Raw genomic sequence first — 141,414 nt, forward strand, 5'->3', positions numbered from 1 at the left:
CCAAGAGACAAAAGCGTGATCCTCCCCACTGGGCCAGGCCCTCTAGTTTATTCTCAAAGTACCCCATACTACTCTCATAGAACTAAATATGCATTTAGTAATTATAGAGTCTTTCTGCTTTCCTGAGGACTGTATCCTGGTACCCAGCAGAGTATATGGCACAGGGCTGAATGATGAGTGTTGCAATAAAGGAGCAAAGGGCTTTTAGAGAAGAGATGTGGGGTTTAAGGAGGTCAAAGATGGCCTAGGTATACCCAGATATACCCAGGTGAACAGGTTGTTAGTTTCCATTCCAGCAGTCAGATTTGGAGTCTACAAAATCCTCAAAAATCCCTGGGGCTTCCCTGGTTGCACAGTGGTTGAGAGTCCGCCTGCCGATGCAGGGGACGCGGGTTCGTGCCCCGGTCCGGGAGGATCCCACATGCCGCGGAGCGGCTGGGCCCGTGAGCCATGGCCGCTGAGCCTGCGCGTCCGGAGCCTGTGCTCTGCAACGGGAGAGGCCATGGCAGTGAGAGGCCCGCGTACCGCAAAAAAAGAAAAAAGAAAAAGAAAAAAAAAAATCCCTGACCCTGTTTTTTTGTTTGTTTTAAATTTTATTATTTTTTTTACTTTTGGCTGTCTTGGGTTTTCGTTGCTGCACGCGGGCTTTCTCTAGTTGCGGAGAGTGGGGGCTACTCTTCATTGTGGTGCATGGGCTTCTCATTGAGGTGGCTTCTGTTGCAGAGCACAGGGTCTAGTTGCGCAGGCTTCAGTAGTTGCAGTGTGTGGGCTCAGTAGTTGCAGCGTGCAGGCTCAGTAGTTGTGGCACACGGGCCTAGTTGCTCCATGGCATGTGGGATCTTCCCAGACCAAGGATCGAACCTGTGTCCCCTGCCTTGACAGGCGGATTCTTAACCACTGTGCCACCAGGGAAGTCCCCCTGACCCTGTTTTGAGTGGAAAGTTATTCTCTTTATATTAATTGACAAACACTGGCTGATTCATGCTATACACAAGGCCCTATGGACCCTGAGGAGATGACCAGCCCCTTTCCACCTCCCAGACTTTCACCCTCTGGGGAAGCAGACCAGTCACTCACAGATGTAATCAAGACTTTTGGTTCTGAGAGGAGCACAGATAGAGTGGGGTCTCAATGGGGAACAGAGCTCTGTCTTGTTACCTCAGAGGGGACTCAAAAGCGAGGTGGAGAGGCCTTGCAGCCAGAGGGAGGTGGGCCTGTTTTGATGATGGAGAGAGAGGGAGCCAGAACAAATACAGCCCTTAATGACCTAAGGGCAGGCAGAGCGGGAGGGCAGCAGCAAAGATGCCTGCTTAGGGTTAGAAGAAAAGTTCTTGAGAGTTGGTTAAGACACAGAAGGGACTTGAGCCACCAATTTGAGCATAAACATTGGGACCCCAAAACCTCTGGACCTTGTTCTGGACTGATAACACATATCGGGGTGCTTGTCTGTCCCAACAGAAGCTTCATTGCATACAAGCCCTGCAGAGTCCCTTGTATTGTGATAGGAAGTGCCTCTAGGTCTGTCTCAAGAGATTACTGACAACAGGAACAACAGATGGAGAAGTTGGACCTGAGCCATACCTGAGAAGCAGCTGGCCTCCAAGATACACGCCTATCCTAAGCCTGACCATGCAATTGCAACTGCAAGGCATGGTCAGAACAACCAGTTGTATACTCTTCTGAGTACCTGAGAGGCAGCAGCCAGTAAGCGCAGCATCAGAGCAGATAGAAGCACTGGATAGCGCTATGCAAAGAAGATCTAGCAAAGTAATGGGGAAAGAGTTATGTTGCATAAGCTGCCAACTGTGCAAAGTGGGCTTGTATGGCCCTAACACTTGAGGAGGCTGTTACCAAGTAAGGACTTGCTGCCCAACACACGTAGAAGCCAATACTATGGCACCCACTTTTGAGCAAAGAGCTTTATTGTGAGGTTGACTGGCAAGGAGACAGGAGGCAAGGCTCTCAAATTTATCTCCCTAATCTGGGGTTTGGTCAAACTTTTTTGAGTTAGGGGAGGATGGGTTCATAGGTGGAAGCACTGGTGGGGCAGGTTTTGACTGGAGGGCTTTGGAACTTGGCCATTTATGGTAAGGTATGGTAAAGGGGACTTCAGCACTGGGTCTTCCTGGACAATGGATCTTTCACTTCTGAAAGGGTTCCAGCATTCAGGTTCTGGTCACATCTGGGTTCTTTTGGTTCTGTGTGGGGGAGGAGGGGTGGAGGTGGAAAACCTTGGTTCCAGGCATTATTAGAATTCAAAATTTCTCCTCTGCTGCATGACTTGCGGTTTTGTTCTGCTATCTCTGAAGAACAACTCAGTATCTTGTTATCAACAGAGCAGGGCCAGTTTGGGCTGGTTCTGCAGTTACAAAGCCAGTAAGTGGGAGCCCATGGTGTTATTTTTTGTGAAGGTCATTTTGAGCAGAGCAAATACTCAGAAAGGAGAAGCCAAACTACTGAGGATAGGCAGTCAGCCTTTGAAATTTCTTCCTCTTTTTGAAATAAAGACTTTCTCTTGTAACAGAGCCTCAGGATGGCCCTGCTGCATGTCCTGGCAGAGGGAGAAATGCTGAGACAGGAGCTAGGATTCCCACATAGGAAAGAGTGAATTCTACAGCAGACAAAATTTTGGGATGTTCAGGCTTGGCTAGGTAATGCCAGCCAAGGAATGGGGGCTTAAGCTCCCAGCCCTATGACAATGAGGTTAGTAGGAAAGGTGTCCCCATCTGACAATGATACAGGACATACACACAGTTCTGCTCACACTCAGCACTTTATTAATGAGAAAGCTGTGGTCTGGGAAAGGGGCGGCTGGGATGGACAGGACCAGTGCCCATCTCAGGGGATTTTCCTGGACATCTGGCATTCCTCCATGCAGGTTTAGAGGAAACACCTTCACGGATAAAATCCCCAGAGGGCAACGCTGTGACTGCCAAGGAGCAGGGGTAGGAGGGGCACCCTAGGCACAGCTAGGCCCCTGAGACAGCAGAGCTTCGATGTCAGGCTCGATGTCGATGGTCAGAAAGCGGCGGCTGTACCTGCGTACGGGCACACCGTCTGGGCCCACCAGGAACTTCTCGAAGTTCCAGGCAACGTCGTTGCGGCACACCGGAGACCAGGTGATGAACTTGGGGTCTGTCATGAGGGCAGTGGCGTCGTCACTGGGCGTGGGCAGAGCCTCCCGAAGGAAGGTGAAGAGCGGATGTGCCTTCTCGCCATTCACCTCGCACTTCTCGAAGAGCATGAAGTTGGGCTCGAACCCGCCGCCTGGTCGTACGTACTTGAGGCAATTCAGGATCTCCTCGTTCTTGGCATTTTCCTGCGGGAGGGGAGAGCAGCTGGGACCCGGGGCTGCGAGGGGAAGCGAAGCCTTCTAACTGCAAACATTGTTTCTCCATGAGTCACTAGACTCTGGCCTTTCTTGCACAACCCCAGGGTGGACCTCAACCCCAGCCGGCACGAGCGCCGGAGGGAAGTGAGCCGGTGGCCCGCCTCTCCGCCCCCAGGGCGCGCAGCTGCTGGGCCCGGCGGGTCGTCCGCCGGCGTTCCTAACCGCGGTCGCACGCCCACCCCCGCTCCGCTCGGCCAGGCGCACCTGATGCCCAAACTGGTTGCACGGGAAGCCGAGCACGACCAGGCCCCGGGGCCCGAGGCGCCGCTGCAGGTCATTCATCTGGGTGTAGTCCCGGACAGTTGTGCCTCAGAGCGACGCCACATTCTCAATGAGCAGCACCTTGCCCCGAAGGGACCCCAAGTTCACGGGCTCCCCGCCGGCCAGCGGACGCGCAGAGAAGGCGTACACCGAGCGCGGGGCCGCTGCAGCCAGGGCGGCCGCCGAGCGCTGAGCGGCACACATGGCGTAGGTGCACAAAAAGACAGGGCAGAGCCGCGGGCTAGACGAACAGGGCGGGCCGGGAAGCGCCTCCTTTTAACAGGCGGGCGACCGAGGTCATGTGGCTCGGGCACTTTTCCGGCCGCTCCTACACCCCTCCCCCGCTCGGTCCCGCCTCATCCGGCCTCTGTCCTACGACTGTGGTCCCGCGAAGCTGGAGGGTGCGGTCGGGCCGGATGCGGACACCGCCCAGACCGTGCCGAGGCGCGGACGCGTTTGGCCCCGCCCAGGGAGCGCAGCGCCGGCGCTGTGGCAGTCGCCCGGATTATCCAGGCCAGAGCCCAGGCCGAAGAGGGCTCCGGATTCTTTCTCAATGGTTCTTCAGGGATTGGGGCCCGGCACGGGGAGACTCGCCAGCAACAGAATCTTTCGCTGCCTGTGGCCACACAGCCCTCCCAGCCTATGCCATATTCCTACTCCCCGAGAAAGTGCCCTATTGTCAGGCGCAGAGGGAGTTGACTTGTGATGATGGTGCAGTTAGCAGCAGCTGCCAAGGCAAGTCCTGTGTTGACACTTCCTGGTTCTAGGAAGGTTAAGTTGGAGGAGGGTGGGCAATGCTGGGGAGAAAGGGGGCGGGCAGCCAGGGCTGGACGCCAAAAGCCAGCTCTTTCTAACCCATTTCCTTGCATTCTGGGGCTGCCCTAGACTGTGTTCTCCTCCTGGCCTCTGGTTTCCCTTCTACTTTTACACCCCCAGTGTGGCACTACCCTTACACAGGTTTTCTGGGGTCACTACTCAGGCCCTGCTCCAGACCCCTGGAGGGGAGCCCAAAAGCATGCAGGGCCAAGGGGACTCAGTCGATTTCAGACCATCCTCAGCTTCATCTGGAGCTCAGGCAAGGAAGTAAAAGACACTGAAAATGGACAGGTAGTAAGAAGAGGAAAATATCACACTAAGATTTGTCCAGAAGAACGACTGCTTGGAGTACCCCTCAGTCGGCTGCATTCCCTACCCCACCCTACTCTGAACTTGAATGGGACATAAGATAATCACTTCCACCTCTTTGGCAGAAGCCAGGTTAGTGCCAGCTTTGGGGTGGGGGTGGGCAAGCCGGTACTTTGCCCCCTGAAGGAAACTTCCAAGGTGAGCTAGGCAGAGTTCATCCTCCATTCCCAGCCCTGGAGAGAGCCAACACAAACACCAGGATACAGGAAGTTTAGAAAACTGCCTTTATTCTATTAGTAGTTGGAAAAATTAACTGGTACAGAAAAAAAGTTTAGTCAGCTGGAGAGGACAGAGAAACCGTGGGCCACCCAAGAGAACTGGTGGCTCCTCTGGGAGGGAACCTGGATACAGTGAGAAGAAAGAGCACTGTGAACTAGAGCCAGACCCTGCAGTCCAGGTGAGACAGGTTATGCCACCTTCTGAATTATCTAAGTGCCTCAGGCGTAAAACCAAATTCCTATTTACTTAGCCCAGCTCTGGGGAAGGGGGTACTGGAATATGTGGGGCCGAAAAGGGGAGACATGGCCATCTTTTATCAGAGAAACTGACAAAACAGGAATTTAAAAAATGAATTTTCCATCTGACTTTATTTTCAAATACACTTTCTTTTTTAAAAAAAAACCAATACACTTTCTGTGAGGATGACAAATATCAGTATTAGGAAATCCAATTATACAAAAAATACTACATCTAGTCTGGGGTAGATATATTTATTTTTGGTAACATACATTAAGCGGCACTAATTACACAGTAACTATAAGGTAACTAACATGAAACCACAGAACTGTAACTTTGCCACAGCTGCGTGGACTTGGGCCTTTCTGGCTGAGCACATTTTCAAAAAACTGGATTGCCACCCAGAGCTATGCCAATGAAATCTGTTAAAATGAGTAAAGCTCTGAAGTGGTGACTCACCAGAGTACCTTGCAGCTGAAAGATGATAGGCAGGACATGTTAGTTATAAAGTAGTTACAGCCTAATTCACAAAAGTTACCGACTGTTTCTCTTTCTAGAAAGAAGCAAGAAGTTAGGAAATTCCTTGAATTAGCGCCTAGTGTGTCAGGTGGGAGTGCAGAGGAGGGCTGTTAGAGCAGTGTCAGAAGGACCCTGGTGGGTCAGGTGGGTTGGACATCATTAATAATCATGGTTGGCTTCTAAATACTGGTAGCAAGATGACTTCTGATTTGTAATCTTAGGTAAATTATAGATAAATGAAAAAGGCCAGTAATCATACACTAAGATTAATAAACAGCACTTCAAAATTAACCGCATGAGGGCTGTGCTTGCAGCAGGGTTTCACAAGACAAGGCACCCAGATTTTTTCTTCCCACGTCTGGCTTGCAGAGCAGCTCTCGTGGCCATTTCAAAAACCTCCCTCACTCCATCTTTGGTCTTTGCTGAACACTCCATGTACCCAAAAGCACCAATCCTGTTTGCCATATCTCTGCCTTCTTCCGGTTTCACTGGCTCCTAGCAAAGAGAAGAGAGCACTTTTAGTTAACAGCGTTACATACATATAGTTAAGTAGGTGTATCCAAATTCATCTCAAAGACTGCTTTTAAAAAGCTGCCGAGGGCTTCCCTGGTGGTTTAGTGGTTAAGAATCCGCCTGCCAATGCAGGGGACACGGGTTCGAGCCCTGGTCTGGGAAGATCCCATGTGCTGCGGAGCAACTAAGCCCATGAGCCGTAACTACTGAGCCTGCGCTCTAGAGCCCATGAGCCACAGCTACTGAAGCCCGTGTGCCACAACTACTGAAGCCCGCGCACCTAGAGCCCGTGCTCCGCAATAAGAGAAGCCACCACAATGAAAAGCCCACACACCGCCATGAAGAGTAGCCCCTGCTCGCTGCAACTAGAGAAAGCCCACACACAGCAACAAAGACTCAATGCAGCCAAAAATAAATAAATAAATAAATTAAATTTTTAAAAAAAGCTGCCGAACTCCCAGATTTGAGTTCTGTCTTATGACACTCATATGGGGTGACCCCCCACCTCCAATATATAAAAAATCCCTGTCAAACATGCTCTTCTCTGGGAAGTAGAGAGAAAAGGAGAGGCCAGAGAAGCCCTAGAGGGTTGAGGGAATCAAGGGCAAAATTACTCAAGCTGTTGATCCAGGGTAAGCCCTTGGGTCTTCTTGTAGTTAGCTTCACAGAGGACTGAATGCTCAGGGAAGGAAACAGATCCTGACCATCACATTCAGACAGAGAAACCTCAGGAGAACCCGTGCAAAACACCTCAAGGCACTCCTCCTGCAGTGGGGAAGTCCTATCATTGGGCCACCTGGCTTCTCAGAAGCCAAGATGTCACCTCCATCATCACTTTTTTAAAAATTTTTTTATGCTTTTTTTTTTTTTTTTTTTTTGCGGTACGCGGGCCTCTCCTGTTGCGGAGCACAGGCTCCGGAGGCACGGGCCCAGCCGCTCTGCGGCATGTGGGATCCTCCCACACCGGGGCATGAACCCATGTCCCCTGAATCGGCAGGCGGACTCCCAACCACTGCGCCACCGGGGAAGCCCCACCATCACTTTTATAAAGGCATTAAGGCTCTCTGTTTGGACTCCCTGCCATCAGGATTTCCTGATTCTTCAGTTCCCACCAATTTATCTTTAGCCTCACATATACGAAAGTAATAACTGGAGAGGGAAATCAAGAGCCTGATAAAGTTCCTGCATCTGAAGCACTGACTATTGCTGTGATGGTCCTTTCTCAGGCAGGCAATCTTTGGAGCACAGCACTACCTCACAAGAGAGGTTCCATCTTACAGGACTAGGGAGTTTTAGGGACCCCCTCTATGCAGGCCCGAGTCAGTGAGGGCCGGATGGACAGAGAGAGGCTTCTGGGACTTTCTCTGAAACAGCCTGGTCTTTGGGGGTTTCTGCTGGGTTCCCTGAACCTCGAACCCAGGCCCCGAGTTTAAGAATGCTACAGGAAGACAGAGCCCTGCCCTAGACCATACCTGCTTCATCTTGGCTAGCTCCCGCCTTGTGTGCTCATCATTTCGAAGATCCTTCTTGTTCCCAACCAGGATGATGGGCACGTTGGGACAGAAATGCTTGACTTCTGGAGTCCATTTTTCTGGGATGTTTTCTGAAAGAAGCAAAATGCACATAATTTGGGGATACATATAATTCTATCTTGAAGGATCTCCAAAAACCCTAGTTAAATTGCAAAGAAACTTCTTGAGAAATATGCCGGACATTTAATGGAATTCCACTAGTTTCAAAACCATGAAAAAGGTAAAATCTAACCCCCCTTCTCTTAAGCACAGAATCACCAGCTTTTCTCAGTCCCACCAAGGAGCTCAGCTCCTCTGGAGGTGGCACCAGGTAAAGGCTCTGGAGGAGCAAAGGATGGCTCCACAATGGTGCCACCTGCCCCAAGAAGGAAGGCTCCCCACCAGCCATCCATGTCACTGCTGGCAGATGATTCTGACCACAGCTTACAGAAGGAGTCCCCATTCTGGGGCTATAGCTGGCTCAGGGTTCACATGTTTTCTCTACACTTACTCATGGGCCCTCAGCATGACCTACCCTTGGATTACTGGTATTTCAAATGGCTTGAGTGGCTTTTGAAAATGAGTAATAACCAGCTGTAGCTTCTTGCCAATACTGTAGTAATTTAGTGGACAAGTGGCCTGGGTTCAACCTCACACACCCACTACCTTGAACATCTCAGTGTCAGGGATGACACTATAAAATGGGGATAACAGTAATACCTTACATGAGGTTATTTTGAGTCAATGCGTACAGAATACTTAGTATGATGATCATTTAAATGGTACTGATCATAAGACTATATTTTAGGAGTAAACTGTTCACTCTCTGACTTCAAGACCAAAAGGCAGGAGTTGGAATATAAAAGATGCTCTGCCTTCTGGCTAGAAGGTACAGAAGCTACATGAATAAGGTCAGGAAAACTCATAATTCTACACTCCACTCTTCAGCACACAAGACAGACATTTGTCTGCTTCCTTCCTCCTTTGCTATAGCGGCTAGAGTCAATCACTAATGTGACAACTTAAAACTCAAAGCCTTATTCTAGAACAAAGGGGTTCCCAGAGAAGTGCAGAGCAATCAAAAGACAAGGGCCAGCATATCTAACAGTGAAGGCAAACAGCCTCAGCACTGAATCTTGCTCTTATCTCTGCACCCTGTGGTCAGTTTTCAGTTCAGGTGCAACAGTGATCACTTTAAAGAGAAGGTGAGATCCCATCACTCCTTTGTTCAAACCATCCAAAAGCTCCCATCTCACTCATGATGAAAGGAGAGGTCCACACCATTAACCACATGGCTCTGCAACCCTCGCTCCACTCCCTCTGCTACAGCTACACTAGACTCCTTCCTTCTGCCTGGGAAGCTCTTTTGTTGGCTATCTGTGTTGGCCTCCCTCACCTACTTCAGGTCTCTGCTCAGAGGTTTCCTTTTCAGTGAGGTGGCTGACCATCCTATGGTCATCTTCTAAAACAGCATACTACCATGGCCTATTCCATACCCACCTCTATGAATGTTATTTGTAACATTTCTTGCTATCAGATTTACTGTGGTTTTTGCTCTTCTGTCTCCCTTCATCTAGAATATAGGTTCCATAAGTAAGCACTCAATAATTATTTGCTGAATATATAAAATTATTACTCCAATAGTCCCCCCCACCCCCCGGAATTCAGGACATGTAAACTGAAATGAATTGCCTCTGTCTTATCTTCACTTTTCATAAATGATTTTAAAACATAATTTTTTACTTTTTAATTCAGTGATGGCAATCGCCTATGATTGCTCCCACCTCCAAAGTAATCTGATCATATCAGGACACATCACTTTACATGGATTTACACTGGGGTGCTTTAGGGGCCACTGGGAATTCCATAAAGCCAGAGAAAAGGAATCCTTATCTAGGATCAAGGGTCAGCAAATGAAATTTTGCCCGGAGTCTACTTTTATACGTGAAGTTTTACTGGAACAGAGCCAAGCTCTGTTGTGCTACAACAGCAGAGTTGAGTAGTTGTGGCAAAGTTCAGGAGATCCAACAGAGAACACATGGCCAACAAAGCCTAAAATATTTACTATTTGGCCTTTTACATAACTTTGTTGACCCCAGGCCTCAACTAGAATCTAGACTCTAGACCAACTGCCAGTGAGACAGCAGAGGTTCCAAAAAGTAAACTACTGTCACAGGGTTGGCCAGCAACAGGGCTGAAACCTGCACACCAACATTCTGATTGCTGATCAAACTTGTTACCCTACACCTAGACTCAGTGCCATGGTCTAACATCCAACCAGGTAAAAACAAAGTCCAGCATTAGGTTCACATTAGCTTTTCAGTTTCTTGATATAGACGTTTCAGTTCCCAAGACACATTTTACTAGGGCAAACTACCAGTGGACTTCTCTCCTACTCCCTAGCCAAGATAAGAGAACTTTTAAAAGGCCCTTGGCAAAACCAAGCTAATTTAGTCAGCTCAGCAAAGGGGCGCTACCTACCTATCATACTACTGCAGTGACCAGCAGTCTCTCTAGGTATGTTTGTATTTCAGAGAGGGAGATCAATCTCTCTTTGCCTCTTTTCTTTCTACCTCTGCTCTCCTCCCTAGAACCTGCCCTCTGGGGGAGAGGATAGCAAGAAACAAGTCATAGTAAACAAACAGAGGTCAAAAGCTGAAGACTTCCTTCGAGACCAGCAGACACAGTCTTAAAAGAAAAATGTGAGACTGAAGAAGAGTAACTTTTTTGCTCTGAAGGTACTTTTGTCCCTAAAGGATTATACCTTTAGGTATACCTTGGATGAGGCGGCAAAGGGCACACAACCCTCCTCATTCCTATAGGCAAAGTCCATGATGTGTGTGTCTGAGGGGAAGGTGTCACATGGCTCCATTTTCTCTCTAAAGCTCAGCCTCTAGGGGCTTCTAACAGTCCCCGCAAAGGAAGGCAGATTAATTTGAAAACCAAAACTAAAACACAACTGTTAAAAACGAACCAAAGTGAAACAATGGCAGAGAGCACCCACTCTGTCTCAGTTCTGGGAGATATTGCACAGGGGACTCAATCTCAGCTTGGCTCCTTGGGCTGCATGACCTTGAGCAAGTGGTTCAAAGTCTCGGAGCACCTCCCCCAGTACTGTCATTAAAGTGAGTACAAGCATGACACAGAAAGGCTCACTCTAACCCTAACTCCCCAGCAACAGCCCAGGCCACCAGCAGGTCCTCAACAGTCATCTGTGTTAATGATAATCTCCTTGGCCCACATGCTGCCCTGTAAAAACAGAGCACTGCAGCACCAAGCAAGACATTTCGTCATCTTCAGTACAAACCGAAAGCACATTCTGTTTCAGGCCTTGCTGCCTTGTTTCGCAAAGTGTGAGGTCAGCATCATTCCCTCTTTTTTTGAAGGAAAGCAGCTTCTAAAACATGTGGCCAACTAAGCTAGTGGAATGTCAGGTTCAAGTCTCTATTAGCTAAGACCCTTTATAAAACGGCTAAAATAGGGCTTAGAAACATTACCAGGAATCACCAAGTCATCAGTCGGTCTAGATTTTGGGAAGCAGCAGGCTCAATATCAAGTACTGAAAAAAGGTGTGGACACCCAAAGAATACCTTCCCCAAATCTTAGTCCAAAAAATAGCTTTGAGGAATGCCCTGGTGGTCCAGTGGTTAGGACTCCACGCTTTCACTGCTGAGGGTGCAGGTTCAATGCCCTGGTCGGGGCAAGCTGTGCAGCGCAGTCCCCCCACCCCCAACCAAAAAAAGACAAAAAATAGCTTTGTGTTCGGAACCCAACTACTCTACAAGGTAGACATGGCAGTCATGGGAGACCTAGGCTGAAAAGGGACTCAGGGCTCAGGCTCTACAGTCCCAAGGCTCTAGGACTCTGGCCAGTGATGATTCTTTCTCTGAAACTCATGTCTGCTTTTCAGTCACTTGATGCCCAGAAAGGACCTGAGAAACCAAAGGTCGGCCAGGCACACAGGCAGTGACAAACATCAGGCTGCAGGGCTACTCACCTAAACTATCAGGGCTGTCAATGGAGAAACACATCAGTATAACATCAGTATCCGGGTAGGAGAGAGGCCTCAAGCGATCATAATCTTCCTGCCCAGCTGTGTCCCACAAAGCCAACTCTACCTATGATAAGAAAAATAAACATAAGAGTGCAGGTTAATCCCACCACTTACTTTCAGAAGAAGTGACACTTAACACAGTACCTTCAAATGATAGACTGTCCAAAATAGTAAAATACAGGAGTGTTCACTTTTATTAGAATCAAGCCTGAAGGTCGGAAGGGGTATTTAAATTGTTTTAGGTTGAAATTTCTCAAAATTGCAAATTTTATAAACAGATGCTAGAATTGAATAAAGTACCTAATTCAAAATGTCAAGTTAAAAATAACTTTGTAGGGACTTCTCTGGTGGCGCAGTGGTTAAGAATCCACCTGCCAATGCAGGGGTACACGGGTTCGATCCCTGGTCTGGGAAGATCTCACATGCTGTGGAGCAGCTGAGCCCATGTGCTGCAACTACTGAGCCTGCGCGCTAGAGCCCGTGAGCCACAACTACTGAAGCCCGTGTGCCTAGAGCCCGTGCTCTGCAACGAGAGAAGTCACTGCAACGGGAAGCCCGCGCACCGCAACGAAGAGTAGCGTCCGCTCGACGCAACTAGAGAAAGCCCACGCACAGCAACGAAGACCCAATGCAACCAAATAAAGAAACAAACAAAAAACTTTGTAGCTTGTAAGTACTTAATTACAAATAACATTCTACATAGGAAAGAAAGTGAATGAACAAGAGGGGAAATCAACTGTAAACAACATGCTACTAGGTATACAAGGCAAGAGAGGGAAAAACCAGAACAAGTAACTTTTCCTAACACATTCTCACTCAACCATTTCCTTACTTTGTCTCATCATTCTGCTCCAACGTGGAAACGTGGAAACAAGACTGTATTTGAGTTGATGGGTAAGAAAAGACACCATCCTGGGTGTTAGGCAAGGTCTGAGCTGACAAGAAAGGCCTATGGCTCTGCCTTTACTGCTCAAAAAAAATGTATGAATGGCTGAATGAAAGCATCACATAGGTAGGAGGGTACTCCTTTCACACCTGGGAACCTACTCACTTTCCAGTGGTAGGAGGGCAAGCTGATGTCTGGACTCTGGACGTAGCTCCGCTTCCACACTGTCCAGCACTGCAGTCAGCCCTGTCACCACTTCTTACAGTCACAGTGGATTTTTAACACCCTTTGCTCAGGAGCCCTTTGGGGCTCAAGGAGTTCTCCCTCCAATGCCTAGGATAGCCTTCTATTCCTAACACTTTCAGAGCCCATATTTCAGAGTTTCTAAATATTATTCCTACCTTAAAGTTGATGGCTAATTATCTCTTCCACCTTGAACCTCTGTCTCAGGATATGTCACTCACAACTTCCACATGTCCCATTGCGCCTCTGTCACACACACATACCATCAGCTTGGTATAGGAATCTGTGACATACTGATGTCCAATCCTCACAGCTGGTCTGATCTCAGGATGGTACAGCGCATTCATTCTCTGCCAAATCCCACTCCTCTGGCTCCTCCACACCTCATGGGTATTCAGTCAGACACAACAGCCAACTCTGATTGTCTCCTGATAAATGATTTCAGGGTGTCAGGACTGTCTCATGTCAGAATGGGCCTTTCTATTTTTGGTAGGTCTATTTCTTGGACCATGATCACCTAGAATTTTGGATGGTTCCCTAGGCTCTGTTAGTGCATACTTTTATGAGAATATTTGCAGGAGGTGCCCTCTCCCACTCTGGGGCTACCGACTTGCTCTAAGGTAGGTAGCTAGACTGTGATACCCTCTTCCAGATCAAGTACCTTTCTTTCAGGGTTTCTCTCCCTGGGTGAAGGGCTCCCCTATTTTGCCAGCGTCAGGCACGTTCAAGGTTGGCAGAGCAAGAAACATACTCATAGATCATTCCTCAAGGTTTATAAGTCAAAGTTCCTTTTTAAAAAATATTTATTTATTTATTTGGCTGCACCAGGTCTCAAGGTTTGTAAGTCCCTACATTTCTTTTTATTTCTTAAAAAGTTATTTATTCGTTTGTTTATTTGGCTGTTCTGGGTCTTAGTCGTGGCACATGGAATCTTTGTTGCCAATGTGCAAGATCTTTGTTGGGGCACATGGGATCTTTTAGTTGTGGCACGTAGGATCTTTTAGTTGTGGCATGCGGGATCTAGTTCCCAGACTAGGGATGAAACCTGGGCCCCCTGCTCTGGGAGCATGGAGTCTTAACCACTGGACCACCAAGGAAGTCCCAAAGTCCCTAAATTTCTTAAAGGTAAGATCCTGGTCATTCCAAGACACCAAGGCACAGATGATGTTTCAAAGACAACAGAAGAGTCATTACTATCCCCAAAACATATATACTGCCACAGGTGGAAAAGACTCTCCCAAATGATGGTCACAGACACATAGCAACCAACAGCTGTCATTCTCTGAATGACAAGATAAAACCAGCAATATACATTCAAGTAGGCTTTTGAGAAATGTGCTATGAAAATACCAACCTAATCCTGTTTTCCTCAAGCCACTGGGTCTTTCTGTGTATGCATGGCAATCAATCTAAATTAGATGAGAGGGCTGTTATGTGACAGCAGGCCCAAAGATCTCAGCACATTTTCACCCAGCTTGTCACAATTGGGCCCTGTCTCTACACAAAACCAATCTTCCTATCAGGCCCACAGAAACCCTGTATTCAAGCATCATGCAGAGAACTGACTGAAAGTTGAATTGGCAACACAGTACTGATGGGCCACCTGCAAGGTAGGACCCAGACAAAGTTCTGTTACGCTGGAATTCATGTGTTTTTTTCATCCATTCTTGACAAGAAGGGTGCCTTGGGGTTCCTAATGGCATGAGAGCAATCATTGTGGCCCACACGGCAACTGGATAAACTATAAAAGACGGTTCTGAGTATGCTCTTGTTCAGACCAACCTGTCAAGTGCTTTGGTGCTTCCAAATACCTTCAGTCACTTCACAGACCCCCAATGTCAACTGTAAAATAGCTTAAACCACTTTACAAATGAAAGTAGCTCAAAGATTAGGCAGCTTACTCATGGTCATAGAAGTATCAAGATACCCTATGAGGGACTCTAGAATTCTAAGCAGCTGGCCTAATGTGCTTTCCATTACACAGTCCCACAAAATGAGGCTAGGTAATACTGGGACAGAAAGGGATAACAGGTAAAGCAAGAATATGAGAAGGAAGAAAGGAGACAGAATTGCGGAAGCCAATAAATTAGGTGCTAGCAGCATGAGACATGTGACTGAATGCCTTAAGAGGACTGAGTGTGTTGGAAAAGAGCCCTTTGTTCTAGTTTTCTTTTCAGCTAACCCATTTGCAATGAGAATTTCATTCCTCTTCAAAAGATGTATAGGAATCTGGATAAAATATTATTTTGACAACAAAAGGGAGCAGAAGAGGGAAAAAAAAATCTAATTCCAGAAGAGCTTTGCCCCAGTCTTGCTGGTGGGCTTTCAGGGCAGACAGGAGGAAACACTGTCCTCACCACCAGTGACAGGTAATTGAAGCAAATGTAGCAGCCTGTTTATGTCAAAGTAAAAAAACATGAAAAAAAATTAAATGTGACAATGTTGTTTGACACTGCTGGTGGTATACATCAGTACAACCCTTTAGAAGCATAATCAATAAGGACCCGTTGACCTAGTAATCTCAAACTTCAGCACTTAATGAAATACTATGACAGAAAAAAAAGTCCATCCATACAAAGAGGTTCATTTTAGTATGATCCATTTGGCAACAAACTAAATTTCAAACATAAATAAAGCTGGAAAGAACACATATTCTAAGGCTTCCCCCTGTGAAATACATATGAATGTGGACAAAGTCTAGAGGGTAACAGTTAAAAATGAACAAAATTGAGCTAAAAGGCAGGATGAGAATGGATTTTTCCTTCTAACATTTTTGTTATTGTTATATAGTGTATTGAAGAGACAAAAAGGCCTAATTCTCTCCAGGCTCTATGAATAGCCTAACATGCAAAATAGTACCAGTTGTTATGAAAAGTATACTCACCTGCTTTCCGTCCACTTCAATATCTGCCACATAGTTCTCAAACACTGTAGGTACATACACCTCTGGGAACTGGTCCTTGCTAAAGACAATGAGCAAGCAAGTCTTGCCACAGGCTCCATCTCCAACAATCACCAGTTTCTTCCGGATGGCAGCCATTGCTGAAACACAAGACAAAAGCGTTATCTAGAATGCACAAGAAGCTGTAATAGTTTCAGTCTATGACACACACTTTTCTGACCATGGAGCACAAGCCTCTAGTAGCACACCAAAATATAAAATGCTAGTATACCTTTCCACTTGGCACCAAAAAGTCATACCAAAAATCCATAACTAGGGGGCTTCCCTGGTGGCGCAGTGGTTGAGAATCTGCCTGCTAATGCGGGGGACACGGGTTCCAGCCCTGGTCTGGGAGGATCCCACGTGCCGCAGAGCAACTAGGCCCATAAGCCACAACTACTGGGCCTGTGCTCCACGATGAGAGGCCGCGATAGTGAGAGGCCTGCGCACCGCGATGAAGAGTGGCCCCCGCTTGCCCCAACTAGAGAAAGCCCTCACACAGAAACGAAGACCCAACACAGCCAAAAATAAATATTTTTTTAAAAAAGAATGCAACATAATTCTTTAAACAAAAAACCCATAACTAACATTATACTTAATGGTGAACACATTGAAAGCTTTCCCCAAGATCAGGAACAAGACAAGAAAGTCTACTCTTGCCACTTCTAAGGAGGTTCTAGCAATTACGCAAAAGGCAACATAAAAGACATCCAGATTGGAAAAGAAGTAAAATTATCTTAATTTGCAGATGACATAATCTTACATATGGGAAATCCTAAGGAATCCACTAAAAAACTATTAGAACTAATAAATTCAGCAAGGTTGCAGGATACAAGGTCAACATACAAAAATCAATTGTATTTCTATTCTCTAGCAATGAACAAACTGAAAATGAAATTAAGAAAACAATTTCACTTACAACAGCATCAAAAAGAACAAGATAGGAATAAATTTAACAAAAGAAGTACAAAACATACTCTTGAAAACTTAAAAAAACAATGTTGAGAGAAACTAAAGATCTAAATAAATGGAAAGACATTCATGTTTATGGACTAAAAGACAATATTGTTAAATGGCAATATCCTCCAAGTTAATCTACAGATTCAACACAATCCCTACCAAAATCCCAGCTGGCTTCTTTGCAGAAATTGACAACTGATCAGAAAATGCACATGGAAATTCAATGGACCCAGAATGGCCAAAACAATCATAAAAATGAAGAGCAAAGTTGCAGGACTTACACTTCCTGATTTCAAAACTTACTATAAAGGTACAGTAATCAAGACAGTGTTGCACTGTCATAAAGACAGACGTATAGGTCTTTGTGCATATGCGGGATGAAACAGGAAGGTGAAGATGGCAGCAGCCAGGGTGGGGGTCCTGGGAGTCCGATGGCTGCAAAGGGCAGCCCGAAACGTGGTGCCAATGGGTGCACGGACAGGTATGGTGATTACCTGAAGCTCCCTGACCACTCACAGCAGGAGAGGGACCCATGGTATGACTGGGACCACCCAGACCTGTGGTTGAACTGGGGTGAACCGATGCACTGGGACCTAGACATGTATATCAGGAACGGTGTGGACATGTCCCCCACTCCTGTTTCTTGCAATCTTATGTGTAAGCACCTCTTCGGCTTCGTGGCCTTCATGCTGTTCATGTTTTGGGTAAGGGAGACTTACCCCACTTACCAGCCTGTGGGGCCAAAGCAGTATCCTTACAACAATCTGTATCTGGAACGAGGTGGCAATCCCAACAAAGAACCTGAGCTAGTGTTTCACTATGAGATCTGAGGAGGCTTCGTGGGCTTTGTGCGCCCCGTAACTGACTCCTTTAATCCTAGAGATTTTACCTTAATGAAATCCCTAATAAAACTTAGTGCTGTGGTAAAAAAAAAAAAAAAAAAAAAAAAAAAAAAAAAAGACATGCATAGATCAATAGAGTAGAAGTGAGAATCCAGAAATAATCCCTCACCTTAGGGTCAAACCATTTTCAACGAGGATGCCAAGACAATCCAATAGAGGAAAAACAGCCTTTTCAACAAATGGTGCTGAGACAACTGAATAGATATATACAAAAGAAGGAAATTAGAACTCTACCTCACATCATATAAAAAATTAACTCAAGATGGATTACAGACCCAAATGTAAGAGCTAAAACTACAAAAGACATTTTTTAATTAACCAGCCAACAAAAACAAAAAACGTAGTAGGGCTTCCCTGGTGGTGCAGTGGTTAAGAACCTGCCTGCCAGTGCGGGGTACAAGGGTTCAAGCCCTGGTCCGGGAAGATCCCACATGCCGCAGGGCAAGTAAGCCTGTGTGCCACAACCACTGAGCCTGCACTCTAGAGCCCGCGAGCCACAACTACTGAGCCGGTGTGCCACAGCTACTGCAGCCCACGTGCCTAGAGCCCACCTGTGCTCTGCAGCAAAGAGAAGCCACCGCAATGAGAAGCCCACGCACCGCAACGAAGAGTAGCCCCCGCTCACCTCAATCAGAAAAGCCCACGTGCAGCAAGACCCAATGCAGAGAAAAAAAAGAAAGAAAAAAAAAAAACGCAGTAAAATATACATAAAATCTACCACTTAAACAAATCTTAAGTAATAACTTTGGTGGCATTACTCACATTCAACACTATTGTGCAACCATCACCACCATCCATTTCCAGACCTTTTTTCACCTTCCAAAATCTAAGTTCTATATTCATTAAACAATAACTCCCCATTTCCCCTACCTCCCCTCTGGCAACCACCATTCTACTTTCTGCCTCTATGAATTTTACTACTATAGCTACCTCTTGTAAGTGGAATCATACAGCATTTGTCCTTTTGTGACTGGCTTATTTCACTAAACATAATGTCTTCGAGGTTTCTTCACTTTGTAGCATGTGTCAGAATTTCCTTTAAGACTGAATAATATTCCATTGTATCAATATGTATATACCACATCTTATTCATTCATCTGCTGACACTTGGGTTGCTTCCACCTTTTGGTTATTGTGAATAATATATTTATCACAATATACTGTGGATAGTATATTCACAAATATATCCATCACCAGGAACCAAAGAAAAAAGATAAACTGGACTTCATAAAAATTTTTAAAACTTTTGTGGTTAAAGAGAGAGCATCAAGAAAATGAGAAGACAACCCACAGAATAGGAGCAATGTTTGCAAATAACATATCTGATAAGGGACTTGTATCTAGAATACATAAAAAACTGTTACAACTGAACAACAAAAAAAGCAGCTTAGGTTGGTAGTCTGGCTCTGAGTCTCTCGTTGCAGTCAAGGTTGATTTAGACCCAGAATATATAAAGAACTTCTACAACTCAATAATAGCTAGACAAATAATCCAATTTAAAAATGGGCAAAGGGGACTTTCCTGGTGGCACAATGGTTAAGAATCCGCCTGCCAATGCAGGGTACACGGGTTCAAGCCCTGGTCCAGGAAGATTCCACGTGCCTCAGAGCAACTAAGCCCGCACGTCACAACTACTGAAACCCGCGTGCCTAGAGCCCGTGCTCCGGAACAAGAGAAGCGACTGCAACGAGAAGCCCACGCACCACAACGAAGAGCAGCTTGATGCAACTAGATAAAGCCTGCACGCAGCAACAAAGACCCAACGCAGAAATAAATAAATTAATTAATTTAAAAAAATGGGCAAAGGATCCGACTCGATCTATGACCCAGCAATTCTACTCTAAGAGAAATGGAAACGTGTCCACACAAAAACTTTACATGAATGTTCACAGCAGCATTATTCATCATCATCAAAAAGCAGAAACAAACCAAATGTCTAACAACTGATGAATGGATAAAATGTGATTTATCTACACAATAGAATATTATTCAGCAATAAAGTGTGTGTGTGGGGAATACTAGTACATGCTACAACATGGATGAACCTTAAAAACATTACAATTTGTGAAAGAAGCTAGCTAAAAAGAACCACATACTGTGTAATTCCATTTATTTGAAATGTCCAGAATGGGCAAATGCAGAGATAGAAAGTAGACTGGTGATTGCCAGGGGAAGGGAGTTGGAGGAATAGGGAATGACTACCAAGGGAATAGAGGGGTTTCTTTATAGGGTGATGAAATTTTTCCAAAATCATTCTCAGATGATTGCACAACTCTATGAATATTCTATATACAAATGAACTGTACACTTTAAATGGGTGAATTGTAAGGTATGTGGATATTCAATAAAGCTGTTAATAAAAAAGAAAAGAAAAGCATAAAGACTCCCTCCATTTGGCACAGACTAGTGGTCAACCCCAATTCCCACTATTACCTCTTAGAACAGCATTCCAATTTTTAGTTGTGCACTTTGTTGCCCAGCTAAAAGACTATATTTCTTAGCTTCCCTTATATTAGGTATGGCCATGTAGTTCACTTTGTAGTTCTAGCCCCTGAGATGTAATCAGTATTTTGTGGGACTTCCAGGAAGTCTTCCTTAAAGTTGAAGTCTCATGCCCTTCTCACCCTCTTCCTCCTTCCTGCTGCTTAAATCTGGAGTCCGGGCTGTTTAGAAAAAGTCCTAGAATATGAAGATGAGTGCCACACCCTGGAGTTGGAGGAATAAAGGGTAGAAGGAGCCTAGGTCCCAGATACCTTGAGAGCCACCATCTCAGCCCAACTGCCTACTTCCACACTTCTTTTATGTGAAGGAAAAATAACTATCTTGTTTAAGGTAGTATTTTTCAGGTCCCCATTACCTATAGTCAAACTAATTCTCAACAATACATACTCACTGACAAAATCATGTTGTCTGAAGGGAATGTTTCTCAAACTGGAGTGGATGAGACAATCCATTGGGGTACATGAAGGAAACATTAGAAACTAATTTTTTTTTTTTTTTGCGGTACGCGGGCCTCTCACTGTTGTGGCCTCTCCCGTTGCGGAGCACAGGCTCCGGATGTGCAGGCTCAGCGGCCATGGCTCACGGGCCCAGCCGCTCCGCGGCACGTGGGATCCTCCCGGACTGGGGCACGAACCCGTGTCCCCTGCATCGGCAGGCGGACTCTCAACCACTGCGCCACCAGGGAAGCCCATGAATTTACCTCTTTAAAAGTCCTTCCTCTATATTCAGTCTGACTGCTAACATCTTGAAAGGATTCACAAACCATTTTCTACTTTTTCTCATGCTCTCAAATTCATGCCAAGACTTTATATACTTTACCCATCTCAGGCCTAACTTGGTATACTGGTTTATGCCCAAAGTCAAGGAACCAGGACTTTCCAGGATGCAAACAAAATGCATCAGGAACTTCCCTGGTTCAAAAAAAGGCTGCTATCTTTGAATAGCATCCTTCCTAGAAAGCACTCAATTCTCAAGAAATAATTCCTCTAAATCTAATGTGGTTAAGGACACACAAAGTGAAAATGCCAGGGAGCGGGCTTCCCTGGTGGTGCAGTGGTTGAGAGTCTGCCTGCCAATGCAGGGGACACGGGTTCGTGCCCTGGTCCGGGAAGATACCACATGCCGCGGAGCTGCTAGGCCCGTGAGCCATGGCCGCTAAGCCTGCGCATCCGGAGCCTGTGCTCCGCAATGGGAGAGGCCACAACAGTCAGAGGCCCGCGTACCGCAAAAAAAAAAAAAAAAAAAAAAAACAGGGAGCAATCAAAAAGGCTCTTGAAAATTTTCCCTGGGGAACATTTTGCCCAGGAAAAGTATAAAACCATTCAGCTTCTACTGATGACAAAGACAGAAATCACAAGTGATTATGGGATAAAATGAAAATGAAAGCCTACAATTACAAGGTAATTTCTGGGATGCTAGGAGTCTGGCGATACAACCAGAGTTGTTGATCAGATGTGAAAAGTACAAACATCAGAAAATGAAACTCACTAATTTTTCCTGAAATGACCCAGGAATTTTTTTACTCTAGTATCTTTCCTTTCCACTTTGTTATAATCCAATATCTTTTAAAGTACATGGCTTGCCAGCTTGAGAAAGGAAATCACACTGAGCTCTCTGCAGTCTATCTGCCAGATGTATCATTTTCTATTTCTAGTCTGAATTGTTTCAGATATAATTCTTAAGAGCTTTGAGTAGAGGTTTATTTTTCCAGTAACAGTCAATTATATCTATTTAAGTTACCTGTAATAATATGCAAGTGACTGTATATTTCTTTTAAAAGTTCTTTATATTTTTCCTCAGTTCAAAACCTTCAGCATAAGTTACTGTGCTACCCTCACTCAAGTCGAAAGGAGCTCTCTCATGGTGCTAAAAGGGCACAAAAAGTACCCACTCGGAGTTTATGTTCTCTGCATCACAAAATCAGCCTTTCCTCAGATCTCAAAAAACAATGTGTTCTGGCTGTGAACCAAATATCAGCAAATTACATTAAGCAGTTACTGTTAACAAAGAAAACAAGACAACCAATATTGCAATATATTTCCCATCCATATGTAAATAGAAATGGGTGTCCAAGAAAAGCAACTGAGAGGCTACATGCAGTGTCCCATGTAATCCCTTGGTACACTTGGTACTCAGCAGTCACAAGAGCAGAGAGCTCAGCGACTCTCAGGAGCCCACACCACAGCCCTCCAGTGCAGCACCCCTTTAGAGGAGGTATGTGGAATCTCTGCCATCTCTTACAAGGTCTGGCATTATGAAAGGCACTCAGTGAAGAGCAGTTACTACTACTAGGGTCTCTCTCCTGCCCAGGCCTAACCTTAGGTCCTCTAGCACCTTTCAATTCATACACTATTGCCACCTGTGGTATCCCACATCACTTTCATCTCTCCTGTCTACTGGCTCCTTCTTTCAGTCTACAATAAAGTGCAGGGTGCCCTATTCTAAAACAAGAAATCTCCACATCCGTGCTTTCCTCTAGTAACCTTCCTCTCTCTGATCTGTTTCAAAGAAAAGGCACAAATTTCTGCTTGCTTCATACCTACTCACTTGCTTAAATTCTTCCCATCTGCATTCTGCCCAAACTTCTACTGAAACTTTCTCAAAAGTCACTAATGACCTACCTTCACAAAATCCAGTTCTCATTCTCCTTGATATTTTTTTTTTTTACCACCATACCTTCCTATCCTTGGACCTCCTTGACAAAATATGCTGATGTGCTGATCTCTTAAGTCTTCCGTCTCCCTAGCTACAGCCTCCACACCTAACGACTCCCTTCAAGATTGTTTTTTTCCCTCACTCTCCTAATACTCTACCTATCTCTGGGGGTTTCAGTTCTTCAAATACTACTTTTATGCACATGATTCTCAAATCTCTATCTCTGACCCAGTCCATGTTCTCAAACTCCAGACACACCTGACCTCTGTGCTCTGCTTGCATATCAAATTCAACGTCTCCAAGACATCATCCCAACTTCTGTCAAGTCTCTTCCCAGTTCCCCCAATCTTGGTGACAAAAACAAAATTACACTCCTAACACACTCAACTTACGGTAGAAACCCTGAGGTTAAAAGACTCTTTTACTTCCTTTGTTCTTCACAGTATGACTACTGTCAAGTTCTGGAGAATTCTACCCCTTCACGGGTCTCACTTCCACCACTAACACTTCCCCTCGCATTCCTACAGTCATCGTTTTCAGTTCAAGTCCTCAGTACTCTCTACCTGGAAAAAAAAGCAAAAATCCAACTGGTTTCCTCACTTCCCTTCTATCTTGCCTGTTGCAGCCAAATCCTCCATTCCTATGCCTGGGCTTCAGTCCATCAGTCTTTGCTCAAAGGCCTTTAGAAGGTCAATGCCACAATCAGGTCAAGACCCATCAGCCTTAACCTCTACGACCCTCTGAAATTCTAACAGCAAAACCTATTTTATCTTCACAACTTCTCTCCATTCCTTATACACCTGGTTCTGTTAACTGGCCTTGTAAAATTCCTCCACCTCAGCTCAAAGCAATGCCTTCTTTGAAAAATGTTTCCCTTTCCCCAGAAAAGAACAACTCACCTGTCCATCTCAACTACCACCTTCTGTTTCAAAGCCTATTTCTGGTCCTACGGCTTCCACTCCCAAAAATGAGATGCTGCTTAAAACTGGGGCTTTGGACTGCTCTTGGTTCTTATACATATCAGTTCAGCCACTTTTACCAGGCATCCTACCCTATGTGAGAGATGTGGCAGTTTATTTCTCTGTGCTTGACTCATATCCATTCCTGAGGTTTAAGTTCCTCCAGGACAGGGACTATGCTTCTGGCTTGGCCTATCCCTTGGAACTGTATTCCCAGCTGCATTAATGTGGCAAGGATACACTGAATGGGATCCATGTACAGAGCAATAAAGTCTAAAGAAGGGGTATGTTTCCCCAAAATACTGATGAAAAACCTATAGTCTCAGAAAACTGAAATTCCACTCAAACTACCACAGGTCAAGCACTAAAATACTGAAAAAGACTTAGTGTGTAATACTAACTGGAGCTGGACATGTGCTGTACTCAGTAGAGAATTTCAATGACATTCCTTTGAAAAACAGACTACCAAAGTATATCAACTGAAGCTACTTCTGCCTGACTTACCACGGACGTTTTTGGAGTCTCAACATTGCAGCTTCCCCTCCGGTCTGATATACCATATATAATGTTTGCTATCTGCCTTTCAAAAGTCCCCAATTTTAAGCACATACTTCCTACCATCACTGTATTGCAATTGGATCCTTCACACATCTGAAAACATCCCTGTAAAATGCTGTTAGAAAGCCAGGTAGCACCACAGCAAAGATACATGCTCTTAGTAACTACTCTTCACAGGTGGACAGTGTGCCAAGTATACTGGGCCCAGCCCTGCCCCCTGATTTTCAAGGCCAAGAAAATTCCCAGGATGGGAACAATGGCGTTATCAGTGGCTGTTGCAACCTCTCAAAATCAATCACAACAATGACAAATTAAGGTGCGCTGACTTAGATATGGATGGAGCCTACCTTGCCCCTGTTGCTTTACTTTTGGGGTTTTTTGGCCGCGCCGCACAGCTTGCAGGATCTTAGTTCCCCGACCAGGGATTGAACCCGGGGCTCTGGCAGTGACAGCGCTAAGTCCTAACCACTGGACTGCCAGGGAACTCCCCTGTTGCCTTGCTCTGATGTCAGTTACTATTCTACAGGCAACATGAAAGCCCCACAGTCTTCCTGGTATAGTCTCATTCACAAAGTTACTGACAACCACACCAAAAAAGTCAGAAAGACCTTCTAACTCTGTGTCCAGAATGCTTTAAGCTACAGCAATAGGGTGAACTCAACAAGGCCACATGGGTGGCTGTCTGCGGCTGGCATTCAATGATCTAGTGGTTAAAGCACAAAATACAATAAAGAATTACTAATCGCTATTTAAAGGTTTCTATTAGAAAGCAGGAACTTTTGTTTTATTTGTTCAAAGACTCAAAACTTATCAAAGGTTGAAACTCAGTACAGGACTGGCCCTGCTGCTAAGAAGCAGTGCTGGGAGTGAATGGCAAGAGGTCACCCTTCTGGAAACTACCACCTTCCTTCCATAAGAGGAAATAAGGGCTGTCTGGACATAAACATCCTCCCTGAACAGCACTGAGGGCAGAGGGGAGGGAAGAAGGCAAGAACAACTTTTTTATGATGTGCAAATCCTGGTGGACATAGTCACAAGTACTTGGAGCAATGCCCCTTTCAAGGGTGATTCTTCTGCTGGCATTGATGATGAAGCACTTTCCGAGGCATACACCTCACCGGCCCCATCAGAGGCTTGGGTTTTTGGAGGACAACCACTACTGATACACTTCACTGCCACATCTGATAGTGATGCCTACTGCTAATTACAGGCTACTTGTGGCTCTCAACTCCATTTCTGCCTCACCCTATTACCTGACATACAACTTCAAAAAACACACTGTGCTAATCATTCTCTGGTTCTCTCGTTAACGATACAAATGGTGTCATAAGTTTCAAAATATGCTATACTACAACAGATCTTAAACTGCGTGGACCTTGATCAGCGACCATGACAACTTACACTGGTATATCACAATGTACCTGTTACACATTTGATAGGAACTGATTTGATCCTGAACTCCTCCAAAGGCAGGTTTAATTATCATTCATTTTACTAATGAGAAAAGAAGCTTAGAGTTACTATATTTTACTGAGTATAAGGCCAGTATGTTATTAAAATATATTTTCAAACTGAAAAACTGTTCTAGCATATAAGGTACACAGTTCTAAAACTTCCAATTTTAGAGAGGATGCTGAAATGTAACTTGTGCAATTGGGATAGAAAACAAAGGATTTACTCATTGCCAAAGAGCCCTACAAATCAACCAAACTCCATTAGCCTAAATTTCTGCCAGTAAACAGATAAAATAGGCCAGGTCTACTAAGCAAACATGTCATGGAAGCCCTGTGCCAAATGACACACAATGAAAGGCATATGATGTCCAATTGGTCAGGGGGAAAGGGGATGGGGGAACATGACACATACGAAAAAACGTTATTCTACAGCGTGTTATATATTATACAGTGGATATATACACACACATATAGAAGCTTTCTTAAAAAATATTTCAATTGAAGTATAATTCATAGGACTTCCCTGGTGGCCCAGTGGTTAAGAATCCACCTACCAATGCAGGGGACACAGGTTCGAGCCCTGGTCCCGAAGATCCCACATGCTGTGGAGCAACTAAGCCCGTGTGCCACAACAACTGAGCCCGTGAGCCACAGCTACTGAAGCCCGTGCACCTAGAGCCTGTGCTCTGCAACAAGAGAAGCTACCACAACGAGAAGCCGATGTACCGCAACGAAGAGTAGCCCCCGCTCGCAGCAACTAGACAAAGCCCATGCACAGCAATGAAGACCCAACGCAGCCAAATTTTTTTTTTTTTTTTTTTTTTTGCGGTATGCAGGCCTCTCACTGTTGTGGCCTCTCCCGTTGCGGAGCACAGGCTCCGGACGCGCAGGCTCAGCGGCCATGGCTCACGGGCCCAGCGGCATGTGGGATCTTCCTGGACCGGGGCACAAACCCGTGTCCCCTGCATCGGCAGGCAGACTCTCAACCACCGTGCCACCAGGGAAGTCCCCCAAAATTTTTTTAAATAAATAAATTAATTTAAAAAAGAATCTGCCTTCCAATGTAGGGGATGTGGGTTCGAGCCCTGGTTGGGGAACTAAGATCCCACATGCTGTGTGGGGCAACTAAGCCTGTGTGCTCTAGAGCCCACACACCACAACAGAAGATCCCACATGCCACAACTAAAGACCCGATGCAGCCAAATAAATAAATAAATATTAAAAAAAGAAATATAATTTACATACTATACAATTTATCCATTTAAAGTATACAATTCTGGGGATCTCAGTAAAGCATAATGATTATAGTTAATGATACTGTATCATATACTTGAAAGTTGCTAAGGAAGTAAATCTTAAATGTTCTCACTACAAAAAAAAGAAATGGTAATTTTGTGATGTGATGCTTTGGTGGTAATCACTTTGCAATATAAGTGTATCTAACACTTTGTACATACTTACACAATACTATATGTCAATTATGTCTCAATAAAGCTGGGAAAAGAGGTATACAATTCAATGGTTTTTGGCATACTGCATTATTTTTAGAAGTTGTGATAATATATAACAAAATTTCCCATTTTAACCATTTTTGTATATAACTGTGATATTATGCTATATATTTATAATAAGAAATATACATATATTTCTTATTTGGTCTTCATCCCAGCTCCTGGCACACAGCTCCTAAAACCTTAGTAATTTCCTAAGCGATATGTGCAATGGAGAGTTATTTGTTATAATATTTGGTCTTTTGGCCTCATATAGCTCCAGTGTAATCAGGGTGAAGAGTGTCTTGCTATTCGTAACAAGCTCTTTTCAACCATACCTGAGTTTAAGTTAATGAGGTGACTTTTGGAAAATCCCCAAGGATGGGGACTGGTTGCCAGGGGAACCAACCATGTGATTAGAGGGTTGGAACTTTCAGTCTACCCCCACCCCCAAACAGGAAAGAGGGGCTGGAGGTCGAATTAATCGCTATTGGCTGGTGATTTAATCAATCATACCTGCATAATGAAGCCCCTCCCAAACGCAAAAGGGTTCAGAGAGCTTCCAGGTTGGTGTTGTGAGAATGACACACCCGAAGAGCTCTCTGTGCCCCTTCCCACATACCTTGCCCTATGCATCTGGCTGTTTCTTTTATAAGAAACCGGTAATCTAGAAAGTTAAATATTTTCCTGAGTTCTGTGAGTCACTCTAGCAAATTAATTGAACTCCAGGAGGGGGCTGTGGGAACCTGGGGATTATAAAGCAATAAAAGCAGAGCTCTGGGTTTTCCCTGGTGGCGCAGTGGTTGGGAGTCCGCCTGCCGATGCAGGGCACATGGGTTCGTGCCCCATGCCGCGGAGCGGCTGGGCCCGTGAGCCATGGCCGCTGAGCCTGCGCGTCCGGAGCCTGTGCTCCGCAACGGGAGAGGTCACAACAGTGAGAGGCCCGCGTACCACAAAAAAAAAAAAAAAAAAAAGCAGAGCTCTTTGGGTCTTAAATGACAGATTCACAAAATTAAAAGTTGACTTGATTCAGATATAAAATTTGGAACTTTATTTAACCCAAACTCTGCTTGCTTTGGTAACTAAGCCAAATTTCTTTCAAATGAAATTACTCACCTAACAAAATTCTGTTACTGTATCTTTAACCTCAAAACATTAGGGACCCAAGTCTAACTAAGAAGCTTCACCTCCATGTGTCTTACAGAGTGATTTACATTGCTCTAAAGAGGTGAGACCTATACTTGGCCCAGGTTAAGGTCTCTGGAAGAATCTACTTATAAAGAGAAAACATGCAACTTAAACCACCTCCATCTACACAAGCCAAGAGCTGTTGAAGGGTACTGGGAGACTAATTTGGCAACAATCATTTAATATTATTGGTAGCCTTTAAGCAGAAAAAAGGCTTTCTTGAAATTCATTTCAGGACACAATCTATATGAGTTCTCCCAAAATAAAGTAGAAGGTCTTACTGCAAAGGACATCTAGCCCAGGATCTAGCATTCCAACTTTTTTTCTAAAAAATTCCTTAGGCAGTCATCAAAGTACCAGCAAGATAATCAGCTTACTCAAGCCACAAGCTAGAATTTTTCAAGCTCCCAATGAGAGCCCAGATATGGTAGCAGCAGATCTGAAGTGATGCCCAGTACTATCTCTGGCAGATGCATTCTGCTCAAGCCCTCACAGTAAGCCAAAGAACTCTGATCTCAACACAGGCAAAGCAGTTCTGAGATATAGAGAGCTTTAGTTTGTGGCTCACGTTCCTATCTAGTCTCAAAGCTATGTTCTCCCAACCCTGTCTGTCCCAGTATTATTAATGGTGGAGGCTGTCTTCCAAAATGATTATTTCCAGCCACTATGAGCTGATTTGTAAGCTTCTGAGTGCTGCCCCCAATTCTTATACTGTTCTGCTAAAACTTTATTTAACCTAGGTTTACCCAGACAACTTAAGGCTATTCCAGAGTTCTTTTGCCTTACCAAATCATCTATGTAAGGACATTTCCTCATGATGACACAAATGGAGTAATGCTGAACCCTGAATATAAACCACTGCCTTATTCTTTTTTTGTGTGTGTGTGTGTGTGTGTGTGTGTGGGGTACGCAGGCCTCTCACTGTTGTGGCCTCTCCCGTTGCGGAGCACAGGCTCCGGACGCGCAGGCTCAGCGGCCATGGCTCACGGGCCCAGCCGCTCCGCGGCATGTGGGATCTTCCCGGACCGGGGCACGAACCCACATCCCCTGCATCGGCAGGTGGACTCTCAACCACTGCACCACCAGGGAAGCCCCCCACTGCCTTATTCTTAATTCTAAAAATTTAATTTTCTAATAATGAAGTGAGACCCCATTTGCAAAAGGGAAAAGGCATTTTCTTAGATGGAATGAAAGCAAACAACAAGCCAGCACCTATTCTGGCTTTCCTAAAAGTGCCCCTTCTTCTCCAAATCAATTCTTCTAATACAAATTTCAATTCCTTGAGTCATGCTCTCAGGTAGGTGTGAGGAAAACCAATAGAGTACAGTAAAAATATAGAAAGTGTAAATGATAGGCTCAACTCTTTCAGCTACATTTGCGTTTTAAAAGAGCCTATAAAACCCAAATAAACACGTAGTAGACGATTACTCCATGAGAGATGAACCTTCCTTGATTATTCCTCAATCACTCTCAACTTCACTGTGTATGTAAAAAAAAAAAAAAAAAAAAAAAAGGTGGGGGAGGTTTTACAAAGAAAAGAGAACAAAGACTAAATCTCAAAAGTCTTAAGATGTCAGAGGGAAGCAATAAAGAAAACCATGATACAAAGCACAAGGAATGAAGTGTTAAAAGAACTGATTAGGGCTTCCCTGGTGGCGCAGTGGTTGAGAGTCCGCCTGCCGATGCGGGGGATGCGGGTTCGTGCCCCCGTCCGGGGGGATCCCACATGCCGCGGGGCGGCTGGGCCCGTGGGCCATGGCCGCTGAGCCTGCGCGTCCGGAGCCTGTGCTCCGCAACGGGAGAGGCCACAGCAGTGAGAGGCCCGCGTACCAGAAAAAAAAAAAAAAAAAAAAAAGAACTGATTAATACCCCAGGAGTTAATCTTTTGGGGTTAACAACAACAACAAAAATTTTTTAAAGGTATTTCACGAAGTGAGCACATCCATGTAACTACCACCAAGATCAAGAAACAACACCATCAGCATGCCAGAAGGTCCCATGTCCCCTTCCTCCTAAGTCATTCCTGGACTAGTCTGATTTCTTTCACTGTGGATTGGTTTTGCCTGGGTTTAAATTTCTTTGCTGATCTTGAACTTTGTTTGGGGCTACTTTATTTTAACAATCTTTCAGAGATTCATCCAGGTTGCTTCAAATAGCACTTGGTTTACTTTCATAGCTGTGTCGTATTCTGCTCTTGACTGATTATTTGGGCCTTTTAGGAATACTTATGACAAATCTTGCACATGTTTGGTATACTTATTTACTAAACAATTTTGTGGGTTTATACCTAAGAGAATGTTTTGCTTTAGTATATACTACTAAACAGTTTTGCAAAGTAGTTATATACTCCCACAAGCAGTAAATGCTTCCCATTCAATGATACTTTTTAAATTTTAGTCAAGTTGGTGGGTGTGTAGTGATATCTCATTATGGCTTTAATTTGCATGTCTCTGATGACTAGCGGTGTTGAACACCGTTTCCTGTGTTTACTGGCCATTTTGGAAAGCTGCTTTTGTGAAAAAGGATTACCTTGAACTAAGAAATTCAATCCTACTGGGGAAATAAGATACCTATGAAACATACTAAGATGTAGATTGAGATTTTTAACAGAAGCCAAAAGAGTAACAGAGTAGGTTAGACTATCAATCACTAAGAAGCAGATAAACAGATTTCAGAGAAATTTTAAGACTCACTGAAAATTATTCTGGGGTACCTGGTAGGTGGTGGGTGCTTCATTTTACCCCTATAGTGCATACACTGATTAAGAGGTTCTCAAAGTTTAACATGCATCAGAATCACCTGGAGAGAGGGCTTGTTTAAGCCCAGATTAATGGACCCACCCCCAGAAGTTCTGATTCAGTAGTTCTGTGGTAGGGGCTGAGAATCTGCATTTCTATCAAGTTCTCATGTGATGTTAACACCACTAATCTAGGGACCTCTTTGAGAACCACTGAAGTGTTCTAGATAGTCACCTTAATAGGACTATTTCATTAATTGAAAACTAAAGACTAAAGGATTAAAAATACAGGGAATTAAGTCTATTATTAGTGCCTTACAATATTTGCTTTTGGTTCAGTGAGTTATTTTTAATTTCCAATCCAATTTAATCTAGGAAGACTCTAGAATGTTGTACACTAAACTCTAGGTGCCAAACAGCTCCAGAAAGCCTTCAGGAAGCTATTCAGACAAATGTGAGTCAACATCATGGTTACACAAACATGAGGAAATCACCAGACTGCTGTGTGAAATGGAGAGAACTGAATGTTAATGCATCATTGTAGTGTACCTACCCAAGTGCAGGAAGCAGCCACTCTAACAGTTGAAAAGTGTCTGAAGGACAGACCACTCCCCCACACTGTGCAACCAGGTAAGCAAGACAGGCAAGAGTGCAAATAGGCTGTAGTCACCAGAGGGAATCATTAAGACTTGTAAAAAGAAGTGTGAAAAGAGCTGGCCACCACTTATAAGTCTTACTGTAGCACAGCTTCCTGAAACTCAGAAAGCTACTACCCTTGCTTGACAGATGATGATCTGAACCCCTCCATGAGAGTAAACAGACTTAAGACACACTAGAACCAAATCGATGACTTCACAGCAACTCAAACATACTCAACAAATCTGGCAGCTCTCTTCCCCTGGTATGTAAATGACATTCTGAAAAGAATGTGTACAAAAAAATCATAAAAGGATAGAAAGCTAGGGAAAACGTGAAATATAATTTTTACAACCACAGGACTTTTGATCAAATATATGGAAAACTCACTTAAGGAGAAATAATTCAGAGTAATCAATCACCGTAAGTTACATATTAATTGACTCCATCCTTCCTTCCCTTCCTTTCTTTCTTTCTAAAATATCTATCTGGCTGCACCAGGGTGGCTGCGGCATGTGGGATCTTTTTAGTTGTGGCATGTGGGATCTAGTTCACTGACCAGGGTTTGAACCCGGGGCCCCCTGCATTGCGAGTGCACAGTCTTAACCACTGGACCACCAGGAAAGACCCTTAACTGAATGTTTCACAATGTCACCAAGATTTGCTTGGATAGGCAAAAGAGAAAAGGACACTAAAACCTGCAGGATTGCTTCTTGATGTTTGCAGGGGAGAGAAGGGTGAGAGTAGAGTGTTTAGGGATATGGACTCTGGAACCAATTGTTTATTAGTTCAGGGCCTTGTTCTGCCCCTTACTGGTTAGCTGAGTGACCTTGGACAAGTTAGCCTTTCTGTGCTTCAATTTCTTTATCTGTAAAATGAGAATACTAGGCGATCCCATAGGGCAGTTATGAGAATTAGACATGTTCATATAAAGGAAAAAGTCTATAACGGCATTATTCAAGTATTTGCTATTTCTGGCAATCTCCCTTTTATTTTCTACAAAGTGGTGGGAGACAAGGCTTCTTCACCTTTAAATGCCTAACGTTCTAGGTACAAGTAAGGAGAAAAAGGAAGTTGGGGAGGGGTGGGTGCAAAAAAAGAAAGATGATCTAAATAAATGCAAAGACATCTGTGTTCATGGATCGGAAGATTTAATATTGTAAAGGTGACAATACTCCTCAAATTGATCTATATATTCAAAGCATTCCTTACCAAAATCCTAGCTAGCTTCTTTGCCAGAAATTAAGAAGCTGCTCCTAAAATTCATATGGAAATCCAAGGGACCCAGAATAGCCAAAACAATCTTGGAAAAGAAAAATTAAGTTGGAGGACTTCCTAATTTCAAAACTCACTACAAAGCTAGTAGTAAACCAAAAAGCAATGTGGTACTAGTATAAACACAGACATATAGACAAATGGAATAGGACAGAGAACAGAAATAAACCTTCACATATATGGTCAAGTGATTCTTGACAAGGGGCCAAGACCATTCTATGAGGAAAGGACAGTCTTTCCAATAAACAGTACTGGGGAAACTGGATATTCACATGCAAAAGTTTAGACTCTGACCTTATACAATAAACAAAGTTAACTCAAAATAGATACAAGAGGAAAACTATAAAAACCTTAAAATACTGAGGAAAAATCTTCCTGTCACTGGGTTTAGCAAAGATTTCTTGGATATGACACCACAAGCAAAGTCAATGAAAGAAAACTTAAATTGAACCTTATCAAAATTAAAAAGTTTTGTGTCTCAAAGGGCACCATCAAGAAAGTGAAAAGACAATCCACTTTTGAGGAGAAAAGATTTGCAAATCACCTATCTGATATGGGATTAATATCCAGAATATATAGAGAACTCCTAAAGCTCAACAGCAAAAAAAGAAGCAATCCAATTCAAAACTGGGCAACGGAAAATATACAAACAGCCAATAAGCACATGAAAAAGATAGTCAACATCACAAATTATGATGGAAATGCAAATCAAAATCACAAATACCACCTCACACCTATTCAGATGGCTAAGATTAAAAAAAAAACCCAAAACCCAGAAAACACTTGAACCCAAAACCCAGAAAACAGCAAGTGTTGACAGGAATGTAAAATGGTACAGCCACTATGGAAAACAGTATAGAGGCTCCTCAAAGGATTAAAAATAGAATTACCATATAACCCAGCATTCCACTTCTGGGCATATACTCCAAAGCAGCAGTCCCCAACCTTTTTGACATGAGGGACCAGTTTTGTGGAAGACAATTTTTCCACGGAGCAGGGGTGGGAGTGGGGTGGGAAATAATTCAGGTGGTAATGCGAGTGATGGGGAGTGACAGATGAAGCTTCGGTCTCTTGCCCGTCACTCACTTCCTGCTGTTCCTAACAGGCTGCGGCGTGTTCCTAATGGTCCACGGCCCAGGGTTTGGGGACCCCTGCTCCAAAGAATTGAAAGCAGGATCTTTTTTTTTTTTTTTTTTTTTTTTTGCGGTACGCGGGTCTCTCACTGTTGTGGCCTCTCCCGTTGCGGAGCACAGGCTCCGGACGCGCAGGCTCAGCAGCCATGGCTCACAGGCCCAGCCACTCCGCGGCATGTGGGATCATCCCAGACCGGGGCACGAACCCGTGTCCCCTGCATCGGCAGGCGGACTCTCAACCACTGCGCCACCAGGGAAGCCCTGAAAGCAGGATCTTGAAGAGATATTTGTACATCCACGTTCATAGCAGGATTATTCACAATAGCTAAAACATGAAAGCAACCCAAGTGTCCATCAACCAAGGAGTGGATAAGAAAAATGTGTTATATACATACAAAAAATTATTCAGCTTTAAAAAGGAAGGAAATTCTGCAATGTGTTACAACATGGATGAATCTTGAGGACATTATGCCAACTGAAATAAGCAAGTCACAAAAAGACAAATACTGTATGATTCCACTTATGTTTTAGAGTAGTCAAATCATAAAAATAGAAAGGGGAATGGTGTTTGCCAGGGGCTGGGACGAGGGAACAATGGTGGATTAATGTTCAATGGGTACAGAGTTTCAGATTTACAAGATGAAAATAATTATGGGAATAGATGGTGGTGATGGTTGCACAACAATGTGAATTTTTTTTTTTTTTTTTTTGGCTGTGCCACGTGCGGCTTGCAAGATCTCAGTTCTCCGACTGGAGACTGAACCTGGGTAGCAGCAGTGAAAGCCCGGAACCCTAACCACTAAGCCACCAGGGAAATCCTGATGTGAATGTATTTAATAACCCTGAACTGTACACTTAAAAATGGCTAAGATGGTAAATTTTACATTATGTGTATTTTAACTAAAAAAAAAAAAAAGTGACTAGTAGACCCAAGTCTTCACACTGATTTAGAAGAGAGAACAAATCAGTTTTACAAAAGAAAAGGAGGTTTCCCTTCTTTTGCTGGCTGGTGCCTGTATTATGCCTATAGTGGCCACAGGCTGGCTGTCAAAGGCAATCAGCCTGACAGCCCATGTCAGGATTTAGGAAATGATATCTGTTTCACTTTGGAAAAGGCAACATGTAACGAAAAATATAGATCAAACAAAATTTATGACCTGTCCTAGGCCCAGGATTCCAAGGAAAATTTACAAATTTTAATGGTGGCATTAGAGAAACTAAATAAAACTCAGGAATAAGTAAAAGAAGTCATGGTTATTAATATGAAAGAAGAGATAATCAAAGGGAAAAATGGGAATCAAGTGAAAATTTTACTTAATGAAAAACAGCGAAAGGGTCACCTAACAGTTCTTCAAAGAGCCCAGAGTGACAAGTGCAGCTAGCAAGTTGTTGCAAATACCATTGTGATCTGGGATTTTAAGAAACATAGCTTAATTACAGTTTATCTGGAAGGCAAGTAGAAAGATGCTTAAACTAAGGTATCTGCAGGATTCATGAGACATTTCAATGACAATATAGCAAACACCTACTACATGTTTATACACCAACCATTAATAACTACATAACTGCCTACAAAGTTGGCTTTACTAAGCAATTAAGTTAATATAACAAACAACTTCACCTAGAATTAGTTAAGAAGGGTGTAGGATAGAAAAATCAGCTCAAGGATCGAAGTTCAGAAATTTAAGCCTGGATCATGAGGCCACCCACAAGCAGACACCTAGGTTTTAAGGACTGCACTGCAGAAGCAATGTTTTCCAACAATCTTCTCTGAAATTAAGAGTTGTCTCCAGGTAAACGGTCCAATTCACTCTAGATCTATTCCATTAACATCTGTACCACAATACAATTTTGTAAAAAGTAAAAGCATATTTTGGTCCTATATACACTTTCCTTCTGCCCAAGAAGCCTCCCCACCTCTTCTCTATCTACCAAATATTTACCTTTCAAGATGACGAAGTTACTTGTTTCCTGATCTCCTCTTCCATTTCCTTTTCCTTCCCCACACAACCTCCTTTATAAATATCCTTATACCTATTTATCATTCCTATTTAAACAAGACTCCCTCTACCGACTGAAAGCTAACTTAAGGCAGGGACAGTTCTATTCATTTTTACATCACCAATGCCAAGCATGTAGTGCCAGACACCAGTAGGCTCTCCACATGTGTTTGCTGAATGAATGAACGAAAGCCACTGTGTAATTTACCACTGGCTGCTACATACAGAAGTAAAAATTTGACTTCAATCCACCTTTGAAAGGCACTTGTGAAGCTCTCCTCAACACACTTAAGATGTCACTCACACCTAAATTACGCATAAGCAGGAAGGAAGCCAAAGACTTCAACAATAGTTATCAATTGGAATATAAAAATAATGAAAAAATATATTCAGGGACGCAGTCATTGCTTGAAGCATGAACACAAGAGATAGCATGTCTGGGTTGTGTTTACTCCCAAAGCTGGTACTGTTACAGTTTCAATGCCCAATATGGTAGCCACAAATCACATGTGACTAATTTTTTAATATTTTAATTAATTCAAATTCAAAATTTCACTTCTTTGATCACACTGGCCACATTTCAAATGCTCAACAGCCACATATGACCACTGTATTCGATAAGCAGATATAGAACATGTCCACCATCACAGAAAGTCTACCAGACAGGACCATTCTAAACAATTCTCCCATGGCTATTTGGTAGACACAGGATTCTTATTCAATGTTCTGGTTTTCTGCATGCTACAAGGATCTGCCAAAGAAGACATATCCATAATTTCATGGTATAGATTTTTCTGGAAAACATTACAGCAAATATCAGGTCATTTAAAGATAAATTCTAGAAGGCACTCTCATCTATTATCCAGTCCCAAGTTATACACTTTTAATGAGTGGACTGTATGGTATGTGAATTACATCCCAATAAAACTGTTACCAGAAAGTTTCTTTTAATTTAAAAAAAGTCTGGGAAGTGTGGCAGAGACTCCTCACTGCCTGCCTCAGATCAATCATTTCCCTTCCTGGTCAAATGGCTGCCAATAATAAAGACTACATCCCCCACCTCTGTGGCAGCTAGGTGGGGTATTAAGGTCTAGCCAATGGACTGAATGTAGAATTGATGCAGGGGAGGGGAAAACTGCTAGAGTAGAGTTCTGAGGCGATTAGAGGGGACTAGCATCTAGCACACAAGTGGAGGGGGCTAACCCTGGATGTGAATTATGGACTCCCAAAGGACCACTCCATGATAATAGAGGAGGAAGCAGACCATAACAGCCAAATGTAGGTGAGTAAGCAGATGTAGTGGTGGACTCTTCTAATGGCTTCCATTTTCTCAGTTAATTAAGAAGAGAGATCATCAGTCGACAGGGAAGCTGGGGAAGGGAAACAGAAGGTTTGATCGAAGGAGGTACTGCCATATTGTCCTAAAAATAGAATAAATAGACTAAGGAATCTTAGTGGGACTGCTGGGCAGTGCTTAACTTAGGAAAGAGCCACCTTTGAGGTTAGGGGTCATGAGTTCCAAGTGAGACCAATCAGCACACTTTTTTCCTTCTCCAGACAATCAGTTACAGGGTAGAATAAGTAAAAAGTTGGATTTAACTAGGGCCGACCTTTTGCCAGATAAGATGAAGTGAGAAAAGAGTTAAGAATATATAAAAGGGGGTGATTACAGTGATGAACTATGAACACTGAGGAGGAAAGTGGGAACTTAAGAAGATTGAGGGGTTAGTAAAAGGGTAATAAGATCAATGGATTGTAAGCACCAGTGTGACTGAAGAATTTCAGTGTCTGAGTATTAAAGGGATTAAGTCATAAAAAGAGCACGCTATTAATGTAGGGAGCAACTTCTCTGAAGGGCTGTTGACAACGTTAGAATTTAAACTGCATATATTGGGAATTCCCTGGCAGTCCAGTGGTTAGGACTCTGTGCTTCCACTGCAGTGGGCACAGGTTTGATCCCTCGTCAAGGAACTAAGATCCTACATGCCTCGGGGTGTGGCATACATACATACATACATAAATAAATGCGTACATCGTTTGAACCAGCAATTCTATTTACAAGCATTTATCCTATAAATATATTCATATGGATGTAAATATTTCTGTTCAAGAACACTCACTTCAGCAATAGTTTTATTATTATAGTAACAAAAGATTAGAAACAACCTAGGTGTCCCTTTTGAGGACTGGTTAAATACCCATACAATGGCACATTATGCAACCATTAAAAGAAAAAAGATCTGTGTTAATGAATGATCTCCAAGATAGATTAAATTTAAAAAAATAAGGTGCTAGGACTTCCCTGGTGGCCCAGTGGTTAAGAATCCGCCTTCCAATGCAGAGGACGCAGGTTCAATCCCTGGTTGTGGAACTAAGATCCCACATGCTGCAGGGCAACTAAGCCTGCATGCCACAACTCGAGAGAAGCCCGTGCACCTCAACGAAAGATCCCGCAGTGCCTCAACTAAGACCAAAAATAAATAAATAAATTAAAAGGAAAAAAAAAAAAAAAGGTGCTGAGTATTTACACTCTCATACCATTGTGTAATGGTGGAATGTACAGATATATAGAACAGGGCCCGGGAGAGGTACACAAGTAACATTCACTGAAGAACAATGAACACTGGTATATACACAGACTCTCTCAAAAAATTCACAAGAAACTCAACAATGGTTGCTTAAAAAAAAAAAATGGTTGCTTCTAGGAGCCATATATCCTTTTGCATTGTCTCAATCTATAAGATGTATGTATTATGTTTTTGAAAATGATTAATAAATTTTATTTTATTTACTTATTTTTGGCTGTGTTGGATCTTCGTTGCTGTGCGTGGGCTTTCTCTAGTTGCGGGGAGCGGCAGTGCGTGGGCTTCTCATTGTGGTGGCTTCTCTCGTTGCGGAGCTCAGGCTCCAGGAGTGGGCTTCAGTAGTTGTGGCACACAGGCTCAGTAGTGGTGGCGCACGGGCTTAGTTGCTCCGCGGCATGTAGGATCTTCCCAGACCAGGGATCAAACCCGTGTCCCCTGCACTGGCAGGCGGATTCTTAACCACTGCACCACCAGGGAAGTCCCTTAATATGACTGACTTGGAAAGGTCTCCATAGTATATTAAGCAAAAAAAAAAAAAGGAAGAAACAAAGTACATATGCAAGACTCCATCCTGGACTCTGATCTCCTGTTTACTGAATCTGACAGATGCGTATTGCCCCCTCTCTCCCACATAACTTCCCTAGGCTAACCAACACTGTCCACCCTCTCTTCGCTATAAGGAGGTAAAACAAGATTATCTGTGTTCAAGCAGTTTAACACTGCAAAGGGCTGATTCGAACCACTCATAACACTCCCCTTCATCTCCTTTTGGGCCAAGAGTTATGTCCTCCCCAGAGACGACTCCCTGGCTACCCCAGCACAAATTCTTCTTTATCCCTGAACTCTTATAGCTGTTTCCCAAATGACTGTGTAAGCTTGCCATCACTTGATACTCTGAACTGGTAGAGAGAAGGCTCTTGAAATCAGGTGCTAGGGTTCAAAGCAGCTGTGAATCTTTGGATAAGTTACTCAACTCCTCTGTGCTTCTACTTCCTCATCTGTACCAATGGGGAAAATAATGGTTCCTACTCTCATTGGATAGTGGTAATTATTGAGTTAACACAAGAAGGAACTCAGAATAAACAATACCTAGCACATAACAGCTAATGTTTTACTGCTGGATACTATCGTCTGTAAGCTCCAGTAAAAAAAACTATACAGCAGTCCCCTGAATCCACAGGTTCTGCATCTACAGATCAAAAATATTCAGGAAAAAAAATTCCAGAAAGTTCCAAAAAGCAAAACTTGAATTTGTCACATGCCGACAACTATTTATATATAATTTACATTGAGTTTACAATTACAGCTTACCCTTGAACAACAAAGGTTTGAACTCCACAAGCCCACTTATACTCGGTTCTTCATTAAGTACTATAGGGCTTCCCTGGTGGCGCAGTGGTTGAGAGTCCGCCTGCCGATGCAGGGGACGTGGGTTTGTGCCCCAGTCCGGTAGGATCCCACATGCCGCGGAGCGGCTGGGTCCGTGAGCCATGGCCGCTGAGCCTGCGCGTCTGGAGCCTGTGCTCCGTGGCGGGAGAGAACACGGCAGTGAGAGGCCCGCGTACCGCAAGAAAAAAAAAAAAAGTACTATAGGGCTTCCCTGGTGGCAAAGTGGTTAAGAATCCTCCTGCCAATCCAGGGGACTTGGGTTCGAGCCCCGGTCCGGGAAGACCCCACATGCCGCGGAGCAACTAAGCCCGTGCACCACAACTACTGAGCCTGTGCTCTAGAGCCCACGAGCCACAACTATTGAGCCCGCGAGCCACACTACTGTAGCCTGTGCGCCTAGAGCCCGTGCTCTGCAACAAGAGAAGCCCGCGCACCGCAATGAAGAGTAGCCCCCGCTCGCCGCAACTAGAGAAAGCCTGCGTGCAGCGATGAAGACCCAACGCAGCCAAAAATAAATTAAACAAATTAAAGAAAAAAAGTATCCTCTAATAAATAAACACTATATTATACTATACTATACTATCACACAATCCTGGTTGGCGGAATCCAACTGAATATGGGACGTGAGTATACAGATTTTGGTATCCAGGGCAGGTCCTGAAACTAATCCCCGTGTAAACCAAGGGACAACAGTATTTATGTTGTATTAGGTATTATAAGTAATCTAGAGATGACTTAAAGTATATGGAAGGATGTGCACAAGTTATATGCAAACACTACACCATTTTATATAAGGGATGTAAGCAGCTACAGGTTTTGATATCTGTGAGGATCCTGGAGCCAATCTCCTGAGGGATAACTATCTTCATTTCTATACTCCCTACAATGCCTAGCAAGGTCAAAGGTATCACTGAACATAAGTATGTGTTTGCCAATTGAATTAATGATAAGAAACCTAGCTTTCCTAAGTTAATGGATAAAAATGTGTTGGTATGAGAACGAGTTAATTTTCTAACTTTTGAAAGGAAACTTTCAAAAGCTCAAGTTACTAAAAATAGACATTAGCCTTCAAATTTACTTCCTCTTAGTTACTTCCCTTCTTTTCTGAATTGGCCTTAAGTCTCATTCTTCAAGTAGGAAGGTATTTCTTTTCAAACAAGACTTACAACTAACAAACCATTGTATATAAAACTCCCTAGCCCCAACATTCAAGTATGAAACAACATCGAAAGGAGAGAAAAAAAAAGACTAAATGTCTATCTTGTAACCTTAGATATGGCAAAAAGCCTTGAGGAAAAGACCAGTACTCTGGGAGTATTTTAGAGGGCAGCAGTTTTCAACTATGATGAAGAGATTCATTACAGGGGATCAAAAACAATTTGTTAATAACAGCTAAAGTACTGAAGATTGCAAGCAATTTATTTTTTCCATAAATTAGAACAGATTCAAAGTTACCCGAATACAGTGGTATTTTTTCCTAAAATGAAAATTTCCCCAATCTAGTAAATATGTTTTAAAGCCAAGAGGGTTTTTTTGTTTTCTGTTTTTTGCGGTACGCGGGCCTCTCACTGTTGTGGCCTTTCCCATTGCAGAGCACAGGCTCCTGACGCGCAGGCTCAGCGGCCATGGCTCACGGGCCTAGCCGCTCCGCGACATGTGCGATCTTCCCGGACCGGGGCACGAACCCATGTCCCCTGCACCGGCAGGTGGACTCTCAACCACTGCGCCACCAGGGAAGCCCAGGCCAAGAGTTTTTAAGGCCTATAAGCATTCCTTTCTTGCATTCTATTAAGTCTTCCCAAGCAGAAGAGAAAAGGCCTGGAAATTGTGCATTACCACCGTTATCTTAATTTGTGAATAATCCTGATTATTCACTGTAGTTGGAGGAAGGTGTAAAATCACATGCACTCTAACCCCTGCACCATCCAGATTCAGGAAGGGGACAGCTGACACAAGCTCTCAGAGTTCCAGGCGATTCTTATCCACCAACCTTCCAACCCAAAACACTACCACCAACCTTACTTGACCAAATGTTACTTTTGGGTTTCAAAATCTGAGTCCCATCCTGAGTGTGTCTCATGAGCATACAACATCTACTATATGGACTACCCCATAAAATCAGAAATATTCATTACATGGATAGGTCCCACATAGACTAGCCAAAGAAAAGATTCTATGAGAAATTAATTTCAGTTTTAGGTAGCAACAGAGTAGAAAGAAGGCAGTTTACAGTAGCAGTAAAGGAGCTATTGATACATTACCTGAAAGTTATCTTACTAGCTTTGTGCCCCTTTACAGTTTCCTTATCTGTCAGGGCTGGCATGAAGATTAAATAAGGTATTACACAAAAAGAGCTTACCTATTCTGAAAATAGGTCAATGTTCAATAAATGTGTGTCATCATTATTTAGGTCTTATTTTGTACAAATGGCAACTCCTTCCTTCAAATTCCAACTGTCCAGAATTGAAGACCAGTTTATAATATGGCCTGATCTGAAAGGAATGTTTTTCCTAAAATGAAACTTTTACCAGTCCAGCAAATAATTATTTTTCTAAAGTGCATATGCCATCCATACCTCTTTCCACCCTCTTCTTTCCCATTAAAGAAAAAGACTTAGCTTTTCTCTCACTGCCTACAAGTACAGGCCCACAATCCTTCATCCAAAAGCCTTGGGGTCAGATGTTTCTAAATTCAGAATCTTTCAGATTTAGAAAGGTAATATGATGCAAATGCCAAATATTCTGTAACACACCCAATGGGTTAATAGTTCTTCAGTGAAATAAGTAAATAGTCACACTAAGTAGGATAAAGACTACACAACTCATCAGTTCAGGTTTTGCCATCAAATGAGTCTGTGGTTTTTAGAACTTTCTGAATGGCAATTATGAAATCCTTAGTCCAATGTCAATCTGTTTTAAACACACAATCATATTCCTCTTAATACTTTCTAAGCACCTTTTGTAATGCCCTCAAGTCTGATTTTTCCATGACCAATAGCAATGATGTTATCTCAGAAATGGATTGAGCCCCTCCTGACATTAAAACAAAATAGGCTTTAAATTAGGTGAGTTGGGGGTTGGGTGTGTTAATTTTGATAACTTGTTTAGCGGCCACACATTTTACAATACTTATTTTCTTAGACTCACAGTTATTCTGCCTCTGAACACAATTTTTAGTTTATTTTTGGCAGATAAAGAGCCACCAAAGACTTTTGAGATGGTGCTACCAGGTTATAACGAATGCATTATATATACAGACATTTATTAGCCAAACATTCATTTTAAGCAGGCACAAAAAAGTTCTCAAGCCAAGAAACAGAAGTAGAAATAATTCAACTGAATAACTGTACTGTTTCTGCTAGATCAAGATCTTTACAATATTTTGGAAAGATAATGAATAAATTTCCATGCAGAGAAAATAATCACAGCTTGAAAAATTACTAATTCAGCATACTTGAGATAATTATAATTCTACCTCATAATTCTTCAATGGGACTAGTTACACAAAAGAAACAGTGATGACTATGGCAAGCTTTCTACTGTTTCTCAACCACCCAAGAAATAAAAGCATTTAACACCAGCATAGCTTTGGACATGACTTAATTTTTACTTTTTTACTGCATTCATTATTTTAAACACAGTGGACACAACAGATTAGAAGTTGAGTTCATAAGACTTGTTAACATCCATATGCTTCAATTATGTAATACAGTTGAAATTTCATATTGTTTATTTCTCTCCCTAAAGAAGTTGTTACAAACAAATCAGTATTGTACATATGACTATTACAAAAGCAAAAATTGTCTAGTCTTTTGGAAACTAAACTTGACAACTTAAAAGGAAAATTTAAGATACATAAAAATCCTGTGAATTTCATTATGAAGGGTGATGATCCTAGTGTACATAATAACTTACCCCCAACCCTAGGTTTTGTCAATGTTAGTTTCTGTAGAAGGGAGTAGTGTCAATGCAAGAGGTGCAAAAAATATTTTGGATGAAATGTAGATGCAAAATGTCATATTGCAGATAAGGAAATGACTATAAATCCCAAGCCACTAACTTATAAAATTATAAAACCCAAGGCATACAACCACCCTTGGCCAAAACAATAAAATATCCTATAGCTGAGGATATTAAGCCATCTTTCTTCTGTCTTTCCTCTGCCCTGAATGAACGTCACCCACCCTTCCCCCACTTAGATAACTCATACTTAAAAGGCTAAGTCACTTTCTCTCAAGGCCTTCCCTGAGCCAACTTAAATCAGGTCCCTTAAGTACTCTGAGCATGTAACACTTCTCTCAGGACTTCCCTGGTGGCAAAGTGGTTAAGAATCTACCTGCTAATGCAGGGGACATGGGTTCAATCCCTGGTCCGGGAAGATCCCACATGCCGCGGAGCAACTAAGCCCGTGTGTCACAGCTACTGAGAATTCGCTCTAGATCCCGCGAGCTACAACTACTGAGTCCACGCGCCGCAACTACTGAAGCCTGCGCGCCTAGAGCCCGTGCTCCTCAACAAGAGAAGCCACCGCAATAAGAAGCCCGTGCACCGCAACGAAGAGTAGCCCCCACTCGCCGCCAACTAGAGAAAGCCCGCGCACAGCAACGAAGACCCAACGCAGCCAAAAATAAATACTTAAAATAAATAAATTTATTTTTGTTAAATTAGCATTAAAAAAAATTTCTCTCTACTTCACTCGTCACACCCCCTCCAAACTTTCTTCCTGCCAAACTCCAGTTAGTGTAAGAATCACCTCTTATTCACCATTGTTGGACAAGCACAGGCACAAGCATGTAACAGTTAAGTGTTCAAATAACCAATTCCAAAAAATACATTTCCCAGAGCAAAGAAGCTTATATAACCAATTTGCTCCATGCAAATTTTTAAAAGAAAACAAGTTACAAGATTAGCTGTGTACACCAATGGTGAGCTACCTCCTAAGACACAGTTGTAGTAGTTTAAGAATTCACCCTCATAGAATTACAGAAACCCCTCATATAATCAGGAACTTCAATCACCTGTAACAATGAGTGTTAAAACTCAGATCCTATGATCTTATTTGCTCTAATTTTACACAACTCTGCAAGTCTAACTGGCCAGTAGCTCAGTTCACAGTAGTTTAGAAAAATGCATGCTTGGCTGAGAAAGAGGTGTAGCCTATGACATGAAAGTAGAAAACCCTGTAAATCAGGCTTGGAAACGTAAAATGGGGAGGGAGGGAAGTGCCATTCAGGCCAGGCCAGAGTCCTAAAGCAGTGCAACATACTCCAAGGACAGACCTTAAAAAATCCTCTAGGAGGGGACTTCCCTGGTGGTCCAGTGGGTAAGACTCCAAGCTCCCAATGCAGGGGGCCCGGGTTCCATCCCTGGTCGGGGAACTAGATCCTGCATGCATGACACAACTAAGAAGTCTGCATGCCGCAACTAAAGATCCCACATGGCGCAACTAGACCCGGCACAACCAAAATAAATATTTAAATAAATATTAAAAAAAACATCCTTTAGTTGCAAAGACCTCAATCATTATGCAGGGAAGCTTAAGGCCCAGATACTATAAGAGAAAATGAAGACATTCACTACAGGAATAAAACAAGTTCTAAAGCTTAAAGATGCAAGCTTCAGTTATCCAGAACACAAAGACACTATTTCAGTGGTTTAGGATCTCAAATTTTCTACAGGAGCCATACTTCCTGTACATAAATACACATGAATGAAAGTTTACAGGATGCCCTACAATGCACCCTCCTGAAGCAAAGCTATCAGGACTATAAAACAGAAAATAAAAGTCAAAATTCAGCCTTTTCTTCAGATAGTCCTAAAAGTAACAACCAAACCAGAATCAGATTTTTGTTCAAACAATAAACCTGGTTGAAAGGAAGTGTAGATTTTTCATAAGCACTCCCTTCTCCAGTACCCTCCTCCATTCCACTGCTTTGGTCCTTTGTTAAAATACACATACAAATGAACAGAATACATACTACTTCCTTAAGTCAGAGGAAGAAACTGTGTTTCAGTGCAATGGGCAGAAATCTGTCCTATCAACTCCAGGTTCACCCATACCTAGCACTGTGACTAGCACAATGGAAACACCATTAAACACTTGGGAAAGTAAGTTGAAAACATAAAGCCATTTATTTTGTTTATGGACTACATTGGAAACCTCTGGCAAGGAGTTGCGAACTACCATCTGTCCATTTGCTCATAATGAGCTTGAGCCTGGTACTATCAACATTATTTGGCCATCCTGATCAAGCAGTTGCCAAGGGTCAATGTCAGTTCAAAGGCCCTTGGAGACCAAGAGCAGCAGGCCTAAGGTACATAATAAGGGCAAGCAGAGAACAAGAAAGCCTCCAATATACTGCCAAGTGGGAATCATCCCAGACTGAAATTCTTTGTGGGGTAGGGGGGAAAGAAACACTCCTGAGGGAACATACCTTCTGGCTTCCTAAATAGGAGCATCATATCACTGACCTCAAAATGTAAAAATTTCAAGGTGAAACTTAAATATTGGGTCGACAAAAAAGTTCGTTCGGGTTTTCCCGTAAGATGTGATGGAAAACCCGAACGAACTGTTTGTCCAACCAACAGATGCAAAGAATCAGGATTTGACCTTGTGCAACCTTCTTCTCCACTTACACTGTCCCCAAGACAATGCCTGTCTGGAGAACTGACACATAGAGTAGAATGAACCAAAAGTCCCAAGCTGCCTAATGTCCTGTTGAGATGTTTCAGCAATGACAGTTCACAGACAGGCACTGTATTTTGGAATAAAAATCGCTATTCCTCTCAAGGTTCCACAACTAACAGACTGAAAACTCTTTAGGGTGGGGCCTGAACATCCATTTAAAAACCATTTTTTTTTTAATTGAGGTGAAATTCACAGAGTATAAAGTTAACCTTTTTAAAGTGTATAATTCAGTGATATTTAGTACATTCACAATGTTGTGCGACCCCCAATTCTAAGTTCCAAAACATGTTCATCACCACCAAAGAAAACCCCACACCCACATTAAGCAGTCAGTCCTCAGTTTCCCATGCCCCCAACACCTGGCAACCACCAATCTGCTTTGTCTCTACAGATTTACCCATTCTAGATACTTCATATAAGTGAAATCATACAATATGTGGCCTTTTGTGTCTGGCTTCTTTTACTTAGCATAATGCTTTCAAGGTTCATCCACACAGTAGCATGTATCAGTGCTTCATTTAAAAAAATAGCTGAATAATATTCCATTGTATGTATATACCATATTTGTTTATCCATTCACCTGTTGATGGACATTTTGATTATTTCCACTTTTTGGGTATTTGAATAGTACTATGAACTTTTTTTTTTTTTTTTGCGGTACGTGGGCCTCTCCCACTGCGGAGCACAGGTTCCAGACGCGCAGGCTCAGAGGCCATAACTCACGGGCCCAGCCGCTCCGCGGCATGTGGGATCTTCCCGGACCGGGGCACGAACCCATGTCCCCTGCATCAGCAGGTGGACTCTCAACCACTGCGCCACCAGGGAAGCCCTGCTATGAACATTTATGTGCAAGCATTTGTTTGAGTACCCGCTTTCAATTCTTTTAGTATGCACCTAGGAGTCGTAAGGTAATTCTGTATTTAGCTATTTGAGGAACAGCCAAACTATTTTCCACAGTGTATACTTTTAACTATCTTGCCAAATAATCAACAAGACCTATTGTTAAGGGGAAAGAATAGATGTATAACAGTGTGATGTGCATTAGTTTGTATATAAAAAAGGGACACAGTATCTCTAGAAGGATACATATGAAACAGTTACTTGGTTTATACACAGGAAACAGGTACAAGGTTTTCTCTGAAGCAAGAACCTTGGGAGGCAGAGATGTGAGAAAGGCTTGTTTTCATGCTCTACCCCTTTTGCCTTGCAATGAATATACATGCTTTACCAACCCCTTGCTCTAAAATACCTTTAAAGCTCCAAAGGAAGCAATACTCTGAGAGACGGACTGCACTCTAGGACAGGAAGAATATACACTTTTTATTATAAACATTACTGTATGATTTTATTTTTACCTAGTGCATTTTCCCCCTTTTATTGTGGTAAAATATATATAACAAAATTTACTATCCTAACCACTTTTAAGCGTACAGTGCAGTGGTATTAAATACAGTCACACTGTTGTGCAACTATCACCACCATCTATCCCCGTAACTCTTTTCATCTTGTAATCTGAAACTCTATACCCACTGTACATTAACACCCCGCCCCCCAGTATTCTTCTTCCCCCGCCAGACCCTGGCAACCACCATTCCACTTTGTCTCTATGGTTTTGACTACTCTAAGTATCTCGTGTAAGTGGAATCATATAGTATTTGCCGTTTTGTGACTCGCTTACATCAGTTAGCATAATGTCCTCAAGATTCATCATGTTGTAGCACATTGCAGAATTTCCTTCCTTTTTAAGGCTAAATAACATTCCATTCTATGTATATACCATATTTTGCGTATCCATTCATTCATTGGATGGTAGACACTTGGGTTGCTTCCTTGTTATAGCTAATGGGAATAATGCTGCTATGAACACAGGTGTACAAATATCTCTTCAAGATCCTGCTTTTAATTATTTGGGATATAAACCCAGAACTGAAATTTCTGGATCAGATGGTAATTCTATTTTTAATTTATTGAGGAGCCCCTATATTGTTTTCCATAGTGGCTGTACCATTTTACATTCCTGAGAACACTTGGTGTTTTCTGTTTTTTTGATACTTGCAGCCATCCTAATGGGTGTTAGGTGGCACCTCACTGTAGTTCTGACTTGTAATTCACAGTCCCAACAAGAATAAAGTACATATATTGTTTTAAATAAAAAACTAGTTAAAAATAGAAAATGGTTTTTTTTCACTTTTATTGGAGTATAGTTGCTTTACAATGTTGTGTTAGTTTCTACTGTACAGCAAAGTGAATCAGCTATACGTATACATATATCCCCTCTTTTTTGGATTTCCTTCCTATTTAGGACATCACAGAGCACTGAGTAGAGTTCCCTGTGCTATACAGTAGGTTCTCATTAGTTATCTATTTTATACATAGTATCAGTAGCGTATATAAGTCAATCCCAATCTCCCAATTCATCCAACGCCCCCCTAAAAATAGAAAACCTTAAAGCCTCCCAAGGAAATGTTCTGTATCTTGACTGGGTGGCAATTACACAGGTGTATATATTTACCAAAACGTACTAAACTGTTATTTAAATAAGTACATTTTATTTATGCAAATTACACCTCAACAAAGGTGATTTTTAAAAAAGCCTCCTGAAGTAATTCCAACTTTAGGAACTGGATCCCATGTTTAGGAATAGCCAGGTTTGCGAACCACTGTTCCTAAGCAACAGGGATCCAGTAGAGAGGCCTGTTTATTTCCCCCCAAATTAATTCTTAGGGTGCTATCCCCCCTCCAAAAAAAATCACCTTCCAGATTAGATTAAAGTGTGATTACTAGGTACTACAAACTGTAACTTGAATAGTGAAAGTTAAAGAACTGAACCTGCATGTCTGGCACTGGGGCTAAGTGCTTCTCTCTCACTGAACCCTCACAGCACTCTGTTACCCCATTTTACAGAGAAGGAACTGGGTTACAAAGGGGTAACATTACTATCCAGAGTCATAAGCTGTCAAGTATAAGAGCTAGTACTTAACTGTCAGTTCTCTCCAGAGAGCCCATGCTCTTACCTAAGATATTCTACTGCCTTCCTTTTCTGAACTTAAGACCTTCAAAAGATAAAGTCTCCTTTGAATAACTTTAAAAGTTAAACAAAAGACTTCATCCAGAAAATAACTTTCCCACAAAAAACTCTAAACGCCAGTGTTTCCAACCAAACTGCCAAATCATGTAATAAAATTATCTCGTGACAAAAAACTGTACTGTTACAACATTAAATATCCACCTTAAACGTACTTCCTTCCTTAGGCCTCAAAACCTAAATAACAAATAATAGGGTGACCTAAAGGTACACTGGAAGAGTGGCCAAACATTTGCTCTCTGGGCCCATGGAAGAGGCACCAGGGGACAACTCATCTGCACTATATCAACTGAGACACAACTGCCATGGGAATAAGGTAAAAATAGCAGTGTACATATAACAAAAGTAGAACTTTCAACCATATGCTTAAAATCAAAGCACAAACAATTTTTTACAGTAATGGAATTGGGTCTCTGTATTTTACAGCAGCTAGGAACTTCAGAAAATAAAAACCTATCTTCTTTTATCCCTCTTCTTGCAAAAAACACATCAGTTTTTATGTGGGAACTGCTTCTGGGGCCTACTATTAAACTGATGAAGTGGTTCAAAACATTTTCCCGTTAAGTTTTAGGGCCTTCTGTCTTAGGGACTATGGTAAGGATGCAAGCTTAGCAAAATTGGAAAACTTAATTAATGTAAAATATAATTTCTAAAGAATAAGCCTGGGGCTTCTCTGGTGGCACAGTGGTTGAGAGTCCGCCTGATGATGCAGGGGACACGGGTTCGTGCCCTGGTCCAGGAAGATCCCACATGCCGCGGAGCAGCTGGGCCCGTGAGCCATGGCCGCTGAGCCTGTGCGTCCGGAGCCTGTGCTCCGCAACAGGAGAGGCCACAACAGTGAGAGGGCCGCGTACCGCAAAAAAAAAAAAAAAAATGATGGTAAAATCTAAGCCCAACATACTAACTCCTATAGTTAAACAAACAAAAGACAAGAAAAGAAAATGAAAACAAGAAACACGTGTTCCTCCTATTCAGTCAGGTGGCAGTAAAGAAATTCATGTAACTTTAAGCTTCCTATTAAAATCTTCATCACTCTGAAAGCAAACGGTCACTATATAAATACAATGCACTGATATCCTGAAAGAAAAATATACTTGAAGAATCTACCAGAGTTAGAACAAGTATTTCCAACAAGGGAGAAAACTAATATGCATTGAGCATTGTACTCTTCACATATTATTTCATCTACAATTCCTATGAAATGGAAATCTTCATTTCACAGATGTAGGTGCTGAGGCTCAAAGAAATAAAATAACCTGCTTAAAGACAGACAGACAGACAGATACATAGATAGATAGATAGACAGACAGGCAGGCAGGCAGGCAGGCAGGCAGGCAAGCAGGAGGCAGGCAGGCAGGCAGGCAGGAGGCAGGCAGGCACACTGTCTGGCAGAATTCTTTTGTAATTACAGGGCCATCAGCCTTTCTGGTGAAAGAAATCTGATGTAAGCAAACTTACAGAGCAAAAGCATAACCTTATTTTTGTTTTTAACTCAGTAATGTCAAAAATGAACAACTGAGAAAACAACTTTGAAATGCAGTCTGCCCTCTTTTAAGAGAGGCCATCAATCAAACCACCCTAATGCATCACTCGAACCTGCTGAGAGAATTTCAAGCCTCATGGAACTGCAACAGAGTATCACGCCCAGTGGTGCTAGACCAGTTGCTGTCCTATGCCCAGCAGTTGCACTGGGCTAATCTCTTGCCATGGATCATCAGTATTCCCTACCAGAATAAAAATGAGCAGCGCTATTAATGTTTTTGTGATTATTAACCCCTGACGTGCTTTCCACTTTCTCGTCAGTGATATTGAGAAAAGCACATGAAATGATTCAAAATGTTCATGTTTTTAGGAATAAAGACATTGTAAAACAAAGAAAAAACTACCTGAGGGCAGGGACCTTCTTTGTTTTCTTCAAATGTGTCCCAGAACAGCACCTGCATATAGTAACTACTTGTTCAATGAATGAATAATGACAAGCTAGCTTGGCCATTCCTTTTACGATGCCAACCGTTAAGTTCAAAGCCAACCATAAGTTCAAAGCCAACCAAAACCACTACCGTTATATGACTTCCCTGCCAGGTAGCCTATCTCATCAAATGAGAATATTCATACTCTTAACAGCTCACTTCTTTATATACAGAGGTCCCTCAGACCCAAGGAGAACAAGAAGTAGTAGTCAAAATGGTACCAAACCAGGATACTTACATGGTATCAATAAAATTAAGATGATTCTATTTCCTTTATTTGTAATCGGTTTAAAATATCTGAATAGCCCCTGGATGGGCTATTACACCTGCTCTTAACATTGCTCTCAATGCTGACTCCTCTGGTAAGAAGGATTGTCCTCCAATCCTCATTCTCTGGTTGAATTATTTTCTACTGATAATTAGACATACCCAAAGCACAGGCTGTGCACAAACTATAAGATGACCAAACTACTCTACAGAAAAAACAAAAACTTAAAGAAATTTAAAAACAGAAGAATTAAGATGGGAGTGATCCAGAAGCGAGAGAAGTATGTGTATAATATGGTAAATACATCTCCTTAAAGATTAAGAGGTTAGGAAATGTATCTTCATCTAAGAAGAAAAATATTGCTTAGAATAGAAATAGGAAGTTAGAGGAGTATCTTATAGAGAGAGGTTGGAAAATAAGACCAGAGAGAAAAGTTATGGAGTAAGATAACGATCTCAAGATTGGTGGAAAAGAAAATCATTAATAGTATTGCACCCACATTTCCTTAGAACTTACATTAATATATAATATATAATAATTATTTCTCTTCCATGGAGGAAGGGGAATGAAAGCTATTTACATACCTTACAAATGTGCTGCAAGACCCACAGCCTGTGTGGCAGAAGTTCTACAAAGTGCCTTGAACTTCTCAGATGAAAGGTACTATAAACACATTAAAAAAAAAAATCAGGAATTATGTCTATTCATTTCACAAAGAAAAAAACAAAAGCACAGGATGTAAAATGGGCTTGCCCAAAGTTCTGTTAAGTAATTCAGAATCCAGAAGGGGGAAAGGCACAGAATTTAATTTTTACTGACACAGCATAAAATTTACCACTTTTAAACGTTTTGGCCTCCTTCACTTAACAAAATGCACACTATCAACTTTATTTTCTGAGTATTACAAATTAATGTTGCCCTTTTAAAAGCAAAAATCAAAAGCAGATGAATCCTACGCAAATTAATTTCCCAACATTATAAACATTTAACACACAGCATTACAAACACACAGCAAAGTTAAAAGAATTTTACAGTGAACACCTGTATGCCTACCACCCAGCCTACCATGAACATCTGAATGACCTGCTTTATCAAATTACATTTCCTTTTTAATACAGGCATTACACAGAAATTAAAGACAACAGTCAGAAAATCAATGGATTCAAAAAACAGGTTGAAATCATTAGATTAAGGACATGAATAATATTAGGAAATCCTTCTGATACCTTTGTCAGAAATGGTCAGTATTAGTTTACTGTTTAAAGTCAAAATGGACTCAGATCTACCCCCTACTCTTGGTTAATGATTCTAATTGTTTAATATCAGATCGGATCATTATCCTGATTTTTTTTTAAATCTGATGATTAAAAAAAAATCCAAAGAACTTCCCATGTCCTAAAAGGTCCTACATGATGTGGTCCCTGCCCACCTCTCTAATTTCATTTTACCTCCCACTTTTCCCTTCACTCCACTCCAAACTTATTTCATCGGCTGCTTATGTTCTCCTCTTTCCCTTTACTTGAATATTAAATAAGATGCTATCATAAATATGCTTAAGCACATTTACTTTACCCACCCACTTAAAAAAAAAAAATCAAGCTCAATCTGGTATCAACTGCAACCTGGCTCCAATTTAACAGAGTATCTCATATTTTGATGATTATTAGCTATAAACATGTATTCATAATCATCTGGAGGAAGTACCAATAAACTCAGACCAACACCCAGAATGAGTAGCTTCAATGTCTATCTGATTTTCAGTCACATGACTACCATAATTATGAGTATACAAGGACTTAATACTTCAGCACCACAGATTAAAAATGAATCACTTGAAATAAACACTTGAAATAGGAATTTTACAGTAATTACTAACTTTGTACTGAGAATTTTAATTTATTAATCTCACAAGTACTTAACAATGAGCATGTCCCCAAAGAGCAGACTATAGTGAGACACATTAACACAAGTTTAAAATTTGGTTATCTTAATGTGAAGGTACAAGCAAATAGTTCTACAGGCCAGGTGCATAAAGGAATAAACTTAAGTCGTAAGGGAAGACGAAATACCTTTAGGGACCTTTTAAAACTGCAAATATATGTGATTAAAATCCAGTGATTATGTACCATTTATCATTATCACTAGTAGCCACAATGCAATTAAACCCGAGGTGCTGTCTATAGAAGCCCAGCAAGCCCAAATTTGTGCTCTTACAAGTTGAAATATCAGTCTTTCTTCTGGCAAAGTTAACGTGACTCTCTCAGCTCCAGGACAATAAAGAAGGCCCAAAGTAGCAACCCACCTTCTCCAGTCACAGCGTGGACTCCACCCTATAGACAAGAAACACCTGAAGATCTACCTGTTTTTACTCTAATAACTTACACCCCCACATGACCAGGTTAAAGTTTTAAAAGGAGTTAACTGACAAACAAGGAATCAGGACTGAAAATACTCCAGCAAAACCACCAGCACATACATATACACAGGAAACTATATTCTCAATATATACTGTTTCTCTCCATCCCACCTCAAATCAATAGTCAAAAGAGCCCACAGTTGCCCGATAACATCTTATCAGGGCCTAACTATGTTGGATTTGGAGCAGGGGAGTCTAGGCCTGCCTGTGGAAGAAGCTGGGTCCCTCAAGAAGACCAAAACACCTCACAGCAAGAACTAGCCCAAGCAGAGACCCTGTATATTCATTTACCTATTTCAATCAACTGCTGTAGGACCATCCAAATTACAGAAAGGAGAGTAAAAGCTTAAGAACTGAAATTTGCTTGGAAAAATTTTCAGATTCTCCCAATACATGAAAAATCAACAATACATAAATGAAGAAACAGTTGGAATAAGTTGAAAGTCCTGAATTTTAGCTGACTCTAAGCAAGCTGTTTGGGAGTACATGGAGAAGATCTTACAGTGAAAATAGTTCTCGCTGGCACCTGACTAGACATATGACCTTGGGAAATTTACTTAAGTCTCTGGGACTCAGTTTCTCATCTGCAAATGGGGTTGGACTACAAGTCCTAAAGATTCCTTTCAGGTCTAAAATTCTTGATCAGTGAAAAAGTCAGTGGATTCCTACTCTCTTCTTCCCTCTAGTACAGATATTTATGAGAACAGAGGCTATAAGTCTAGGACTAGACTTTGACTAAAACCAAGTTCCATCTTACATATATTTTTTGTTTGTTTTCTTCATCTTATATATTTTATGTCCCCAAGAGCCACTAGTGCTCTAAAAAAGTAAATAGAATTACTCAAGACAATTTATCAAAAGAGATCCCTCAAGTTATCCTTTACAATTAAGAATTAATCTTCTATTTCAGTCCAAACAATGTCACTTGTGCCAAATGCTCAAAGCAGCATCTCTCCCAATTTAGCCATGTCTAAAGTGACAATCAGGCAATGGTACATAAGCATTACACATCTGGGTGTGTGACACCAAGTGGCGGAAAAATTCTCACCACATACAACATTTAAAAGAATTTTTAAAGTATTTTTCCCCCTTCAGATCTGGCAGGAGTATAATCTGATCACACATCTGCAAGAAACATTTACTTCAATAAACTGTCTTAAACACAAAAAGAATCAAACGAGTTACCAACAGAAGTAAAAATTTAAAATAAGGATCATTAAGAAACACAAGTGAAACCAACTCTGGGAAAAAGAATGCCAACTTTCTATCATAAATTACTAAACATGGTTTTGACCAAATCAATTTGAGTGCAAATAGTACTATTTAGTGAACGTGTAACTGGATCCAACAGGTAACTAAGGACAGATGTCCAGGTGATTCCTAATCAAGGCAGTAATTTAGACTAAGCAAAATTGCAAATTAATACTTTATTTTGATGACACACAGTTTAAATCATGAAAAAATGTTCCTTTCAACTGGAAAATTCCCTTCTTTTAAATACCGAAGAATTCTAACCCTTAAGATTTCAACACTATATTTTACTTACACAATCTCAAAGCATACTGCATTAAAAACGAAAATACCCAAAACATAACTGGACTTCACGCAGTATAAAACGGTGATTCATGTTTCATGTTAAACGTAAAAGCCAAAATGGAGTTGTAAAGAGTTTCTTTCCTATTTCAACTCCAACAGCCACGCGCGCTTCACAGGGGCCGGCTGCCCAGCAGCTCGTGGGGCCCAGCTTAGAGCCCCCGCCCTGCCCGGCGCGGCCCTAGGAGAGGAAGCGACAGGGACCGAGAGCTGGCGGGCGGCTTGGGCTCCAGCAGGCCTGGCCGGGCGGGGGAAGGGGCGCGGGAGGCCGCGGGGCGCTCTTCCGGGGACTGCGCGGGCGGGGCCGTCGCTTCTGGAAGCGGGGCCTGGGTCCCCGGCCTGGGGTCAGGGTCAGGGGCCAGGGTCCTGGTGCTGCCGGCCGAGAGCAGCAGGTGGGGCGCGGCCACGGCGGGGCGGCGGCTGGCGGGCGGCCGGAAGAGTGCCGGGCGGGCGGGCCCGGGGCACCGCGGCGCCAGGAGGGAACCCTCTCGCTCACCTCAGGCGACGACTCCGAGTCCGGCCTCTCCGCGCCGAGGACTCCCGTCCGCGACTCGCAAGCTCGAAGACTACGGCGGGTGGCTGAAGAGGCTGCGGCGGACTAACGAGAGAACCGACGGAGAGCAACGGGCGGGGAGCGCGAGAAAGCAAGAGCGGGCGGCGACGGCGGCGGGAGGGCGGGGAGAGACGTGCGCGCCCCCGTGTGCCCAGCGGGCTCGAGCCGGCCCCAGTCGCGGCCCCGCGCACGCGCGCGCACTCCCTGCTCAGCCACGATTGCTTAGGAGCGTGTCCACACCCTAAAAGCAAGACTCTTAACCAATCATTGCAGCCGCGTGGGGCATCATGGGAACTCCTGGGCTATAAAAGACCTGGTTGCTATTTTATACTCCTCGAGTCACTCATCCTTTAAGCAGGGTGGGGCTAGGTGCGCGTGCGCGGTTTTAACACTCCTCCCCAAACTGCCAACTCTTCGCGCAAGCGAGGTAGACGCGCCTTCCGTGGGTTTACGCGTGCGCACTAGCGGACCTGGCTCCGGAAGACCAGACGCCTGCGCAGTGGGGACTACGGTGACAGTCCCCTGGCTAGGACGCCGGCCAGTCATGGCGGAGCCTTGGTCTGGGCAGTCCTTGCAGGCTCTGCCGGCCACGGTGCTGGGCGCTCTGGGCGCCCTCGGCAGCGAGTTCCTGCTGGAGTGGGAGGCGCAGGACATGCGCGTGACCCTCTTCAAGCTGCTGCTGCTTTGGTTGGTGTTAAGTCTCCTGAGCATCCAGCTGGCGTGGGGGTTCTACGGGAGTACGGTGACCGGGCTGTATCACCGGCCAGGTGAGACGATCCACCAACTTCCGTGGGCCGGCCACCCCCTCCCCCACCGACTGTACCTTTGGGTTCCCCAGAACCCTCCCCAGACTACCAGTGGGTCCCCTGAGAACCTCATCACAACTTAACGCCGTACCCTGACCCATGTCAACATACCATTTCACGCCAGAAACCCCACCAGTCCACCCGTCACATATAAATTCCTTTCAACCCCCGTCAGACAATACCACTAGTCCCTTAGGGCCTCCACTACACTCTCCATCAAACAATACCACTGGCCTCTAACCTGACCTGGGCTGATGCCTGCTCAGATACCCACCCCCAGCTTGCTGCAGCTCTGGATGTGTTCCTGCCCCCAGGTCTGGGCGGCCAGAACGGATCCACACCTGATGGCTCCACGCATTTCCCTTCCTGGTGAGTAAATCTACTCCTATGTCTACCCCATGCTTAGCAGGCAGAGGCCACCCCTGAGCTGAGGACAGGGGAAGGGAGTTCTCAGGGTAGGAGGCCACCAGCTTTGCAGCAAACCCCAGGGTCTGCACTAGAGCTCAGGCTTCAAGTGACATCGATGTCTGAACAGCCCATCTGTATGCTGTTCAGTAACCTGTGCGGTGGGTGGCATTATTGTCACAATTTCAGAGATGTAGTGGCAACTGCACTGTAAGAGATGTAGAGATTCCACTGCACTGTAAGCCCCTCAGTTGGAAAGGCAGGAGCCTCTGTCCTTAGTGCACTGATTGAACTCATCAGATCAGCCTTCTAATCTGTAAAACATGAACTCACTAATCAGAGCATTCATTCAGTTGATCTCTGAGCTCCTACCACATGGCAGGGGCCACACTAGGTCCAGAGAACAAGAACAACCCAGGCCCTGCTCACAGGTGGAACCAGAGATTTAAAAGAGGAGAGCAGAACCTAGTGGCAGGGCAGGAATAAAGGCGCAGATGTAGAGAACGGACTTGAGGACACGGCGGGGAAGGGGAAGCAGGGACGAAGTGAGAGAGTAGCATTGACATATATACACTACCAAATGTAAAATGGATGGCTAGCGGGAAGCTGCTGCATAGCACAGGGAGATCAGCTCAATGCTTTGTGATGACCTAGAGGGGTGGGACAGGGAGGGTGGGAGGGAGGCTCAAGAGGGAGGGGATATGGGGATATAAGTATATATATAGCTGATTCACTTTGCTGTACAGCAGAAACTAACACAACATTGTAAAGCAATTATACTCCAATAAAGATATTTAAAAAATTTTTTTAATAAATAAAAGGGGAGGGCAGCAGTGCAGAGGCAAGGGTCATCAGAGCTGGTATCTTCCAAGTCAGACACCTAAGCTGAGGGCAAAGGCTAGGGGTGTACCAAGCAAAGAGAATGGACAGAACAAGGCCTATAGGCAAGAACAAGGGTGACATATTGGAAGGATAGACAAGGCTGTGACGCTGGAGCTCAAACATAAAGGCATGAAGGGACCTGGAATACCCTATCCCAAGTCTCAAGGAGCTATTGGACTCAGCAAAGCCATGGCCTGACCGAATTTGCTTTTATAACTGCCTGCTTTATGGCAAATAGGTAAAGGTGTCCAATAGAGAGGGCAAGAGGCCAATTAGGAGGCCTGCCACTGCACAGGTTTCTGTCCTTGGCAACTGGCGAAGGATGGGAGCACCATTCACAAAGTGGAGAAGCAGGAGGAAGAATAAGTCTGCAGGGGAAAGTGATGGACCCAGTGAGGGCTGTGGAAGCTCAGCAGAGAGGTCTAGGTTATAGTGTGGCCTTACTGAGCCCAGCTCAGCCCCCACAAGGGGACTGTTATGCTGTCCGCGGAATAACCCCTCTTCTCTTCTATCACTTTCAGGGAAACAGCAGCAAATGAACCTCTTAAAACCCACAGAGAATAAGGGAAGGCAGCAGAGGGGTCTCCAGGAACATCACGAGGTCTGCTGGCTCCCATACTGGGTTCTGCTGCTGCCCAGACCCCAGGGACGACTGCAGCGGGGGTAGAGGTTGGGGGCAGGGAGTATGCCAGTGCTTGCAGGGCTGGGCCTCCACTGCCCTTGGTCTTGCCTCCAGCAGCCCCAGGCATTGGGCCAGTAAAGAGTTTGCCTGTACCCTGATCCGGGTGGCTTAAGGAGAGAAGGCATGCTTCTCCTTTCAGGGGTCAGCTCAGAAGCCTCTGGGTTGGGGAGGGCAACAGTCCATTTTCTGTCTTGGCTTTTTCCTGTTCCTCTTCCCATCCCCCTGGGATGTGACCCTGTAGAGATTTGTCCCTGGGAGGAAGCCTGAGGTTGACCAGCTCTGAGATTTGTAAGGCAGGTCTGTTTTCCCCTAAGCCTGGGGTTTCCTTTATTTGGTTTTGCTTTGTTGGCAGGGACCCAGGGAATCCTGGCCTGGACACAGCCTTATATTTTATGGTTACTTAGCTGGCCATTCAAGTATAAGACAGTGGACACCAAACACCCACCTCCTTTGGCTCATCCTGAGCTCTCCAGGTGTGAGTCAGGCTATATAAGTTGTCTTTTCATTGTACTCATATTCCTCTTAACCCCTCCCAGAAGGAAGCTGGGTACCTAGAAGTGGCTGAGTCCCAGGGGTGAACTCCCATCTCCACTGCTTAAGTGCCTGTGGGGTTGTGGATCTGTACCCTGCCCCTCAAAGGGACATACTGAGCTGTTTAGTGCAAAGCGGCCCCATCGTGCCCTGCAGCCTCACCACTTCCCATCTTGACCTGGAACCAGAGGAGCTTCGTTCTAAGAGCCCACAGGCTAGGCAGGCCTGCCACTTCCACAATGAGCCAAGGGAACTTATAAAGGTATAAGTGGCAAACACCAGTTCCTGAAAGCAGTGTGGCCCTAGACCTGCCTGCTTCCCTGATGGACATACTTCTGCCTGCTTCTGCTGGGCCAACAGCTACCTCAATGTCCCACTGCTTCCTTCCTCTCTGTTAAATGTCACATTTCCATCTGGCAGCCTTTGCCTAGGCTGTCTTTGCAGAGTGCACTGGAGTAGGACTATGCTGAGCTCATGCACGAGTACTCCGGAGTATCTTCTGGCTGGTGGGATGATGGTTCTGCAGCCCCAGGCCTACCCACTGACAACAAACACCACACTCAGAATTGGTCCCATATTTCACCCCAGGCTCAACTGAGGATGTGGCTTATTAAACATGGAAGTGCATCAGCTGTGTGGTTATTGACAGGACAGTGTGCACGCACAGGGGAAACTGGAGAGGGAACACCCTGGGGGCTGTTGCCCCTGAGCACCCAGAATACAACTTGCAGAGGTGGAGAGGTGATGCCATCTCCCTGGAGGAGCAGTGGTGGTGCCCAGTAGGGGCACTCTCCCCTTTAGTTTTTATAGACCTGCCCCTCTCAAGGGGAACCCACTCTGAGTCTGGGCCAGGAAGGCAGGCATTGGACTGGCACCCTAGGAACCCTGTGGACAGAGAACAATGAAGCTAGAACTGTAGCAAGCAAGAAGGAAGGAAGCTCATTTAATGTTTTATTTTCTTTAGGGGTCAGTGGAGTCCAGTAATAAGTCCCAGGGACGGAGGTCAGCCCAGGATAAGGCAAGTCTGGGAGGAGGCCCAGCCTGCCCTACAACAGCCCTGGGGCTCAGAACAGGTGGTGAGCCTGGCATGGCTGGCTGCTGGGCAGCAGGCTGGGCCAACTGGAGAATGTGGAAGAATGAGTCCATGCCCCCCTCAGCCATCCCCAAGTTTACACACGGGCACCACAGCCCTACTAGGCCAACCCTCTGTGAGCCAGGAATCATCCCTACCCAGGAAGAGGCAACAGTTTGAATTCATGGAAAGTGAACCAGAGGAGGTAGCCGGCACTGCCCAAGGTAGTGACCCTTTGCAGTGTGAGAAACCGTGGTGAGGTAGGTTGGGCAGGCTTTCTCCTCCCCCTAAAGGTGAGCCTTTGCTCCACAGGCAGCACCTGGCAGAGTGGAAGGGCGAGGTGCCAGAACTGATGCTTCTCCAGCAGGCAAGAGTGGGGTAAATGGGACCGTGGGCTGGCCCGTCACTCAGAAATGGGGTCTTGAAGTTGCAAGTGGCACAGGATGAAATGGGAATAGGTGGTGTGACCCCGTTACCCAGACAACCAGTACCAGCCTCCACCTAGCCACCCCAAGTGTGTTCTGCCTCAGCTTCCTGACAAACCCCTTGTACAAACCCCTAGCCCCTTGTACAATGCCCTCCAGGGTAAGGCTCCTGGAGGAGAGGGCCCTGCTCCAAGTCATCCTCACTTAAGGGTATAATAGTTTGTGGGCACAAAGGGCATCTTGCTGACCATGGCCATCTGCTGCTTTCGCCGCACCTCTACCAGCAGCAGGGTACCTGGCCGACTGTACTCACAGGGCACATAACCCATCGCCACATTCTTCTTTAGGCAGGGTGAGGGGCAGCCACTGGTCACAGCACCTGTCCAGGCAGACGCCATGTGTCAACACCACCCTGCCAGCCCAGGGTCCCCACCCTCCTAGGGAAGAGACAAGGGCTCTCCAACTTCCCTGGTCAACCTACCAAGCACGGTACCCTCCGTACTCAGGATGGGGTTGTGCGCCCGCACAGGAGCCCCCTCACACATTAACCCCACACGCCTCCGCTGCACCTTGCCCTTCAGCTGGGGAACAATGACTGAGGCTCCTGGGAAGTCCATAGCAGCTCGGCGGCGCTTCCCTGGAACATGACACATCAGATTTAAGCCAGAGTCCGTAGGACCCCTGACTACAGGAGGTCCTAGTGACAAGGAACCCAAGTGACATCTATCCAGCATCAAGGCCCCTTCGCTCAGGCTGCCCCTAGACCCCATTCCTCCCCTGCAGTGCAGTCAGCCATCCACCTACTGACCCCTGGTCTTGGAGGCCATGCTCCCCACCTCAGCTTGCTGAGGGTCCTCAGTATCTATTGGGCAAAGCCACTGTGGTATCTTCAGGAAATGAAGGCTCAGGGAGGCTGTGCCACTTGCTCCAGGCTACACAACCTTGGAAGCAGTCCTGGGTTGGCTGGTCTCATCAAGGGTCACTCCAGCCTTCAGGATCCCCTCCCTGAGTGCTAGCCCAGCTTACCCAATGTCCAACTGAGGCTGCCTTCCACAGGTGTGGTGTGTTCATCAATGTCGTTCCCATACAGGCAGAGGCCTGCCTCCAGGCGCAGGCTGTCCCGGGCCGCCAGACCTGCCAGCTTCACCTCTGGGTTTTCCAACAGAGCTGTTGCCAGGCGGACTGCCTCCGCGGCGAGCACCGAGATCTGCAAGGGACACCAGGGAGCAGATGGGCTGCTGGCCCGAGTCCTATGCCCTGCACTACCCTGTGCCCACTTCTTGACAAACCTCCACACCATCCTCTCCTGTGTAGCCACAGCGGGTCACACGGCAGCCAGACACGCCAAACACCTCCATCACAGCACTGGTCATGAAGGGCAGTTTCCTCAGATCATCTGCCACGCCAGCCTGTAGCACCTGGGCCGCAGTGGGGCCTGGGCCCAGGGAGCCAATAACCAAGTGTCCAGGTCCTGGTGCCCCAGAAAGCTGGATCACAGCCCTTAGGGACCAGAACAAGCCCTGAGCAAGCCCCACTCTGCAGGTGGGAGAAGATGCTCTTGCCCACAGCCCATGGAGCCTTGTGGCAGGTAGAAGGAGGGCATGATACCAAACTTAGAATTATGGTGCACCATCCTCACCTTCCCCCGGCACAGCCTCTCTGCCAAGCAGTAGAGGAAACCTGGAAGGCAAAGTTCAGCTCCAAACCCAGCCTGGCCCACTTACCTTGCAGGGCTAGCAAGGCATTATCCATCACCTCCAGGCCCACATCGTTGCCCATGTTCTGAAGCTCCCTAACCTTGTCCTGAAAGGAAAGAAATACCACATTTGCTCTGGGACCCCTTACTGAGCACCTGGTGCTGCAGAGCTCGGCAGAGTAGGCTGGTTCCCGTCTTAACAAGGTCATATAACTACTAAGTGGTAGGGATGACTCATGCCCAGGTCTGCCAGCTCTAACACCAGGCTCCAGCCTTCCATCCGCACCAGAGGATCCTCACTTAGGGGCCAGGATCAGCTTCACCTCCCCACCTCCCCCACTTCCCCACCACTGAAACTTAGCATGCTCCAGGGAGGGCCCGCTCTGGCCCACTGTTCTTTCAAAGAGCCATTGTCTGAGCTCCTTATCCATTCCAGGTCTGTCCTGGAAAACAAGGATGCTGCTCTGTGAACAAGGAGGACAGGGTACCTGGGACACAGAGGGGCTATACCTGCATGAGGGTCAGGTCCTTTTCCCAGCAGCCAGCATTGGACACCACATACAGGTGTCCCTCAGAGGTGTTGGTCACAATCAAGTCATCTAAGATGCCGCCAGCCTCATTGGTAAACAGCGACAGTGTTCCCTAGCATCAAAGTGGAGCATCATTGCCTCCAGGTCCAAGAGGCCAAGGTCAAGTGTGAGTCAAACACGCCCCTGGGCCCACTCAGCCACCACAAACTCATGAACCCTCGTGAATAGAGCTGAGGGGTGGTGGCAGTGCAAGAAGCAAGGCTGGGTCAGCCCAGGCCCCTGCACAAGCCCAGGGTTTTTGATCCTCATACACTGAGAAAGGTTTCACCTCTTCCCCACCTTGGGGGACACCTCCCTGATCTGGTGGGGCCTCTGCACCCCTCCCCATTTAGTACAGAGAGCCCCTCTCACACTTAACCCACCATACCTAGGACTTGATGCTTCGTCCCACCCAGACCTAGGACAACTCAGTCTGTGCTCCAAACCCCAGGACAGAAGCTTCAAAGTCTATGGGAATTCCCTGGTGGTCCAGTGGTTAGGACTCGGCACTTTCACTGCTGAGGGTGAGGGTTCAATCCCTGGTTGGGGAACTAAAATCCAGCATGGCCAAAAAAAAAAGCAGCAGCAGCAGCTTCAAAGTCTATCTTGATGACCCCATGTGCTCCACAACAACCCTCTATAACACTGAGGTTGGCTGGCCTCAGCCTCCCCACTGGATGGACAGTATAAGAAGAGCCTGAGGTTAAGAGGTCACATGAATCACCTGGGGATCTTGTTAAAATGCAGGTTCTGATTCAGCAGGTCTGAAGAACTGGCCTGAGAGTGTATCCTAACAAGCTCCTATGTGACGATGAGGCTGCTGGTTTACAGACTACACTTTCGTTTTTCTTTGGCCGCACAGCTTGTGGGATCTTAGTTCCCCAACCAGGGATCGAACCCAGGCCCTTGGCAGTGAGTGCACAGAGTCCTAATCCTAATCACTGGACCGCCAGGGAATTCCCAGGACTACAATTTAAATTGCAAGGGGTTAAGCAGCATGGAAGTCACAGAACAGGACGTGAACCTGGGTTTCTGGCCTTCCAGCTTGATGTGGTGGGGATGGGATAGGACCCTCCCTGCAGATGGCTGGGTGTCTGGACATGACTCAGGGACTCTGTCCCCCAAGAACGAAAGCCCTGAGAAACTGTGTCTGATCCATCTCTGTGCCCCCAGGCCCGAAGCAGGGACTCAGACTGGTTTGCTGGCTTATGACTAAGAACACTCATTGAGCAGAAATAAAAGAGAGGCCCACCTGGTTTGGCTTTAGCTCTGCAATATCTCCAACCACTAGACTTTCCATCAGCTTCACCCGGTCATGGCCAAATATCTTGGTCTGGGAAAGAGATCAAAAAGCCTCTGGAAAGCCACGGGGCTAGGAGGCATCCTCCCTGCCACCCACAGCACTTTCCAATCCAGCCAAAGTGCCTGACTAGTCTTTTGGTTCTGCAAGTGGCAGAAGCCCTACTTTCTGACTCCCCCACACCCGCCAATACAGAAGAGATGCACTCAGGGAGGTTAGGGAACTTGAAAGGGCCCAGCACCTTCCTGAAATACCCCCTTTTCCAAACCAATACCTAGGACAGTGGATGACAATGAGTGGCAGCCCTGGAAAACCCAGGACGTTGAGGCACTCCACTAAGTGGGAGCAGGCTAGAGAGATAAGACAGGAGATGATCAAGAGACCCTCTGAGTCAGTTTACTGAGGGCCATAGTACATTACACCCTTGAGACCTCCAACTCTTCTGAGAGGGCTGCCCTTGGAATCCAGCTCCCAGCAAAGAAAGCTGAGGGTTGCACCATTGTGGACGGAGAGGAAGCCCTGGCCTGGCAATCAGTGCACTCCCCTGGCTCACCTGCAGCATGTGGGATACGTCAAAGAGCGAGCAGTGCCGGCGTGTATGCAGGTGTGAGTCAACGTGGCTGTCCCGGTACTGCACAGGCAGATTCCAGCCTGCGAATGCCACCATCTTCCCGCCATGAGCCAGGTGGAAGTCATAGAGTGGTGTCCTGCGGAGCACGTCCTGCGGGCGGCCGGGCTCAGTGCCACCAAGGCCCCAGGCCCCAGCCCTCTTCCTCCCCCACCCTCCAAGACTGGCACCACAACCCAGCACCCTCTATCCCACCTGTGCACTACTGAGAGAACGGCGCAGGGCCGAGGGGAGCGCCTGGAGACACGAGCCCAGACGGGACATCATGCTCCCAGCCCGCTGCATTGTTGCCCGCAACGGGTGCAGCCGACGCACAGAGGCCACCACTCTGACAGGCACGCTGGGAGATGTAGTCCAAGCCCTGCTTAGATAGGTCTCTCCCCCGCCCAGGGGATCAGAAGAGGGAGTGGGCAGCCCCAAGGGCAGACGCAGCTTTAGAGCACACAGTGCATTGACTCCCAGCTGCAGGGAAATAGCCCCGGGCGCTTCCATCTGATCAGGGCAGATTGGGCGGTTGGAGCCAGTTAAGCCACTCAGAAATAGAGCTGGGGGCTAGACCTCCCCCTGCTGACTGCCCTGCCTCCAAAGGGCCAAAGTTCTGCAAAGGGCTGAAAGGCCTGAATCACCAGTTTAGGACAATAGGAGTGTAAGGTCGCATGGGGGGAGGGTAAGGGGTGGAGAGGGCACAGGAGGGTGGAGTCAGCCCGGCAGGCAGAGTGCCACAGTAACCTGGCCTCATGTGAGGGTCTCCAGCTCTCTCGCCGGGCAAACGTAGGCAGCGGGCACAGTGATGCATTCCACAAGTATTTATTGATCTTGCTGCACACTAGGCCCTGTGCTGGGGACAGAGCTGTGCAGGAAGCAGGGTCCCTGCCATCCCAGGGACCTCCCCCCTCACTCACATACACACTGAGAGCTGCTACTCCCTGAGCACAAGACTGATCATTACCCTCTTAGCAAAAGCTGAATGGGGCTTAGTAAATGACCCTGCAGGCAGATACCACCTACAAGAACTCTGATAGGTGACATCAGAAGGTGGCCACCAAAAAGTGGCTGCCCTTCCCCTAGAAAGCTGTTGAGCCACACAAACATCCAATTTTCCAGGTCCAACACATGTTGCAGTACTGCCTCATAACAGCCCCCAGAAGCAAGCCAGGAAAAAACAGAGAGAAGCAGGATTTTCTCATAAGGAGCAGCAGCCTGTCTTATTCAGCTGCTGGCCTGGGGTTGTAGAAAACCTCAGCCTCTTAAAAGACACCAATGAGAACCCTCACCTGGCCCCCACCACCACCACCGAGGTTGATCTCTCATCACACTGAGCGTGGCTCTTAGATGGGGGCAACTGGAAGAGGGACAAGATGCGCTTTGGGCTCTGTCAGATGGCAGACAGGTCCCAGGACTCATTTTCAGGCCCCAGCCTTGCCCAGGGCACCCGCCCAGACCCGATGGATGGGGGCAGACCCATTTGAACACACATCCAGGAGCCAACTCAGGCACCAAGGGACTCAGGCTGCCCAAATTCCCAGCTTTGTGTGGCTCCCTAGGCAAGCAGCAGAAGAGTTTAGATAGGAATTTTCTTTTTGTGGGCATAATACAAAGGGAAAGAAGACCATTAGGGGGCGCAGAAGGCAAAACGCGGCTCCTGTTTCTCCTTCAAGCTTCCAAACTACGACTGCCAAGTTATAGCAGTCTTCCAAGGCTAGACAGAGCAGGTTCTAGTAGGTTACCCCAGCCTACTACACTCAGGGTGAGGGAGCAGGCAGAAGACAGGAATGTTCATGTTGGCATGGGAGACAGAGGGCACAGGGGGATTCTTAGGAATAGAACTGGAGTGTTTTTAGGGAGGGCGAAGGAGGAGGTTTGGGTTGCAGTCAGGTGAGGACAGAGTGTATCCCCTCCAGGAGTTCATGCTAAAGCAACACAGTGAGCCCCCAAGAATCTTGACTCTGTGAACGTGGTCCTGACAGAATGCGCATGCAGGCAACACTCGGAATGCACAGGGACAGCACTTCAGCCTCTGATGGCCCAAGCTGGGCCTGGATGGGCACGGAAGGCCAACGTCTTGACTAAGGGCCACAGCTCAAGTGTAGGAGAGCAAGTTCAGGTCATAACAGCCATCCACCTGCAACACAAAAGACCATCAGATCTGATCCATTCAGGCCAACGGGAGCCAAGCAGAGGGAAGCGATCACTCACATCAAAGCGGCCGATCCTTGTGGAGGTATGACTGGCCCGGATCATCTCTGTCAGCGCCCACATCTGCTGTACCTCGGATGATACCCTGCTGGGGTCTGGGAGACCCTGCTCCAGAAGGAGGGGTCAGTGGCCATGGGTCTCTCCCCAGCAGTGCCCTTATAACTCCAGATAGGCCAAGTTGGGCTATGGGGCCCTCCAGCTGACATTCCCAGATGACTTGTGAAACATGAGGATGGGGCCTGATGTGGAGTAGGTGGCCCGGCCCCACACAGAGATGCCTCAAATCCCAGGAGGAAGGTGCACAGAGTGAACGAAGGTCCCTGGGTCCAGCCCCAGATTCTTGCAGAAAGGGGTCCCCTTGGGCCTGTGCTGGACACCAGAGCTGTTCGCACATGGTTCTTAGCCAGGGTAAGGGCTTACCTCAAGAAGGGGAGCAGGCTGCTCACAAGGCACTGGGTGCGAGAGCCACTTGGGGAAGGTCATGGAAGGGCTCTGCAAAGCAAAGGCATACTGCCCTGAGGCGGGCAGAGTAGGAGAGACCTGGAACCAGATCCCAAGGTCCTGAAGGCAGAGAGAAGGGCCCCTGAGCCCCAGAAACTGGGAAAATCCCGTTTAGGTCCCAGGGGCAGAAGACTACCTAAGCTCTTCTGCTATGCAGAAGGAAGCCCCACGAAGACAAGGAGCAGAAGTATATCTGGGTACCTGAATGTTCCAGATCTGAAAAAGGCAGGTAGCCCCAAAGGTCAGGGGATATGGGGACGTGGCCTCACCTCTTATCATGAACTTCCAGCATTCCCACCTGGCTAACTTCCATGAAGGACTCCTTCTGAGTCTCCCCATCCTTACCTATCCACTCCCACCTGTACCCCCAGGCCTCCCAGCCATAGCTAGGAGCCTCCTGGAGAAAGGGCCAGCAAACAGCTCTGAGCTAGTCACTTACCTTTGGTCCCTGTTTGTAGATCTGCAGCTCCTCCACCGTGAAAGACAACCACAGTGGTGATGGCTGTCGCAGAATCAGGCGTAGTTCCAGTACTTTGCCCATGTCACACAGCATCTGACACATACACACAAGGACCCACCGAGGCCCCAGCTCACTGCCCAGGAGCCAACCAGCAATGAGCCAAGGTGCTTCCTCCCCAGGCCTTTGAGAAGGAAACAGTAGTTCCTCCAAGGCACTTGCCCAAGAACCACAATTCAGGCCAACCTTGCCTGCCCCTCTTCCCTCATGGTATCCTGGCCCAATCCCCAGGCCTCTTGTGAGCCCTCATCTGGGCTGCCCTGGCCATGCTGAGTCCCAGCTGACCTGGTGCTTGAACAGCGATACATACTCCTGAGCTCCCTCCTCACTGTGTGGGTCAGGCATCAGGCAGTAGTCCCGAAGACAGGTCACCCACTTGGCTGGAGTGTGTGTTGAGGTGTGCTGGCGAACACGGATGGTCAGAAAGGCTGTGTAGTAATTCTTAAACATGATCTCCTGCAACTAGGGCACACACAACCCACCACAACAAATCACACCTAGGCCCCGGGCCTGATGGGTTCAAAAGCACCATCTCTTCCTCCACTTAGGAATGTACTCTTCTACCAATCTAACAATATCAACAAGAATCCACTGGGGCCCAAAGAGATTTTGCCTTCCTAGAACTCACAGTCTAAATGAGCATGTCATGCAAACCATGACCTCGGATCTTGCTGCATGTCCAAGATGCTGGGAGTGGTCAGAGCCCTAACTCTAGATGAATCAGAAAATGTACAGATGAGTTCATCAAGTGGACCATGAAAGGTAGAAACTGTAAAGTAGCATAAACAAAGGAACACCAAGGGGTGACAGGACCTGGCATACCCCTGGAACAGAGAGTGGTTCAGCCTAGCTAAAGCAGTTCTCATCACTGGATACTCATCAGAATTACTCAAGGAGGGAATTCCCTGGTGGTCCAGTGGTTAGGACTCGGTGCTTTCACTGCCAGGACGCAGGGTTCGATCCCTGGTCGGGGAACTAAGATCCCACCGTGGTGAGGCCAAAAAACCCCAAAACAACAGCAACAAAACAGAATTACTCAAGGAAAAAAAAATTTTTTTTTAATATAAGTGTACAGGCTCCACCCCAGACCTACTGAATCAGATTTCCAGGGTTGGGCCCTGTAATGAAGTCTCCCAGCTTAGAGTAAGCAACAGCTTGGGGTAGAACCACACACTACAGGACAAAATGCCTGGGGCCGAGAGGCAAGTAGGGCAAAGACACAGAGTGGCTCTGAATGCCAGGCCATTAGAAAGTGGACTCTGTCCTCTGTGTTGAGGTCTTGCAGTGTCCAGTCACCCTGCCAGCAGATGTGGAAGGGCAACTGGAGACTGGAAACTGGAGCCACTGGGAAGACCCTGATGAGGGATGATTTGAACCTGACCTCCAGCAGGGACTGTAGGAATGGGCAGGAGGCAGGTTTGGGGGTAACTCATTGTCTAATGATACCCAGTCAGTGGCCAGGGACAAAACGACCTCTCACCTCTATTAGGTTCAAAACTGTATTTCCAGCACCTAGCCTACTATCTCGGCACTTCCGTGTCAGCGCCATTCTGGGCATTGGGGAGAGACGTTGAAGAGAACAGAAGAGGAAGCTGCATTCTAGTAACTGTGTGTTAACTGAAGGAATAAATAAATGTTTAACTGATTCATTTGGGCGAGGTACTGCAGAGGCTTTCAGTAAACGATTAAATGGCTGGGACACGCCCGAGTTCCCAGATAAGCCCCGCCCAGGAGCCCCGGTCGCGCCCACTTGCTTGCTCACCTCGAAGGGCGCGACGCTGGGGAAGGTGACATCGATGACCAGCACGCCAGGCCGGCCTTGGGAGGTCCGCACGTCGCCCACCTGCAGGGCCACGGTACCTTTCACATGACAAGGGACCGACACGCGGGACATGGTGGCAGCGGCCGCGACCAAGTAAGACCAATGGTCTTTCCCGGCGTCCCCAGCCGGGCCCCAAGAACTACAACTCCCGAGAGGGCTCGCGCTCGGCCATCCCAGCCAATCACCGATGCTCGGGGCGGGCCCGGATTCGGAAGTGCCTGCGGAAGTGCTCCTTCAGCCAATCACCGAGCGTGCCTTAGAGAGCCACCAGGGACCATGCCCAGAAACGGCCTAGCCGTTCTGCATCCAGTTAGTGCTGAGCCTTATAGGTTCCCTGAAGTCTCAGTCGGTTACTTCCTCTGTGCAGGGCGGGCGTCAGTTAAAGCGCATAAAGCCATGACCGTGAATGAGCATAGTGTCTGGACGACACTGGTTGCAAAAATAGATATTAAGCCTTTTTTTACGTACGCGAAGGATTTGAAGAGATAACTCACAAGAAAAGATAAATAGCCATTATGCCCATGAAAAGATGCTTAACATTATTATTCATCAAGGAAATACAAATTAGAACCCCACACACCCACTAAACAGACTAAAATTAAAAACTGACAAAACTGTGGAACGCTCATGCGTTGATAATTTCCTGCCACTTTGAAAAGCAGTTTGGCCATTCTTTAAGAACTAAATTTATACTTAAAACATGATCCAGCCATTGCACTCCTAAGTATTTACCCAAGAGAAATGAAAGCATATGTCCATCCAAGGACTTTATTCGTAATAGCCAAAATTTGGAAATAATCTAGGTGTCCAACAGATGAACAAATGAACAGATTAGCTAGTTGTGTATCCACACAATGAAATACTACTCAACAGTAAAAAGAAATGAATGAATCCACAGGCTATCAATAGATGAATGGGTAAACAAAGTGTAATTACACAAAATGAAATTATTCAGCCTTAAAAAGGAATGAAATCCTGGCACATGCTTCAACAAGGATAAACATTGAAAATATTACACTTAGTGAAAAAAGCCAGACATAGAAGAACAAATATTATATGATTCCACTAATGTGAGGTACCTAGAAGAGGCAAATTCATTGAGACAGAAAGTTGAATAGAGGTTGCCAGGGTCTGGGGAGGGGGAAGTAGAGAGTTATTGTTTGACAAGTACAGAGTTTCAGTTCAGGATGAATGAAAAAAAAATCTGGAAATAGTGGTGATGATTACAAAGCACTATGAATGTACTTAAGGCCAATGAATGATATATACACTTAAAATGAGTAAATGGTAAATTTTATGTCATGTATGTTTTACCACAATAAAAAACAAACAAATGAACAACTGACATACACAATACCAACACTGGATTTCAAATGCACTATGTTAAGCAAAAGAAGTCAGACCCAAGTGAGTTCATATGGTGTGGTTCCAGTTACATGAAATTCTAGAAAAGTCAAAACTAATATAGAGTAATATAAATCAGAACAGTTTTCCCTGGTGCCAAGGGTGACTGTGAAGAAGTACAGGGGAATATTTTGGGGTGACAGAAAGGTTCTATGATGTGATAGGCTGGTAGTTATATTTGTCTAGACATTTGTCAAAATTCATTAAACAATGCTTAAGATATGTGCATTTTATTGTATCTAAATTATACCTCAATTGGGAATTCCCTGGCAGTCCAGTGGTTAGGACTCTGTGCTTTCATTGCTGAGGGCATGGGTTCAATCCCTGGTCAGGGAATTAGGATCTCAGAGGCCGCACAGAGTGGACAAAATAAATAAGTAAATAAAAATTGGTAAAAAAAAAATATATATATATATATATACACACACACACACCTCAATAAAGAAATTAAAAAATAATAAAACAAAATAAATTATTCCTCAATAAACATGATTTTTAAAGAAAAAAATTAAACATCATATTTATTATCATCATCATCCTTCCAGATACTTGTGGAAACAATACCTCAGAAATTGTCAGTTAAGCCTGTTTTATGGATAACAAAGCTGAGGCCAGATGTGGGCCAGTGATTTCCCAAGCCAAGAAAGCAATATGAAGTAGAGCTGGAAACAGAGCCTCTTTTGGACTCCTACCTCATAGGTCAGAACCCTCCAGGCAACAGTCATCTTTGGTGACCTGTGCTTTCTCTGTGTGAGGGGCTCCAGAGACACAGGCCCAGTGTAGCTCATAGGATTCTCATAATGTGACATCAAACAGACACAAAACCAGGATTCCAAGCCAGCCCAAGGAACAGCCTTGAGGAGCTAAGCCTTCCCAGCCCAGACCTGGAGACCTCCAGTGACAGAAAACTTTCCCTGTCTCATCATAATTTGTAACCTGTGGCTTCTGGACTGGTCATTGTTATCTCCATTTTGTTTTTTGCTTTTTGTTTTTTAATAAATTTTTTATTTTTGGCTGCATTGGGTCTTCATTACTGCGTGCGGGCTTTTCTCTAGTTGCGGCAAGCAGGCGCTACTCTTCGTTGCAGTGCATGGGCTTCTCATTGCGGTGGCTTCTCTTGTTGCAGAGCACAGGCTCTGGGCGCACAGGCTTCAGTAGTTGTGGCACGCGGGCTCAGTAGTTGTGGCTCATGGGTTCTAGAGCGCAGGCTCAGTAGTTGTGGCACACAGGCTTAGTTGCTCTGGGGCATGTGGGATCGTCCTGGACCAGGGCTCGAACATGTGTCTCCTGCACTGGCAGACAGATTCTTTTTTTTTTTTCTGACATCTTTATTGGAGTATAATTGCTTTACAACGTTGTGTTAGTTTCTGATGTACAGCAAAGTGAATCAGCTATACATATACATATATCTCCATATCCCCTCCCTCTTGCATCTCCCTCCCACCCTCCCTATCCCACCCCTCTAGGTCGTCACAAAGCACCAAGCTGATTTCCCTGTGCTATGTGGCTGCTTCCCATTAGCTATCTATTTTACATTTGGTAGTGTATATATGTCAATGCCACTATCTCACTTCGTCCCAGTTTACTTCCCCCTCACTGTGTTCTCAAGGGCAGGAGGGTTCTTAACCACTGTGCCACCAGGAAGCCCGCTATCTCCATTTTGACTCAGACTAATGATTCATTGCCTGGGTCCCTCCAGATTCCTGAGGGTTTCTCTTTTAGGGAGCCACCCCCCCCCATACTGGAGCAGAGGTTTCCCTAAATCCCAGAGGACTATAGCCCTCCTGAGAATCAGGTGGATACAGACAGGTTTTGGTCTTCAGGCCTCAGCTCTGAGAGCAGACACAGACCCATGTGGCCCCTCATTGCAGATGAGTCTCAATATTGAAACAGGAGGGAAGGGTGCAGGGCACAACCTTTGAAAGAATGACATAGCCCGAGGACATAACATAAACTGATTAGAACCAAATGGGTCCAAGATGGCAGACAAGTCAACTTCCACTAGACCTTGAGCGTCAGTATACAACTCATTGTAACACATCAGTAAGCTAACTGACACACCCACAGAGCCATGATAGTTCCAAGGCTGACCATAAGTATCAAAAAGTGGGTGGTGGGGCTTCCCTGGTGGCGCAGTGGTTAAGAATCCGCCTGCCAATGCAGGGTACCTGGGTTCGAGCCTTGGTCCGGGAAGATCCCACATGCTGCAGAGCAACTAAGCCTGAGCGCCACAACTACTGAGGCTGCACTCTAGAGCCCGTGAGCTACAACTACTGAAGGCTGCGTGCCACAGCTACTGAAGCTCGTGTGCCTAGAGCCCGTGCTCCTCAACAAGAGAAGCCACCACAATGGGAAACCCATGCACCGCAACTAAAAGTAGCCCACGCTTCTCGCAACTAGAGAAAGCCCATGCGCAGCAACGAAGACCCAATGCAGCCATAAATAAATAAATAGATAGATAGATTAAATTTAAAAATTTTTTTTAAAAAAGTGGGTGGTGGCCCAATTGCTGGAAATCCCCACCCTTTCTCAAAATAGCTGGAATACTCCTCCCACTCATTAGCCTATGAAATTACCCAGCCCTGTAAAAATTGATAACCCATACCCTGGTGCTCCTCTTGCCTTCTGAGATGGCCCACTGTCTGTCTGTGGAGTGTGTTTCTCTCTAAATAAATCCACTTCTTACCTATCACTTTGTCTCTCACTGGATTCTTTCTGCAATGAGACATCAAGAGCCTGAGCTTCATTAAATCCTGAAACCAGGTGTGTGATCTCAGTTGGAAGACTGTGAGTTTTGGCCAGCTGCATGGGTTCGAGTCCCAATCAGGGTTTTGGCTGAGTTTGAGTCCCAGCACTTGGGTTCCGAGTCCCAATCTGAGGTGCACGGTTTCAATATCTCTCTGGTGGACAGCCACCTCCACTCCATATATATATGGGGAGAGAGAGAGATCAATTAAGAGATTGAGATTATAAACTTATAAACTGTTTGCTCATGTGATTATAGAGGCTGAGAACTCCCAAGATCTGCCATTGGCAAACTTGAAACCCAGGAGAGCCAATGTGTAGTTCTAGTTCAAGTCTGAAGGCATAAAAACCAAGAGAGCTGATGGTATAAATTCCAGTCCAAAATCTGGCAGTCTCGGAGACCCTAAAAGACCTGATGTTTTGGTCATACCCCAAATGCTGGAAAAAGAACAATATTCCAGCTCAAGCAATCAGACAGGAGGGGTTTCCTTTTACTCAGCTTTTTTGTTCTATTCAGAACTTCAACTGATTGGATGAGGCCTACCCATATTAGGGAGGGTAATCTGCTTTACTCAGTCTATTCAAATATTAATCTCAAAACCTAAAAGAAAGAAAAAGAAAAAATAAACAAATGTTAATCTGACACAGAAACACCCTCAGACACACACTCAGAATAATGTTTGGCTAAATGTCTAGATACTCCATGGTCATTTCAAGTTGACACATAAAATTAACCATCACATAGTGTGTTGTTAAATTTCCACATATTTGTGATTTTTGTTTTCAGTTTTCCTTATCTTATTCATGTGTAGTTTCATTCCATTGTGACCAGAAAGGAAAAGATACTCAGTGTGATCTCAATCTTTTTAAATTTATTGAGACTTGCTTGTGGCCTAACATATGGCCTACTCTGGAGAATGTTCCATGTTCACTTGAGAAGAATGTGTATTCTGCTATTGTTGGGTGGAATGTTCTGTATATCTCTGTTAGGTTTAGTTGGTTTACAGTGTTGCTCAAGTCCTCCATTTCCTTACTGCTCTTGTCTGGTTGTTCTATCCATCATTGAACATGGAGTATTGAAGTCTCCAACTATTATTGTAGAACTGTGTTTTTCTTCTTTCCATTCTGTCAATTTTTGCTTCATATATTTTGGGGCTCTGTTGTAAGATGTATGTATGTTCATAACTGTTATATCTTTTTGCTATATTGTACCTTTTTATTTATATTATACCTTTTATCAATATTTTCCTTCTCTGTCTCTTGTAAACTGTTTTGATTTAGGTCTAATTTGTCTTACAATAGAATAGCCACCCAACTCTCTTTTGGTTACTATTTTAATTGAATATATTTTTCCACCCCTTACTTTCAACCTCTTTGTGCCCTTATACCTAATGTGAGTCTCTTATAGATATACGTAGATAGACCTTTTTTAAAAAAAAATCCAGTTTGGGGAATTCCCTGGCAGTCCAGTGGTTAAGACTCCACACTTTCACTGCTGAGGGCCCAGGTTCAATCCCTGGCCAGGGAACTAAGATTCCACAAGCCACACAGCTCAACCAATAAATAAATAAATAAATATTTAAAATAAGAAACCCATATATATATATATATATATATATATATATATATATATATATACACACACACACATATGCCATCTGAATGACCAAAATATATATTTCTCATATATATTTGGTCTTCATCTACAGTTTCTGGTTCATAGCTCTTAAAACCCTTGGAATTTTCTGAGAGAGAAGAGCAATGGTTTAATATCTGGTCTCTTGTCCTGTCCTCAATTCCTGAAAACTCTTCAGGGAAAGTGACTTTTGGATCCCACCCAAGGGTGGGGGCTGATTCCCAGTAGAACTTTTAGTCCCACTCCCCAGATCTCCATGGAGGGGAGAGAGGCTGGAGGTTAAATCAATCACCAAAGGCCAATGATTTAATCAATCATGCCCATGTAATGAAGCCTTCATAAAACCCCAAAAGGACAGGGTTCAGAGAGCTTCTGCATTGGTGAACACGTGGAGATATGGGGAGAGTGTTGTACCTGGAGAGGGCATGGAAGCTCCACACCCCTTCCCCATGCCTTGCTCTTTGAATCTCTTCTTCTGACTGTTGATTAGTATCCTTTAATAATTGTTTTATGATAAACCAGTAATCTAGTAAGTAAAATGTTTCTGAGTTCTGTGAACTGTTCTAGCAAATTAATCGAAATTGAAGAGCAGGTCTTGGGAAGCTCTGATATATAGCCAGTGGGTCAGAAGTACAGGTGACAACCTGGAGTTGAGATTAGCATTGTTAGTTGGAGGGGGTCATGGCAAACTCAATTTGTGGCCAGTTGGTTAGAAGCACAGGTAACAACTTCACCTGTGTCTGAAGTAGAAGGCAGTCTTGTGGGACTGAGTCCTTTATCCATGGAATCTGATTCTATCTCTGGATAGATAGTATCAGAATTGAGTTAAATTCTCAGACACCCTGTGGGGAAGCCTCCACACACATGTTGGAATTGGGTTCAGGGAACGCTTATTTATTCCATTTCTGCCTTTTAAAAAAAATTTAGTTGATCTTTTGTAGTGTATCACTTTGATTCCTTTCTTTCCTTTTTTTGTATATTTTTAAACTATTTTCTTAGTGGCTTACTTAGGGATTACAATTGATATCTTAAATTTATGACAAGCTAGTTTGAATAAACCAACTTAGTTTCAAGAGTTTACAAGCACTCTGCTCCTATACTTCTCTGTTCCTCCCCCTTTATATTGTTATTGTTACAAATTATATCTTTATACATTTTATGACTACTAACATGGATTTATAATTGTTTTATGCGTTTGCCTTTTAAATCATGTAGAAAAAAGAGAGAAATTACAAACCAAGCCAAAAGTATCATGATCTTGGCTTTTATATTTACCTATGAAGTTACTTTTGCTAGTATTCTTTATTTTAAATTATGGCCTCCGGGCTTCCCTGGTGGCACAGTGGTTGAGAGTCCGCCTGCCGATGCAGGAGACACGGGTTCGTGCCCCGGTCCGGGAACATCCCACATGCCGTGGAGCAGCTGGGCCCGTGAGCCATGGCCGCTGAGCCTGCGCGTCCATAGCCTGTGCTCCTCAACGGGAGAGGCCACAACAGTGAGAGGCCCGCGTACCGCAAAAAAAAACCAAAACGAAACAAAACTGCATCTCTGGCCCTCCTTTTATAATTCTTCTCTTACACTCCTCTCTCCCCTGCTCTGGCCACATTGACCTCCACACTGTCCCAGGCTCACAGGTTTATTTCCACCTGTTTGCTCACTGTCTTATTTCTGTCACTTCTCAGTCCTGATATCTCCTCACCTGACATCATATTGCACATTTGTTTATATGTCTGGTCGCCCTCCAGAACAGCACTGTCCAACAGAAATATAATGCAAGCCACAAATGTGGGCACCATATGTAATTTTAAAATTCTTGGTAATGTTAAAAAAAGTCAAAAACAGGTTAAATTATTTTAATAAGATATTTTATTTAACCCAAAATACTCTAAATATGATCATTTCAATATAAAATCAATATTTAAAATGTTAGATAGTTAACATTATTTTTTTACTAGATCTTTGACATCAGGCATGTATTTTACACTTACAACACTTCTCAATTCAGACTACACATTTCAAGAGCTCAATAGTAGCGTGTGGCTACGGGCTACCATATTTGACAGCACTGCCCTGAAATGTAAGCCCTGTACAAGCAGAGCTTGGTCTGTCTTGTTCCTGGCTAAATCCCCAGCAGCTAGAACAGTGCCCGGCACATATTTTATATTCAATTAGTGTTTGTTGAATTCGTGAATGAATAGAATGGCTTTGCACTCCTTGGCACCCTTCCGTAGGACAGGTCCCAGCCCTCTGAGAGCACATCATCTGGCTGGCAACCATCAGTCATAGTCAGGACAGCAGCGCCACCTGCTGGGGAATGGGGAGTCACGCACCCATGAGAATCAGGCACCAGGACTCGAGGCTGGTGGAGGGGACAAAGACAGGAGGTGGGCTCTGGATGCCTGGAATGTTATTCCTTACCTGAGTCTTGGACCCTCTTTTTTCCAAAAATCTTTCCCAGACCTTATCTCCTAGTATTACCAAGGTAACTATCATATTAAGAATTCCATCAATAATAAGACTTACCTGGTGGCACAGTGGTTAAGAATCCACCTGCTAATGCAGGGAACACTGGGTTCGAGCCCTGATCCAGGAAGATCCCACATGCCACAGAGCAACTAAGACCATACGCCACAACTACTGGACCGTGACAGGCTCCCTTTTGCATGGTCTATACTGGAACTCTGGAAATGGCTGCCTGAAAGTCTCCTACAGGCCAGCCCTCTGCCCAGTCCTTTTCTTTTTTTTTAATTAATTAATTAATTTGTTTATTTATTTTTGGCTGCATTGGGTCTTCGTTGCTGTGTGTGGGCTTTCTCTAGTTGCAGCGAGCGGGGGCTACTCTTGGTTGCAGTGTGCGGGCTTCTCAGTGCGGTGGCTTCTCTTGCTGTGGAGCACAGGCCCTAGAGTGCACGGGCTCAGTAGTTGTGGCACCTGGGCTTGGTTGCTCCGCGGCCTGTGGGATCTTCCTGGACCAGGGCTTGAACCCACTGTCCCCTGCATTGGCAGGTGGATTCTTAACCACTGAGCCATCAGGGAAGCCCTGCCCTGTCCTTCTTAACTTGTGTTGGGTTTAGACCTTTTGAGAACCTGATGAAAGTCAACCTTCTCCAAGACTACACTTGGACGTTCGCGCACACACACACATACACACACACACACACACACACACACAAGTTGCGCGTTTGTAATGTTTGGGGATCCAGAAAGAGTCAGTATGTATAAAATTGTACTAAATGGGGACTTCCCTGGTAGCCCAGTGAGTGAGACTCTTCGCTCTCAGTGCAGTGGGCCACAGTTTGATCCCTGGTGGGGGAACTAGATCCTGCATGCATGCCGCAACTGAGAAGTCTGCATGCAGCAACTAAGAGCCTGCATGCCGCAACGAAGACCTGGCACAGCGAAAATAAATATTTTTAAAAAGTTGTACTAAATGAATGGCACCTTTGTCTAATGGCATAGTGGGTCTACAATAACAATCAAGTTTTTGATCCAGGTGGAGAAAGCTCCTAGCAACGTTGAATGAACAGAGCAGAATATTAATAGTAACAATAATAATAACCACTAACACTTATTTAGCATTTACTATATGCCAGACACTGTCCTCTTTATGCTTGTGTTCTTTCCTTATTCCACTCCCCTTCAAGGTAGAAATCACAATTATTCTAATATTACAGGTAAGAAAATGAGTGGAAAGTTTGAGCAACTTGCCCAAGGCCATATAGCTGATGAGCAGCCATACTGGGGTTCAATTCTGGCAGGACACCATGTTGTATATAGAATCTGGTCTGAACTCCATGATTTTTTAAATTTAATAAATATTAACTGAGCACTTTTTTTCACATGGGCATACAGCAGCGAACAAAAGTCTCTGCTCTCATTTTTTTAAAAAATATTTATTTGGCTGTGCCAGGTCTTCGTTGTGGCACGTGAGATCTAGTTCCCTGACCAGGGTTAGAACCCAGGCCCCCTGCATTGGGAGCACAGAGTCTTAACCACTGGACCACCAGGGAAGTCCCTCTCATAGAGGATTCATTCTAGTGGAGGAGATAAGACAAATAAATCAGTTTACATATGTCTCCTAGTGATACGCACTCTGAACGAAACAGCAAGTAATACATCCAAAATACTCTTGCCAGGATTCAGCCAGGCCCTTTGTTAAAAGCCTCCTGGGGAGTTCCCGATGGTCTAGTGTTAGGATTCGACACTTTCACTGCCATGGCCAGGGTTCAATCCCTGGTCAGGGAACTGAGATCCCACAAGCCATGCAGCGAGGCCAAAAAATAAAAATAAAAAAGCCTCCTGGATCCTAGGGCAGACAACAACAGTTCTTTCCTCATCTCCTACCCTGGGTTCAAAGTTGCTGGTTGGGGCTTCCCTGGTGGCGCGGTGGTTGAGAATCTGCCTGCCAGTGCAGGGGACACGGGTTCGAGCCCTGGTCCGGGAAGATCCCACATGCTGCAGAGCAACGAGTAGCCCCCGGCTCGCTGCAACTATAGAAAGCCAGCGCGCAGCAATGAAGACCCAAAGCAGCCAAAAATAAATGAATAAATTAATTAATTAAAAAAAAAAAGTTGCTGGTTGGCAGCAGGAGGTGGCAAGAAAGTGACTAACAAGTCCAGGCTCTGCCTAGAGATGACCATACTAGGCAGCTTACCAAAAGCCCTAAATGAGTAGAAGAGGGATTCAGTTTCAAGGTGAACCAGTTGGGAGGGCTGTGCTGGGTAGGCAGTGAAGGTTGGGAGGGCATGAGATTCAGGCAGGACCCAGAAGTATGGGCATGATTTGGACTTGAGCTATGCTTACTTAGCTCAAGCCCTGGTATATAATAGATGCTTAGTAAACGTGGTGAATGACTGATAGAGTTGATAAATGAAAAAAACTAAACAAAAACAAAACACACACCCTTGTATGGATGCGTGTGTTTGTGAATGAGAGCTCAGAACTTCAAAAGCTCCCAGAGGTCCGCGAGTTGGTACCCAGACCCATCTGGATGAGCAGAAGGCAGGGGGGCAGAAGATACTGCTGGAGTGTGCGTAGAACAGCCCAGCCCTGGTGAGTGCAGGTCTAGCTTCTCAGCTGGGTCTGAAGCCACCCTTTCTTTTATACTATCTCCAATAAGATGATTTGAAGTAGCTCCCAGGAGGTGGCAGGGCAGATGGACCCCTTGAGGCTCCCTCAAGGCTCGAGAGGGCTCGAGAGGGCAGTGCAAGTCAAGATGACCAGGAGCTGGCCCAAGGTTCAGCCAGTTGGGGCAGAACCAGACTAGAATTTCTCTGACCTTAAGTGCACTGCAGGGGCTTCTAGCCTGGAATCCCTGCAGGATGTTTAGGGACTCTTTTAAATTATAGGCAAGACTGTGTGTGTAGGGAGTGTTTGTCTGGGAAAGTGTCAATAGCTTTTTCAAATGATGGAGGTAAGGAACGCTGGGGACCCTGCCACAGGGAATGAAATCCATGGTACCCCCTTCCTAGAGTTGATCTCCAGACAGGCTCTATGCTGTCTTCCCAAACATTGGCTGGCAGCCCCACCATCTCCCTTGGGGCCTGCCATGGAGTACTCGGCCACTTCCATTCCAGAACGTGTGTGCCTGATCAGGGGGTGGCAGGAAATAAGACCTTCTCCGGTCCTTGGGGGCTACTGGGTACAGCTGGGAGCTTGGAGCAGCTTCCTGCAGCTGCTGGGGACAGGGAGCCAGGGAATGCTTGCCTGTGTTTCCCTGGCTTTCCTGGGACCTGCTGTCCTGCCGCTGAAGTCACTGGGCCTCACAAGGCCCCACTCTGGGCCTCACTGTTGGTACATTTTATCCCATTATGAAAGGAATCTGGAACAAGTTGGCTCTAGTGTTGGGCAATGCAGGACCAGCAGGAGGCTGCCCGGCTGGCTTATCTTGTCAGTTCCCCTACCTCCTTCCCTGAGCTCCCCATGCTTGGCCCCAACTCCAGACCATTCTGCTCAGTCAGGCAAGTTCCAGCAAAGTCTAGGATGCCTGGTCAGGGCCTGCTCAGGCAGTCACCTCTTCCTTGTTCTTGTCCATCTGTCCAGGCCTGGACAGGCTCTGCTACTGCTGAACCCTTCCTGGGAATTCCCCAAGCCAGCAGGAAACTAAGCTGCGCCCCTCCCATAAGACCCAGCTTCGGTGACCCCTACTCCATATACTTCCTCAGACCAGGCCAGGCTGCCTGACCCTGCTCCATATACCGCCTTGTTTCCTGTGTGCAGCTTTCCCTGAGGAGCTGGAACGCGCGCTTCTCTGTTGTCTTGGTCGTGACTTCTAGTTCTCTGCCTTTGGCCTTCTTGCATGTCTGGGCACAGAGTAGGTGCTCAGTAAAGGGCTTTGTTATTTTACTTATTTATTTTTTTGGCCACGCTGCGTGGCATGTGGGATCTTAGTTCCCCAACCAGGGATGGAACCTGCTCCCCCTGCAGTGGAAGCACAGAGTCTTAACCACTGGACCACCAGGGAAGTCCAAGGGCTTTGCGATTTGATTTGCAAACTTCCCTGTCCTCTACCCACTTCCTTACCCTTTTACAATTAAGGACTGAAGTGGGCTTAGATTAAATGCCAGAACTTCTAGAAGACCCTATAATCAGGCTACCCTGAGAACACCTGTGTTCAACCACTGCCCCCCCCCCTCCCCCCCGCCCCCATCGTCCCGCCTCCGCCTTCCCCACCCCCAACCCAGGTCTTTTTCCTCTTTGAATGGGGCTGGCTGACCTGGAGCCCTCTGCCTTTTCCTCACTGAGGTTGCCCTGAAGCTTCTTCTCTCCCTCACTGGTCCCTGACTACTCATACAACTCAACAGTGTCAAGACCCCCACCAAGGTGAGGCCATGTGAACAAAGGGAGAAGGAGACAGAGACCTGCCCTGTTTCTCCCAAGTCTGGAAGCCCCTCTCATGAATTCAAGGCCTCTGTGTCCTGGGCTCTAGAGGTGGATAGGTCCTGGTAGTTGAAGATTTTGGGTTTTTTTTTTCTGGCTGCGTTGGGTCTTCGTTGCTGCGAGCAGGTTTCTCATCGCGGTGGCTTCTCTTATTGCAGAGCACAGGCTCTAGGCACGTGGGCTTCAGTAGTTGCAGCACATGGGCTCAGTAGTTGTGGCGCATGGGCCCTAGAGCACAGGCTCAGTTGTTGTGTTGCACAGGCTTAGTTGCTCTGCGGCATATGGGATCCTCCTGCACCAGGGCTCGAACCCGTGTCCCCTGCATTGGCAGGCTGATTCTTAACCACGGTGCCACCAGGGAAGTCCCGGTAGCTGAAGTTTTGATGCAGCTGTATCCATCTGTTCCTTCACTCAGCAAGCATCAGTGGAGTTCCTTACTCTGGGCCAGGGACAGTGAAGGCTAGGAAGATGAATAAAGATTCGCAGCTTGGCTATTTACTGGCTGTGTGACCTCTGGTGACTTTACCCTTGGGCCTCAGTTTCCTCATTTGTAACATGGGGCCAATAATAACAACCGTTGCAGAGGGTTGTTGGGAGGCAAAGTGAAATTTTGTGTGTCCAGGGTGCAGGACAGAGTTCAGTGACGGCAGCTGTTATTATCAAGGGAAATCTTTGTTCTCCAGGAGCTTGAGGTCTCCTAGAAACAATAGGGAGTCTGAGATGCTGAGATGGCTTTTGGGTGTTGTTCTTGAGTGGAATAGGCGGGACTTGGGTAGGCGGAAGAAGAGGGGCCCACACAGGTGGCATTCTGCAGGGAGTTGGGGGGAGGGGATAAGACTGGTGAGTCTTGAGCAGTCTGGGGCAGGCCCCTATTGCCCAGGGTGTTATAGGGTGGGGCTCAAATTTATTCTGCAGGAGGCTGGAAGTCTCTGAAGATATGTTGGTTTGTAAGGTTTGGCCTCCAAAATGCCAATTGGACTCTCTGGGAAGTCTCTCCAGAAGGCTACAGGTCTCCAGCACAGACTTAAGGCTCTAAGAGGCCTCATTTTCAATCAAATGTTTGTTCACTCATTCCAATTTTACTGGGTACCTTCTAAGTGCCAGGCCCTGTCTCAGGTGCTAGAGGTTCCCAGGATGGAGGAAATAGCCAGACATAGATCCTCTAGTCTGTCCTAGGGATAAACTTTAAGTGAGACATAATAATATGGTGGGGTAAACAAGGGTCCACAGCAGAGACACCCTGCCCAGGCCAGAAACTAAGACAGGGGATGAGCAGGAATGAGGTCAGCCAAGTGGCCAAAGAATGCTGTGAGCAGAAGTGTCACACATGGGAAGGCTTGAAAGGCTTGAGGGGAGCTGGCAGATGCCTGGCATGTTTGTAGGAACTTAAAGAGGTTCCCTGTGGCTGGGGTCATGTGCAAAGAGAAACTGGAGTAAAGATGTGATGGTAGGTGTTGAGAGAAGTGGAGGGTGGGGGCCAAGCTGGACAGGTCAGGGTGAATGAGAGGTCCTCACACACCTGCCCCCCTCCCAGCAGCACTGGGAAGTCGTGGGCAGAGCACTGAGCAGGGCGGGATCACAGGTAGATTTCAGTTTGGATGTTAACTTTGGCTGGTGCCTCACAAAGACTGGGTCAGCAGAGGACAGGGCCCCATGGCCCCCACTCCCTGCAGGCCACAGTGGTGTTATGGGAGAAGGTTCTCAGAAGACAAGGCCCCAAAAGACTAGGGGGATGTGCAGGGTAGGGGCTGGCACCTCCCCCTCAGACTGACAGGAGGCAAGGGGACCTTGGCTCTGGAGGAGCCTGGGAGCAGCAGCAGCTGTTGCTCCTCATGAGGGTTCAGGCAGCCCACAGCTGTGGTGGGTCTCCAGGATTTGAGGTCAAAGACCTTTGAAAGGCAGGGCTGTGGTGGGCCAGCAGGGCATCAGCCAGGGAAGGGGAAGTCGTGGCAGTTCAGTGGGATGCAGTGTCCTACTCTGATCCAGCTGTCTGGGAACAGCTGCTAGCCCGGAAGAGGGAGGGAACCCAGGCAGCAGCAGGTGAGGAAGCTCCCTGTCTGCTGGGCTGTGGGAACAGAGGTTGAGAGCCAGTGGGGGGTGGGAGGGCATTGGGGGAGAGGCAGCATCTGCTGCCAATGGACCAGCCTGGCTCCAGTGTATTTTTTTTTTTTTTTTGGCTGTGCCCCGCAGCTTGTGGGATCTTAGTTCCCCCACCAGGGATTGAACTTGCACCCTCAGCAGTGAGAGCACAGGGTCCTAACCACTGGACCGCCAGGGAAATCCCAGGCTCCAGTGCTTTCAGAGGCAACTGGAATTCCTCTGGGAAGGAAAGACTGGGGTGAGGATGGGGGTGGGGAGACTAGGGAGGGAGCCAAGTACTTTTCTCTGTGTTCCAGTGGTTTCCCCCAAAGACCATTCTCCTGGGCTGCACTGCCTCCTCAGGACCCCTCTAGAGCCCTCTCCACCCTAGTGGGGTAGTTGGGTTTTTTTTCCCCTCTCACCGACTCTTCAGCTCTCCTTATCTGCACCTGTGTCCTGGCCCTTCTAGGAAGGAAAGTAGAGCCTTTTGGAAAGCTCTGGCCCATTGGGTCATAGAGGGAAAGGGGTTTGCCCAAGGTCCCAGTCAGTCAGAGGAAGGCACAGGGGCCCCTGCCTATGTGCAGCTAGCCCTTGGGGCCTCAACCCTAGGTACCCACTATAAGAGCAACTAGGCCTGGTACACCCCCAGGAACTGCCTCCTGAGAACTGGGAATTGATGGGACTTACTTAGTCCCAGTGGTTGTAGGTGCAGTAAAGATGCCTGTGGGCTCCCACTTCTCTGTTCACCTCAACACCAGGGCCTCAGCACCATCACCATTGACCCAATTGCTGAGGGTCGCAGGCAACAGGGCGAGTACAAGGAAGTTTCAGGCAGAGGGAGGGCATGGGGTCAGCTGAGGCCAGTCTTCCTTCTTGGGGGCCGCAACATGAGACGAGCAGCTGCTCAGCCCTGCTTTGAGGCCCGGACTATCCCCTTCAGGAGCAGCCTTCCCTCCACCCTGATGTCCCCACCTTTGTATTGTTCCAGCTGCCACATCCCCACATGTGCTTAGGGGCACAGAGATGGGATGGGAATGAAGAGATGAAATGTTTCTTTTTACCTTTGCTGTAAAAATTCTCCAGGGATCATGAATGGGTCTTTGTATGGCTCTTAGGACATGTTAGTGCCTCTGCAAAGAGCCACGACCATGCTTGTAGCCAGTCGTGCCCACACCCAGAGGTCCAGAGCCCTGGCTTCAAGTTGGGGTCTCTCTTACCTCAAGAGCCCAGTACCCAGTCTGTCCTGTTCCAGGCCTTCTTTTTTTTTTTTTAAAAAAATATTTATTTATTTGGGTGTGCTGTGTCTTAGTTGTGGTGTGCAGGATCTTTTTAGTTGCGTCATGTGGGATCTAGTTCCCTGACCAGGGACCAAACCTGGGCCCCCTGCATTGGGAGTGCAGTCTTAACCATTGGACCACCAGAGAAGTCCCCCGTTCCAGGCCTTCCTGGTCCCTGGGGTCCCTTGTCAAGTTCAGCCGACTGAACCCATCTGATGAATATAGACCCTCTCCTGCCAGGACCTCAGTCCATTCCATTCGGCTAAGTGGCAGCTGCAGGGAGGGAGCTTTGAAGGTTACGGTCCTGATCGGTGAGCAGAAGGGAGATGGATGGGACAGCTGGCTGAGGCCTCATGTGCCTGCCAGGTGACACCCCGCGTGTCCTGAGGGCTTCCTGCAAGCCTGTGTCTGGCAGCAGCCCCAGGGGAGTTGGGTGGGGGGATCGCCCAGAGCCTGTCTTGGGGCAGGACATTCCCACCCCGCAACACACACACTCCTCTGCTCTCTCCCTGCCTTCACCTTGGCCCAGACCAAGTGCTTCCTTTCCTCAGAGGGCTGGTGCTAGACCCTCTCTATTGGGCTCTGCATGGTCTGTCCTAAAGCCCTTACCTACAGTGCATACCAGGAGCTGTCCAAGCCATTCCTCTCCCCACAGGCATGTTCCCTCCCCCCTGGTCCTTCTTCCTCTGGCCCTGAAAGGAGGGGTGCTGGCTCTCTGGCCTCTCTGTATTTCCGTGGAAGATGGAGGCAGGGAAAGTGAGAAATTTTCTCTCTAAATGCTTGTTCTGACTTGACTTCCATGGTGCCTGCTGTCCCTCCCCCTGGGGATCCCCATCTGTGCCCCTTCCCCTGCCTGCTCTCCCACCCCTTTCCCCGCCTCCAAGGGGAAGGAGGAGCTCCAGGGCTGAGGCCAAGCTGCTGCCCCCTCATTCCTCACCCCACTGCATTCCTTCCAGGAGGCCTGAGGGCCCTGTCCCACTCCCCTCCTCCTCCCCCTCCTCCTCCCTTCCTCCTCCCCTCCTCCCCCCCTCCTCCTCCCCTCCTCCTCCCCCTCCTCCTCCCCTCCTCCTCCCCCTCCTCCTCCCCCTCCTCCTCCCCTCCTCCTTCTCCTCCCCTCCTCCTCCTCCTCCCCTCCTCCTCCCCTCCTCCCCGACTCCTCCTCCCCCTCCTCCTCCTCCTTCTCCTCCTCGCTCCCACCCTTCAGCTTCCCTGCCCCTTGCTTCTGGGATCCTATACTTCTGGCAGACCCAAGCCTGATTAAATCCAGCTCCAGTGCCTGCCCTCCCACCAGTTACTCTTTCTCCCTTGTTTAGTGTTCCATTCACTGCTCAGGCCATGGTGACCTCCCGGTTTCCTCAGACCCGTCTGGCCACTTTCTCCTCTGACTTCACTGTTGTCTGTTCCCTAGAAAACCCCAGGACTTCCTGGTTTACCTCCTGCAGGCTCTGCCTTCAAAGAGAGGACTTCCCTGATACCACACAGCAGATCCTGGCCCCTCCTGGCCCTCTCATCCCCTGATTATTACATTTTTATTTACTGTATAGCTTGTTACACTAGAATTTGGGCTCCACAAGAGCAGCTTGTTCCTTTTATCCCTTGCTGTGTTTCCAGCATACGGTAGACTCAGTAAATATCTCTGGATTAATAATACACTGACATGTTTCACACTGGTCCTGATTCAGTCATATAAAGTGATATTCTGTCACTCTCAGTGAGCAGGCAAATCCGAAGCCCACATATGACGTCACTTGATGATGAGGGATAGGCTCAGAGAAGGCAAGTAGCTTATTTCAGGTCACACAGTGAACTTAGCTCTGGGTCGCAGCAGGGGCTTATTCCTCATATGGACAAACCTGGAGGTTTGGCTGATCTGCTAACATTCACTCTTTATCCTTTATTAGCTCCCCTCAAGATGCCTGGATGGATCCCTCTTACTCCTCCCCCAAATGCTGGGGATTTCCCAGACTGCAGGTGAGGCTCCTAGGGACACTGCCTGTATCTGTCAGCACTCAGCCTAGAGCAAAGGCTGTCTGTCCACTCAGGTTCAACACTTTCCAGTGTTCTGATGGCATACCCATTAGCCATGAGAGCAGAGTCAGAACCAGTGGTTGTCAGGTAACCTGTTAATGTCTCTTGACTAAGGGGCCGCTGAGAGGAGCCGAGGCTGATGAGATGCACACTCCCAGATCTCAGGCCAGCTCTGAGAGGAAGAGGTCTTTCTGCCATGGAGGAGCCCTGGCCAAGCTCTGGGCCAGACATGGACATATGACTGATCGCGGAGAAGGGACCCTTAATCTGGCTGAACAAGAAGAGTGTTGGTCTGAGGGCCTGGGTTCAATCCTGGTCAGGGAGCTAAAAATCCCGTAAGCTGCGTGGCCGGCCAAAAAATAAATAAATAAATAAACTAAACTAAACTAAAAAAAAAAAGACTGTGGGTGGCTTCTGCCAAGACTCTGCGTTTAGAGACTAGCTGGTCAGTGACTAAAAAAGTTAACAAAGAGGCCCCTCAGCTTTGCTTGCCTCCACTGGCTCCTCGGCCAGACCAGACCTAATCTGGTGTTTAGTCCAGTGCTCAAGGCCACAGGCCCAGTGATTTGAGTATAATCACCCAAAGTTGGCCTTGGGGGACTGTCTTATCCCAGAGCCAAAAGGGAGTGGAATGTGACTGAGGGAGAGGGCAGTGGACATGTATCCACCAAGGGGAGAGGCGACTTTTATTCATTCGACCAACCCTCACCCTTGCTGTGGAGTTCCTGTCCCCACAGGACTGTATGTTCCTGGAGGTCCAGGTGCAGGAGCAGCTGCCTGGATGACTAGAAAGGAAGGCCCTATGCTAGACATGTATGAAGAGGTCTGGTGGAAGTGCTGCAGTTGAGGTCCCTGCAAGGGAAGGAGCTGATTTCTGGGAAGACTGGTGTTGACCCGCAAACATGCCTACTAGCAGTTTCTCCCGGATGAACATATCAGCCCTTTCTTTCTGCCAGAGCTGCTGGACAATCTGCCTTCTGTTAAATCCAGACAAAAGGGACCCCTCAATCAAGGCCAGCCCACTGCCTCAGGCAGACCTGCAGGCCTAGCATTTGGACCAGGAGCCTCCACCCTCAGCCAGCACTGACCCCTACCCCTCTCCACTGGGCCCTGGGGAGGATCAGTAGCAGGAGCCTCCCTCCCCCTTGAAGTCTGAGGCTGGGCACTGGCCCTTGGGCCTTGGTTCCTTGGGAATATGCCAGAATGAAAAAGGCCTGGAAGCCTAGGACCAGAAGAAAGTTTGGTCCATGTAGGTGTCTGCTGGATTTCACCTGAGCTAGAACCAAGGCCCTACCTTAAACCACATCAGCGCCAAGTAAGCACTGGGACATTTGCTTTGGGCCTTGTACAAGGCTTAGACCCTTGGGGATAACTGCCAACCAAGAAGGGAGGCAGGCTGCATCCCCTGATTCCTTCTTTTCCAAACAGAAATTGAGCCTCTATTATGTGCATGCTGTTAGGTGATCGTTGCAATGTGGGATCAAGCAGGTGCACATATCTGGCCTCAAGGGCTCATACTCTAGTGGGGAAGACAAACCGCAATCTGATAATCTTCCTGAAGCCTCTGGCTGGGGGTCTAATTGGAGGGTGGAGGAAGCACTGGAGGCTATATGGCCAGGAGAGTTGAGGGTTGACTTTCATGCCTAAATAGCCTCATTCTTGGCCTCTTGATCAGTTTTCCCTGAGCCCATACCACATGGGCCCTTTGGGCAGCTGTTCTTGGGTGTGCCCTGGGCCTCACTCTTGGCTGTGCTCTCCAACTGGCAGTGAACACCAAGCCTGATCTAGGATGGACTAGGCACTGCTGGGGTTCCAGAATAGCTCCCAAGGGTGAGTCACTGAGGACCTTGTGCTGAGCCCTAGGGTGAAATGTGGGAGCCCCGGGAGAGGAAAGGTTTCAATTCTCAAGACTATAGGGAGTAATGGCCTTGACTTTACAGCCCCCACCCAACCTAGGGGCCCATGAAGACTGTCCACCTCTCTCTATGGGCTCCATGGCGGCTGGTTAGGCCCCAAGAGGCTGGCCATCCAGGCCTCTTGCCTTCTAGGGCCTGAAGGAACAGGGGGTTGGGGGAACCCCAACTCCAGACAAAAAAGAAGAAGCTAGCAATGAGAGCCAGAGCTCACATCTGTTCTGGCCTTGTGGGGAGAGCTGCCAAGGCTGGAGGGCTGGGGAAGGGGGAGAACATTGGGGCCAGCCTGGGACCAGAGCATCTCCAAGTGAGTTCCAAACCTGGAGAGGCAGGGACTGGAAGGATTTGGCTGTAAGGGCTTCAGGCAAACTCTGGTTGTTGCTCCCCTCCTCCTAGGACTAGGAAGGGCCTATCCCACCTTTTGGCACCAGCTGGTTGAGGTAGAGACCTTCCCATGGCCAGAGCTCTGGGGGAGCTTGGGTATGGGGTGATGGGACCCTGGAGGCCAGAGTGAGTGGCCTCACTGAAGTGCCAAAAATGAAGAAGGGGAGTTACTCTAGTATCCATGGATGGTCATTGAGGACTAAAGAGCAGCTAGCAGTTTCTGTGTAGACGGTAGGAGGGATGAGGCCTGTACTCACTGCTGTCTTTGTTTTGGGAAAACATATATATATATATATATATATATATATATATATATATATATATATATATAAAATTATACAGTCAGACACTAAAATACCCAGCAGAACCTAGGGCTGCAAAGCAGTGTCTGGTGTGCGTTTGCGGTGGCAGGGAAACTCTGCAAGCTGAAGGAGTGAATGGAAAGAATGTATTTTGTTTAGAAACCCAAATAATTTTCTACATTTTTAGCCTTTTTTTTTTGTTTTAACATCTTTATTGGAGTATAATTGCTTTACAATAGTGTGTTAGTTTCTGCTTTATAACAAAGTGAATCATCTATACATATACATATATCCCCATATCTCCTCCCTCTTGCGTCTCCCTCCCACCCTCCCTATCCCACCCCTCTAGGTGGTCACAAAGCACCGAGCTGATCTCCCTGTGCTGCATTTTTAGCCTATTTGAAGCAGGAGAATTTTAGAACTGGATTTGAAAGGCCATAAATTTTTTAGTTTTAACATCCAAGGGATAATTTGGGGCTTTTTTCCTGGTTTTTACTTCTTTTTCTGGTCTGTGTGAATGAAGTTTGGAGCCTAAGCATTTAAGTATAACGCATCACAAACAAGTATGTGTGTTTGGGAGATGAGGCATTCCTTTTTGCTCTCTTTGAAATTTGCTTCTTCTAGTCCTTCCTAAGGAGGGGGAGAAAGCAGGGGAGACCCAGGGCTGTCCAGATTCCAGGAGGAACCCCTGGCAGGCAGCAGCCCGTTCTGTGTTCAGAATGTACTCGTTGACAAGAGTGCGGGCCTGGAATTCCAGCCTGGCCACAGGCCCAGGAGGGAATGGACACATCCTGCATAGGGTTTGGGGAACAGAGCCCACCACGAGTCCCATGCCCATACCTGTCCAGTAACTGTCGGGGGTCTTTGAGATAGTGGGCGTAGGTAAGCCCTGGGGAGTGAGAGCATTTTTAGGACCCTCCCCTTGTAGGGAGACAGACCTCAGCTGTAACTCCCTGCCCTTTACTCCCCCAACTCCCTGAAAGAATGCGGGCCTCCAGTGAGTGACCAGCGCCAGCAGGTCAGAGCTATTTCTGGCGGCTGAGGAGGCACCGGATTCCGGGTGTTCAGGGCAGGAGGAGGGGACGAGGGTCAGGCCTGAGGCGCTTCCCGGACACCCCCGCCTGCTCGGGGCTAAGCCCCCGGAGAGGGGCAGGCTTCCTGCCCTTCCAGCCCTCGGCCCTCGCCTCAGTTTCCTCATCAGTATAAGAGTCGGGCAACGGGGCCATGGTTCTTCGCAATTTGGAGGACGCTTCCTGATTGTTTTCTTGTCTTAAAATTACCTGATTTGCGTTCGACAGAAATCAGGAGGGCGGAAGGCAGTCTATGGGTGGCCAGTTGTGGCCGGGCCAGTTATCGGGCCTGACCACCCGGGTAGGTTGGATGCCTCTCAGGGGCCCACATGCCTGAGGTTGGGCGGGGCGCCCCTCCCCCACTCCCCGTCCTGAGCTCTCCGGGTAACCCGGACGGGCCGGGGCGTGTCGCGGGTACGGACCTGGCCCGCCGCGGGCGGGATTTCCAGGATGGGGCGTGTCTTTTCAGACGGGGGCGCGGCGGGCCAATAAGCAGAGGGGCGAGGGGGGCGGGGCCTGTGCGCGGGTGCGGCGCGCTGCGGGGCGGCCGACGCAGGCAGAAGCGGGCGTCGCGGGGACTGCCGGTCGGCGCCGCGCGGAGCTGGCAGCGGGATTGGCTGCGGCACTCGCGTGTCAGGGGGTTGCTAGGCTTCGGTCGCGCGCCCCGCCCTCGCGCTCCCTCACCGCCCGGTACGTGCTCGCGCCGAGGCTGCGGTGCGGCGCTAGAGGTCCTCGGGCTCGGCGGCGACGGCGGCGGCAGGAGATTCGCGCCGAGTCCCCGGGGAGCGGGGCGGCGTCTCGCGGGCGGGAAGAGCGAGCACCTGCCGCGGCCCGCCCGTCGGCGCTCGGTGAGTGCGCCGCGCGTCCACTGCCGCCGAGCCTGGCAGCCCAGGCCCCCATTTCCGTCGCTGGCCCAGCCTTCCGAGGAACACCTGCTGCTGCTCTCGCTCTTTGGCCCGGGGCGGGGACACGGTCGCGGACGTCCTTGCGGGTGAGGGGGCGACGCGGCCCGGGTAGAACGGCCCCTTGCTCTCGGCTCCTCGGGCGAAGGCTGGGGGCGTCCGGCCCCGGGCTGCGCGTCGCGGCGGTGGGCCAGGCCTCAGCCCGGGCCGCGCTCCAGGGAACGCGCGGCGGTCGCGGGCGTGTGCGGCCTGCGGACTGTCTCCCGGGCTTCCTCAGAGGGTCGCGCGGCCCAATTTGGCCAGAGCTCGAGGATGGGGCATTGAGCCCCTCAGGAGGCGCCGCAGCCGCTATATCCTGAGCCGCTCAGAGCCTTGGGGTCACCCCTTCACACACATACACACTTGGGCTTCTTTGGTGTTTGGAAAACCATATTCACCCGCGGGTATATCTGGAAAATGTCTCCAGAGAAAATGCTCTTTCGGTTTAGAATCCTTCTGCCGTAAATTCCGAGTTAATTTCATACGAAGTCAACTACTAATTTAAAATGCATATTTTAATTCTGTGACTTGAGAAGCTCTTAGATTTGTAAAGTTACTTCAGAATTAGTTTTAATGGTGATCATGAAGTTTTGCCTTGGTGAGAGCTACAGCCTGGGACAGCACGGTTATAGCCTAGAGTTCTAACTTAAGAGTCCGGCCTGCTGTTTCCCTAAATAAGCGAGTAGACGTGATTCCTGGCATGGAAGCTAAACTCTGCAGGGAGGGTGGTGTTTATAGGACCTAAGTCCAGATAAAGAGTTGGATGTGCTACCAGGTGTTTTGGAGTTTGGTGTAGATCGGATGTTGTAACTTTATCAGGTGGTTCTATGCTCAGCGTTCAGAGACATAATTTTGGGATGTCCTTTTTTAGAAAAAGAATTGAACATTGGAGGCATAGTTTGAATATGGAGAAGTTGAATTGAACTTTGTTTGCCTTGGAGCCAAGTAATAAGAGCTCCTGGCCTACATGCTTAAAGGAGGCTGAGGAGGCATTTGTTGGAGGAGTGAGATTTGAGGAGGGAGTTGGATGCATGGTATGAGCCTGTTTAAGGCCTGTGGGTTACTGTAAGAAAGGAGTAAGCATTACTATATAGGCAACAAACATCTGGTTGGAACATGAAGGCTTGTGTTGTTACGTGCCTCTGTTGAAAGAGGCAGAGAGCCAGTCTTTACTGCTCTGAAAAATTGATTTAGCAAAATACATTTCATTTATTTAACAAATATTTGGCTTCACTGCTTACCAAATTCTGTGGTAGGTCCAGGGGACCCAAGAGACTGGTTCTGCCCTTAAGGAACTCAGGTTCGTGGACAGTGGGGGATGGGGAACCTATGATTGATAGTGTCTGCCCACTAAGTGTGCTCAGATGGTGCTTGGGAGCCTGAGGAGAAAGGGAATTCCTGAGCTGAGGCTTGCAGGGCCAGCAGAAATTAGCTGGGGGACAGCAAGTTCTGGACACAGGGAACCACATGTATATGAGTGCCTAAAGTAGCACGTGTGAGTCCTCCAGCATGACAGGTGGGAGCCCCAGGCCTTTCTTGTTGTGCTTAGTAGTTCAGACTTCATACTCAAGGTGCAGGAGTCTGGGAATGCTTTTCCTCAGTTGAGTGGTATAGTCCAGACCCATGTTTAGAAAGATCTTGTTGGTGGCCACATAGGTCGTGGCAGGGAGGGAATGGGAAAAGGACCTCTGGCTCTGAGGTTGGCCCTTAGAGGAGAGAGGAGGGAGAAGGAGCCAGCTCAAAAGACTGGCTGAAAAGTTTGAGCAAAGGGAATACCAGGCTGTGATGGGGGAGGAGACTGCATTCAGGAATGTGTGGGCCAGAATATTTAGCATGACCAAAGCTTTAAACCACGTCTTCTGCAGGTTTGCTAGTGCCTCTTAAACATTGAATATGGTGGGATTTGGAGGGACCCTGGGGCCACTTAAACTGGGATTATTTAGAAAAGGAGAAGCATGGCATTTGTTTGTTAAAAACCTTTAACAACCTTATTTCTCACTTGAACTGGGGGCATTGCATTTCCTCTTGGGCAGGGCTGGTATATTAACCCCTGAGAGTAGATATGTGTTCATCCTTGTTGAGGCAGATGGGAGCATGTTCAGTCCTTTACCTCACAGTTGTTCCACCCTTCCCTGTGCTCTGGGCCAGTGACACGATGGATCTACATCAGCCACAGTCGAGGGCCTTCTGTGTTTCTGCTCTACATGCACCATTGCTAATGCTTATGAGAATCCTTTATAGTGGCTTAGCAAACTGAGTCATAGATGAAGGAATGTTCCCAAGGTCACACAGCTGTCATGTGGCAGAATTAGGATTTGAACCCAGGCTGAACATTTGGCTGTACCCATCTGTGTTTCTGTTATATCAGACTAATAATGGTGGCCTCAGTTGGGTCCTTCTCTGGCAAAGACCAAGCCCAGGTGTCTGGTGGTGGGCAGAATGCCAGGACGATATGGGAAGGTGATCAGTGATCCCATGTGGAACTCCAGGAACATGTTGTGAGGGACCATTTTTCAGAAACCTAGGGTTTGTCAGAGCCTTCTTGAGGCCTGTGCTGGTTGCTCTGGGTACCATGCTGAAGTAAGCCAAGGAACTTGGGTCCTAGGCTGGAGAGGGCAGACTTTAGGGAAGAACTGCATTGGGCTAGACCTTCAAAAACGGTTAGTGGTTTGATTGGTGAAGGAGTGGTGGCAACAAGGTCACAATTTTGTGGAAGAAGAAATGAGCAGAGGAAAGGGGTGGGAGGGAGAAGACTGGGCACTTTTTTTTTTGTATGTTCTGGAAGGTTGGGTTGCAGTCAGAATGCCACGTGGAGGAGTTTGGTGTTATGTAAGAATAGGAAACCTTGAAGATCTCGGAGCACAGCTGTGATGGGATCAGCTCTGTGTTTTAAGAAGTGAGCCCTCACTGTGAATGTTGAGGCTGGGCTGGACCAGAGGCAGGTTGGTTACTGCTGTGGTCCAGTGGGGGAGACACTGGATCTGAACAAGAACAGTGGTCAGCAGAGGAGTGGAGAGAGATAAAGAAGGTTCAAGATGAGCCAGTTCAGCAGATGTTAGGGACCTGAATGGTTCTGGTACCAGCAGGGGTCTACCACTGAGTGGAAGAGGCAGGAGGTTGACAGTGAAAAGATGAGGATGTAAGGCTGCATCAGCCAAGCACTGGTGAGGTCTTGAGAAACTCCAAATAAAGAGGGGCCCCTAGAGAATTCCCCAGTGGTCCAGTGGTTAAGACTGCACTTTCATTGTGGAGGGCTGGGTTTAATCCCTGGTCGGGGAACTAAGATCCCACAAGTTGAGTGGTGTGGCCAAAAAAAAAAAAAAAAAAAAGAGGGGCCCCCTAGACTGCAGGAATGGGAATGGGGGAAGGCTTGAGTCTTTGTGGCAGGCAGGTAAGATGGCAAGGAAGAAGTGAACTTATGAAAGAGAAAGCATGATTTGTTGACCCACTTGGTAGGTAGAGGAATAGTTTGACTTAAAGTGTCTATAGTTTTGGATACTCAGAATCATGGTGGGTGTAATGTAGCTTTATTTTTTAATATTTATTTATTTATTTGGCTGCGTTGAGTCTTAGTTGCGGCATGGGGGATCTTTGTTGCGGCATGTGGGATCTTTTCGTTGCGGTGCACGGGCTCTTCATTTCAGTGCTTGGGCTTCTCTCTAGTTGTGGCACATGGGCTCTAGAGCGTGGGCTTAGTTGTCCGCCCTGGAATCATACCTGCATCCCTTGCATTGGTAGGCGGATTCTTAACCACTGGGCCACCAGGGAAGTCCCCCGTAATGTAGCTTTAGACTGGATTCAGTTAAAGAATGGCCACTGGCTCACAGATTTGACCTGTGCAAGGCAAACTGAAGGTGGCCCGTGATGGTGTGAAGTTAGAGCCCCTATACCTGTGCTTGCTTTTTTAAGTTGGGTTTTTTGGGGGATTTTTTGGTCATAGCCTTCTTGATAAGAGGCACATAACTAGCCTAGTGGAATTGCAAGTGTTGACAGATACATTTTGTGGATGGGCAAGAATAAGAGTGAAGTCTCATGAGTTTTTTTCCTAGCCAGTATAGAAGTCAGCAATGAGAAGTTTGATTCAATATTCCAGGTTCTGGGGTACATTGTTTAGATTTGAGCCACTACAGAGTATGACTGCTTGGAGGCTGGAGTCTTCCAGAGTATCAAAGGAGAAAGAAATGGTGGTGTGAACGTCGAAGGGGACTCAGATGGGGTGTAGAGTATTGAACCTTAAGGGAACTCAAAATGAGAATACAGGTAGTATGGTCTTCAGTGTGTCCTGTATATTGGTCAAGGATTTCTCCCTCCTTTTCTGGAATAAGTGTTCTCCCTCCTCCATGTTAGAGTGTTTCTGTGCCTTTGCCAGTATTATTGCGCTGTTGCTTCTTTTTTTTTTTTAAGTTTTTTTTTTTTTTTGATAAATTTATTTTATTTTTGGCTGCGTTGGGTCTTCGTTGCTGCACATGGGCTTTCTCTAGTTGTGGCGAGCAGGGGTTACTCTTCATTGCGGTGCGCACGCTTCTCGTTGCGGTGGCTTCTCTTGTTGCGGACTAGACCTAAAGGCTTCAGTAGTTGTAGCACGTGGGCTCAGTAGTTGTGGCTTGCGGGCTCAGTAGTTGTGGCTCATGGGCTGTAGAGCATAGGCTCAGTAGTTGTGGCACACGGGCTTAGTTGCTCCGTGGCATGTGGGAATCTTCCTGAATGAGGGCTTGAACCCGTGTCCCCTGCATTGGCGGGCGGATTCTTAACCACTGTGCCACCAGGGAAGCCCCTGTGCTGTTGCTTCTTAAGCCCCCATCTTTCTCTGCTTTTCCTGTGTTGACACTTCAGTTCTGCAGTAAGGTGATGGTGGTTTTGAATATACAACTGATTGATCTGGTCATTTCCCAGTAGGTCTTTGTGTGCGCATGCCTCTGGGTATTGATTTAAAGCAGTCTTCCTGTGAGTTGCATAACCTGCTTTGCCTTTTGACAGTCCCTCTTCACTCTGATCATTAGTCAGTAATACTGCTCAGATAGCAATTTCTATAAATAGGATTTTAGAGTAGTTTACAAAATTACACCAGCTAGAGTGCTTAATTTAGCCTTAATGAATAGGATTTCCTATTTTCCTGTTTCTTAGGTTTGATAGCTAAGCATTTTCTTAGCCTTGCTCTGGGTCCAGGGTGGAAGGATGGATGGGATGCTGTGGTACAATATCATGAACAGAGCGTGTCTAAATTGGTGAAACTGTTGTGTGTTCTCTGTTGGAGTGAAGTAAATCAGAATGAAACTTTTGCAGTATGTTGACTTAATTTATATTTTAAAAATAGGATTCTAGTGGGAATAATCAACTGAATATAAAAAATCAGTTTTTAAAAAAAATTTTGGGGCTTCCCTGGTGGTGCAGTGGTTGAGAGTCCTCCTGCCGATGGAGGGGACACGGGTTCGTGCCGCAGTCCGGGAAGATCCCACATGCCACGGAGAGGCTGGGCCCGTGAGCCATGGCTGCTGAGCCTGCGCATCCGTAGCCTGTGCTCCACAACGGGAGAGGCCACAACAGTGAGTGGCCCGCGTACCGCAAAAAAAAAAAAAAAAAAAAAAGAAATTTTGGCGGTGCCAGGTCTTAGTTGCAGCATGCGGACTTCTTACTTACGGCATGCGGGCTTCCTAGTTGCGGAAAGTGGACTCTTGGTTGCGGCACGCATGCGGGATCTAGTTCCCTGACCAGGGATTGCACCCAGGCCCCCTGCATTGGGAGCACAGAGTCTTACCCACTGGACCACCAGAGAAGTCCCTAAAAAAATCACTTTTATGACAATGCCTTTATCCTATACATCATGGGGTGCATTTACTAGTGTTGAGGTTTTGCTTCTCAGTTATACCTTCTTGAGCTAATTGATTTTGAAAATACCACTGTCTAAATTTTAGACATTGGAATTAATTTTATATTTTTGAAGCTGTTTATAATTTTTGGTCCTGAATTGACTCTACAGAATACATTTCATTTTCATTATTACCCTTTGACAATAAAGGGTGACTGATTGGTGGTGTGGGCGGGAGACTGAGTGGCATTCCCCACTTCCTTTGGAGGTGGTCATTGTGGTGTATGTAATTCTATTTCGGTTGTGGGCTTTCACCAATATTGGTTCCTTCTTTTCCTGTAGGGCCTCTGTTCTCCAGGAAGATAAGGCTTTTTTTTTTTTTTTTGGCTGTGCTGCACAGCATGCAGGATCTTAGGTTCCCCAACCAGGGATCAAACCTGTGTCCCCTGCAGTGGAAGCACAGAGTCTAAACCACTGGACCGCCAGGGAAGTCCCCCCAAGATAAGGCTTTTATAGCACTAGAAGGTGAGGTAAGGTACTCGAAAAGGGAGATTTCTGTGAAAGAAAGATGGTGGATAATCACATACTTGGCAAAATGATCACGGAATTTTAAGACACTATAGTGGGGGAAAAGCTGTATTAAATAATACATATATTTAAAATAAGAAATGTGGAAGAAAAAAGTAGAAAGGAAGGGAAAAATCCCTTGTCCCCCAACTGTATTCTTTCTTTAAATAGGAAATGCTAACACATGGTTCAAACTCAAAAAGTTCAAAAGGATTGGACAGGGGAAAGAAATCTTTCTTCCACCCACCCCCTAAGTCCCTGCTTCCCCTCCCTAGGAGCAGCCGATATCCCCTGATTCCTGGGTGTCCTCCAGAGATGGCCCTTGGGCAACGCTTTTACTGAGTTTAGGTTAGAGTATAAATTTAATTTTTAATCTTGTTTTTGCCCTCCCAGCATTATAGCATGATCATTGTTCTATAAATATAACTTTTTTTTTTTTTTTTTTGGTGGTACGCGGGCCTCTCACTGCTTTGGCCTCTCCCGTTGCGGAGCACAGGCTCCGGACGCGCAGGCTCAGCGGCCATGGCTCACAGGCCTAGACGCTCCACGGCACGTGGGATCTTCCCGGACCGGGGCACGAACCCTTGTCGCCTGCATCGGCAGGCAGACTCTCAACCACTGTGCCACAAGGGAAGCCCGATATAACATTTTTGATGGTTAACCTGTCCCCAGTTCTTACATGGTTGTTAATCTTACTTTGGTTATAATAGATAATGTTGCAGTTAACATCTTTGTGCATAAAGTTCTTTTAGAATCTTTTTATTACTGCAATATTAAATATAAAACTTTTGAAAAAAGTGCAGTATGACTTACAGTTTTGGAGGAGCACATCTATAACATCAAGTAAGGCAGGTTTTTATTGATTTTCATTTTTAAGCACTGTGTACATTTTCCCCAGTTCCTTTTCTATGACTTGCATGGGTATGCAATTTTTATAGTCACGTAGAGGCCTAGACTCGATTCTCTGCCATTGGGGGTATGTGTAGCCACAGATTCATTCTTCCTGAGGCAGTCACAGCCCTTGGACACCCTAAGTATAGGGGAGTGTGCCAGTTGAGGGGAGCTTAAGGATGAGTGAAACATTTGGAAGGATGTGTCATACTCAGGGAAAGAGAGGCCGGTGCCCAGCTTGGTCTGTTTTGGCATTTGCTCTTCATTTCTATGAATGTTAAGTTTTTATGTATGCAGTATGGGAATCGACAAACAAGAAGCACTGCTTACAAAGTTCTTTCTAATATGTATTGAAACAGATTCGTGGAATTGGTAGATGCTTGTTTTGGCAAATGTTATGGTTGTCTCTGTTTTACCTCTCACTGTACTGGGAACATTTACTCTAGGAATTCCAGGGGTTGATACGGGATTACTTAAGAAGATTCCCAAGGCTGTCTATGACAGAAGTGAACCAGCTCTGCCTTGGTTTTCATAAATGCCTCTTTTAATTAGCTTAGTTGTTCTCCAGGGCTGGGTTGATTCTCTAACCAGTTTTTGCCAAGAAAAATGATAAAGTTAATAATGGAATTGCAAATACTGGTTCCTTTTTATTTGGCTGTTAATCAGCACCCGGTATACCATCCATTTTCTGGGCCCTTATTATACTATGAAATGCTTTTATAAAACATGCATCTCTCGTCACTGTAAATGTCTTGTGTATACTCCTGCTTGGGCTGGTAGATTGTCTTTGCATCGGATCTGCCCTGACCTCAGGGAACCTTGCTTACTGGATTTTTTTGGCTTTGACGTGCGGCATGTGGGATCTTAGTTCCCTGACCAGGGATCGAACCCCTGCCCCCTGCATTGGAAGCATGGTGTCTTAACCACTGGACTGCCAGAGAAGTCTCTTGCTTACTGGATTTTTGAATTGTGGAGACCAGCCTGATGAGTAGCCCTTGAACAGGGGTGGATTCTGAGTCTTGTGGAAAACGAGGAAGTGTAGTGAACTTTGCTTTATCTGTTATGTTAAGCATACCTGAATAAGCGTCTTATATTTTTAGACTTTTGAGCAATATTGTGAAGATTGAATTGCCTGAGGAGAGAAATTTGGTAAGAGGAGACTAGAAGAGAAGCTCTTTAATAAAGATCTAAAAATAGAATTCACTAAAGTCACAAATAGATAACAGTAGGATTCCTGTCTCCTTTCCTTCTCTGGATTGTGCTACCAGCTGTTGCTTCTGCTTACCTGGAAGAGATCACAATATTTTGTCAGAAGGGTCAATAGTATAGACTTAAAAAAAATATATATATATATATATATATTTTGTTGTTTATTTGGCTGCATTGGGTCTTCATTGTGGCATGTGGGGGTCTTTTGTTATGGTGAGCGGGCTTCTCTCTAGTTGTGGCACTCGGGCACCAGAGTGCACAGGCTTAGTTGTCCCACAGCACGTGGGATCTTAGTTCCCCGACCAGGGTTCGAACCGGGTCCCCTACATTAGAAAGCGGATTCTTTTTTCTTTTTTTCTTTTTTTTTGCGGTACGCGGGTCTCTCACTGTTGTGGCCTCTCCTGTTGCGGAGCACAGGCTCCGGATGCGCAGGCTCAGCGGCCATGGCTCACGGGCCCAGCCGCTCCGCGGCATGTGGGATCCTCCCGGACCGGGGCACGAACCCGCGTCCCCTGCATCGGCAGGCAGACTCTCAACCACTGCGCCACCAGGGAAGCCCAGAAGGCGGATTCTTAACCACCGGACCACCAGGGAAGTCCCAATAGTATAGACTTAACATACTGTGTTTGCCAGTCTGAACATGTGCTTTTTCCAGTTTTAAAAGTAGTTTAAAAAGTGACTGGATTCCTTGGCACTGGGAAGAAATCTTTAGTAGGAAAAGTTGATTGTTCTGCTTGTAGTACCAGCCCTGGGCTGACGGGGGCTGTGGGGTCCCTTGTCCCCTCAACGCCGTGAGTGGTGGTGGTTTTTTTTTTTTCCTTCTGGTTGGGCACTGCTGCCCAGAGAGAGGACTCCTGTGTAGGTCATCTAATCCGCATGACTTAATCAGTTGGCACCTCAGGACTCCCTTCTGCTTTTTTAGGAGGGGCCCTTTTTGATTTGTGCAGCTGGATAGAAAAACGGCTGCTCAGGCTTTCTTCTTATGCAGGCCTCTGATACCCTGGGCTGCCTGTGCCCTTTCCCTCCATGTGAGGGGGTGAAGGAATGTCCTGGCCTCCCCTCTGCCCTCCTGCCATGAGCTTCCAGGGAGAATGGGGCCCATTGTGGGCTGTGCACAGCCCTCCGCTTAAGTGTCAGGCCTGCCATGGCCTCTCTGTTGGTCTGCTCTGGTTACAGGGTGCTGAGGGGCCAGAAGCCCAGCAAGCAGTCATTTCCTCACATGCTGCCCTGCTGTTCAGGAGTGTTCTGAGGGATGGTGCTTGTGCTTTCTTTGCTCCTGGGGCTGCCCTCTAAGTTTGTCAGTCTTGGTAAACATTCTTGTGGACCCCTTTGCAGGCCTGAGCTCACTCTTGCTGCAGATTTCAGGCCATATTTGGAGAGGCAGGCCTGCTGCTCCCAAGGGTGACTGAGTGCCAGGTCACAGGAGGCTGGGCAGTTCCTCCAGGCCACTGGGGAGGCCCAGTATTCTGAATCCACTGGGAGGCATAGGATTAATCTATTTGTGAATGAAATTGGACTTCAAACTCTTGTTTTTCAAATTTATTTTGGCCTTCAATTATATCTCAGTAAAGCCAAGGAAAAACTTATTTTGGCCTTAATCAACTGTAGAACTTGTTGAAGATGTGAAATGCCAGAATATGGCGTAGGGGAAGCCAGAGAGACTCAACTTTTTAAAAAACAGGTTTGTTCCGGATATGGGAGCTCACTCCTGATACCAGACTGCCTTACCCATCAGACAGTTCTTCTCCTGACCCCAGGCAAGTGTGTCCCTGGAAAAAAAATGTATGAGATATTTTTGGTTTTGATGAGTGAACAGATAGAGGTCACTGGCTGTTTGTCTTTCGGGGGTGTTGACTTCAGATAAGGAGCCAGAGTTGTGATCAGCTGTTGTTTAGCAGGTTCCATGAAGGGTAGGTGAGTGAGTTGGTGGTGGTGGTAGCGGGGATGGAGGAGGCCTAGTCAGGCCTTTCTGGAATTGGCGAAGGGCTTTTCTACTTGAGGTCTATATTGATTGCATGGAAGGCTGCTGAGAAATTTGCTCCTCTAAAACTCAGGTAGGTTGACTTCGGAATGGTCCTGGAAATTGTTCCTGATCATAGTAAAAAAAAATTCCATTCTTTCCATGATGCTTCAATATGTACAATTTCTTTGTCTTCTGTGGAAGTGTCTTGTGAAAGGAGCAGCTGGCACTGGCACTGCCCTGGATGTTTGCCTTCCTCCTACCTTTTTTCTTTCTTTTATTACAGGAAAAAAAAATTCTAGCCTATTTTAACCTGCTATCTGATCAGAGTGATACGTTTCCTTCTCTGTTTTAAGATGGGAGTGGCACTTGTTTTTATCAAATAAAGGAATAAAACATATTTGCCATGCTGAGATCACACTGCAAATGCCAGCACTTGTTATAAAATGGTATTGAGTTTTCTAAAGGAGAACTGTTCTTTCAGATAGTGCCTGGTCATGCTATGGTCTTTTGGGTCATGACTTCCCAAGAGGTGAGGTCTACCCACTGAACCCTTGCTTTTTGGCAAGACAGGCAAGATTTTTGGTACAAGTGTGACGAGGTTGGACAATGAAAACACTGACTACCCGCAGCAGTAGAAACTCGAGCCTGAGGAAGGAACCTACCAGAGGTACTGAGTCCCTTGGAACCCTCCCATCCTGATGTGGCCTTAAGTAAGGCCCTTGACCTCTCTGCCTCAGCAAAATTGGGATAGAATATCCTCCCCATGGGCTGCTGAGGAGGAAATAAAAGCTTCCTAGTAATATGCCCTACACCTCTCCATAATTGCTACTATTATTACATTTATCCTTTTTCTAGTGTAAACTGAGAGTCCGATATTTAATAAAGGCTGGACATATTTCTTAGGTTAAGTGATTGGTTCAGGGGTGTTTCTTTATTGTGGTTTATAATTATATACATAATAGATCATATTTTATATGTACCAAGTAGAATCTTATTAAAAAAAAAAAGCCTTAGACGTGAGCCCATTGATACCTCTCAGAAAGCAGCTCTAGCTTGACTGCTTGCTCACCTGTGGAGCTTTTTTTTTAAATAAAATTTATTTATTTTTGGCTGCATTGGGTCTTCGTTGCTGCATGGTTTTTCTCTAGTTGCAGCGAGCAGGGGCTACTCTTCGCTGTGGTGCGCGGGCTCCTTCTCATTTTGGTGACTTCTCTTGTTGCGGAGCACCAGCTCTAGGCGTGCACACAGGCTCAGTAGTTGTGGTGCATGGGCTCAGTTGCTCTGTGGCATGTGGGATCTTCCCGGACCAGGGCTCGAACTCCTGTCCCCTGCATTGACAGGCAGATTCTTAACCACTGCGCCACCAGGGAAGCTGCCCACCTGTGGAGCTTTGAGTGCTGTGGTGTCTTATTGGGGTGCATCGTCCTGGAGGCACTGGCCCCATCGAGACGAATAAAGGACAAAAATAGTTGGAGGACCAAGGATTCTGTTAACTTTACAGTACTGTTTATATTTTTAAGGAGTTTCTTTGGAAATTCTTTGTGTGCCCAGGTTTGTTTTCTTGAACCTCACTAGTGCAGTAGAAGGAGCATGGACTGGCAAGGTTGCTGCATGAGTTGAGTGCCTGGAAGTGCTTTGTTTCCTTTTTTAGTATAATGTTTATTTCTGTTTGAGTTATCAACAGCAGTGCATGTCTGGTGTGAAAAGCCCTTGGTTTTCAAAGAGCTATACCTCTACTTATTTTTTCCCCATGTGACCATATGACTTCTTGCCTAGGTAGTTTATAATAGGTAACTTTGACTTTTCAGTCAACAGATGCATTTTAAGAGACTTGGAGCAAGTGAGTGCTCCTGGTTGAACGTTGAGCAGCAGCAGATTCTGTACCTGGAGCATGTAATTCAGCTGAGCTGTAGTGTTGGAACTCTTTAGAACAGAAATTTTAAGACTTTTTTGTTTGTTGTATAGGAGGATGAGCTCAGTCTGGAATGTCAGAACCTTACTCTGTAAAGTCAGCATCCTCCCTGGAAACCTGAAGTATTTTGGGTTTCCTTGACTCCTTGAGGGACAAATTGAGCATAGAGCTCCGGGGTGGGAGGAAGATGAGGGTACAGGCACCGGTGCCCAACTTCTGAGCAGAGGATGATTATCCTAAAGACAAAAATGGGGTTTCAGCCTCCAGATGATGAAGACGCCGGGTTTTATGAATCTGTGTTCAGGGGGAGCTGCCTGTGGGTTCCCACTGGAGAAGGCTCCAGGTGATTTCCAGATAGTGAAGGCATTTGGTCTCTGATCTTTGTTTTAGAGGCAGGTGAGGGTAAAGCTATTGGCTGTTACCAGATAAGAAAATGACATGATACCACCAGCGGGGAGCTGAAAATCTCTAAATGCTCACTCTAAATCATCTGATAGGATAGAGGGGAAGCAGAGCCCACAGGCCTTCTCCCAGCCTGGGAGTAGTCCTGGGGCAGTGCAGGGCAGTGCAGAGGAGCCCACTGTGCCAGAGCTGATTCTCAGTACAAGAGAAGAAACCCTGCTGTGAAAGTAAGTCCATTTCTACTGCAGTCACTGCAGACTCCTTGTCATTGTGGGGGGATTATTGACCTTGGCAGTTTTATTTCAAATTTGGATCTGGGGTGGAGAAAGCAGGATGCCCAGTGGTATACATAGTGATGTCCATGTTCCTTAGCTAGTCTGCTCTTGTAGGTTGTCTGAAGCACGGAAATATTACACCCATCAGAGATTATGGGTGGCTGGATTAAGATTGTTTGTATTTTGTATATATATTTTAAGTAGTGTATTTTGTGTCAGGTTCTTTACATGCATTAGCTTACCTAATGAATATATGTTTATAATTGGAAAAAGTTAAAGAAAAAAGGAATTTGATCTAGGAAGTGTTTAAGATGAAATATTGGCTGTTAAGCAGCCTTGCAAGACAGGCTAGCCCATGAACTATGGAGGGGACTGTCTTTTGGCACCCAGCAGGCCCTGTTGTCGCTGGGTTTCAGTTATTTGTTCATTCATTCAGCAGGTGGTTTTTCTTTTTTTTTTTTTTTTTTTTCGGTACGTGGGCCTCTCCCGTTGCGGAGCACAGGCTTCGGACACACAGGCTCAGCGGCCATGGCTCACGGGTCCAGCCGCTCCGTGGCATGTGGGATCTTCCCGGATCGGGGCACGAACCCGTGTGCCCTGCATCGGCAGGCGGACTCTCAACCACTGTGCCACCAGGGAAGCCCTGGCAGGTGGTTTTTGAGTCACTGTCATGTCCTGGGCACCGTGCTAGGCCCTGGGAATGGATCTGGCAATGGATGAGAGAGGTATGGGCCCTATCGTTGCCCTGACCAGAAAAAAAAGGGAGAAGTGATGAAGTTATTTCCCTTCAGTTGATATTTTTCAGGAAAAAATGTGATTTGGAGAGGCTGAGGGTCACACCCCTGGCAAGTGACTGCAGTCAGTGTGCCTCTGATTCATCATAAAGGGGAGGTGGGGGGGGGGCAGGCCCATCTTAGAGAGTGATGTGAGGGATCAGGGAGAGGACCTTAGAGAGCTGGCGGGCAGTACTAGATTATTTTCAAAGCCAAGCTGACATTTGGGTATACAGTGATATGTCTCTGACCTGTTGAGCCATTTCCTAACCCTGACGCCATGGGAACCAGTTGAGAAGGATAAAGGAGTCATGCAGGTAGCTACAATATCAGCTTAATAACCAGCAGAGCTATTGGAGAGTGTGGGACCTGGGTGAGCAGCCAGTGGTGGTTCCTAAGGCCAAACCTCTGAATTAGAGAGAGGTCTCCACCCAGTTGCCTATGAGGCCACCCTCTCTGTTCCATGCTTCCTGGTGGGGTTCTCTTTCTGCATATGCTGCTTTGCAAAGTCCTCAAGCTCTTCCAGGACTGGTTTTCTGTTTACTTCATCCATTTATTTATTTATGTATTCATTCATGTGTGCATGCATGCATGCCGCATGGCACAGCATGCAGGATTTTAGTTCCCCGACCAGCGATTGAACCCATGCCCCTGCAGTGGAAGCGTGGAGTTTTAACCACTAGACTGCTAGGGAAGTCCCAACTTAATCTTGTCTTTTTAAATCTATTTTTTAACTTTTTTTTTTTTTTTTTTTTTGCGGTATGCGGACCTCTCACTGTTGTGGCCTCTCCCGTTGCGGAGCAACAGGCTCCGGACGCGCAGGCTCAGCGGCCATGGCTCACGGGCCCAGCCGCTCCGCGGCATGTGGGATCTTCCCAGACCGGGGCACGAACCCGTGTCCCCTGCATCGGCAGGCGGACTCTCAACCACTGCGCCACCAGGGAAGCCCTATTTTTTAACTTTTAAAAAACTTTACTAGTGTAAAATTAAACAAAAATGGAGAAAACAAGACCACCCTCCCCCTAAAAAAAGTAGAGCTTAGTGAATTATAAGGTCATGAAATAGAACTTTACTGGTTCCACCAGAGGCTTCTCTGTGAGCCCCAACCCTGCCACAGCCCCCTCTCCCCTTCCTTCCCAAGGTGACCCCATCCTGTCTTTTTGTAGCCATTTTCTTACTTTTTTTTTTAATGGTTTTATCTCCCAAATGTGTATCCTTAGGCACTGCAGTTTAATTTTGTCCATTTTTTTAAAAGTTATCATATCTTGTAAGTTTCTTTATCTGCATTTTCTCCCCTCTGTCCCTTTTCCTTGCAATTATCTGCTGAAGAACCTGGGCCCTTAGACCTGTGGAATCTCTCACAGTCCAGATTTAGCAGATTGTGTCCCAGGGTGCAGTTGAGCATGCTCTTCTCTGTATTTCCTGTGAATCAGCAGCTGGATCCAAAGGCTTGATCAGCCTCAGGTTTGGTCCCTTTGGCAAGGCTGAGGTGGTTTGGGTCTTTCCTCCGGAGTGCTGCTTTCCTTTTGTTCCATATTTTGCTCATAGCAGGTACCCAGAGCACCACTTCTGTGGCAGGACAGTGGGGCCTGAGGAGAGGCTAGGCCCAGCTCAGCCTCTAAGTGGCCTGTGGTCCTTGTCAAACCAGTTTCCCCAGCACAGTGTGACAGGTGTTGGAAGAGGAAAAGCCTGGATGTGTTCTCTGGCCTAATTCACTGAGATGGGTTCACAGTGCTGTCCCCCTCTCAGGCCCTCCCTTCTTCCTTCACATTGCTCTTCTCCCCACATTCTCAGCTCCTCTGCCTTTCATTGTCTGTCCCTCATCTTATACCCTCTTCAGCTTTCCTCTCTTCCTTTCCTGTTTTGTTGATAGGGTATTGTGATGGGGAAAAGGTTGTTTGAGACTTAGGGGAGGAATGCTCATCCTGCGTGATTGCTCACCATCTGGGAGACTGTAGAAGCCTTGGTTTACCCATCTGTAAAATGAAGGTGTAGCTCCTGATGACTTAAATGGTCTCCTCAAACTCTGTCTTATGAGCATTGTGTTTTACAAATTTTCTTTGTGTTTGAAAGCTATTTTAGAGGATTTTCCTGCTTCTCCATGTAGGCCACACAGCTCCAGTGGTAAGGAAATGGAGAAATGGATAGAGCTTAGAGAGCAGCCAGAATCTAGTCTTTTCCCATATCTGCACCATCAGACCAGGTAGGTTGGGTGGATAGTAGAAAGCTTTGTGGGCTGTGGTCATGGCCTCACCTGCTAGTCTCAAGCAGTCTCTGGGTACAGAGACTTGCCTTACAGAATGGAGAGGTATGTCAGCTATCAGTGTTGTCGCCTTGCTGGCTGGTAGCTGAAGATGTGAGCATGTGGAGGTCCAAGAGTGAGTGTTGAGAGTAGGCTCAGGCTCCAGGCCCAGGAATTCATCAGCTAGTTCTGGCTTTCTTGTCTGGAGGCCCCACCCCAGCTTACCCCAGAATTTGTTGGGCAGCGTAAGGCGGTATCTGGTGTGAGGGCAACTATGTGCTCACATCAGAGAGCTGCTGCCTGGTCAACTATTGCCGTGAAGATCTGGAGGAAAAGGGCTCTGCTCATGGCTGGCCTATACCTTTGTATATAGTAAGCTCGTTGCCCTTCAGATGGGAGCTGCCCCTGAGAAGAGATGTCATGTGATGTACCAGGATTTTTCTGGGCTTTTCCCAGTGCTGTGACACTTACCATGTGCCTGTGGAGTTTTTGTTGTGCTATTATTTCACACATTTAAAATTCCATTTATTTTTATACTTAAATAATTTTGAAGCCATGTAAATTCAGATTTTTGCATCCTGTATGTCCATCAAGGTTGCTTAGGCCTAAGGAAGTAGACCAGGTTTTGTTTTCTTGTTTTGAATCCAAGTTTTCTGAGGGTTGTCCTTTAGGGAGGAGAATGTAAGGAATTCCAGAGTTAGCGAGGTGTGGATTGTGCTAGTGGAAGGGCTGGAGAGGCTGCTGGGCACTGCTCAGGAGTTGCCTGAAGGAGTGGGTGTCAGCAGCGGGCATGGCGGTGAGGAAAGCGCTGAATCTCCTGTGTGAGAGATCTGTATCACTACCTTTAAAAATTGCATTACTTGGAATTTGGTGAGGTCAAGACCACAACCAGAGCTAGTTGCTTAGGTGGTGAAGCAGGAGTTAAAGCTATGTTTTCTGATGTTGGCTGCTCTGGTATTCTATGGTGTTTGTAATCAGCTAAGAGTGAAGGTCCTTAGAGGGAGTCCTTGCTTTCACCTCAGGTGTGGGCAGGTGGCAGGCAGGTAGCAGGCTCCAATCAAAATTGTCCCAGGCCAGAGCTGAATTATCTCATTCTTTAGGCTTTGAAAATCTATTCTGTTATAGATGAAGTTGTTTCACTGAATCTCCTGAAAACTAGCAGTATTTGATTTTTTTTGGTCACTATTAAAAACAATTGAAGCAAGATTTACTTGTAGCAAAATGCATAAATCATAAAGGTACAGCTTGACAGTTTTAGATATTGTATATATCACTCAGATCAAGATACAGAACATTTCCAGTAGGTTCTATTGTGCCTTTACCCAATCAGCATCTCCCTAAAGGTAACCACTTTTCTGACCTCTGTTCTTGAGCTTAGTTTTGCTACTCTTGACCTTTATGTAAGTGGAATGATAGAGAGTATGATATGTGCTTTCATGTGCCTGTCTTTTCTTGCTGAATGTTAGGTCTGTGACATCTTTGTGGTTCTGTACAGCAGTTTGTTCTCTTTTGTTGTATAGTATTTCACATATGAATATACCACAATTTACTGCTTTTCCTCTTGGTGGACATTTGAGTTGTTTTTAATTTTTGACTATCATGAATAATACTGATATGAATCATTCTTGTCCATGGCTTCTGCGTATATATCTAAGAGTGAATTGCTGGATATACTTGATGTTTTAATTACTGGGAATTTTGTCTGTATGTCTCTGTTGTATTTTATTTTTGATCTTCTCGTTGTGGAGAATTTCAAGTACACTCAAAGACAGAATAATACAACGAATCCCATGTACTTATCACCAGCCCCAACATCCATCACCTACTGGCAAGTCTTGCCCATTCACACTCCCAACTATTGTCCCTACCCCACCCCTCTGTTATTTTGAAGCAAATCTCAGACATCCTGTCATTTCATCCATCAGTAGTTTAGTGTGTATCTATAGAAGGTAATGTAACCACAGCAGCTGCTGAAGGGCTTCATGCACCTATCTGGTCCTGGTGTTCTTCACTAGGGGTTTGTATCATGGTCCTCATGGTAGGATGTGGTTCCCAGTTCCTGTTACTCCTCATCTTGCTGGAGTTGCTTATGTCCCTGGTTTTTCCAGGAAGTTTTTGAACCAGGAACCAGCATGGTATAGAGTTGGAGGGTCATCTTAGGACTTTGGAATGTCAGTCACTGTTGTGGGCACCACTTTCTGTTGGATTAATCGTTCCTGTGTACAAGTTAGGCTGATCTGAGTGAAAGATGAGAGTGGATTGGTGAGTACTTTTGTGCTCAGACACACAACTGCCTGTCCCAGGTGGCTGCACTGGCCAGGGACAGATGGTTCTTCCCCCACTGCCCCAAGAGTCTGGAGGGTGTGACCTCCAGGATAGCCGGGCTCCAGCGTTCCTCTCAGACTCTGCCCCTCAGTTGAAAAACAATAGGCCTCAAACTTAGGTTTGGCGATATGATTTAGAAAAGGTTAATGTTTTTCAGAACAGTGAAGCTACAGTATGAAGATTAGACTTGGGAGCTCCAAAATACTCTCTAGCTTCCCTCTCCTGTTCTCCTTGGGCTCAGCACTTGTATTTGTGTTCGCACTGCCCTGAGCACAGAGTTGTTTAGGGTGGGCCCGGAAGGTACCCTGGTCCACAGGGCTGGTCCACAATAGGAGCAAAGAGCACCACAGATAACTTATTATTTGGAGTAATTAACCCATAAATTTTCCATAGCAATTTTCCTCTGAGGCAGTCAAGTTTGACTAGAAAAATACAGTTTTGATTCATTAGTCATCTGGATGCTCACCCTCCCATATTTTCATGCTGGCTAACTATGAAGTACCATTACTCCCAGCTTGAATTTATGATACCTGCTGCCCACTATGCCCATTAATCCAACAATATGAGAGGGACAAACTGTCTCATGCTCTTTCAACCTGTCCCACACTCCTTTCTCTTCCATCTCATGTTATTAATGAAGGAGTTTAACAATAACAGTAACTCAATTTTAGTGAAAGTAAGAGAAAAGTCACTCTATCTTTAGGTCGGAATGTAAATTGAAGGGTATTTTGCCAATATCTAGCAATTCTAATATACATAACCTTTGGCCCAGCAATTCCACATCTAGGATTTTATCCTCAGATTTCTTACCAGAAGAATGCAAGGCTGAGAGGGAGAGAGCACCCTTCAGAGCAAAATATGCAGGATACTTAGACAGGTATGTGCCACAAGCAGCAGGGGGTAGTGAGGAAGTGGATCCACCCACTGGGGCTGAGGTCTTCCAGTTCTAGTAAACTTTAAAAAGTAACAGTTATGAAGTATGTGATACCATTTGAACTTTGAGTGAAATAAAAAGAGATGTACTAGTTTATGTGTTTAGAGATACATTAAATGTGTCATTTGTGGAGAACTACTGAAGAAACCCAGCCTGCTTACCTGAAGGCCTGGGAGGGAAACCACCTTTTCACTTATGGCTTAGTGTATTATTGAAATTTGTTTTACCTCCATGTGAATTATTTTTATTGCATTAAGTTCAAAGGACCAGACAGCTGATGGCATCATTGTGAGGCTTACTGTGTATCTTCTGAATCATGCCCGGGGATCGTTAATGGGGAATCTGATACTGGGAAACACTGATTTCAGCCTGCTCATATTTTGTGTTTAGCTCTGGGACCTCTGAACTTGGTGATGGTCTGGTTGGGGGTTTTTTCCTCCAGGAGGGAAGGCTCCTGGGAAGGAAAAATGAAACTATTTTTAATCTTGAGCAAACATAGCCCAATGTAGTAATTTCAGGCCCCAGTGTGACATTTTCTTCCATTATAATCCGAGTCACTTTTAAAGCAAAGTCCTTTTTTGTACATTTTGTGCTTGTAGTGTTTCTAGAGGGAAAAGCTTTTAAAATACCCCCTCCTTATAAAGGAGGGCTTGGGGTCCTGGTGGGCTATGTTTTGAATCATGAAGTCAGGGGCCTTGGTGCCTGGAATCTGGAACGCTAGTGGACAAAGTGCGAGGGTGTGAGGTAAGTGGTAGGATTAGGGTTACTTAGGCCATCACCGTTTACAGAACTCATCTGCTGACTTTGCCTCACAGCTGTTGATGAATATTGCTGCTTCGTCAGGGAAGAACTGAGGTTCTGAGACGAGAGGCCGACCATGCCCCACGTTCCTTTTTCTTAACACTTATTTTCTCTTCATTTCACACAGTTTATATTTTTGTAACTTAAAATTTTGTTATAACTTCAAACTGCAGAAAAATTGCAAAAGTAGTACAAGAAACTCCTAAATACGCTTTACCTTGAGTTACCATTTGTTTACATTTTGCCTCGTTTTCGCTTTGTCATTCTGTTTCTTTTCACTCTGTACATTTTTTCCCTGAACCATCTATGAGTGATTGGCAAACATCATGCCCCTTTACTCCTAAATACCTAATTGTGTATTTCCTAAGAATAAGAATATTCTCTTACATAATGACAATACATCTGTCAATATGAGGGAAATTTAATATTGGTTTAATATCTAATCTACATTCCATACTCAGATTCCTCAGTTGTCCTAATAACACCTTTGATAGCCCCATGTGAGTAGGCACAAGTTGCTGGTTTGTCTTGATGATCAGTTCTGGTTGAGGAGGTACCTGACAGTTTTTTCCTCCTTAAAGTTGCTATTTTTCCCTTTGCAATTAGTAAGTAATTTATGGTAGGACACTATGTAAATATCCTGTTCCTTATCAAACTTTGACCCTCTACTTTCAGCATGCAGTGATGCTCCTAAGACCATCATTCCTTCTGAATTAGTTGTCATCTTACTCAAAGAAGAGCTTTCTCACCTCCTTCACTTGTTTATTCAGTTTTGTTTATATTAGTTCACATTGATAACTTATTCAATGTGATATAGCCCATTCTTGTCATTATTCATTTTGATGCCCAGATTGTCCCAGGTTTGGCCAGTGGGAGCCCCTTTAGGCTGGCTCCTGTTCTTTTGACATGTCTCCATCATTGTTTGAGCACTTCCTGACTTTCTAGTGCAAGAAGATGTTCCAGGTTCCTTTTCCCAGCCTGGCATCAGCCCTTTCCACAAGGAGCCTTGGTTTCTTTTAGTTGAAGTGGCATTTAGTAACCAGGATATGGATGCATGGTACACATTTTTATTTACTAAAGTCTTTTAAAATAAATCTAATTTTGTATTCAGTTACTTAATCATGTTGCAGTTGAATAAAGGAGTTTCATGACTTAAATAAAGGAGATCCAGTTCTTGACTTTTGTTATAAGTTGAACAAGTAAACACACGATATAAGCAGACTAAGATGGACTTTAGCAACAAAATAAAAGAAGGTCTTGCCTGCTCAAAAAGAATTTATTTCTGCTTAACTGTTACAGAAATTACCAAAACCACTGATCTAATTTCTGAAGAGGAAGAATATGCCTGAATATTGATGCCAGGGACCCTTATTCCAGGCTGTGGACTGCCTGAAGTCCAGCTACATGAGGCAGTGCCCTTGACTCTGTTGTCAGAGCTTTGGAGTAATGGCAGTGTCTTTCGAGGCAATGAAGCAGAGCTGCCCTGGTGTTTCAGGTGGTCTTTGACATAGTTCTTCCCTAGGTGGGTTCCAGTGTCATGGGAAGACCTGAGTCTGACCTGTGTTCTCCCTGTGCCATCGTTATACTATGTGAGCAAATCAGATATGGCCCCTGCTGTCACTATTCTGAGAATTGAATGAAGAAGGAAAGGTATAGTGGGAGGTTAATTGGATAATGGAGGACTGAGTTGTGTGGGTTTCCCAAGGAAGCAGCATTTAGCGGGCTGGGAACTGAAGGGCGAGAGGGAGTTGGAAAAAACTCTACTTAACAAATGCTCATGAGTAATTTTTTTGTGTGTGCCAGGCAGAGCGGGTGGACCTGATTCATGGGCAGCTGTCATGAGCTGCCTAGAACACAAGAGCCATGTGATGGCAGTTGTGGCTCAGGCAAGTTAATCTAGTGAACCAGGCTTCAAGTCCTGGCTCTGCCCCTTACTTGGTATGGACTTCAGTTTTTGCATGTCGTGAAGGGGACATTAGCTATTCAGCAGGGGTGCTGTGACGTAGGGTCACTTACGATCCTTAACATGTTGCAGCATCCAGAACATGATTACTCCTTGTTATGGCAGTTTAGTGTAGGGTAAACCATAATAATTGAAGGGCAGTCTTTGTGGAATGCTTAGTCTGTGCATACATTGGGCTGAGTGGCTGATGCATCACTTTCAGTTCATCCTGACAGTAGCCCTTTGAGGTCAGTGACACATGGTCCCCATTTCATTGATGAGAAAACAAGCTTAGGCAGCACCTGGAGGCCAACTTGAGCTCATGTCACAGAATCAGAGTGGAGCCAGCGACTGCCACAGCCACTACGACTCTGAGAAGGACTGGGGCTTGGAAGGCAGGAGGGAGAACAACTCCAGTAACACTCCTGGGTATTCCATGTGGTGCCAGTGCTGCTGAGTAGCATTGATGTGTTTTGTGAGGGGGCCAGGACATATGGGAGAAACTTTCTAGAGGATCCAGAGTTGTGGGTCTGGGGCTCTGATGAGAATTTCAACACAGGAGTCCTTGTCCTGGTGAGAATTGATCAGATATACTGGGTTGAGGGTAAGTTTCTGCATTTCCAAGCCCTTTTTCTCAGCTGTGCACCAGTTTTTAATTCCTTCAGTACCTGCTGTCCGTGTGGTCTGGGCCCCAAACTATACTGTCTACCTCCTGTTCTGTTTCAGAGCTGTTGTATCTTTAGAGCAGGGTTTACTATTGGTTGAAATCTGCACCCCAGTCAGTGACATCAGAATTTTGGGGGTGGGACTCAGGCATCAGCTCCGTTCCCTGCCCAGGTGATTCTAATGTGCAGCCAGGGTCTAGAGCTCCAGAGCTTAGGAGAGCTTGTATCCTTGGTTGAAGTAAGAAACTTAGCCTGCTCACGAAGGCAGAACTGGGTATTCAAAAGGTGCTGATGTCAAAAAGAGTCATGTACCACAGTGTTCATTGCAGCTCTATTTACAATAGCCAGGACTCGGAAGCAACCTAAGTGTCCATCAACAGATGAATGGCACATATATACAATGGAATATTACTCAGCCATAAAAAGAAACGAAATTGAGTTATTTATAGTGAGGTGGATGGACCTAGAGACTGTCATACAGAGTGAAGTAAGTCAGAAAGAGAAAAATACCATATACTAACACATATATATGGAATCTAAAAAAAAAATGGTTCTGAAGACCCTAGGGGCAGAACAGGAATAAAGACGCAGACCTACTAGAGAATGGACTTGAGGACACGGGGAGGGGGAAGGGTAAGCTGGGACGAAGTGAGAGAGTGGCATGGACATATATACACTACCAAATGTAAAATAGACAGCTAGTGGGAAGCAGCCACATAGCACAGGGAAATCAGCTAGGTGCTTTGTGACTACCTAGAGGGTTGGGGTAGGGAGGATGGGAGGGAGACGCAAGAGGGAAGAGATATGGGGATATATGTATATGTATAGCTGATTTACTTTGTTATAAAGCAGAAACTAACACACCATTGTAAAGCAATTATACTCCAATAAAGATGTTAAAAAAAAACAACAAAAGGTGCTGATGAACCTGCCCATTAGATCAAAGCTCATCTGAGGAAGATGGTCAACCAGGAAACAAGCTTTAGGTGGCCTTGATGGCCAGTGCATCAGAAAGGGGGTGCCTTCTGTTTCCCTCTTCCTGGGAATTCTCATGCCTGATGCTGTAAATGTCTAGCTGTTTTTGAAGTGGAAAGGAATGGACTTTGGTATAGTGCCATATTGCGGAAAAACAGTGATTTGTGTTTAACTCTCCAACTAAATGTTTGTTGAGCACCTGTTCCATTGAGGGGCTGGGCCGGATGTGGGAGTAAGCATTCCAAGTTAATTGGAGCATGATCGCGCTGTAGCAACACCTGCGGCTCTGTGGCTCTGTGTGGAGGAGAACGTGCTGTGCGCATAACCCGTTAAATGAGTGGCAGGGATTGGGCATGCTTGGATAGAAGGGAAAGCACTCTTGGAGTGGTAAAGGAAGGGCAGTCTCTCAGGAGAGGAGGAGAGGAGGACTTGGAGCCTAGTTCTGAAGATAAGCAGAGAACCTGAGGGTTCAGTAGACATCTCTGCTCTGGGCAGTGATGCAATGTCCTAACTTATGGAGGAGTAGAGCCCTCCTATCCCTTCCTATCCCAGTGGTCTTGGATGAACAGACCGGTCTGGAAAGTAGACGTCACACTCTGAGGACTCAGCTTTCCCTGATGGTGTTTCACTCTTCTCCACCCTGGCCAGGCCCTGCTGTCTAGTCCCCACTGCATCAGCCTGAGCTCAGGACCTAGGTGAATTAGACCCTATTCCAGCTCTCAGGAGACACCCAGTCTAGTGGGGAAAGTTTTTACTGAGAAACAAGAGAAGCTCCTATTATTATTATTTTTGGCTATGCTGCGAGGCATGTGGGATCTTAGTTCCCCGACCAGGGATTGAACCTGGGCCACAGCAGTGAAAGTGCCTAATTCCTAACCACTGGACTACTAGGGAATTCCCACATATCATTTTTCTTGAGACTAGTGCTCTAAATAAGAGGAAGCATTTTCATTTTTATGGTGTTCTTCATTTGTGAAGAGATTGAAACACAAATGGAATGGAGTTGGAGTTAAAGAGCAGATGGTGGAAGGTAGGATGATATGTGATATTGAGTAGATGGCCAAAAAAATTTTTTTTAATTATTATTTATTTATTTTTGGCTGCATTGGGTCTTCGTTGTCGCGCGGGCTTTCTCTATTTGCGGCGAGCGGGGGCTACTCTTTGTTGTGGTGTGCAAACTTCTCATTGCAGTGGCTTCACTTGTTGTGGAGCACGGGCTCTAGGCACATGGGCTTCAGTAGTTGTGGCTCGTGAGCTGTAGAGCGCAGGCTCAGTAGTTGTGGTGCATGGGCTTAGTTGCTCCATTGCATGTGGGATCTTCCCAGCCCAGGGCTCGAACCCGCATCCCCTGCGATGGCAGGCAGATTTTTAATCACTGCGCCACCAGGGAAGCCCTGGATGGTCAAAATTTTTTGAATACAAATCATCAAGGAAATATAATTCCTATTGTGTGTTTCTTTGTTAGAGCAAGGTGCTTATGGAAAAAGAAAAGGAATAATTGCAGAAGTATTATTTAATTTGCCATTTGCCTAAATTATCTCTGTTCATGCTGTTGATTATAATTATAGCTGGTGTTATTTCATTCCGTATTTGCCTAGAAAACAAGGCTTCTAAGAACATAGATTTATAAAATTATTTTTTAAAAATTCTGTCGGCCAAAAAATTGCTGTTGGTCCATTGCACCTGGTGTTGCTCTGCTCTCTCGAGTGCTGCGACCTCTGATAGTCACTGACCTCTTTCCTGTTCCATCCCCAGAGGACAGCCACACCTGAAGTTCTGTTGGGCAGGACCACTGCTTTCCTGTTGAGGTGTAGATGAAGTTAGAATATGTTCATTCTCCTTGAGAATGATTTGGACGTGGGACTTCTCTGGTGGTCCAATGGTTAAGAATCTGCTTTCCCAATGTGGGGGGCCTGCGGTTCGATCCCTGGTCAGGGAACTAGTTCCTGCATGGTGCAACTAAGAGCCTGCATGCCTCAACTAAAAGAACCCACGTGCCACAACTAAAGGTCCTGCATGCCGCAATGAAGATCCCGTGTGCCACAACTAAGACCCGGCGCAGCCAAATAAATAAGTAAATAAATAAATAAATATTTTTTAAAAAAGAGAGAGAATGTTTTGGACATGATTCCTTTAAAGCCTTTTGTGTCACAGCCCATAATAAGTGCTGTGCACTAACCATGTACAGGCCTTGGTGCCCAGGTGCTACACTCGTTGCTGTGGGTCATCCAGCAGGATATGAGCTACAAAGAAGTAACCAGTACCAGACAGGTGCACACCAGTCCTGTTTGAGGTGCTCACTGAAGCTTAGATTCCTGTTGAGGTTGAGGCCTTGTCACTTTCTTGCTCCGTGGTCAGTGTCAAATTCAAGTACTTAATAGTTAGTCTGTGAAAGCAAAAGATAGCTGAGATCCCTGGATGCATTGCAAGTAATCCAAAAAACATATGCAAGCTTTAAGTTAGTCTTCTTTGAACTAACTGCAGTTGTTTACAGGGTGGACTCTTTCAGAAACTGCTGCTCAAGTTTGCAGCTGCACTAATGCTTGGGGTACGAGAGGTGGAAACTCTGGTGTCAAGAGCCTGCTGGGTGACTTCCTGCTTCTTAGCCTTTCTGCAAGTAGAGAGCTGGAGTAACTTTTGGGGGTGTCTGTAGATTATGAGTTTATAAAGAGAGCTTGACTTGAAAACAAAACAAAAAACTCCAGCTCTCTAGATAAATGCTACTGATAATTTACTTATTTTTAGTTCTTTGTCACAGAGAATTCTGGATTTTCTTCTAATCATTTGCTGAATATAGCAGGTAATGATCTAAGGCTGGCAAAGGACTGGAGGGCTGCTCTCTCCCTTGGGATGAGAAGCATCTCTGGGGAGCTCATGGCTCCATTTGCTCCCCCTCCAGTTCTGAGTCAGGTTGTTGGGTGAGACATCTACTTGGGTGGTAATAGCGAAATCCCGAAAAGGATCTGACTGCTGTTTTTGTGGCCATTTCCTTAATCCAGTAAGAAATATCTCCAGCCTAGCATGTCTTGCTGCCTTAGGATGAACAGCTTGACAGGAGTGTGGAGGGCACTCTCTCCAGTCCCTGTTGGTTGTTGCCCTGTCTTGTCTCTGCATCTCCCACTCCCCCATACAGAAATCTATGTAGGGACAGAGACCAAATCCTGTTTTATCAGTCAGGCTTTACAGGGCGGCTTGGTCTGACCTTTCTGCCTTCCTATCCCTTTACTGACCAAGGAAGCTCTGAGGGGTAAGCAGCAGCTATCCCTATGGTTCTGTGAGGGGCCAGCCTGTTAGGAGGACTGTTGCCATGAATCCCTCACAGTGTCATCTTTATCCCTGTGTGAGATAAATGCAGAGGTTCCTGACTCTTGATTAGATCTGTTATTAAGACCACAGAACTTAACAAGATTCATTGGATTGGTATACAATGAGAAGACATAACATAAACTTGTCATTTGCAAAAGAGGTCTTTTAAGTAGTTAGCTCCCAGCACAAATGATTTACGTAGAGCCTGGGAAGGGCAGGGTGCCTCTGTGCTCTCATTAGAAGCCAGTTGAAGATTCCTGTGAAAAGAAGATAGAGTATCTGAAGAATTAAGCTGTGGGCTGGTGGGAATCTTTGTTCATTTGGGCTATGGGAGTCTATTTGTGCCTGACGGGCCCAGCTTGGAAATTCAGACGATCTTGGCTCTGTTAGGAAGAAGAAAACAACACCTTCGAGCATCAGGAGATGCTGGCCACTACTGAAGAGTACTTGGTAGCTGCTACTTTCTCCCCAGTACTTGGGAGTATGTAAATTGTAGCTGTACCCATTTGATAAGACAGACGATCCTCTGCATTTGTCCTTCCCTTATCTGTATTTGCTTTTAATTTTTAATCCTTGGGTTCTAAAAGTCAGGAACTAATTTCCAAATAATTACTCCTGAGTGGAAACACACTTTTTCCTTTGTGCTAAGGGAGTGATCAAAGCCTGCAGGAAGAGAAGGTAGAAGCAGTGGGAGGTGAGGACAAGGGCATCTTCAAGGATTTCTTCAGTTGTGTTATACCTGGATTTAAATCTGTTGTGGCAGACAGTGACTGGGGATCTCCTGGAGCTTTGAGGAGGGGGAAAGCACTTGGGAGTAATACATTTCCTCCATCTTACTTGGTGTAGAGGTACCTGAACTGGATATATTGTATTTCTCTGAATCAGTGCTGTGATCCTTGAAGAGCAGCCCCATATCCTCTACTGGGGAAGGCCAGTAATGCAGAAGTTGCTGGGATTGGCCCAGGAGCTTTGCCTTCACCAGTTCACTGGGAGCTGGTACTTTCAGGTGCCACTCTAGGTCTGATTCCGAGGTCACGCATGGCATGACCTTCTTCTGCTCAGCATTGGCCTTGTTCACTGCTTCACTGCCTGGTCATAGAGTGGCTGTGGCTTTGCAGAGCAGGGGTTCCAAGAGTCTGCAAGGCCATCTTTTGGCCCTTCTGCTCCAGCCTTTGGAAACACAGCCCTAAAACCTACCAGAGAAGTTTACGATTATTTAGATTTTGCAGCTGTAGCAAGGCTGAGGTAGGTAGAAGGGCGAATCAGAGCCATATGTGGGAGGGAAGGAATTCTGCTAGCAAGAAAGTCTGAGCAAAGGGAGTGGATGCTAGTTGTGTCTTGTCCTTCTATAAACAAGGTTTGTTGATCTGGCAATTTCTGGCATGGTTGAAATGTTCTTGATGGTCGGGCCTTAAGAATGTGGCCCCAAAAAGAATGTGGCCAAAAGCAGGTCACAGCTTTAAACACTGAAGGCTAGTATTTGCCTAGATAAACACTCAGAACAATGGCACCTTACAGTGAAAGTGCAAGAGCTCCCAGTCACCGTGAGACAGGATACCCCTGTCTGGCTCCTGAGGCCTGTATTGTGAGGTTGCTGGCAGGATCAAGGGCTGCAGTAATGGGGGGCCTGAGTAGGGAGCTGGGAGTGGCTGTGGCCACCCCAGTATTTCATCTCATTCCTCTTTTCTGGAGTCTGATTAGCCAGTTAGGTCAGGAAGGCCAGCAGTCAACAATCTTTTTCTAACCTTAATTCATTCAAGTCAGATTAGCATATTAGTTTTGAGCTGTGGTACTTATTTTTAGTCTTTTGTAGTATAATGGAAAAAATATCAGAAAGCTCAGCTTTTAACTTCAAAGTGTGAAATCAGATGATTATTTGCTTTGTGCTTGGTGAATCATTTTGGAGATTTAGGGGAAACCCTGTTGCTATTCCCTGATATCTGAGTGCCTGCTTGGTGCTAGGCATCAGTTGGGGAAGAGGGCAGCAGAGCATATGTGGCGTCAGACCCCTGCAGTGGACCTTTTCTCTCTCCTTTCCTCTCTGGGCAACCCTTGGCGTCCAGCCTTGACCCGATAGATAATTGACCATTCTGCCCTCACAGTGTAGTCCCAACTCTACCTTCGTACTGAGATGAAGAAGGGGTTGGAGAGCCAGAGGAAGTTTGGGGAGTCAGAACGCAACTTTTATTTTCTAGTAAGCACGTACTTGGAAAACACTTACATAAGTATTTAGTTTATTACCTCTTGTGTTTTATGATTTAGTAATGTATGTAAATCTTAATTGACTATTTTTGTATGAAATTTGGGAAGACTACATGCATAGCAAATGAAGCTTCACACCTAGTACAGGGTAGGTAGTCGGTAAATATACACTGAAGTGTTAACTGTTGTTGGGCTCTCTTGAGATAATTGTAATTTACTTTAATTGGGTTCTTGGATGCCACAAGGGTATGCAAATGTAGTAACTCATTCCCACTTGTATTCTGCTGAGTCTGGCTACCCACCTCTCACACTTACTCCTCTACTTCCACCCCACCTCCAAGTCCAGCTGCTGCAGCCAAATGGACAGTTAGGCCTGGTCCTTGTCTTTGGGCTCAGTTTATCCTTTTCCAGCCTCAGTGCCCTACCTGGGCATCGATGATTAGAAGACTGGACTTAAGCCTTATAAGTTTTTTCCGAAGTCTAATTGGTGTGACACTTGAGTAATGTGGGTTTTAAAAAAATATTTATAATTGTAGTAAAATATACATAACGTAAAATATGCCTCCTTAACCATTACAGTTTTAAAAAATTGTGGTAAACAAAACAACATAAAACATAACCATCTTAACTGTTTTAAGTGTGCAGTTGAGTACTGAGTAATGTTTAACAGCAGCATATGGAGTTCGGTGGAGTGTAGAAGGAACTGTTTTTCAGTGAGCTTTATCACATAAGATGTTAAAAATCTACTCAGGCTAAAAACTACGGTCCAGTGGAGAAATGGCCTTTCAGCCCTGGCTTCTGAACCTTGTCTTTCTTCCCTTCCTCTAGGATGTGTTTGCACCTGAGTGAGTTTGTACCCAGGTAAAGCCTTAACTTCCTTCCTGCCTTTGTTGAGAAAACCAAACCACCGTCAGCAGAAATCATTGCTCTTCTGGGACCTCTGCTTTTCGTATCTGTGATAACTGAGAGTTTCCAAGAGTTTTCCAAGTGAGAAAAGCATTCAAATAGCTCTTGTGTTTGATAGACTGTTGAGTAGTGCTTGTTTCTCACAGGTGGTAATTTTTTTCTTCCACATATTTTTACTTTTAAATATCTTGCTGTGTATGTGGCCCTGGTCTCTTGGTGGGTTCCCAAGCTCCCTGATGGTGTCTTCGCCAGGCTGCCCCCACACCTCTGATGATACTCCCACAGAACACAGGCCAGAGAGGAACTTGCTTTGTGTCAGGGAAACCTCATTTGCCTCCTGAGCAGTGAACGAATTTAGGGTGACACCTTGCATCTTCACCAGTGACTTGGCTCAACACCTTCCTCATCTGACCCCAAGGTGTGAAAAAGTCCTGTTTTAAACTCAAAGCAGAGCAATCTGCCTGTCTTTTTGGTGTTTGAAGCCCAAGTAAACAATGACTTCACACTATTGTTTTCCATTGTGTTGAGTACATCCTGTTGGCCATCAGATTGAGCAGTTTTAAACCGGTTAACCCTCTAGAATTTTTAGATTAATATTAGACTGACATTTAACATTTACTTTTAACTTCTGAGTGTCTGGACAAAAGCCTTTTTGCTAGATGGAACCTAAAGTGATTGTTTCAGTTAAGATTATTCCTTTTGACCATTTAAAACAAGGTCATGGAATTTTATTAGTTTTGTTTTAAGAAGAAAATCCCATTTTCCTTAAGTGTTTTAATTACATCGTGAATTGTAGCAGTTTGACAGTTTAAATACTATTTTTAGGTAATATATCTATTAGAGATTTAGGGGTTCCTGTGAGTGGTGGGCTGGGCTGCCTCTCCTTCGTTTTGTATGGTTAATAATGGGTTGAATCCCACAACTTTTCCTTCATTCTTAGAGAATAAAAACTAGTAGGGAGCCATTCTTTCAGAGTTTTTAGTTAAGATACTTTAAAGTTTCAGTCTCTGTAGGTTTTTCTGCACCTGAGGAAGTGTTAAGTTTACTATAAATTGAGTTAGTGTCGTGTATGCATTTGTTCCACGTGTTTTTTGAGTGGAAAGTTTTATTGACTGAGCCTCCTCCATGCATGCGGCACTCATTAGCTCTGGGAGGTAGCCAGTGCTGGAACAGAGCTACTTCTCTCCTGGGGCTGGAATTCCAGAGGGAATCTTCTAGTTCCCAGGGATCCAAGTCTGTCTGGACAGGGTAGAGTCACAAGGCGCTCGCATGCCTCTCCTCTCCCCGCCCCAACCCCAAACGTGCTTCATTTGCATATAGATAGGGATTAGTGACAGGAAGGAGCCCGGAAGGATTCTTTCCTCAGATGTCTGGGGTCCTCACCTACCACTGTATAATGCTTTTGAGTCTCTGGTTGTGTCCCTGCCGATTGATCTGGTAAACTTTATTTATTTATTTTTTATAAACTTATTTATTTTATTTGTTTATTTTTGGCTGCGTTGGGTCTTCGTTCAAGCGGGGGCTACTCTTTGTTGCAGTGCACGGGCTTCTCATTGTGGTGGCTTCTTTTGTTGCAGAGCACGGACTGCAGGCGCTTGGGCTTCAGTAGTTGTGGCTCGGGGGCTCTGGAATGCAGGCTCAGTAGTTGTGGCGCATGGGCTTAGGTGCTCTGCGGCATGTGGGATCTTCCCGGACCAGGGCTCAAACCCAAGTCCCTTGCATTGGCAGGCGGCTTCTCAACCACTGCGCCACCAGGGAAGCCCTGATCTGGTAAACTTTAAATACACCTGCCTCCAGGGCAGATTTTATGTATTTTGTTTTACAAAGAGCACCACCTTTTAGGCACTGCTGAAAACTTGGCTTTTTATTTCTGCCCATCACTGAAGAGTCCCCAGTATCACGGTTGGAGAAAGGAAGTATGCCCATTTTTCACATTGTATGCCATGGCTTGTTGAGCAGGTGTTCAGAACGCCAGGGGCTTCACCAAGGCTCTGGGAAGGTCCCTCTTCACAGAGTTGGCTTTTGCTGGGGTCTGGAGCAGTGCCGAGCTCAGACTTAGTGGCGGACATTGCCCTGGGGACTGGCACAGAGGAATGAGTTACCCATTCCCACTACCCATTTCTCAGCAGGAGAGCTTCAGCAGTGTCAATCAGCCAAACAGTGGTGAGTTCAGCTGATACATATTCTTGGGCTACCCTTAGCACTTGCTGGTATTCCAGAGGGTATAATGTGAGTGTGCATGTGCAGTGTTGAAATGAATGGCTGTGTCAGGAAGACTTTTGACATAGTCTTTTCTCTGGTTCCTCAGCACCTTCTCCTCCCACCATCTTCTGGCCACAGGCTCTGTGTGACCATGCTTGAGTGTTACCTCTCTTTAGGCCTTGGTTCTGAAAACTGAGGAGGAGGATCTCTGTAGTGCCTCCATCTCTGGATGACCAAGTGTGTGAGTATGAGACTATGTGGAAAGCCTTCCAAAGGGACGTCCTAATAGTGGTGTTTGGATGCAGCCTGACAAGTTCCTAGCATAGGGAGATGTGACCGTTGTTTATAGGAAGCCAGTATTAGAAAGACACAAGGCTGCTTTTTGCCAGTTTGCAAAAAGATCTTTTCTTCCCAGAACATGGAAAACCAACACATAGCAGCAGTTGGAGTTGTGCCCTGGACAATGCCTGCTTGCTAAATGCAGAGCACTTAGTCATGCCCATGAAACAGATACCCCGTGTCGTCATATGTCCACAGATAGCACACTGAGCTTATGTTCCTGGTAGGACAGGGTGTGTCTCATACTGTTGCTGTTTTCAAATAAGCTGAGAATTTTTAAATGGAGAATCAGATTAGAAAAGCAAAAGATCAACTGGATCTAATAAGTAGAAAAGTAAGTACACAGAAGAGTAAGGGTATCAGAAGAAGATTAAAAAAAAAAAAATGGGGCTTCCCTGGTGGCGCAGTGGTTGAGAGTCCGCCTGCCGATGCAGGGTACACGGGTTCGTGCCCCGGTCCGGGAGGATCCTGTGTGCCGCAGAGCGGCTGGGCCTGTGAGCCATGGCCGCTGGGCTTGCATGTCCGGAGCCTGTGCTCTGCGGCGGGAGAGGCCACAGCAATGAGAGGCCTGCGTACTGCAAAAAAAAAAAATGTCCTGTATCCTCTCCATTCATTTATTACGTGTGTGCTTGGCATACATCAGTGATGCAACAGGTGCTTTCCTGCCCTTCCCTTCTACAACTTACAGTCTTGTGGAGTGTTGGTTGAGCTGAGCCATTCACTAAATAATAGTCAATATGTATAAGAAAGGAAAAGTTATAGAAAGTACTATTGCAACAGTAAAGAAAACAATAAAGTTACAATTTAAGATAGTATAAAACAAAAGACCTAGAATATTTAAAAAATTAAGTGATAAACTATAAAAGGGGTACAAAAGCACAGACAATTAAAAAAATGGGAGATATTAAAAAAAAAACAAAACAGAAAAGGGCTTGAAGAAAAAACTTAAATTTGGGGGCAGTTTATAAGGATCTGAGGAGAAGACCTCCACCCAGGATACAGAGAACACCAGGTGTTGAAGAGCTGGGTGTTTCCTTCCTTGCCTTTCCTGGTAGAGGACCTCACAAAGGTCACTGGGAGTTAAGTGGAACTGTTGCCTGCAGGACCTCAGCTTCTAAGTCCGTGATCATTTGGTGTCCCGCTTGAGAAGTGTGGCACTTAACACTGCTGGCAAGTCTGGTGGGAAAAAGTGTTTTTCATGTTGCTTTAATTTTCTTTCCTTGATTACTAGTGAGGTTGAGCATCTTTTTGTATGTTTATTGCTTTCAGGTTTTCTTTTCTGTGAATTACTTGTTTGTTATCTCTTCAACCCATTTTTACTGTTTTAGGGCACTTGATATATTTTGATAGGGATCCTTTAGCTATCATATGCACTGAAAAAGCTCTCTCCCAGGCTGTGGTTGGTCCTTTTTATTTTCTTTATGGTATCCTTTATTGTACAGAAATTTAAAATTCTAATTCAAATTTATCTTTCTTTTTAGGTTAAAACATTTTTTTGGAAATAATTGTGGATTCACATGCAGTTGTTAAAAATAATACTGAGAGATCCTGTATGCCCTTTACCCAGTTTCCCCCCGTGATAACATCTTAAATAATAGTACAATATCACAACCAGGATATTGACATTGATACTATCAAAATACAGAACATCTTCATCACCACAAGGATCTGTCACGTTGCCCTTTCATAGCCACATCTTCCCCTCATGTCCTAACTTCCTCTTTAATTCCTGGCAACCACTAATCTGTTCTCTGTTTCTATAATTTTGTCACTTCAAGAGTGTTATATAAATGGGGACTTCCCTGGTGTTCCAGTGGTTAAGGATCCGAGCTTCCACTGCAGGGGACATGAGTTCAATCCCTGGTCAGGGAAGTAAGATCCTGCATGCTGTGCAGTGTGGCCAAAAAAAAATTTTTTTAAATAAATTTATTTATTTTTGGCTGCGTTGGGTCTTTGTTGCTGTGCGCGGGCTTTCTCTAGTTGAGGCGAGCAGGGGCTACTCTTCGTTGTGGTGCGCGGGCTTCTCGTTGCGGAGCGCGGGCTCTAGGCATGTGGGCTTCAGTAGTTGTGGTGCATGGGCTCAGCAGTTTTGGCTTGCAGGCTCTAGAGCGCAGGCTCAGTAGTTGTGGCACACAGGCTTAGTTGCTCTGCGGCATGTGGGATCTTCCTGGACCAGGGCTTGAACCCGAGACCCCTGCATAGGCAGGCGGATTCTTTTTTTTTTTTTTTTTTTTTTTTTTTGCGGTACGTGGGCCTCTCACTGTTGTGGCCTTTCCCATTGCGGAGCACAGGCTCCGGACACGCAGCCTCAGCGGCCATGGCTCCCGGGCCCAGCCGCTCCACGGTATGTGGGACCTTCCTGGACCAGGGCACGAACCCATGTCCCCTGCATCGGCAGGCGGACTCTCAACCACTGTGCCACCAGGGAAGCCCGGCAGGCGGATTCTTAACCACTGTGCCAGCAGGGAAGCCCTGTGGCGAAAATTTTAAAATAATTAATTAATTTAAAAATTAATGTTACATAAATGAAATCATATACTGTGTAACCATTTGGGATTAACATTTTTCACACCACATAATTCCCTTGAGGTTCGTCCAAATTGTTGAGTGTGTCAATTCAAAAGTTCATTCCTTTTTATTGCTCACTAGTATTCCATGGTATGGATGTACCATAGTTTAACCATTCATCTGTTGAAGGGACATCTGGTTTGTACCATTTGTTGAAAATGGTTGTACCATTTGTTGTACCATTTGTTTCTCCCCCATTTAATTGCTTTGTACCTTTATCAAAAATCAGTTGAGCATTCTTGTTTAGGTCTATTTCTGGATTCTGTATTCTGTGCCATTGATTTATGTGTTTGTCCCTCCACCAATACAGTCTCTTTTTTTAAAATATTTATTTTCCTTATTTTTTTTTTTGGCTGCGTCGGGTCTTAGTTGCAGCACACGGGATCTTTGTTGAGGCATGCAGGATCTTTTTGTTACAGCACGTGGTCTCAGGTTTCTCTAGTTGTGGCACTTGGCCTTCTCTCTAGTTGTGGCATGGGGGCTCCAGGGCACATGGGCTGCAGAGCGCGTGGGATCTGTAGTTTGCGGCATGTGGGCTCTCCCGTTGAGGCGTAAGAGCTCAATAGTTGTGGCACGTGGGCTTAGTTGCCCCACGGCATGTGGGATCTTAGTTCCCAAACCAGGGATTGAACGAATATCCCCCACATTGGAAGGTGGATTCTTTAGCACTGGACCCACCAGGGAAGTCCCCACCAATACAGTCTTGATTACTTAGCTCTCTAAGTCGATATTAGGTAGAATAATTCCTCTTTATTCTTCTTTTATTTTTTAAAATTTATTTATTTGGTTGTGCCAGGTCTTAGTTGTGGCAGGCGGGCTCCTTAGTTGCGGCTTATGGGCTCCTTAGTTGCGGCTTGCCGGCTCCTTAGTTGTGGCATGCAAACTCTTAGTTGCAGCATGCGTGGGATCTAGTTCCCTGACCAGGGCTTGAACCCAGGCCCCCTGCACTGGGAGCATGGAGTCTTAACCACTGTGCTACCAGGGAAGTCCCTAATTCCTCTTTATTCTTCTTGTTCAAAATTGTTATTGTGTTGAGAAGCTGGAGCTGGTGTATTAAATCTAAGAATATGCAGATTATGACCTGCTGAATGAGGGGGCACAAGCCATCCACATGAGATCAGCAGGTAGCTCCCTCAGCATCTGAGTTCCCAGTTTGGGGAAGTGAAGACCATAGGGTCGTTTTGATTGAAGGTGCAGTTCCAATCCACCCACACAAAGGAACTAAACTCACAAGGTCTATTACTTACAGATCCCAGAAATAGGGGGGTGGGCAGTGAGCCAGGGGAAGGGCAGTCATCTGTCTCAGGTCACAAGCGAGCAGGAGATAGAGAGCACCTATTACTTACATGGTGGTCGGGGCAGAGGTCCCTTATTTTTCAGGGGCTCAACTCTAAGTGGATATTTTAAAAGATGCCCCAGGAAAAGCAAAGTGGGAATTTATGGTGGGAATCTTAAGCTCAGATCCTTATTGCAATGTCCAGACTCTGGGAAATGCCTAGGCAGCAAATTAAAATAGTTGTTTTCTCATCACAGCTATTTTATTTTATTTTATTTTTAACATCTTTATTGGAGCATAATTGCTTCACAATGCTGCATTAGCCTCTGCAGCACAACAAAGTGAATCAGCTACATGCATACACACATCCCCATATCCCCTCCCACCCTCCCTATCCCACCCCTCTAGGTGGTCACAAAGTACTGAGGTGATCTCCCTGTGCTATGCAGCTGCTTCCCACTAGCTATTTTACATTTGGTAGTCATTACAACTATTTTAGTTCCTTTGCCTTTCCATATAAATTTTTCTAAATTAATTAGTTAATTATTTTGGTTACATTGGGTCTTCATTGCTGCACGCGGACTTTCTTTAGTTGCGGCAAGTGGGGGCTACTCTTCGTTGTGGTGTGCCGGCTTCTCATTGTGGTGGCTTCTCTCGTTGCAGAGCACGGGCTCTAGGTGCGCGGGCTTCAGCAGTTGTGGCATGTGGGCTCAGTAGTTGTGGCTCACGGGCTTAGCTGCTCCGCGGCATGTGGGGTCTTCCTGGACAGGGATCAAACCTGTGTCCCCTGCACTGGCAGGCAGATTCTTAACCACTGTGCCACCAGGGAAGTCCTAATATAAATTTTAGAATAATCTTGTCTATATATACAAAAATTCTTACTGGGATTTTTTTTTTTTTTTTTTTTTTTTTTGCTGTACGCGGGCCTCTCACTGTTGTGGCCTCTCCTGTTGCGGAGCACAGGCTCCGGACGCGCAGGCCCCGTGGCCATGGCTCATGGGCCCAGCTGCTCCGCGGCATGTGGGATCTTCCCGGTTCGGGGCACGAACCCGTGTCCCCTGCATCGGCAGGCGGACTCCCAACCACTGCGCCACCAGGGAAGCCCCTTACTGGGATTTTGATAGGAATTACGTTAAACCTTGAATTAGTTTTCTAGGGCTGCTGTAAAAAATTACTACAACTTTAGTGGCTTAGAATAACACACACAATTATTCTCTCATAGTTCTGGAGATCAGAAGTCTAAAATTAAGGTGTTGGCAAGAGCTGTGCTCCTTTTGTGGACTCTGGAGAAGAATCTATTCCTTGTCTGCTCTAGCTCTGGTGGCTGCCACTATTCTTTGGCATTCCTTGGCTTATGGCCACATCACTCCAATCTGTGCCTCAGGCTTCACATCCCCTTCTCCATCTGTGTGTGTGTATAATCTCTCTCTGCATCTCTCTTATAATGAGAATTGTGATTGGATTTATAATCATCTCCCCAGGTCAAGATTCTTAATTTAATCACACCTGCAAAGACTTTCCTTGTAAAGTACATTTGCACATTTTAGGGATTATGACCTGATATCTTTGGGCGGCCATTATTTAGCCTATTACAAACCTGTATATCAATTTGGGGAGAATTGACATCTTTACTGTGTTGAGCTTTCCAATCCATTAACACAGTATGTCTTTCCATTTGTTTAGATCTTTGATTTCTTTCACCAGTGTTGTATGGTTTTCAGCATACAAATTCTGTACATGTTTTGTTAGACCTACACCTAGATATTTCATTTTTAAAGCAATTTAAATGGTATTATCTTTTAAATTTGGTGTCTGCATGTTCATTTCTAGCATACAGAAATACAGTTGAGGGGCTTCCCTGGTGGCGCAGTGGTTGAGAGTCTGCCTGCCGATGCAGGGGACACGGGTTCGTGTCCCGGTCCGGGAAGATCCCACATGCCGCGGAGCGGCTAGGCCTGTGAGCCATGGCCGCTGAGCCTGCGCGTCTGGAACCTGTGCTCCGCAACGGGAGAGGCCACAGCAGTGAGAGGCCCGCGTACCGCAAAAAAAAAAAAGAAAGAAAGAAATACAGTTGATTTAAAAAAATAATAAATTTATTTATTATTTATTTATTGGCTGAGTTTGGTCCTTCTTGCTGCACGTGGGCTTTCTCTAGTTGTGGCGAGTGGGGGCTACTCTTTGTTGCGGTGCGTGGACTTCTCATTGTGGTGGCTTCTCTTGTTGCTGAGCACGGGCTCTAGGCGTGCGGGCTTTAGCAGTTGTGGCTTGTGGGCTCTAGAGCGCAGGCTCAGTAGTTGTGGCGCACGGGCTTAGTTGTTCCGCGGCATGTGGGATCTTCCTGGACCAGGGCTTGAACCCGTGTCCCCTGCATTGGCAGGTGGATTCTTAACCACTGCACCACCAGGGAAGCCCTACAACTGATTTTTGTATGTTTGTTTTATATCCTGTGGCCTTGCCAAACTTATTAGTTCTAGGAGTTTGTTTTGTGGATTCCTTGGGATTTTCTACATAGACAATTATGTTATCTGCAAGTAGGGAGAGTTTTATTTTTTTAACTTTATTTATTTTTGGCTGTGTTGGGTCTTTGTTGCTGTGTGCAGGCTTTTTCTAGTTGTGGAGAGCAGGGGCTACTCTTTGTTGCGGTACACGGGCTTCTTATTGCGGTGGCTTCTCTTGTCGCGGAGCATGGGCTTTTAGGTGCGTGGGCTTTAGTAGTTGCAGCACACAGGCTCAATAGTTGTGTCATGAGGGCCCCAGAGCACATGGGCTTCAGTAGTTGCAGCATGTGGGCCCAGTAGTTGCGGCTCGTGGGCTCTGGAGCGTAGGCTTAGTAGTTGTGACACACGGTTTTATTTTTAAGTCCCTACAGTTTTATTTTTTCCTTTACCATCTACATGCCTTTTGTTTCCTTTTCTTGCCTTATTACACTGGCTAGAACTTCCAGCACTATGTCAAATAAGAGTGGTAGGGGACTTCCCTGGTGGTGCACTGGTTGAGAATCCACCAGCCAATGCAGGGGACACGAGTTAGATCCCTGGTCCAGGAAGATCCCACATACTGCAGAGCAGCTAAGCCCGTGTGTCACAACTACTGAGCCCGCTCTCTAGAGCCCGCAAGCCACAACTGTGCTGCAGTTACTGAGCTTGCATGCTGCAATTACTGAAGCCTATAGCCAGCGCTCCACAGCAAGAGAAGCCACCGCAATGAGAAGCCTGTGCACTGCAACAAAGAGCAGCCCCCCCCCCCACCGCAACTAGAGAAAGCCCATGGACAGCCACAAAGACCCAACGCAGCCAAAAAAAAAAAAACCAAAAACAACCAGTGGTGAGAGCAGACATCCTTGCCTTGTTTCTGATCTTAAGGAGAAAGCATTCAGTCTATCACCATTAGATGCTCTTTATCAAATTGAGAAAGTTGTCCTCTGTTCCTGTGTTTCTGAGAGTGTTTATCGTGACTGGGTGTTGAATTTTGTTAGGTACTTTTTCTGCATTAATTAATATGATCATGTGATTTTTGTTCTTTAGTCTGTTAATATGGTGGATTACATTGATTGATTTTAAAATATTGAACTGGCCTTGCACCCTGAAATAAGTGCTACGTGGTTATGGTATATAATTCTTTTTATATATTGCTAAATTCTGTTTCTTAATGTTTTGTTAAAATTTTTGTGTCTGTTCATCTGCATTTTCTTTTCTGTTTTTTTTTTTTGGTATTGTCTTTGATGTTGGTGTCAGGGTAATGTTAGCTTCATAAAATGAATAGGCAAGTGTTTCTTCCTTCTGCTTTCTGGAAAAGACTGTAGAATTGGTGTTAATTCTTTAAATATTTGGTAGAATTTATTAGTGAAGCTGTCTGGGCCTAGAGATTTCTTTTTGTGGGAGTTTTTAAATTATAAATTTTTTAAATTACAAATTTTGAGGAATTGGTCTGTTTCATTTGAATTATCAAAATCTGTGAGTTATTTGGTAGTATTTCCTTACTATCCTTTTTGACGTCTGCAGGATCTGTAGTGATATCCCGTCTCAGTCCTGATATTGGTAATTTGTTTATAGAGATTTGTCAATTTTATTAATCTTTTCAAAGAACCAGTTTTTTGTTTTATTGAGTTTTTTCTGTTGTTTTCAGTTTTATTGATTTCTGCGCTTTACTATTTCCTTCCTTCTGCTTGCTTTTGGTTTATTTTGCTCTTTTTTTTTGAGATTCTTGATGTGGGAGCATAGATTATTGGTTTGAGACTTTTCCTTCTTTTTCTAGTGGTTTCAGTGCTGTAAATTCACTCCTAAGAGCTGCTTTAGCTGTGTTCCACAAATTTTACTATAACCCCACAAATGTATATTTAGTTCAGTGTAACATTTTATTTCCCTTGAGGCTTCCTCTCTGACACAGGAATTATTTAGAAGTACATTGTATAGTTTTCAAGCCTTTGGAGATTTTCTTACTATGCTTGTATTACTGATTTCTAATTTGATTCCATTGGGGATGGAGAACATTTCAGTATTATTTCAGTTCCTTTAAATTTGTTGAGATTTTTTTCATGGCCCTAGATGTGATCTCTCAGGGTATATGTTCTGTGGACATTTGAAAAGAATATATGTTCTGTTGTCAGGTGGAGTGCTCCATAAATGTTGATTAAATCATATTGACTGATAGCATGTTTTAGTTCTTTTGTACCCTTGGTGATTTTCTTTCTAGTTGTTCTATCATTTGTTGAGAGAGTGATGTTGACATTTCCAACTAGAATTGTTGATTTGTTTATTTTTCCTTTCAGTTCTATCAGTTTTTGCTTCTCATGGTTCTGCAACTCTGTTGTTTGGTGCATATACATTTAGGATTAGTATTCTTCTTGATGGATTGACCCTTTTATCATTATATAATGTACCGCTCTTTGATAATTTTCTTTGTTCTTCAGTCTACTTTATCTGATATAAATACAGCTCCTCTTGCTTTCTTTTAATTATTGTTTGCATGATATATCTTTTCCCAACCTTTTCCTTTCTACCTGTCTCTTTCATCTTGGAGTTGTCATCTGTTGATTGTCTTTTTTTTCATTCTTTTTCATTCAGTTTGGGATCTTCTTGGTTCTTGGCATGATGAGTGATTTTTCAGCATTTTTTTTTGCGGGGGGGGGGGGGAGCTGTACCACATGGCTTGCAGGATCTTAATTCCCTGACCCAGGGATTGAACCCGGGCCTATGGCAGTGAAAGCACCAAGTCCTAACCACTGGACTGCCAGGGAATTCCCATGATGAGTGATTTTTGATTGAAACTTGAACAATTTTGTATTTTCTTCTGAAACTCTAGATTCTGTTTTAGCTGGCTTTTGTTTGACACTTGTCTGGCAGAGGAAGGGTAGAGGAGGCACTGCCTGATTACTGGGAAGTTTAGGTAGAAGCCCAGGTTCCCCACTCAGCCTTTGTTGACACCTGAAGGCAGGTGAAGTCCTTGTTACTGCTGGTTGAGGGTGGGAATTCTAGTTCCCTAGGCCTCTCGACTGCTGAGCAATGGTTAAAGTTCTGACTCTCCACCAGTCTTCTTCTGACACCATCCCAGCAGGGATGGGGAGAGACTCCTTCTTATTGCTTGGGTGGGAATATAGAAATCCAGGTTCCCCATGTGGTTTCCACTGACACCAAGGGGCTGGAGGTAGAGGGTGGTGCATTGTTACTAGCCAGTGAGGATGAAAGTCCCAGCTCCCTCCCCAGTGGCGATATTAGGGTGCCTTGTTACAGCCTTATGAGGGTGGAAGTCTTGGCTCCCCACTTGGCCTTTGTCGGCATGGGTGGGAGTGGGGCCACAGTTTTTTCTGTGGTGTTTTGCTAGAATAGAGCTGTTACTGTCTAAATGTTTTATGTCTTGCTAGGTTACCCCCTTCTTGCTCCTTTGGATAAAGAGAGCAGACTTTTGTTAGGACGTTTTTTGTTTCATCTGTTGGCATTACTGGGTTGCCAGCTTCTTCAGCTCCCACTTCTGGTATACATGAGGCAAAAGAAAACCCAGGGAACTCACTGCTGTGTCATTCCTTGAATCCTGGGGTCCCTAGCTGCTCTGCCTTCTTCTCTTGACTGTTTAAGAGTCTCATGTTTATTATATATATATAATATCTAGGATTTTCCCTTGTATTTAGTGGGAAACTAAGGAGAAGTACATCTGTTTCATCTTCCTAGAAGTGAAAGTCCAATGGTCTTTTTCTTTTATGTTTTTTGATATCTTTTAAAAATGAAATCCGTCCTTATTCTGACATTCTGCTATATTCTAAACATTTTAAAGTTCTGCTTTTTACATTTATGTATCTAATCCACTTGGGATTTATCTTGTTTTTGATGGAGAAGTGACAGAAGAACCTAATTGTCTTTTTCTACATAGATAGCCACTTGTCCTGGTATCTTTGAACAGCTTCTTTGCAAGCAGGTTTTGGGCTCTCCCTCTTGTTCCACAGTCCAGTGTCTACTCTGCCCCATGTGACACTGCCTTAAATACAGTAGCTTTGTGATAAGTCTTGGTTTGGTAGGATAGGACTTCCAGCCCTCAAAATTGTTTTACTTTCTTGGGTTTTGTCTCTGTCTCATGACTTTTAGTTCAAAAACAAAATAAGAACAGGAATAACGAAGTCAATAGCAAAAAAAACCTTTTGACATTGGCTTGGATTTGCATTGACTTCAGAGTACGCTGTCTGTTTCAGTGGCCTTGTTTTCTTCAGCAATTTTATTTACTTTGTATTACCCAGGTCAAAAAATACCACGTGGCTCCTCAACAGCTTGGCTCAGGGCAGGGCTTCATCATTTTCCAGAATGGGAAATTGCTTGTGATGGCTGTGGCCACCTGTGGGCACCCAGAAGGTCCCACAGTGCATCTGTGTGGCTGCCAGCCTTAGAGCAGGGTCATGAGCTGCTTGAAGCTGGTGTGGGGGAGAGGGGACAATGTGCAGGGTTTTAGTCACTGTTGGGGGTTGGGGGGCAAGAGAGTTCAAATAAGTTTTGTTCACTAGCACTGAGTTTGCAAATATATGCAATATGTGGGGTGTGAGAAGTGGGTGGTTGCCACACTTCTCTGTGCAAATACTTGGCTTTTCAATTTTTTTCAAAAGTATTTTTTTAAGACTTACTAATTGTAATATTTGGCACATTGTTTTATCTCTATATATGCATGCACATGGTTTTTTTTCCCCCTTGGACCATTTCAAAGTGAGTTGCAGAGATTTTTGATACTTCATCCCTAAATACTTCAAAATTGAGGACAATCTGTTATCGAGCCACACCACCATCATCTCACCTAAGAAAATTAACAATAAATATAATCTCCAGCCCACATGCACAATTCCTCAGCTATCCCTTTGAGAGCTGGTCTTGTGTGTTTTTTGGTTTTTTTTTTTTTAAGTAAATCCGACACAAATGAACCTATATATGAAACAGAAATAGAATCAGGGACATAGAGAATAGACTGGTTACCAAGGGGGTGGGGGGTAAGAGAGGGTTGGATTAGGAGTTTGGAATTAGCAGATGCAAACTGGTACATATAGAATGGATAAACAAGGCCCTACTGTATAGCACAGGTAACTATATTCAGTATCCTGTGATAAACCATAATGGAAAAGAATATGAAAAAGAATGTACATATATGTATAACTGAGTTACTTTGCTGTACAACAGTAATTAGCACAACATTGTAGTTCAACTATACTTCAATAAAAAATAAATTAAAAAAAAAAGTAAATCCAGGGTCCAATCAAGATGTACACACTGCATCTGGTTGCAGTCTTTAAATCTAGAATAGTCCCCTTGTATTTAGAGGCGTCAGATTAGGAAAGACCAGACCAGTTATCTTGTAGAAGGTCCCACATTCTAGATTTGTCTGATCGTGTCTTCATGGCCCTGTGTTTCCTATGAACTGGAAGTTAGTTCTAGAGCAGCACTACCCAACAGAAATATAATGTGATCCACATATGTCATTTAATATTTTCCAGTAGTCACATGAAATAAAAATAAGCAGGTGGAATTAATTTTAATAATATATTTAATATTTTTATTATGTACTATTTATTAATATTTATTTACTTAACTATACTTAATATTTTCATATCCAAAATATTATTTCAATATGTAATCAATATTTTTAAAGTATTAATGAGATATTTTACATTCTTTTTTTAAAAATTAATTTATTTATTTAGGCTGTGCCAGGTCTTAGTTGCAGCCTACAGACTTCTTAGTTGCGGCATGCGGACTCTTAGTTATGGCATGCATGCAGGATCTAGTTCCCCAGCCAGGGATCGAACCCTGGCCCCCTGCATTGGGAGCACAGAGTCTTACCCACTGGACCACTAGGGAAGTCCCCAACATTCCTTTTTTATACTTAGTTTTCAGAATCCACGGTGTGCTTTATACTTAATGGACCAGCCACATTTCCAGTGTTCAGTAGCCACATGTAGCTGGTGGCTCTGTACTGGACAGTGCAGGGTGAGACTTGATCCAACTCAGAGTAGATATTTTTGGCAGGAACACTTAGGGGGTAGTAACTGCCTGTGCTCAACTTTGAAACCATGGAAGTTGCTGAAGTCTGAGTCTACTCTTCTTCTTTTTCAGGCTTTGGGTGCTCTGGGATGGAGCAGGTGTGGAGAGGCTGAGGACCCAGTTCTGGGACCACGTCACTTGCTTCCTTTCTTAGACTATCTGCTTGAGCAGACTTGAGCCCGGGATGAGGATGTCTGTGGCCCTCTCGCTGCTGCTCCCCCTCTGGGGGAGGACCTTTCTCCTTCTGCTATCTGTGGCTGTGACTCAGTCCCGCTGGCCCAGTGAGCCTTCGGAGGCCGTCAGGGACTGGGAGAACCAGCTCGAGGCGTCCATGCACTCAGTACTCTCAGACCTCCATGAGGCTGTTCCCACGGTGGTTGGCATTCCTGATGGCACCGCTGTCGTCGGACGCTCATTTCGAGTGACCATTCCAACAGATTTAATTGCCTCCAATGGAGAAGTCATCAAGGTGAGACTGGATATAAACTGTAAATGAGGAATAATTCTCATCTTCCATTTTAGTTTTGATTTTAGTGTTAATTTTAGGTTTTTTTAGTTTTTTAGTTTAGGTTTAGTTTGTCAGTTTTCCAGGAATTCTGAGCTCAGTTCTTCCAGGACCTGCTAAATGTTCCGTAAGAGAGGGACAGCCACTGACGTTCACTAGAGGGTCCCCATATATCTCAGAATAGCATCCTAAACCTTTATTCTTGCTCCCATTTTGAGGGTGTCACCATTAAAAAGCTTTTACATATGTACTCTGGAAGATCTTTTGGTCATCAAGTTAGGGATTTGATGGAAGGGGCTGTGTATAGGAAATGGTCTGCTTTCATTAACCATGGGATTAAACCCAAGAAATATGGAACTTTTAAATGCTTTGAACCTATTTTTAAAAAATAAGGTATAAGTAAATATTGGAGTTTTGCTTTGCTTTGGTGTTTTATGTTTACTAACGTATTTGGTCACTTAAGAACCAAAATTAGTACTTAAATTTCAGCCTCGCCTCATCTCCTTTTGGGGAGGCAACCCAGAAAACAAGGAGATCTGAGATTTTTGTAACTGAAGAGTGTCTTGTCCAACCCAGGGTGGAAATTAGTTGAAACAGGAAGCTTTTGTGTGAAGAAGTACCATCCATTTGTCTGGGGTTGTGGGACCTTGGAATTTCCCCTACTTCCTGATTGAGTTTGCATGGGAGACATGTGGGTGGGTGGGGTGTACTCCTCAAGCTATGAACATCTCCTAGAGCAGATGTCAGCACACTTTTTCTTAAAAAAGCCAGATATTGGCTTTGCTGGCCATATGGTTTCTGTTGCAACTCCTCAACTTTGCCAGTGTAGTATGAAAGTAGCCATAGACAATATGCAAGCGAATGGACATGGCTCTGTTCCAATAAAACTTTTTTTTTAATAAATTTATTTATTTATTTAATTTATTTTTGGCTGCATTGGGTCTTTGTTGCTGCACACGGGCTTTTCTCTATTTGCGGCGAGCAGGGCTACTCGTCATTGTGGTGCGTGGGCTTATTGCTGTGGCTTCTCTTGTTTAGGTGCATGGGCTTCGGTAGTTGTGGCACGCGGGCTCAGTAGTTGTGGCTTATGGGCTCTAGAGTGCAGTAGCACGGGCTTAGTTGTTCCATAGCATGTGGTATCTTCCCGGGCCAGGGCTGGAACCTGTGTCTCCTGCATTGGCAGGCGGATTCTTAACTACTGTGCCGCCAGGGAAGCCCCCAATAAAACTTTACTTTTAAAAACTTTACTGAAACTGAAATTTTAATTTCATGTGATTTTCACGTGTCAAGAAATACTATATCTTCTTTTGATTTTTTTTCCCCTCATTTAAAAATCTCAAAAAACATGTTTAGCTCATGGGCTGTACAAAGACAGGTGGCAGCCCGGATCGAACCCGCGTCCCCTGCATTGGAAGACAGATTCTTTACCACTGGACCACTGGGGAAGTCCCATGGCCACAGTTTTCTTTTTTTTTTTTTTTTTTTAGTAAATTTATTTATTTTATTTTTGGCTGCATTGGGTCTTCGTTGCTGAGCGCAGGCTTTCTCTAGTTGCGGCGAGCGGGGGCTACTCGTCGTTGTGGTGCGTGGGCTTCTTGTTGCGGAGCACGGGCTCTAGGCGCTCGGGCTTCAGTAGTTGTGGTACGTGGGCTGTAGAGCACAGGCTCAGTAGTTGTGGTGCACAGGCTTAGTTGCTCTACAGCATGTGGGATCTTCCCGGACCAGGGCTCGAACCCGTGTCCCCTGCATTGGCAGGCGGATTCTCAACCACTGTGCCACCAGGGAAGTCCTCATGGCCATAGTTTTCTAACCCTTGGCCTACAGCATTCTTTCCCCAGAGATGTGGCTTGAATATGAATTAAAAATATTCCAAGGTCTATACTTTGTTATGGTAGTTTTTTTCTTTTTTTTGACATCTTTATTGGAGTATAATTGCTTTACAATGGTGTGTTAGTTTCTGCTTTACAACAAAATGAATCAGTTATATATATACATATGTTCCCATATCTCTTCCCTCTTGCGTCTCCCTCCCTCCCACCCTCCCTATCCCAACCCTCCCAGCGATCACAAAGCACTGAGCTGATCTCCCTGTGCTATGTGGCTGCTTCCCACTAGCTATCTACCTTACGTTTGGTAGTGTATATATGTCCATGCCTCTCTCTCGCTTTGTCACAGCTTACCCTTCCCCCTCCCCATATCCTCAAGTCCATTCTCTAGTAGCTCTGTGTCTTTATTCCTGTCTTACCCCTAGGTTCTTCATGACATTTTTTTTTTCT

At 45.5% G+C, this 141,414-nt stretch overlaps 6 protein-coding genes and 1 pseudogene across 14 annotated transcripts in view; 3 read left to right on the forward strand and 4 right to left on the reverse strand.

The window, feature by feature from the left end:
* Positions 1 to 2,736: 2,736 nt before the first annotated feature.
* GPX1 (glutathione peroxidase 1) lies at positions 2,737 to 4,005 on the reverse strand. The gene is made up of 2 exons (XM_079934594.1): positions 3,596 to 4,005; positions 2,737 to 3,319 (listed from the first exon to the last, which is right to left on the reverse strand). Exons 1-2 carry the CDS (start codon positions 3,854 to 3,856, stop codon positions 2,960 to 2,962), a joined length of 621 nt encoding a protein of 206 aa, XP_079790720.1. The 5' UTR covers positions 3,857 to 4,005; the 3' UTR covers positions 2,737 to 2,959.
* A 1,402-nt stretch (positions 4,006 to 5,407) lies between these two features.
* Positions 5,408 to 57,102, reverse strand: RHOA (ras homolog family member A). 2 transcript variants are annotated; one of them, XM_079935573.1, is made up of 6 exons: positions 56,899 to 57,102; positions 52,978 to 53,056; positions 15,904 to 16,061; positions 11,834 to 11,954; positions 7,798 to 7,928; positions 5,408 to 6,307 (listed from the first exon to the last, which is right to left on the reverse strand). In XM_079935573.1, exons 3-6 carry the CDS (start codon positions 16,057 to 16,059, stop codon positions 6,134 to 6,136), a joined length of 582 nt encoding a protein of 193 aa, XP_079791699.1. In that variant the 5' UTR covers positions 16,060 to 16,061; positions 52,978 to 53,056; positions 56,899 to 57,102; the 3' UTR covers positions 5,408 to 6,133. The 2 variants fall into 2 exon arrangements, with proteins under 2 accessions (XP_079791699.1, XP_079791700.1); XM_079935574.1 differs by lacking the exons at positions 52,978 to 53,056; positions 56,899 to 57,102 and adding an exon at positions 17,932 to 18,016.
* Positions 17,317 to 17,871, forward strand: LOC307193334 (NADH dehydrogenase [ubiquinone] 1 beta subcomplex subunit 8, mitochondrial-like; annotated as a pseudogene). The gene has a single exon. The product of its transcript is annotated as an NADH dehydrogenase [ubiquinone] 1 beta subcomplex subunit 8, mitochondrial-like (transcript).
* A 256-nt stretch (positions 57,103 to 57,358) lies between the features above and the next one.
* TCTA (T cell leukemia translocation altered) lies at positions 57,359 to 60,405 on the forward strand. 2 transcript variants are annotated; one of them, XM_079933148.1, is made up of 4 exons: positions 57,359 to 57,722; positions 58,076 to 58,130; positions 59,570 to 59,649; positions 60,267 to 60,405. In XM_079933148.1, exons 1-3 carry the CDS (start codon positions 57,500 to 57,502, stop codon positions 59,610 to 59,612), a joined length of 321 nt encoding a protein of 106 aa, XP_079789274.1. In that variant the 5' UTR covers positions 57,359 to 57,499; the 3' UTR covers positions 59,613 to 59,649; positions 60,267 to 60,405. The 2 variants fall into 2 exon arrangements, with proteins under 2 accessions (XP_079789274.1, XP_079789273.1); XM_079933147.1 differs by lacking the exon at positions 60,267 to 60,405 and having other exon boundaries at positions 59,570 to 59,707.
* Positions 60,406 to 61,933: 1,528 nt separating this feature from the next.
* On the reverse strand, positions 61,934 to 66,465 carry AMT (aminomethyltransferase). The gene is made up of 9 exons (XM_079933142.1): positions 66,147 to 66,465; positions 65,877 to 66,044; positions 65,276 to 65,356; positions 63,965 to 64,096; positions 63,483 to 63,561; positions 63,048 to 63,193; positions 62,785 to 62,965; positions 62,240 to 62,395; positions 61,934 to 62,137 (listed from the first exon to the last, which is right to left on the reverse strand). Exons 1-9 carry the CDS (start codon positions 66,441 to 66,443, stop codon positions 61,959 to 61,961), a joined length of 1,419 nt encoding a protein of 472 aa, XP_079789268.1. The 5' UTR covers positions 66,444 to 66,465; the 3' UTR covers positions 61,934 to 61,958.
* Positions 66,466 to 66,726: 261 nt separating this feature from the next.
* Positions 66,727 to 71,099, reverse strand: NICN1 (nicolin 1, tubulin polyglutamylase complex subunit). Of its 4 annotated transcripts, none has more exons than XM_079933144.1 (6): positions 70,928 to 71,099; positions 69,451 to 69,627; positions 69,088 to 69,201; positions 68,568 to 68,639; positions 68,148 to 68,252; positions 66,727 to 68,073 (listed from the first exon to the last, which is right to left on the reverse strand). In XM_079933144.1, exons 1-6 carry the CDS (start codon positions 71,057 to 71,059, stop codon positions 68,032 to 68,034), a joined length of 642 nt encoding a protein of 213 aa, XP_079789270.1. In that variant the 5' UTR covers positions 71,060 to 71,099; the 3' UTR covers positions 66,727 to 68,031. The 4 variants fall into 4 exon arrangements, with proteins under 4 accessions (XP_079789270.1, XP_079789271.1, XP_079789272.1 ...); XM_079933145.1 differs by having other exon boundaries at positions 67,934 to 68,073; positions 69,451 to 69,567; XM_079933146.1 differs by lacking the exon at positions 68,148 to 68,252 and having other exon boundaries at positions 67,953 to 68,073.
* Positions 71,100 to 93,229: 22,130 nt separating this feature from the next.
* DAG1 (dystroglycan 1) overlaps positions 93,230 to 141,414 on the forward strand; it is a 63,316-nt gene continuing 15,131 nt past the window's right edge. The window contains exons 1-2 of one of the 3 annotated variants that reach the window (XM_079933463.1): positions 93,230 to 93,695; positions 138,706 to 139,102. In XM_079933463.1, coding sequence (XP_079789589.1) covers positions 138,818 to 139,102 — 285 coding nt within the window. In that variant the 5' untranslated portion in view covers positions 93,230 to 93,695; positions 138,706 to 138,817. The remainder of the gene's footprint in view (positions 93,696 to 138,705; positions 139,103 to 141,414) is intronic. The other 2 variants (XM_079933462.1, XM_079933464.1) reach the window with 2 other exon arrangements.

Source organism: Stenella coeruleoalba (genome assembly GCF_951394435.1).
Source record: "Stenella coeruleoalba genome assembly, chromosome: 10".
Taxonomy (NCBI): domain Eukaryota; kingdom Metazoa; phylum Chordata; class Mammalia; order Artiodactyla; family Delphinidae; genus Stenella; species Stenella coeruleoalba.

What these genes read in the sequence shown, in the direction of transcription:
- RHOA (XM_079935573.1), bottom strand. Translation starts at nt 16,059, where the DNA reads ATGGCTGCCATCCGGAAGAAACTGGTGATTGTTGGAGATGGAGCCTGT. An exon ending in TTGAAGTGGACGGAAAGCAG is followed by an intron (nt 11,955 to 15,903) that starts GTGAGTATACTT and finishes TTCTTATCATAG; the next exon opens with GTAGAGTTGGCTTTGTGGGA. An exon ending in TGACAGCCCTGATAGTTTAG is followed by an intron (nt 7,929 to 11,833) that starts GTGAGTAGCCCT and finishes TGCTTCTTTCAG; the next exon opens with AAAACATCCCAGAAAAATGG.
- TCTA (XM_079933148.1), top strand. Translation starts at nt 57,500, where the DNA reads ATGGCGGAGCCTTGGTCTGGGCAGTCCTTGCAGGCTCTGCCGGCCACG. An exon ending in CGGGCTGTATCACCGGCCAG is followed by an intron (nt 57,723 to 58,075) that starts GTGAGACGATCC and finishes TCCTGCCCCCAG; the next exon opens with GTCTGGGCGGCCAGAACGGA. An exon ending in TCCACGCATTTCCCTTCCTG is followed by an intron (nt 58,131 to 59,569) that starts GTGAGTAAATCT and finishes TATCACTTTCAG; the next exon opens with GGAAACAGCAGCAAATGAAC.
- AMT (XM_079933142.1), bottom strand. Translation starts at nt 66,443, where the DNA reads ATGGAAGCGCCCGGGGCTATTTCCCTGCAGCTGGGAGTCAATGCACTG. An exon ending in CAGAGCTAAAGCCAAACCAG is followed by an intron (nt 64,097 to 65,275) that starts GTGGGCCTCTCT and finishes CTTTGATGCTAG; the next exon opens with GGAACACTGTCGCTGTTTAC. An exon ending in TACGGAGGGTACCGTGCTTG is followed by an intron (nt 62,138 to 62,239) that starts GTAGGTTGACCA and finishes CTGCCTGGACAG; the next exon opens with GTGCTGTGACCAGTGGCTGC.
- NICN1 (XM_079933143.1), bottom strand. Translation starts at nt 71,059, where the DNA reads ATGTCCCGCGTGTCGGTCCCTTGTCATGTGAAAGGTACCGTGGCCCTG. An exon ending in CCAGCGTCGCGCCCTTCGAG is followed by an intron (nt 69,628 to 70,927) that starts GTGAGCAAGCAA and finishes TGTGTGCCCTAG; the next exon opens with TTGCAGGAGATCATGTTTAA. An exon ending in TCTACAAACAGGGACCAAAG is followed by an intron (nt 68,640 to 69,087) that starts GTAAGTGACTAG and finishes TTTGCTTTGCAG; the next exon opens with AGCCCTTCCATGACCTTCCC.